Source organism: Lepidochelys kempii, chromosome 7 (genome assembly GCF_965140285.1).
Source record: "Lepidochelys kempii isolate rLepKem1 chromosome 7, rLepKem1.hap1, whole genome shotgun sequence".
NCBI lineage: Eukaryota > Metazoa > Chordata > Testudines > Cheloniidae > Lepidochelys > Lepidochelys kempii.
Genome location: NC_136386.1, coordinates 1,032,007 through 1,141,011, shown reverse-complemented (window position 1 = coordinate 1,141,011; position 109,005 = coordinate 1,032,007). Strand labels below are relative to the sequence as shown.

The window sequence follows — 109,005 nt, the reverse complement described above, 5'->3', positions numbered from 1 at the left end:
GTCACTCAGCCCTTATGGGTGCTGTGAATCTCAGCTGGCACATTCCTGATGGTGAATTACAACAAACGCCACCTCTGACCGGACCTCAGTGAGTCACAACAGAGGGTGCCAAATTCAGGATGAACTGCTGAGTAATGGGGCAGAGACACCCTGGACTGGTGGCTAATCTCCCATAGGATATACCAAACCAACCACAAAAGTAAACTTCTGTTTCACCACACTGGCTAACAAGAAGTTATAAAAGCAGTTTCCTTAGGCATCCCAGTCCTTGTATTACCACTAAAAACTGGATTTAAAGATGAGTGATTCTTTACAACCAGTCTCATCAAATAAAAGCTTCTTCTGATCCCAAAGGATCTGCCACACACCCAGGTCTATATATAACTTACATCTTACCCAAAAATCACGCTGATGCCAATCCTTTAGTATCTCAAGGTTTATTTATAGGAAGGAAGGAAGGTGAGAGTTAAAATTGGTTAAAGGAATCAATTACATACAATGGCAAAGTTCTTGGTTCAGGCTTGTTGCAGTGATGGAATAAACGGCAGGTTCAAATCAAGTCTCTGGAGAACATCCCCAGCTGGAATGGGTCTTTCAGTCCTTGTTTCAGAGCTTCAGTTTGTAGCAAAGTTCCTCCAGAGGTAAGAAGCAGGACTGAAGACAAAGTGGAGGGGTTTCCAGGGCCTTTTATAGCTTTTGCCATGTGGAGGGAAACCCATTGTTCCTACTGTGGAAAATTATGGCACCAAGATGGTGTTTGGGGTCACATGGGCAAGTCACATGTTTATGCCCCATTTTGCTCAATCACTGCAGGAAGCCATTAACTGCACTCCAGACAGCAGTTTACGTGACAGTCCACGCAGTGCAGATGGGCATCTCCCCTGGTCCGTTGTCAGCCAAGTGTTTCTTGATGAGCTACTTAATTTGAACAGTCCCTCCGAGACGTGCTGGGTGCTACCTTGTGGGCGGTACCCCACGGGCCAACATTTGAAATCCAGGTATAGAGCCAATAATTATAACTTCAGATACAAAAATGATACAGGCACCGTCTGAGCATGCCTGCTGCGAAGCCTCCCCTGGGACATCGGGCCGCCCCCGGAAAGGAGTGGCACCCCTGTCCACTGCTGGAGCTGGGGCACCAGGCCAGCCCCCTGGTCCTGGCCATGGTGCCCAGCAAGTGGGTGGCCTGCAGCACGAGGTTTTCATACCAAGAGTTGTAGTGCTGGTGTTTGGATGTTTGGGTGTTTGGATGGTAAGGCAGGGCCTTTGTTTTTGAGGATAAACAGCACAGGCTAGTAGGCAGCCACCTGACTCCTGCGGGGCTGCATATTCCTGGAAAGCTGCTGGTGACGTGTATGATGGGTTGGACCCCTTGGGAAGCCCCCTGATGTGCTGAGATACCACTGAGTCTACCTGTTCTGCCAGCCTGAGCCCTCTTTAGCCTGTCTTGCTGAGCCCGGTGATTAAAGCCTCCTCCAGCACACAGGCAGGGCCCCACCCAGCCGCAGATCAGCTCTGGGAAGACTCAGCTTCCGGGACTTGGTCCAGCATCAGATGTCCACCTCCCTTGGAGGGCAGACCCACAGATCTATTATGAAATTCGCCCCCTCCCTCAATGTGGGGAGAGGTGTGCACACTTCTTACTCCCCTGTTAGAAATGACAGAAACTGGGTTTAATAATAAACAAAAGAAATATATTAACTGTAAAAGGCAGCTGTTAAGCAGTAACGGGGGGTAGCAAACAGAACAAAGCTGATCACGGAGCAAATGAAACAAAAGCTGCAGACTGATCTTAACGCACTCGACAGGCAGGGTACAAATTAACAAATTCCCACCCTGAGCGATAAACAGGCTGGCGGAGTCTTATGGCCCAGGCTGCCTTGGCTTTCCCAGGTTTTCATATACAGGCTCAAGCTCTTTGCCTGGGACCAGCACTTCCCACTGTTCAGTCTTTGTTCCTCGGGTGTTTTCAGGTGTGTTGTTGTAAGGAGAGTGAAGCCCCCTCATGTTGTCATGGTCCCTCTTTTATATCCTCCCCACACGTGCTGGAAAGCTTTTTTCTGTGATCTGGGTCAAGCAGTTCCCCTTGTGTCGAGCTATCTCTGAGAGGTTTCTATTCTACACACAGTTCCTGGGGTGATCCTTTTGCTTGTGTGCCTTTCCTCCATAAGGCACTAACATTGTTTGGCCTCATCCAGCGTAGCCCATTTGAAATACGGAGACGTGGTCCATGTTCCCAGCTTCAGGTACAGCAGTGATACAGGCATGCACATTGGAGAACACGTTCTGTAAATCATCCCCTTTCCAATGACGCCGCACAGGAGCCATCTTGCAGAGAGTAGATCTTAGCCAGACCGTATCATAACCATATTTCCATAAAGAATATGGGGTGTAACATCACAGCATGCTTCTGCTTGCAGCTAATGTGAAACTGGTGTGGAAATCCCCAGGTGAGTGAGGGGAACCCCAGAGCCACTAATTTCTTCAGCCTCACCCCACCACGGGCTGGTCCCAGTGGGGCAGCCGCCCTCTCCCCTGCATGGCTGCATCTCTCCCTCTGCCACAAGGCACTTTATCTGGCTGACTTTCCCCCTCACAGTGAGGACATCGGCTCGAGCCCATTCCATGCTCCCCCAGGCGTAGGGCCATGGGCTGCTCCCAAACCAATGTCCCGGCACTCGAGAGGGAAGAGCCTAGGGAGGTGTGAGTGCCCCCTGCAGGTAGTGTGGGCAGTTGCAGTTCTGTCCCTGCCCAGCTGCTCCTGGTCTGGGTGCTGTTTTCTAAGGGTTTGCAGTAAACCCTGCTCTCTTCCTCTTCTGCAATCTGCTCTCCTCCCATCCCAGGAGAGAATGGAAAAAAATCCTGCCTTCGCCCAGCTGCTTTCCTGCTTGCAGAGGAAGGTTTGTCGCATGGGCGGGAATTTAACCTTCCTGCACCTGAGCGAATATTAGCAATTTGTTTCTAGCTATTTGAGCTGATTCCTGCAGTGCCAGTGAGCACAGCTTCTCCCAGAACAATAGTGCAACGCTGTGTCATTAGACGTGGACCCCCCTGCATTAGACACTGACCTCTCTGCCCCTGCACCGCCTCTTGTGCCCTTTTCTGAGACATGGAAGGGCTGGGTTTGAGTCTTAGGACAGACAGACTCACGGCCCTGGCTAGGACTTGCACGGCCATGGCCTGCACTCCAGATCACACTGTGCACTTCAGCTGTGCAGCCCACCCTGGCTATGCCACCCTGGGGCCCCAGCCCAGACACAGCTCTGCTGACCCCCCCTCAGTCCAGACTGACCCCCATTTGCTGAGTCCGGTACTCAGCTAGCTTGGCCAAAGCATGTACGCCTCCGCTCGCCCCTGGCTATCCTGCGCTGAGCCTTGCCAGACGCTCTGAGCTGTCCCCAGGGCCTGCACTGAGCCAGACGCACACGGACCGTGGTGACCTGAACGGAGTTTGACCACATCTGTAGAGACAAAAGACGAGGGGCCCAGGAGAGTCGAGAGCACAACACCTGGGGGTGTCACCAGAGCAAATATCAGCCCTGCAGCTCCTGGTGTTCCTGTGCGAGGCAGGACGCACTTCCCCGGCCGACGGGCTGGTTGACCAGCTACACAGCACTCAGCAGCCCTCGGTCTCGTGCAGGGTCGATGGCCAGGCTGCTCTGCTTTCTCTGAGGCAGCCTGAGGACGTGGCTATGCTCAAAGGGGTGTTGCTTTGACCTGGCCCGTAGGGCTGATACCGGGACAGTTGCCCCTAGTGTGGACGCAGCCATAGTGGTATGAATGTGCTTAAACGTTCGTCCCTGGGCTAACTGCACTTCTGACCCTCCGGGCCATCTCGTGTGCACCTGTCAGCTCTTCGGCATCCAAGCACCATCGCCTTGGTCTCCCACCCCATGCTCAGGTGCTGACTTTCCAGTGTGCTGGGGGGTGCTCTATGTCCCCTGCAGAGCTGGAGAACAGGCAGACAAAGCCAGAAGAGAGAGATGACAGTAAGCAGCTGGTCAATCTAGGAGAGAAAGGCATAAGAAGGTCCAGTAGTTGGAAGCTGTAGCTAGACAAATTCAGTCTAGAAATAAGGCACAATGGAAGTGCTGGTAATTAAGCATTGGAACAGCTTTCCTTGGGAGGGGGTGGATTCTCCATCCTTGGGGGTCTTTCCATGGAGACGCTGTCTTTCTACTGGATCTGCTGTAGCTCGGCCAGAAATGATGAGCTCAGACCAGCTGGTCACAGTGGTTCCCTCTAGCCTCAGAATGGATGAAGAGTTTGCAAAGTGCTTTCAGATCCCCAGATGAAAAGGGTTAGAGAGAGTGAAGGGCTCTCACTGTTGTCTCATCACCTCTCGCCTGTCCTGTGTCCGCCTCAATGCAGTGATTGAAATCTCAGGGAAAGGTCCTTGCCTGACATGGCGCCTGGTCCCTCTCCTTCACTCTCTGGAGGAATCCCCCAGGAGGTGGGGAACAGGCTCTTTGTGATACCTGGGTAAGTCACTCCTGCAGCTGCTTCTGAAGTTGCCATAGAAACCATTGATGTGCTAGAATGAGGCATCAACGGGGAAGCTCCTAATTAGTCATTAAGCAATACTCCAGCAGCCCGCAAAATGTACTGGCAGCTTGCCAAGGCCAGAGGGTCACAGTATGCCTCTGACTCGGAAGAAGGGCTTTACACCAGTGCTCCTATTCTCGGCAAACAAAGGCAGCTTCTGCCAGGGGGGAGAGTAGGTGAGGGAGTTTGGCGAGCTGGGTCCATTTTTGTTTCAGTCCAAGTGGAATGAGTCTGGAGGTTTCAGTTTACTCTTAGTGGCTGTTTTTCCATATGTCTAAACCAACACACAGCCTGGCACAATCGGGTGGGTCGAGCGGTCAAGGTGCGTTGCGGGGCAGGCCTGGAACAGCGTGAGGGGCTGCAGGCCAGGAAGGAGGGCTCAGGAGGGGCAGTAGCGGAAGCTGTCCCACTTTCGACACGCACTGTGCTAGGCCCAGCAACATTCTGAGTTCGTCGTCTTCCTAAGTACGAATCCCTCCCTCCTCCTGCCAGTGTGGTACCCTGTGGTCGAAAGCGTCTTGTGACCAGTCCTACCGCACAAGCTAGACAAGGCGATGCAACAAAGCCAGTGGTGAGAGAGGCTGCCTGATTTTTTCTGAATTTCAGAACCACCCAAAGTGCCACGCCTTCATCTCTATGGAAATTACAGCAAACTCACACTTGTACCACGACCCTTTGTGCTGAACTTAGCTGGAGTATTTCCGTCTCTAGGGGAACCAGATAGGTTATAAAATAACTAGCGGGCCAAGCTGTGAACTTCTCTTCCCATCCCTGCCCTGGCAAAGCAAGCCAGGCCTCCCCTCACTGGCGCACCCTCTGAGTAGCGCTCTGAAAATCCGTGCAGGTAGCAGGTTCCAGCCCCCAAAAGCCTTAGGCATGTGGGAGCTGCAGTCGGATTGAAAGTCCATGGACTCAGGCTCTTAAGTCAGGAGTTACTGAAAATTTTGCCCCAGCTGATCAGCTTTCCCTGGTGTGTGAAATCTGATGCTGGGGGCGTAGCTGGTCACAGCCTTCGGTACCTCCCAGCAGCCCTCCCTGCCACGCGACCAAAGGGCCTTCTTGAGATCTCTGGGCACTGGTGTGTTCGCAAGGCACAGATCGGCTTCGCTTTGATGCTTTAATTCTTTGCTGTTCTTCATCAGCTTAGTGCTAAAGTGCCAGCGGTGCCCCTGGCTGGGCCATGCTGGGCAGGGCCAGATCCCAAAGTGCGTATCCGCTCAGGCCCAAATGGGAATTGAACGAGGCTCAAGAAGGCGATGGGGCCCTTCCTTTGCCTTTGGGGGTAGTGAAGCCAGGCCTGTGTGTACAGTCTCAGGCCTTGTACAGGTCAGGGGAGTTCAGGCTGGCGCGCCCCAGGGAAGGAAGGAAAGGAGAAAAGGAGCTTGGTGGACGTTAACTGGGAGGCGAGTGGTGCCAGAAGAATTTTATAGTGGGGGTGCTGAAGGCGGAAGACATGTATTTGGGTTGGTGTTACTGCTTCAAGCACCCCCAGCCCCCTAGCTCCAGCACCTAGGTGGGAGGCTGTTCCAGCCGCAGCAAGTGGTGTGAACAAGTTCCTGATGCAGTGCTTAGCGTGTAATGAAAGAGGGGCCGGGGCTCGAACAATTAGTTTACATACATGACTGACGCGGCAAGCCCAGAGGTGCCGGGGCTCTGACCCGCCAGGCCCAGAGGTGCCAAGGCTCAGCCCTGGCAAGCCCTGGCACAAATTAAGCACTGTCCTGAGGTATGCAGCAGGTGAAGAAGGCACCTCATCTGTTTAGCTGTGCTCCTCAAAGGCCTTCCATACAAAGAACCTGCTGGGAAATCTGACCGAGGGGTTCAGCGTTTGTCCTTTGTGTAATTCTCAAAGAGATATACTGTTGACTAAAGGCATAGCCAATTGTTTGACTACACTCATGATTCATTCTTAAAAATGTTCAAGAGAGCAAATAACGGAACTTAGCTAAAGACAAAACTGTACAATATGAAAAGGAGACTTACATACCCCCACTTCCAGGAGCAGTTCGTACCTCGCAGCATAGTCACCTCACACAGGTGTGCTTCGGAAATATGCATTTAAACTAGTTATATTTATAATAAGGTTTTATAAGTTATAAAACTGTCTCTCCGTCACTAAAATCCAACCCACCACTTTGTAACAGACCCTTCACTTGTTGTTTTGTTCTGTACTTTTCTTCTCTCTCTTTTGAATACTATGTTCCCAGGATTGATGAGTCGTGGAAGTCCTCCCTCCCCGTACGTGGACACCACATTCATGTACTGGGCACTGAGTGTCTTCAAGTTTTCCAGTGCCAACGCTGACTTCTGCTTTGCAGACGGTTGTGAGATACTGACCCGGGTGAACAGAACTGGGGAGAGCACAACACACCCGCACAGAGAGTGTATTAATCCCATGAGTGTCATAGACATGGGCTGTTTTAGCAAACTGCTTTATCAGCAATAGAGAATGAATACAGGTAAAACGATTACTCCTTACACTGGGACAGGCATTAGTATAACGGGACCCACCAGGTTATGACCGTGAGGGGTAAAACAGAGCTTTGGAGTAGTGACACCACAAGTGAGGTCTCCATGCATACATTTCTTATAATTAATTGTTACGTGTGATGGGGGACCCCACACTGGCAAGGAAGCAGCCTAGGGAGGCTGTGAAGGGAGCAACCGACCCGAGAGAGGCTGTGAGGAGCAGCCAGTCGGGGCCTCTATAAAAAGAGCTGCCGGTTCATTTTGCTGCCAGGAGCTCAAGGAGTGAGGACTGTGTCTTTAGCAGGGGGAGAGACCTGCGCGCCTTGGACTGAGTAACTGATGGCAGGGACCGGGGGAGCGGGAGGAGCACCTGGCCAGCTGCTGGGGCCATGGGGACGTGGCCAGGGATACATAGCAGCAGTAAGAGGAATTTGAGGTGCAGCAGGAGGATGCTAGCTACAGAGTCTCTGGGCTGGGACCCGGAGTAGTGGGCAGGCCTGGGTCCCTCCCACTCACCACTGGGGAAGTGACTGGACTGGGAAATACTCCCCCCCTCCCCGAAAGGGGGAAAACCACGACAGTGACACTGCCGGCGGGCCGAGTCAGGAAGAGGATGCTGCAGTACTTGGACAGAGGCGGATCTGCAGGTGGTGACGACGATGGGCAAGGTACCACCAGGAGAGGGCACGCCGGCTAGCCGAGCTAATCCCCCGAGATAACCAGCGGGGGGCGCCACGCTGGTGAGTGAACCTGTGACACGGCAGGTCACCCAGACTAATGGTTGTTGCTGGTTGGTAAATTTCACAGGGCAGGAGCCCTTAACTTTCCTTTCTCATTATATTGGTCCAGGCCCACATGGCCATACGCTGGGGGCTCGACGCCAAACCCATCGCGTTTACGTACATATTGGCATCCTGAACAACAAGCCAAGCGTGGTGCTCTTCAGGTTTGTGTTGCTGAGTGATACGTTCCTTATCGATGCTGTCTTCCAGGCGACCTACCGAATGGACGGTAGCCAACTTATCAGCTGGTGCAGTGTCAGGATGAAGTGAGCTGTAGCCCACGAAAGCTTATGCTCAAATAAATTGGTTAGTCTCTAAGGTGCCACAAGTACTCCTTTTCTTTTAGTGTGGGTAAAGAGACCATAAAGGGAACATACATTGTGTCTAACACCAAGCAGGATTGTTTTGAATAACATGTATCTCAATTAGGATGCAGGGCCACTGGCCCCAAATGATAACGTTGTGCGAAGTGGAATTGGTTTACATGAGTTAATGCATTGCCAGTTTACAACCACCTTTGTTATACGCTGTAGACTAGGCCATTTAGCTAATTGCTTATCATTAATAAGAGCAGGCAGCTTCCTTTTTCTGCTATTCCATAATGAGCTAATTGTTGTAGTTAACATAACGCTCACAAGCAGAGCAAGTAATTTCTCTACCTGCACAATTTTCTTTCCTTTCTTATTATTTTCTGTGATTAATTCATTAAGTTTTCCTTGTGTTGTAGTTAAATAGTGTAACAACGTTATGGATATCATACACTGTGCACCATTCTCCAGTAGCTAGGCCTTCAATGTCATGAATTATAGAGATGGTTTCTGCTGCCTAATGCTCAAAATAGTTAGTTTTCAGAGGAGCAGCCGTGTTAGTCTGTATCCGCAAAAAGAAAAGGAGGACTTGTGGCACCTTAGAGACCAACCAATTTATTTGAGCATAAGCTTTCGTGAGCTACAGCTCACTTCATCGGATGCATGCATACATCTGATGAAGTGAGCTGTAGCTCACGAAAGCTTATGCTCAAATAAAAATAGTGTCGTCTTAGATTTTCCATACCAGCCCTATCGCAAATAGACATTATCTTTGAAAACTCATGGCGATCAGGGGAAGTCCCAGATGACTGGAAAAAGGCTAATGTAGTGCCCATCTTTAAAAAAGGGAAGAAGGAGGATCCTGGGAACTACAGGCCAGTCAGCCTCACCTCAGTCCCTGGAAAAATCATGGAGCAGATCCTCAAGGAATCAATTCTGAAACACTTACACGAGAGGAAAGTGATCAGGAACAGTCAGCATGGATTCACCAAGGGCAAGTCATGCCTGACTAATCTAATCGCCTTCTATGATGAGATAACTGGTTCTGTGGATGAGGGGAAAGCAGTGGACGTGTTGTTCCTTGACTTTAGCAAAACTTTTGACACGGTCTCCCACAGTATTCTTGTCAGCAAGTTAAAGAAGTATGGGCTGGATGGATGCACCACAAGGTGGGTAGAAAGTTGGCTAGATTGTCGGGCTCAACAGGTAGTGATCAATGGCTCCATGTCTAGTTGGCAGCCAGTATCTAGCAGAGTGCCCCAAGGATCGGTCCTAGGGCCGGTTTTGTTCAATATCTTCATTAATGATCTAGTGTGGATTGCACCCTCAGCAAGTTTCCGGATGACACTAAACTGGGAGGAGAGGTAGATACGGTGGAGGGTAGGGATAGGATACAGAAAGACCTAGACAAATTGGAGGATTGGGCCAAAAGAAATCTGATGAGGTTCAACAAGGACAAGTGCAGAGTCCTGCACTTAGGACGGAAGAATCCAATGCACCACTACAGACTAGGGACCGAGTGGCTAGGCAGCAGTTCTGCAGAGAAGGACTTAGGGGTGACAGTGGACGAGTAGCTGGATATGAGTCAACAGTGTGCCCTTGTAGCCAAGAAGGCCAATGGCATTTTGGGGCGTATATGTAGGGGCATTGCCAGCAGATCGAGGGATGTGATCGTCCCCCTCTATTTGACATTGGTGAGGCCTCATCTGGAGTACTGTGTCCAGTTTTGGGCCCCACGCTACAAGAAGGATGTGGATAAATTGGAGAGAGTCCAGCGAAGGGCAACAAAAATGATTAGGGGTCTAGAACACATGAGTTATGAGGAGAGGCTGAGGGAGTTGGGATTGTTTAGCCTGCAGAAGAGAAGAATGAGGGGGGATTTGATAGCTGCTTTTAACTACCTGAAAGGTGGATCCAAAGAGGATGGATCTAGACTATTCTCAGTGGTAGCAGATGACAGAGCGAGGAGTAATGGTCTCAAGTTGCAGTGGGGGAGGTTTAGGTTGGATATTAGGAAAAACTTTTTCACTAGGAAGGTGGTGAAACACTGGAATGCGTTACCTAGGGAGGTGGTGGAATCCCCTTCCTTAGAAGTTTTTAAGGTCAGGCTTGATAAAGCCCTGGCTGGGATGGTTTAGTTGAGATTGGTCCTGCTTTGAACAGGGGGTTGGACTAGATGGCCTCCAGAGGTCCCTTCCAACTCTGTTATTCTATGATTCCCGAGCCAAATCATCCTGACGTGACAGCTAATTCCATCTAAATGTTGGAGTCTCCTGGTTCAAAAGACACCAGACAGTGGATAGTCTCTAGCCCAGCCACTGAGTCTCATGTACCTCCCTGATACAGTGTTGCTATATTAACAAAGACACACACTACAATACCTTTGCTTTCACACAAAAACAAATTTAGCCATATTCCAAAGAGAGATTTAAAACCACAGGTATATGCATAAACTCACTGTGCTCAATAATATACAGTTTAAATAACAGTTAGAGCTGGCCTGGCTAGTGGTCTGTATTGCCAATTGTAAAATCTGCTCAGTTGGCCATATACAGGAGGTTGAAGTGTAGTTGACCAGTCTGGTGTTTATAAAGAGTTTTATCTTTTCTTTCTCCAACACCCACATGTTTCTTTGCTGTGCACAGATCTATTCTGGTGCCTCCAGCCTGGGGACGCAGCCTTAAACAGCTTCAGGTGGTTAACACAATGGACTTCTCCACGTGTTTTTTGTTTCCAGTAACCTGAATTTATACACAGATGAGCTCAGTTTGTTCACAGTGTGATGGGGACCAAGCCATCTGTGAGACACGTTATACTGCAGTACAGCATCTGACAGAAGCACAACCAAGTCTTTTCATTTTTAATTATTTTTCTTGTGTTCCTTTTTAAAATACATTTTTGCTTTTTGTTTCAAATTTCTCAGTTCTTTAGCACCAACATGCTTGTTCAAGAGGCTTTTGCAGTTTATGCATTAAGACATTCATTTTTACTTCCTTAACGTGTTCATTACTTATTTTCCATAATAGCTGTTCTGGTGCTTGACTACAGGTGCTCACAATCTTCTGTGAGAACATAAGACCATAAGAACGGCCCGACTGGCTCAGACCAAAGATCCATCCAGCCCAGTGTCCTGCCTGCCGACAGTGGCCAGTACCAGGTGCCCCAGAGGGAGTGAACCTAACAGGTAATGATCAGTGATCTCTCTCCTGCCATCCATCTCCTCCCTCTGACAAACAGAGGCTAGGGACACCAGTCCTTACCCATCCTGGCTAATAGCCATTAATGGCCTTAACCTCCATGAATTTATCCAGTTCTCTTTTAAACCCTGTTATAGTCCTAGCCTTCACAACCTCCTCAGGCAAGGAGTTCCACAGGTTGACTGTGCGCTGAGTGAAGAACTTCCTTTTATTTATTTGAAACCTGCTCCCCATTAATTTCATTGGGTGGCCCCTAGTTCTTATATTACGGGAACAAGTAAATAACTTTTCCTTATTCACTTTCTCCACACCACTCATGAGTTTATAGACCTCTGTCATCTCCCCCCTTAGTCTCCTCTTTTCCAAGGTGAAAAGTCCTAGCCTCTCTAATCGCTCCTCAATGGGACCCGTTCCAAACCCCTCATCATTTTAGTTGCCCTTCTCTGAACCTTTTCTAATGCCAGTATATCTTTTATGAGATGAGGGAACCACATCTGTACACAGTATTCAAGATGTGGGCGTACTGTGGATTTATATAAAGGCAATAAGATATTCTCCATCTTATTCTCTGTCCCTTTTTTAATGATTCCTAACATCCCGTTTGCTTTTTTGACTGCCACTGCACACTGCATGGACGTCTTCAGAGAACTATCCATGATGAGGCCGAGATCTTTCTCCTGATTAGTTGTAGCTAAATTAGCCCCCATCATATTGTATGTATAGTTGGGGTTATTTTTTCCAATGTGCATTACTTTACATTTATCCACATTACATTTCATTTGCCATTTTGTTGCCCAATCACTTAGTTTTGTGAGATCTTTTTGAAGTTCTTCACAGTCTGCTCTGGTCTTGACTATCTTGAGCAGTTCAGGATCATCTGGCAACTTTGCCACCTCACTGTTTCCCTCTTTCTCCAGATCATTTATGAGTAAGTTGAAAAGGATTGGTCACAATACAGACGCCTGGGGGACACCACTGGTTACCCCTCTCCATGCTGAGCAAAGGCATTGCTCCCCACAGCTGTAGCATCAGCAACAGAAGTTTCACCCAAGCCTTTGAGTTTGTTTGTCAGTGGTAACACTTACACAGTTAAGTAGTCTAAAGCATGAACCTGAACGACCAATACATTTTGTAGCATAGCACAAAAAGATAGTACAAGAGGTAAAGCAAAGTGAAGTTTAAATGCAGGTTCATGTCAATCCTTTGAGAGTAATAAACTTCTATGACATTTCCTTGTGCTAGTGAAATTTGTTTGATTGGCTTCAACGTTCGGCAGCATAACCAGACGGTTCAATGTTTAAACACTTTGGCCATAACATACTTACAACTATATTTTTATATTTAATAAAGGTATAAACAAGGTTTTATAAAAATCTAAACTAAATTATGGTTTTGTTAATTACTTTTCCACTGATGTTCAGGTTTCCCCTACAGTTTTTTTGTTTCCTTTGAACAAAAAGCTTTTCATTACGAATAAAACTTCTGTGTTTGCAACTGAATTCTTCACTGAGGCAGAAATACATCTACATATGTTTATAACCAAGACTTTTAGAGCTTTTCAGAAATAATTAAATTGGTGTTATGCTGCCTATGGCCCCATCATCATCTTAAAATCATGCTGCTGCCACTCATGTTAATAACACTTTTAATAACTGTGAGGGCAAAATTGATATTTATCACAACAAAAAAAGTAAAATTACAATAGTCCTGTGACACAGGCAACATGGCGTACAGGACACACTTGCCATTAAAGATGAATGGTGCCAAAATTGTATTTCCCACCTATGCAAGATAAGGCAGTAAGATCGTAAAGGCAGTAAGGCACTGCATTTTAGAAAACAAAAAAAGCTAAACAAAATCATTAAACATTTAATTAGGCAGGTTTTTTTAACCTTTTTTATTTAGCATGAATTGATTAAAATCCCTGTGAAGGTATTTGCCCCCTTGGTTGTGTTAATTTAATTAACCCAAGGCCGCGTCCATGGCTGTGTGCGGCCTTTAGCTTAGGGCAGGAAAAACCCGGGTTTCACCTTAGTTAGTGGCTAGGGTCAGAAGCAGACTTAGCATTTTTGTTGCTTGGCAACCACGTCTTCAGGAAAGTGGGGAGTGTCTCCAGCTCTTGCAGTGCTGCAGGGGTAACATCACCCATCTGTAAAGGGCAGTTCTTACCCTGGGCCCCCGGCTGGTCTCTTTTTTCCCCACTTCCTCTGTCTCTTTCTGCGGCGGGTTTTGCAATAACCACACGCAGGATGAACATTTCACGGGCGGGGAGGCCAGAAGCAAGGAGGAAGCAGGGTGGGAGAGGGAGGCAGGAGCCCGGGGAGATGACCTGACGCTCTGTGAGGCATTTCACGGGCGGGGAGGCCGGAAGCAAGGAGGAAGCAGGGTGGGAGAGGGAGGCAGGAGCCCGGGGAGATGACCTGACGCTCTGTGAGGCGTTTCACGGGCGGGGAGGCCAGAAGCAAGGAGGAAGCAGGGTGGGAGAGGGAGGCAGGAGCCCGGGGAGATGACCTGACGCTCTGTGAGGCGTTTCACGGGCGGGGAGGCCAGAAGCAAGGAGGAAGCAGGGTGGGAGAGGGAGGCAGGAGCCCGGGGAGATGACCTGACGCTCTGTGAGGCGTTTCACGGGCGGGGAGGCCAGAAGCAAGGAGGAAGCAGGGTGGGAGAGGGAGGCAGGAGCCCGGGGAGATGACCTGACGCTCTGTGAGGCATTTCACGGGCGGGGAGGCCAGAAGCAAGGAGGAAGCAGGGTGGGAGAGGGAGGCAGGAGCCCGGGGAGATGACCTGACGCTCTGTGAGGCATTTCACGGGCGGGGAGGCCAGAAGCAAGGAGGAAGCAGGGTGGGAGAGGGAGGCAGGAGCCCGGGGAGATGACCTGACGCTCTGTGAGGCATTTCACGGGCGGGGAGGCCAGAAGCAAGGAGGAAGCAGGGTGGGAGAGGGAGGCAGGAGCCCGGGGAGATGACCTGACACTCTGTGAGGCGTTTCACGGGCGGGGAGGCCAGAAGCAAGGAGGAAGCAGGGTGGGAGAGGGAGGCAGGAGCCCGGGGAGATGACCTGACGCTCTGTGAGGCGTTTCACGGGCGGGGAGGCCAGAAGCAAGAAGGAAGCAGGGTGGGAGAGGGAGGAAGGAAGCAGGGTGGGAGAGGGAGGCAGGAGCCCGGGGAGATGACCTGACGCTCTGTGAGGCGTTTCACGGGCGGGGAGGCCAGAAGCAAGGAGGAAGCAGGGTGGGAGAGGGAGGCAGGAGCCCGGGGAGATGACCTGACGCTCTGTGAGGCGTTTCACGGGCGGGGAGGCCAGAAGCAAGGAGGAAGCAGGGTGGGAGAGGGAGGCAGGAGCCCGGGGAGATGACCTGACGCTCTGTGAGGCGTTTCACGGGCGGGGAGGCCAGAAGCAAGGAGGAAGCAGGGTGGGAGAGGGAGGCAGGAGCCCGGGGAGATGACCTGACGCTCTGTGAGGCGTTTCACGGGCGGGGAGGCCGGAAGCAAGGAGGAAGCAGGGTGGGAGAGGGAGGCAGGAGCCCGGGGAGATGACCTGACGCTCTGTGAGGCGTTTCACGGGCGGGGAGGCCGGAAGCAAGGAGGAAGCAGGGTGGGAGAGGGAGGCAGGAGCCCGGGGAGATGACCTGACGCTCTGTGAGGCATTTCACGGGCGGGGAGGCCAGAAGCAAGGAGGAAGCAGGGTGGGAGAGGGAGGCAGGAGCCCGGGGAGATGACCTGACGCTCTGTGAGGCGTTTCACGGGCGGGGAGGCCAGAAGCAAGGAGGAAGCAGGGTGGGAGAGGGAGGCAGGAGCCCGGGGAGATGACCTGACGCTCTGTGAGGCGTTTCACGGGCGGGGAGGCCGGAAGCAAGGAGGAAGCAGGGTGGGAGAGGGAGGCAGGAGCCCGGGGAGATGACCTGACGCTCTGTGAGGCGTTTCACGGGCGGGGAGGCCAGAAGCAAGGAGGAAGCAGGGTGGGAGAGGGAGGCAGGAGCCCGGGGAGATGACCTGACGCTCTGTGAGGCGTTTCACGGGCGGGGAGGCCAGAAGCAAGGAGGAAGCAGGGTGGGAGAGGGAGGCAGGAGCCCGGGGAGATGACCTGACGCTCTGTGCGGCATTTCACGGGCGGGGAGGCCAGAAGCAAGGAGGAAGCAGGGTGGGAGAGGGAGGCAGGAGCCCGGGGAGATGACCTGACGCTCTGTGAGGCATTTCACGGGCGGGGAGGCTGGAAGCAAGGAGGAAGCAGGGTGGGAGAGGGAGGCAGGAGCCCGGGGAGATGACCTGACGCTCTGTGAGGCATTTCACGGGCGGGGAGGCTGGAAGCAAGGAGGAAGCAGGGTGGGAGAGGGAGGCAGGAGCCCGGGGAGATGACCTGACGCTCTGTGAGGCATTTCACGGGCGGGGAGGCTGGAAGCAAGGAGGAAGCAGGGTGGGAGAGGGAGGCAGGAGCCCGGGGAGATGACCTGACGCTCTGTGAGGCATTTCACGGGCGGGGAGGCTGGAAGCACTTTGTTCAGCAAACCCAGCGAGACCGGAAAGGGGAGGGTTGAAGAACATTGGAGAACAAAGGTTCTGTTAGTGGCTCTGGGAGGGGAGTGGGTTTCAGTGGGTTGGACCAGTGGGGGCTGGGCGCCAGGCCTTCTGGGCTTTATCCGGGTTCTGCTGCCTGTCCCTGAAAAACCTGACCCTCTTCTTTCAACTCCTCTCCCCGTCCTAGATGCTGAGTGATCTGCTGAGGTCACCCTCTGGCTGCAGTTAACTGTTCCTGGGCCCTTCAATTTTCAGGGTGCCCCTCCAGCCCAACCCCCTAGGCTAGCCTGCTGCCAGGGTACTTTGGACCCATGACCCCCAGTGTCCAACCTCCATGAGATTACTCTCCCGAATGAATCCAAACGAGCAGGTCACGACCTGTAGCCCATCGCACTAGCTTTAACGTTTCATTTTACTGAGCAGGGACCTACAGGCCTGTCTCCTGCAAGGCTTGAGCCTGAGCAGCTGTGTAAGGCTTCGAGGCCCATGAGTTTTGGCACAGACCAATGGCCTCACGGTTACCTTGAGTTTTGGGGACCTGGGACACAATGATGCCAAGTAGTAACCACAGGCACACTGGACTGATACGAGGCTTGGATATTATAGGGCAGAACCGTTGGCAGATGCTTAACCACGAACTTGCCTTGGCAGCAAATTGATGCATATGATAAGGTAAGAGCATTAAAGTACTAACCTGCAGGATAAGGACACCCCAACAGTAAAGGGTGAGGAAGTTAGACATGATCAAGGGAGGCCTGGGCATTTGAATGACAACCCCTAGGCCCTATGATAGGCCAGAACACCATGCAAAGGGAGGATCTAGACCATCCGACTTGCCTGGCATGCCAGGGACAGAGTAGGTGCTTTGTCTCTACCACCAAAGAAGGGTGGGGATATATGCACCGACTGGCACAGGAGGGCACAGGAGCTTTGTCTGACTGCTGTACCCCTGGGATTTGGAGCTGCTGTTAATCCTGCTAATGCAAGTGGCTAAAGCTTTGCTTTCCCTCAGTGTGTCATTGTTGCGTGCACCAGGGCTCCCAGCCAGACATTGAACTCGCTACCTTGGATTCTGCCGTGTCTGACTCTGGGACTAGAGCCCTGCAATCCCCCAGCTCTTTGAATCTGAATGAACTAGAAATGATTAATAATCAATAACTGCTGAATTGGGCAACAGACCTCATGCCAAGTTGGTTTGACTAATGCTTGGCTAATGCCCCTGGCTTGCCAATTATTGATTAAAAGGTACAGCCGATTGTTTGACTGTAGTCATGGCTCATTCTTAAAAATGTTCAAGAGACCAAATAATTGATCTTAGCCAAATGTATTAACTAAAGAAAAAGCAGGAGCCTATGAAAGGAGCATGCACACCCTCTGAGAAGCAATGCTTATCTCACAGCATATTCACCTGACAAAGAAGGTCTATTTTGGAAATAAGCATTTAAACTAGCCATATTTATAGTATGGTTTTACAAGTTACAAAACTCTCTCTACCTCACTCAACCCAGCTCAGTTTGTAGCAGTTCCTTAGCATGTTGTGTTCTGCACTTTCCTGCCCTCTCGCTTGGACACTGCATTCCCAGGGCTGATGCGCTGTGACGGGTACATCACACAGCCCACCAGGCTTCAGCACCCAAGTTCCAGCCTGAGCCATGTCTACACAGCTATTTTTAGCACTGTAGTACCAGCCCCCCAAGCCCGAGCCTGTCAGCCTGGGTCCTGAGACTCTTTGCCATGGCTGCTGCTCGCTGCGTAGACGTACCAGGACTTGGACACAATGGTCATGTAGCTTGACTGCAACAGGCTTCCAATTTTCTGATGTCAAAGCTGACTTCGGCTTTGCAAAGATGTGGGATGTGGTGCTTTCTTTGAAGTGTACATAATGGGCCTGCAGACAAAGCAATAGACGCAAAATAACCCATTCAATAATAAAAGGACAGAGTGAGGCTCGAGGCCGGTTTGTGTGCTCAGGAGATTCAGAGGCAGTTCCTGGCTTTGCCAGGTGTCCTGTGATACCCTGCGTAAACCACTTAATCTCTCTGGGTTCAGATCTACACCTGCAAAATGAGCAGAATCCTCCTTTCTTCCACACGCTGTCTGTCTCGTGTAGGCAGGGGTTAAAGTAAGTTAGAGGACTTATCCGTACGCCTGAGTCCTGAGCAGGGGGCGTGGCCTCAACCGGAAGAGGTGTGGCCTGAACTGGAAGAGGAAGGGCCTTAAATCCCTGGTGCCTTTAAATCTGGATTTAAAGGGCCCAGGGCTCCAGCTGCCGTAGTGGTGGCTGGGAGCCAGGGGCCTTTAAATCACCCCCGAGCTACCAGCTGCAGTGGAGGCTGGGAGCCCCGGGGCTCGGGGGCGATTTAAAGGGCCCAGGGCTCTACCGCAGCGGAGCCCTGGGCCCTTTAAATCACTGAGGAGCCCTGGGGGCTCCCGGCTGCCACCGCTACCCCGGGGCTCTGGGCTCTGGCAGACCTTTAAAGGGCCTGGGACTCTGCTATGGTAGCGGCTGCCAGAGCCCCGAGCCCTTTAAATCCCCGCCTGAGCCCTGCTGCCCAAGCCCTGGAGTAGCGGCGGCCGGGCTCCATCGGGGATTTAAAGGGCCCCGGGGCTCCAGCCGCAGCTACCGCCTTGAGCCCTTTAAATCCCCTCCGGAGCCCCGCCATCACTACCCCAGGGCTCAGGCAGCAGGGCTCCTGCAGGATTTAAAGGGCCAGGGCAATAGCGGCGGCTGGAGCCCTGGGGCCCTTTAAATCCCCGCCAGAGCCCCACCGCCACTACCCATGGGCTTTAAATTGACGTCTGGGAAAGCCAGTCCCGGCTTACTTTCATCTCTGGGTGTAGGTATGCTTTAAGCTCTTTGGAGGATGGACTGTCTCCTACTGTGTGTTTGTATAATACCTAGTCAGAGATCTTGGCTGAGGGAGGCTCTAGGCGGTACCATGGTACAAACGGATGGTGATAACAGAAGTGACTTTATAGTCAAGAGAACAGGTGTCTGCCCCAGAGGCAGTTTGTCAGGAGTGGCGAACGTTTTCTGTAAAGCGCCCCAAAGGGTTTTCCGACAGGAGGGCTGTCTCTATTTGAGGGTAAGGATAATAAGTGTCAGATGGGACATGTCCATTAAGTGAAAGAAAGGACAGAATGCTGGTTACTTTTTATCAACCTGTGGAAAACAGGCAGAGTCCTGACTGAGTAAGATGTCTTTGTATGAGACAAGAGAATTTGCCTGCTTGGATCAAAGACATTTCAAGTTGTCTCGTCAGCATTGCCACCTATCTGTAACTGCATAGATGGTTGGTGAAAGACTAAAAATACCAAAACTTGAAAGAAAAACACAAAGGAAAATAGCAGTCCTTGTTTTCTCCATCTTCCTTCCCTGACCTCACATCTAGTGACTGCCATGCACAGGGACACAAGTCTGAGCTGAGCTCAAATCTAGAACTAGAATGTTCTAGGAGTCCCTGGGGAACGCTTGGGATTTGCAGGAACCAATTCCAGCCCAGCTCATGTGGAAGGACTGACTGGGCCAATGGGGACCTTAGATAAAGGACCTTCACAACTTGCCCTGGCAATGAGTTCCACAGGCTGATTGTGCGTTGTGTGAAGAAATACTTCCTTATGTTTGTTTTAAACCTGGTACCTATTAATGTCATTGGATGACCCTTGGTTCTTGTGTCATGTGAAGGGGTAAATAACACTTCCCTCTTCGCTTTCCCCACACCAGTCATGGTTTGATAAACCTCGATCATATCCCCCCTTAGTTGTCTCTTTTCTGAATTGAACAATCCCAGTGTTTTTAATCCCTCCATGAGTGGAAGCTGTTCCAGAGGCCTCATCGTTTTTGTTGCCCTTCTGTTTTCCCAATTCTAATATATCTTTTTTGAGACGGAGGGACAAGAACTGCATGTAATATTCAAGGTGTGGACATACCATGGATTTATACAGTGGGATTATGATATTTTCTGTCTTCTTATCTGTCCCTTCCTAACGGTTCCTAACATTCTGTTCGCTTCTTGATGGCCGCTGCACATTGAGCAGGTGTTGTCAGAGAACTCTCCACAATAACTCCAGGATCTCTCTCTTGAGTGGTAACAGCTAATTTAGACCCCATCATTTTGTATGTAGTGTTGGGATGATGTTTTCCAATGTGCATTACTTTGCATTTATCAACATTGAATTTCATCTGCCATTTTGTTGCCCTGTCACCCCGTTTTGTGAGATCCCTTTGTAGCTCTTCGCAGTCTGCTTTGGACTTAACTATCTTGAGTAATTTTGTATCATCTGCACACTTTGCCACTTCACTGTTTACCCCTTTTCCCAGATCATTTCTGAATATGTTGAACAGCACTGGCCCTAGTACAGATCCTTGGAGGACCCCACTATTTACCTCTCTCCACTGTGAAAACTGACCATTGATTCCTACCCTTTGTTCCCCATCTTTTAACCAGCCACTGATCCATGAGAGGACCTTCCCCCTTATCCCATGCCTCAGTGCTGTAGCAACCCAAACTGTGAACCCTGCAGCTGCAGGGGGACATCAGATCCAGTCTCTATTTTCAAGGCTATTTTGACTGATGCAGAGCAGACTAACTATGGTGAGGTTATGGGATACTTGGCATTTATATGGCCCTTTGCATGCTCAAAGTGATTCTACAGATGTAAAGTAAACAGAATAAGAGAGGATGCCTCATGGTTGAAGTCCTTAGACATATACACTATGTTCCCTACAGAGATGGTACATTCCCTAGCCAAGACCGATTGGCCCTCCCCCCTACTCTGTTCCTTAGAGATGGTGTATTCCCTGCTGGGTGAGCTCTCGCCTTTCTGCTTTATGGTTGCAGGTACCTGTTTACAATTAGGTGCACAGTTGGTATGATGCTCTTTGATTGGAAAGCCTAACCGACTCCGTAAGGATTGGTATTATTTACGGGAGGGACTGCCAGGCTCCAAAGCTCCAGTCGAGATCACTACAGCAGGGAGGGCCTTGCCCCAGGGGGAGCCTGAAAGTTGCCTTTCAATTCAATATATGCATTGCCTTTCAGCTGAGTTGGATGTCCTCTTGTTATTGTATTATGATGAGACGGAGTAAACAAGGTGGGTATGAGTGTGAGAGAGAGAAGGCAAGATAAGAGGTTGGGGTTGGATCCCTGACCATCTTGGCTAGTAGCCATTGATGGACTTGTCCTCCATGAACTGATCTAGTTAGCTTTTGAACCCAGAGTCTGTCTTGTGTTTTGCTGACGCCTGTGGATGCACTTGGGACTGGGTTTTCAGAAGTGGTTTGTCCACGGTGAACCCAAACACGTGTATTGCTGTAGGCATGTTTCTCACAGCTCCAATCCCTGGGGCACCTGCAGAAAGAAGCTTTTCAAAGCTTAAGTTAATAAAAACTTATTTGAGGTCTACCAAGTCTCAGAACTTTTGGGAGGATGGGCTGCAGTGTCCATAGACAGTGACATTTGCAAGACACTGGACTTCAAGGACATGATAGAAGAATTCATCAATAGAGCACTCTGGCACTCAGCATAACCAAGGTAAGAAAGGTTTCAGAGTAGCAGCCGTGTTAGTCTGTATTCGCAAAGAGAACAGGAGGACTTGTGGCACCTTAGAGACTAACCAATTTATTTGAGCATTGTGACGAAGTGGGACTATTCTTAATGTTTCCTCTGAATAGTGTGGGGGTGCCTCAGTTTCCCCTAGGCATTTCTTAAGTATCTAGGTGGTGGGATAGGGGTGTATGATCCTTGCAGAGCCCTAGAGGGCAGGTGTGTGCAGGGGTCTGGACACAAAGAATGGCCGACACCCTGTTTCCTGGCACCTGGTGGCCTTGGCCCTTCCCCCCTGCAAGGTGAGAGCTAAAGGGTTGGAGAACAAAGGAATCCGGTGACCTCCTGGCCCGGGAAAGGGACAAAGCCCAGAGGAGGAGGGGCTGGAGGGAGTGTCAGTTGGGGGCTGGCTGGGACATGGAGTGAAGGGCAGACGGGGTTGTCTGGTTCACTGCCCCCCAAAATGGACCCAGCTGAGGGGTCCTGTTCTCTGCACCTGCAAGCTCTGTGTTAGACCATGTTCCTGTCATCTAATAAACCTCTGTTTTACTGGCTGGCTGAGAGTCACGTCTGACTGCGAAGTTGGGGGGCAGGACCCTCTGGCTTCCCCAGGAGCCCTGCCTGAGCGGACTCGCTGGGGGAAGCGCAGGGAGGGGCAGAGGAGGCTGAATGCTCCGAGGTCAGACCCAGGAAGGTGGAAGCTGTGTGAGCTGTGTGTCCTGCAGACAGGCTGCTCACAGAAAGGAGACTTCCCCAGAGTCCTGCCTGGCTTCATGGGGAGCAGTTCCAGAGCATTGTCCGGGGACTCCGTGACAACTGGTGGCAGAGGTGGGATCTATTGCACTCCGTGGACGGCGCTTCCTGCAGTAAGTGACTGGGGAGCAGTAACACGAAGGGGGATTGACGGGGACCAGGCCTGCTGAAGATTCAGAGAGAGACGGTTTCAGGGGGTGGTTAACTCCTGGAAGTGTGTCACCAGAGAGAAGGACTTTTGCAGTAACAGGGGTCCCCTGGGGATTGCAGCGAGCAGTCCAAGGGGCGGAGGAGTCTGCAGCTCGACCCTGACAAAGAGGTGGTGACCTCGAGAAGGGCTGGCACACTAGGGGTTCTCCCTGGAAACCGTGGGGAGCTGAGAGCACACAGGCCTGTGAGTTCACAACAACTTGGGAAGAGTGGAGTGACGGTCTGTCACCGTCTCCTTAAGAAGGACATGGTAACCCTGTGCAGAAAGAGAGGGTTGAGCATTGGAAAGTTCACCAAAGCACAGTTCATCCTGCAGCTGGAGGAGGATGACCGCTCTCAGGGACAGATTCCTGACCCCAACTGGGGCTATAGCAGGATCTGGGAGCAGCTGGAGTGGGAGCCAGGCATCGCCAAGACTCCTGTCCCCGACCAGATGAGGGTCTTCACAATCGGGTTCCCCATCCGGGGATCGGAGACGGACGGGATTGGAGCTGAGTCCGAGAGAGCAAGAGGACTGTGAGAGACAGCGAGAGCCCGAGAAAGAGCTGCAGAAGCAGCAGCAGCATGAACTGGCGGTCGGGGAGCGGAGAGGCCTAGGGGACCTCCCCAGGGTGAGTGGGGATAGACCCTGGGGGGCCAGTTCTGCAGGGAACCTTGAGACTAAATTGCTGCCCCTGGTTAAGGAGGGGGGGATGTGGATGCCCACCTCACTGCCTTTGAGCAGGCTGGAGATTTGAACCAGGGGGACCCTGCGGAAAAGCCCCGGTGTCTAGCTCCCTTTGTGGGTCCCAAGGCCATAGACTCCATCAGCCCGATGGGTGGGGAGGTGGACAGGCTCCCACTCCTGGTCCCAACCTATATGTCTGTGTGGAGTTTCCTTGGGCCAGGCCCCTCGGACCCTCAGTGGGAGCGTAAGGGGATGGTCAGTGGGGAGACATTCCTGGGGTGGCAAGATCCTGGGACAGAGAGAACTGGTGTCAGGCTCTGGGTGGTGCAGCCTCAGATGCTGAGGGGCTGTGTGAGCTGGGTGAGGGTCCCAGGGACGAAGCCCCTCGCCCTGCCTATGGCCCAGATCCCTGTGCAGACCCAGGAGGGGTCGGGCTGGCTGGTTTTTGGGGTTCTCCGGGATATCGGCTGCGAGACCCTGTTGGGGGGTGACTGTCTCTTTGGGACAGGATCCAGGCCCTGCTCCTGTAACGGCCAAGGGTTTGAATTTGAATCCAGGGAACCAATCGGTGGAGAGGGAAATGGTCAGTGAAAATGCAGATGACCTGGCTGGCAGGGGGAAGGAGCGGCTAGGCTCAGGCTACCTGTCTGCCTGTAACCAGATCCCTGGGGCTGGGTGGGACAGAGAGATGCTCCCTGCCCCCTTGCACACTGGAGAGGGGGCTCATGCTGGCTCTGATGCACTGAGGAAAGCAGGGAGCTCGCTGCCTACCCCCACTGGGACAGCAAGGGCAGCGCTGAGCAAGGGGGGAGCTGAGACCCCAGCTGAGTGGGGGGAGACACAGGCAGGGCAGGGGATCTGTGGGGAGTGGTAAGGTGCTGGGTAAGGAAAGTCTGGATGAGCCTAGGCAGCCTTGTGATCTGATGGCTGTGTCTAGTCAGCAGGGTGGGAAGGCGAGGAGAGTGGAAGATGAGTGTCCCTGAACCTTACCTGTTAGCTGGGTGGAGAAGTGTGACAGGGAAGGGAATGTGTCTGTGTCTGTCAGGGGTATTGACTTGCCTATGGAGGGAGCTACCCTGGTCTCCAAGCAGTTGTCTGTGACCAGCCTTGTGTGCTGGGACCAGGGGAATGAGATCCCAAGCTGTGTGTCTGGGAAGGGAGAAAGTGTGTCCGGCTCTTCTTTGTCTGTGGAGCAGACAGCAGGGGCCTTTCAGCCTGTGATGGTTGAGGGTCGTGCAGTTGTCTCAGAGCTGGTTCTGGATTCAGTTAAAGCCCAGGAAGGGAATGGCCCTAAGTTTGTGTCTGCTCGGGAGAATGGCCCTGTAACTAGGTCGCATCCAGTTAGTGTCTATGTAAAATCCCAGAGACCAGACAATTCTGGTGCTTGTATTTTGCCTGTTGCTAGTGTGTGGCTGGGAAAGGGTGGAGCAACTCTGTCTAATCAGGGTGAGATCCTAGCCAGGGCACAAGGAGAGCATGAAGGTGATGTGATTGTGTTACCTACTGAGGGGGTGGAAACCTGTAGCAAGAAGGAAAAGATTCCTGAGCTTGTGTGTGGCAAAGGGAAGGAGAATGCTTCTGACCTTTTATCTAGGAAGTCTATAAGTTTGCCTGGAAGGGGATTGTGTAGGAATCCGCCTGATGGGCCAGAGGTGATTCTGGATGTAAGGGAGTCCCAGAAAGAGTCTGTTGTTGCTCAGGAAAGTGTTCCTCTAGAGCAAGCCCTAGGTAAAGAGGGTTGTCATAAATATAAAGGGAAGGGTAAACCCCTTTGAAATCCCTCCTGGCCAGGGGAAAGCTCCTCTCACCTGTAAAGGGTTAAGAAGCTAAAGGTAACCTCGCTGGCACCTGACCAAAATGACCAATGAGGAGACAAGATAAGTAGGGGCATAGCGAGCAGATCGAGGGACGTGATCGTTCCCCTCTATTCGACATTGGTGAGGCCTCATCTGGAGTACTGTGTCCAGTTTTGGGCCCCACACTTCAAGAAGGATGTGGATAAATTGGAGAGAGTCCAGCGAAGGGCAACAAAAATGATTAGGGGACTGGAACACATGAGTTATGAGGAGAGGCTGAGGGAGCTGGGATTGTTTAGCCTGCAGAAGAGAAGAATGAGGGGGGATTTGATAGCTGCTTTCAACTACCTGAAAGGGGGTTCCAAAGAGGATGGCTCTAGACTGTTCTCAATGGTAGCAGATGACAGAACGAGGAGTAATGGTCTCAAGTTGCAGTGGGGGAGGTTTAGATTGGATATTAGGAAAAACTTTTTCACTAAGAGGGTGGTGAAACACTGGAATGCGTTACCTAGGGAGGTGGTAGAATCTCCTTCCTTAGAGGTTTTTAAGGTCAGGCTTGACAAAGCCCTGGCTGGGATGATTTAACTGGGAATTGGTCCTGCTTTGAGCAGGGGGTTGGACTAGATGACCTTCTGGGGTCCCTTCCAACCCTGATATTCTATGATTCTATGATTCTAAGATACTTTCAAAAGCTGGGAGGAGGGAGAGAAACAAAGGGTCTGTGTCTGTCTGTAGTCGTCTTGGCCGGGGACAGAACAGGAATGGAGTCTTAGAACTTTTAGTAAGTAATCTAGCTAGGTATGTGTTAGATTATGATTTCTTTAAATGGCTGAGAAAAGAATTGTGCTGAATAGAATAACTATTTCTGTCTGTGTATCTTTTTTGTAACTTAAGGTTTTGCCTAGAGGGGTTCTCTATGTTTTTGAATCTAATTACCCTGTAAGATATCTACCATCCTGATTTTACAGGGGGGATTTCTTTATTTCTATTTACTTCTATTTTTTATTAAAAGTCTTCTTGTAAAACACTGAATGCTTTTTCATTGTTCTCAGATCCAAGGGTTTGGGTCTGTGGTCACCTATGCAAATTGGTGAGGCTTTTTTATCCAACATTTCCCAGGAAAGGGGGGGTGCAAGTGTTGGAAGGATTGTTCAGTGTTCTTAAGATCCAAGGGTCTGGATCTGTAGTCACCTAAGCAAATTGGTGAGGCTTTTTACCAAACCTTGTCCAGGAAGTGGGGTGCAAGGTTTTGGGAAGTATTTTGGGGGGAAGGACGCGTCCAAACAGCTCTTCCCCAGTAACCAGTATTAGTTTGGTGGTGGTAGCGGCCAGTCCAAGGATAACGGGGGTAATATTTTGTACCTTGGGGAAGTTTTGACCTAAGCTGGTAAAGATAAGCTTAGGAGGTTTTTCATGCAGGTCCCCACATCTGTACCCTAGAGTTCAGAGTGGGGGAGGAACCGTGACATGGTGGCACAGTGGTGGGATTAACCTGAAATCATTTTGAGATCCAGTTGAGATTTTTTTGAACTAGAAATACAGATTTTAAAAAGGAATTTTTAGGAAGTCCAGAAGCAGCTTTGAAACTGAAAGCAGCTTGGTTTCTCTCTGCTTTGTGGCCAAGCAGAGACAAAAGGGGATTATCTTGTGAATTGCAGGTTTTCTTTGCCTGGAGGCAGGGTACTTAACTCCTGCAGGGAAATTCACAGTCTTCCAACCCAGAGGTTTTTTTTTTCTTTTCTTCCTAAAAGTAAATAGGGGGTGTGTGCTCTACCCATTTGCCTGGAGACAAAAGTGACAGGGGTTTTTTTTAGGATTTTGATTTTTTTTTGTTTTACAAGGAGCACAGGTTTGAAAAGAAATTTTTTTTTTCTTTGGGCTGGGTAAGCAGGTTTCCAAGTAGTTGGAGGTTTTTGCTTTAATTTGGGCCCAGAGCAGAGACAAGGGAATTGTCTTTTTCTGTAGGCTGACAATCACTATCAGAGAATAGGTATTCTATTCCAGCACAGCAAAATTTTACAGCCAAGTTTTGTTTGTTTATTTCTAAACCTCGGGTGTAAAGTTAGTTAAAAACAGAGAGGTTAGAATGGCCAAATCCTCGGCTCGACTACAGCTGGAATTAGCCAAATTTCAGGCTGAGGAAAAACAAAGGGAACATGAAAGACAGATAGAACTCATGCGGCTGGAGAAGGAGGTACAGGAGGCTGCCCACAAGAGGGAAATGGAGGCAAGGAAGCATGTGGAGGAGGAGAAGGAAAAAGAGAGGAAGCATGTGGAGGAGATGGAGAGGATAAAGGCCCAGCAGAATATACCAACAAACCCTAGCAATCCTTCTCCAGGTACCACTTCCCATCCCAGAAAGTTCCCCACCTACAAGGCAGGTGATGATACTGAGGCCTTCTTAGAAAACTTCGAAAGGGCCTGCCTTGGGTACAACATCTCTACTGACCAATACATGGTAGAGCTGAGGCCGCAGCTCAGTGGACCCTTAGCTGAGGTGGCAGCTGAAATGCCTAAAGAACATATGAACAAGTATGAACTGTTTAAATCCAAGGCGAGAGTCAGAATGGGGATAACACCCGAGCGGTCTCGTCGGAGGTTCCGAGCCCTAAGGTGGAAACCAGACATGTCATTTACCCGACATGCCTACCACATTGTGAAACATTGGGATGCCTGGATATCAGGAGCAAGTGTTGAATCTCCAGTAAATTTGCCCTTCCTAATGCAAATGGAACAATTCTTAGAGGGTGTTCCTGAGGAAATAGAAAGATACATCCTAGATGGGAAACCCAAAACTGTAATCGAGGCAGGAGAGATTGGAGCCAGATGGGTGGAGGTGGCAGAGAAGAAGAAAACTGGTCGCAGTTGGAGCGGAGACCAGAAGGGACCACCCCAGACCACACCCTATTACCGGGGGCCGCCCAAAGCCCCACCTACCTCCCAAAGAACCCTCCAGACCCCTTATCGTCCCACCACCCCGTTCTCCAGCAACCCACCTCGCCCCGGTGACCCGTCAGCTGGACAATGTTTTAAATGTAACGAGCTGGGGCATGTAAAGGCCAACTGCCCCAAGAACCCCAACAGATTACAGTTCATTGCACCGGAATCACACCCGAGGTCCACAGGCCCAGATACCTCCCAGATACCCTTGGAGCGGAGGGAAACTGTGAGTGTGGGCGGGAAGAAGGTCACCGCGTGGAGGGACACCGGAGCACAAGTGTCAGCTATCCATGCTTCCTTAGTGGACCCCAATTTAATCAACCCAGAGATCCAAGTGACGATTCAACCCTTCAAGTCCAACTCTTTCAATTTGCCTACAGCCAAGTTGCCTGTCCAGTACAAGGGCTGGTCAGGAATGTGGACTTTTGCAGTCTATGATGATTATCCCATCCCCATGCTGTTGGGGGAAGACTTGGCCAATCACGTGAAGAAGGCCAAGAGGGTGGGAACGGTCACCCACAGCCAGGCTAAACAAGCCGTGAGGCCTAGCTCTGTTCCAGAAACTTCTATCAGGGCCCGGTCAGAGGTGATGGACCCGGACCCCAGGCCAATGTCTGCAACAGCAGTAGTGGATCCAGTCCCAGAGACCCAGACGGAACCAGTCCCAGAACCGGAACCAGCCAAACAACCAACACCAGACCCCGTGCCAGCACTGAATCCAGTACTTGCAACCTCAACACCAGAGGGCCCCACCGAACCTGAACTGGCAGCAGCCGATAACCCTACACAAGAGGCTCAGCCGGAGCCTGAATCCCAACATAGTGCACCAGCGGAGAGCGGTTCACAGTCAACAGAAACAGCTCCATCCCCTATATCGCTTCCAGAGGGACCAAGCCTATGTCCCCAATCCAATGAGGAACTGATGTCTCCAGCATCAAGGGAACAGTTCCAGACCGAACAGGAAGCAGATGAAAGCCTCCAGAGAGCTTGGACGGCGGCACGGAGCAACCCACCGCCTCTCAGCTCTTCTAATCGATCCAGGTTTGTTGTAGAAAGAGGACTTTTATACAAGGAAACTCTTTCTGGGGGACACCAGGAAGACTGGCATCCTCAGAGACAGTTGGTAGTTCCAACTAAATACCGGGCCAAGCTCTTGAGCTTAGCCCATGATCACCCTAGTGGCCATGCTGGGGTGAACAGGACCAAAGACCGTTTGGGGGGGTCATTCCACTGGGAGGGAATGGGCAAGGATGTTTCTACCTATGTCCAGTCTTGTGAGGTGTGCCAAAGAGTGGGAAAACCCCAAGACCAGGTCAAAGCTCCTCTCCAGCCACTCCCCATCATTGAAGTTCCATTTCAGCGAGTAGCTGTGGATATTCTGGGTCCTTTTCCGAAAAAGACACCCAGAGGAAAGCAGTACATACTGACTTTCATGGATTTTGCCACCCGATGGCCGGAAGCAGTAGCTCTAAGCAACACCAGGGCTAAAAGTGTGTGCCAGGCACTAGCAGACATTTTTGCCAGGGTAGGTTGGCCCTCCGACATCCTCACAGATGCAGGGACTAATTTCCTGGCAGGAACTATGAAAAACCTTTGGGAAGCTCATGGGGTAAATCACTTGGTTGCCACTCCTTACCATCATCAAACAAATGGCATGGTGGAGAAGTTTAATGGAACTTTGGGGGCCATGATACGTAAATTCGTAAATGAGCACTCCAATGATTGGGACCTAGTATTGCAGCAGTTGCTCTTTGCCTACAGAGCTGTACCACATCCCAGTTTAGGGTTTTCCCCATTTGAACTTGTATATGGCCGTGAGGTTAAGGGGCCATTGCAGTTGGTGAAGCAGCAATGGGAGGGATTTACACCTTCTCCAGGAACTAACATTCTGGACTTTGTAACCAACCTACAAAACACCCTCCGAACCTCTTTAGCCCTTGCTAGAGAAAACTTACAGGATGCTCAAAAAGAGCAAAAAGCCTGGTATGATAAACATGCCAGAGAGCGTTCCTTCAAAGTAGGAGACCAGGTCATGGTCTTAAAGGCGCTCCAGGCCCATAAAATGGAAGCATCGTGGGAAGGGCCATTCGTGGTCCAGGAGCGCCTGGGAGCTGTTAATTATCTCATAGCATTCCCCACCTCCAACCGAAAGCCTAAGGTGTATCATATTAATTCTCTAAAGCCCTTTTATTCCAGAGAATTAAAGGTTTGTCAGTTTACAGCCCAGGGAGGAGACGACACTGAGTGGCCTGAAGGTGTCTACTACGAAGGGAAATGTGCTGGTGGTGTGGAAGAGGTGAACCTCTCCATGACCCTTGGGCGTATGCAGCGACAGCAGATCCAGGAGCTGTGCACTAGCTACGCGCCAACGTTCTCAGCCACCCCAGGACTGACTGAACGGGCATACCACTCCATTGACACAGGTAATGCTCACCCAATTAGGGTCCAACCTTACCGGGTGTCTCCTCAAGCTAAAACTGCTATAGAACGGGAGATCCAGGATATGTTACAGATGGGTGTAATCCGCCCCTCTGAAAGTGCATGGGCCTCTCCAGTGGTTCTAGTTCCCAAACCAGATGGGGAAATACGTTTTTGCGTGGACTACCGTAAGCTAAATGCTGTAACTCGCCCAGACAACTATCCAATGCCACGCACTGATGAACTATTAGAGAAACTGGGACGGGCCCAGTTCATCTCTACCTTGGACTTAACCAAGGGGTACTGGCAGGTACCGCTAGATGAATCTGCCAAGGAAAGGTCAGCCTTCATCACACATCTCGGGCTGTATGAATTTAATGTACTCCCTTTCGGGCTGCGAAATGCACCCGCCACTTTCCAAAGACTTGTAGATGGTCTCCTAGCGGGATTAGGAGAATATGCAGTCGCCTACCTTGACGATGTGGCCATATTTTCGGATTCCTGGGCAGACCACCTGGAACATCTACAAAAAGTCCTTGAGCGCATAAGGGAGGCAGGACTAACTGTTAAGGCTAAGAAGTGTCAAATAGGCCTAAACAGAGTGACTTACCTTGGACACCAGGTGGGTCAAGGAACTATCAGCCCCCTACAGGCCAAAGTGGATGCTATCCAAAAGTGGCCTGTCCCAAAGTCAAAGAAACAGGTTCAATCCTTCTTAGGCTTGGCCGGTTATTACAGACGATTTATACCGCACTACAGCTAAATCGCTGCCCCACTGACAGACCTAACCAAAAAGAAACAGCCAAATGCCGTTCAGTGGACCGGAAAGTGTCAGAAGGCCTTTAACAAGCTTAAAGCGACACTCATGTCTGACCCTGTACTAAGGGCCCCAGACTTTGACAAACCGTTCCTAGTAACCACAGATGCATCCGAGCGTGGTGTGGGAGCAGTTTTAATGCAGAAAGGACCTGATCAAGAATTCCACCCTGTAGTGTTTCTCAGCAAAAAACTGTCTGAGAGGGAAAGCAACTGGTCAGTCACTGAAAAAGAATGTTATGCCATTGTCTACGCTCTGGAAAAGCTACGCCCATATGTTTGGGGACGGCGTTTCCACCTGCAAACCGACCATGCTGCACTAAAGTGGCTTCACACCGTCAAAGAAACTAACAAAAAACTTCTTCGGTGGAGTTTAGCTCTCCAAGATTTTGATTTCGACATCCAACACATCTCAGGAGCTTCTAACAAAGTGGCTGATGCACTCTCCCGTGAAAGTTTCCCAGAATCAACTGGTTAAAATCGTCCTTGAGATGTGGAAAATATTGTTAGTCTTTATGTACTTGGTAGTATATTTAGAGATGCATGTGTCTTATTAACTCTGTTTTCCTAGAGCTCCAGGAAGAAATCCCAGCCAGTGTTTCACCCTAGCTGAGATTTGGGGGGCGTGTCATAAATATAAAGGGAAGGGTAAACCCCTTTGAAATCCCTCCTGGCCAGGGGAAAGCTCCTCTCACCTGTAAAGGGTTAAGAAGCTAAAGGTAACCTCGCTGGCACCTGACCAAAATGACCAATGAGGAGACAAGATACTTTCAAAAGCTGGGAGGAGGGAGAGAAACAAAGGGTCTGTGTCTGTCTGTAGTCGTCTTGGCCGGGGACAGAACAGGAATGGAGTCTTAGAACTTGTAGTAAGTAATCTAGCTAGGTATGTGTTAGATTATGATTTCTTTAAATGGCTGAGAAAAGAATTGTGCTGAATAGAATAACTATTTCTGTCTGTGTATCTTTTTTGTAACTTAAGGTTTTGCCTAGAGGGGTTCTCTATGTTTTTGAATCTAATTACCCTGTAAGATATCTACCATCCTGATTTTACAGGGGGGATTTCTTTATTTCTATTTACTTCTATTTTTTATTAAAAGTCTTCTTGTAAAACACTGAATGCTTTTTCATTGTTCTCAGATCCAAGGGTTTGGGTCTGTGGTCACCTATGCAAATTGGTGAGGCTTTTTTATCCAACATTTCCCAGGAAAGGGGGGGTGCAAGTGTTGGAAGGATTGTTCAGTGTTCTTAAGATCCAAGGGTCTGGATCTGTAGTCACCTAAGCAAATTGGTGAGGCTTTTTACCAAACCTTGTCCAGGAAGTGGGGTGCAAGGTTTTGGGAAGTATTTTGGGGGGAAGGACGCGTCCAAACAGCTCTTCCCCAGTAACCAGTATTAGTTTGGTGGTGGTAGCGGCCAGTCCAAGGATAACGGGGGTAATATTTTGTACCTTGGGGAAGTTTTGACCTAAGCTGGTAAAGATAAGCTTAGGAGGTTTTTCATGCAGGTCCCCACATCTGTACCCTAGAGTTCAGAGTGGGGGAGGAACCGTGACAAGGGTAAGAGCAGAATTTCTGGGAGGGGTGAATTGTTGCATAGAAAAGCCCTAGGGAAAGGAATCCTCATGGAATCTTTGGAAGCAGTTTACTGCCACTGAAGGGTGTGAAAGTGATTTAATCAAGAAAGTTTCAGTTACTAACGACCAGATATTTTCTGTTGTGAATGGATCCACTGACTGTCCTGTTGAAAGACCCAGTGTGGAGAGCTTTGAGAAGGTCTCAGATGAAGTGAAAGCTGTAAAGAAAGTTAAACAGTCCTATAACCAAGTGGCTGTGTTTGGCCAGCTTGTTGGGGAGAAGACCCAATCCCAGTTTGACCCCCTGGGGTTTTGGGGTGGCCAAAGGGCACAGGCCGCATAAACCTTCCCACATGCGGCCTGCGAGTGCTATCGACCACCCCCGACCTAAGGGAGGGCATGAAACTGGAAGGGCCTGGTGTAACTCCTACCAAGGAATGGGAGAGATGCTGGGGCATCCATGGGAATGTTGGTGGCTTCGAACTTCCCCAGGTCACCGGGTAAAGTGACCCCGCTCAGTTCGATCTCGAAGGGGGGAGAGATGTGACGAAGTGGGACTGTTCTTAATGTTTCCTCTGAATAGTGTGGGGGTGCCTCAGTTTCCCCTAGGCAGTTCTTAAGTATCTAGGGGGTGGGATAAGGGTGTATGATGATTGCAGAGCCTTAGAGGGCAGGTGTGTGCAGGAGTCTGGACACAGAGAATGGCTGACACCCTGTTTCCTGGCAACTGATGGCCTGGGCCCTTCCCCCCTGCAAGGTGAGAGCTAAAGGGTTGGAGAACAAAGGAATCCGGGACAAAGCCCAGAGGAGGAGGGGCTGGAGGGAGTGTCAGTTGGGGGCTGGCTGGGACATGGAGTGAAGGGCAGACGGGGTTGTCTGGCTCACTGCCCCCCAAAATGGACCCAGCTGAGGGGTCCTGTTCTCTGCACCTGCAACCTCTGTTTTAGACCATGTTCCTGTCATCTAATAAACCCCTGTTTTACTGGCTGGCTGAGAGTCACGTCTGACTGCGAAGTTGGGGGGCAGGACCCTCTGGCTTCCCCAGGAGCCCTGCCTGAGCGGACTCACTGGGGGAAGCGCACGGAGGGGCAGAGGATGCTGAATGCTCCGAGGTCAGACCCAGGAAGCTGGAAGCTGTGTGAACTGTGTGTCCTGAAGACAGGCTGCTCACAGAAAGGAGACTTCCCCAGAGTCCTGCCTGGCTTCATGGGGAGCAGTTCCAGAGCATCGCCCGGGGACTCCGTGACAAGCATAAGCTTTCTTGAGCTACAGCTCACTTCATTGGATTCAACAGCTCACGAAAGCTTATGCTCAAATAAATTGGTTAGTCTCTAAGGTGCCACAAGTACTCCTTTTCTTTTTGCGAATACAGACTAACACGGCTGCTACTCTGAAACCTCTCCTTACAATGTGTCTGGTCACACCCATTTTTTCATGTTCTCTGTGTATATAAATCTCCTCACTGTATTTTCCACTGAATGCATCTGATGAAGTGAGCTGTAGCTCACAAAAGCTTATGCTCAAATAAATTGGTTAGTCTCTAAGGTGCCACAAGTACTCCTTTTCTTTTTACTTTGCTTAAGAACCTGTGAGGTGGGACCGTGCCAAAGGTTTTGTGAAAGTCCAAGTGCACCAGGCCAGCTGGATCGCTCTTGGCCACATGCTTGCTGACACCCTCGAAGAATTCTAAAAATTATACTGTGTTAGTTCAGCTGGTCAACTTCCCGGTGCAGAAAAGCCCCAGTTCTGCAAGCAGAGACCACTTCTGAAGATGTGAAAATGCAAAAATACCAAATATCCCAGGAATACCTCATTAAAAATTGTTAAGAAAATATGTAAATTGCTGTATAGGGCAAACCAACCTACTGCGCTAGAGGAAGCAAAAAGTGCTACTTTGCATGAGTCAGAGTTAGAATCATAGAATCATAGAATATCAGGGTTGGAAGGGACCTCAGGAGGTCATCTAGTCCAACCCCCTGCTCAAAGCAGGACCAATCCCCAATTAAATCATCCCAGCCAGGGCTTTGTCAAGCCTGACCTTAAAAATATCTAAGGAAGGAGATTCCACCACCTCCCTAGGTAACGCATTCCAGTGTTTCACCACCCTCTTAGTGAAAAAGTTTTTCCTAATAGCCAACCTAAACCTCCCCCACTGCAACTTGAGACCATTACTCCTTGTCCTGTCCTCTTCTACCACTGAGAACAGTCTAGATCCATCCTCTCTGGAACCACCTTTCAGGTAGTTGAAAGCAGCTATGAAATCCCCCCTCATTCTTCTCTTCTGCAGACTAAACAATCCCAGTTCCCTCAGCCTCTCCTCATAAGTCATGTGTTCCAGACCCCTAATCATTTTTGTTGCCCTTCGCTGGACTCTCTCCAATTTATCCACATCCTTCTTGTAGTGTGGGGCCCAAAACTGAACACAGTACTCCAGATGAGGCCTCACCAATGTCAAATAGAGGGGGACGATCACGTCCCTCGATCTGCTGGCAATGCCCCTACATATACGCCCCAAAATGCCATTAGCCTTCTTGGCAACTAGGGCACACTGCTGACTCATATCCAGCTTCTCGTCCACTGTCACCCCTAGGTCCTTTTCCGCAGAACTGCTGCCTAGCCATTCGGTCCCTAGTCTGTAGCTGTGCATTGGGTTCTTCCGTCCTAAGTGCAGGACCCTGCACTTATCCTTATTGAACCTCATCAGATTTCTTTTGGCCCAATCCTCCAATTTGTCTAGGTCCCTCTATATCCTATCCCTGCCCTCCAGCGTATCTACCACTCCTCCTAGTTTAGTATCATCCGCAAATTTGCTGAGAGTGCAATCCACACCATCCTCCAGATCATTTATGAAGATATTGAACAAAACCGGCCCCAGGAGCGACCCTTGGGGCACTCCGCTTGACACCGGCTGCCAACTAGACATGGAGCCATTGATCACTACCTGTTGAGAGCGACAATCTAGCCAACTTTCTACCCACCTTATAGTGCATTCATCCAGCCCATACTTCTTTAACTTGCTGACAAGAATACTGTGGGATACCGTGTCAAAAGCTTTGCTAAAGTCAAGAAACAATACATCCACTGTTTTCCCTTTATCCACAGAACCAGTAATCTCATCATAGAAGACAATTAGATTAGTCAGGCATGACCTTCCTTTGGTGCATCCATGCTGACTGTTCCTGATCACTTTCCTCTCATGTAAGTGCTTCAGGATTGATTCTTTGAGGACCTGCTCCATGATTTTTCCAGGGACTGAGGTGAGGCTGACTGGCCTGTAGTTCCCAGGATCCTCCTTCTTCCCTTTTTTAAAGATTGGCACTACATTAGCCTTTTTCCAGTCATCCGGGACTTCCCCCGTTCGTCACGAGTTTTCAAAGATAATGGCCAATGGCTCTGCAATCACAGCCGCCAATTCCTTCAGCACTCTCGGATGCAACTCGTCCGGCCCCATGGACTTGTGCACGTCCAGCTTTTCTAAATAGTCCCTAACCACCTCTATCTCCACAGAGGGCTGGCCATCTACTCCCCATGCTGTGATGCCCAGCGCAGCAGTCTGGGAGCTGACCTTGTTCGTGAAGACAGAGGCAAAAAAAGCATTGAGTACATTAGCTTTTTCCACATCCTCTGTCACTAGGTTGCCTCCCTCATTCATTAAGGGGCCCACACTTTCCTTGGCTTTCTTCTTGTTGCCAACATATCTGAAGAAACCCTTCTTGTTACTCTTGACATCTCTCGCTAGCTGCAGCTCCAGGTGTGATTTGGCCCTCCTGATTTCATTCCTACATGCCCGAGCAATATTTTTATACTCTTCCCTGGTCATATGTCCAAACTTCCACTTCTTGTAAGCTTCTTTTTTATGTTTAAGATCCGCAAGGATTTCACCGTTAAGCCAGGCTGGTCGCCTGCCATATTTACTATTCTTTCGACACATCGGGATGGTTTGTCCCTGTAACCTCAACAGGGATTCCTTGAAATACAGCCAGCTCTCCTGGACTCCTTTCCCCTTCATGTTAGTCCCCCAGGGGATCCTGGCCATCCATTCCCTGAGGGAGTCGAAGTCTGCTTTCCTGAAGTCCAGGGTCCGTATCCTGCTGCTTACCTTTCTTCTCTGTGTCAGGATCCTGAACTCAACCAACTCATGGTCACTGCCTCCCAGATTCCCATCCACTTTTGCTTCCCCTACTAATTCTTCCCGGTTTGTGAGCAGCAGGTCAAGAAAAGCTCTCCCCCTAGTTGGCTCCTCTAGCACTTGCACCAGGAAATTGTCCCCTACATTTTCCAAAAACTTCCTGGATTGTCTATGCATTGCTGTATTGCTCTCCCAGCAGATATCAGGAAAATTAAAGTCACCCATGAGAACCAGGGCGAACGAACTAGTAGCTTCTGCGAGCTGCCGGAAGAAAGCCTCATCCACCTCATCCCCCTGGTCTGGTGGAGGTTGGAGTTGGAGGTTCATATCTGGTCATTTGCCAGCAAAGATTAGGAACCCGCTGCCCTTTACCAGTCCTTTTTTTAAGCAGAGGTAGAGTCGCAAGGGGCGTTATTCAGTGCTGGCCGTAGCTGTTGAAAGCCATCTGTGTACGCACATGGCATTTGAAGACCCACCTGCAGGAGAACTGGAACAGGACCTTGTCACCCAGCAAAACTCCTCAGTGGAGCTGGGCCTGTGAAGGGGGTTGAGTGGGAATTTGATCTTTCCTGAAAAGTTTGGATTTCTCAATCTCACCACTAAGGCTCCAAGATCAGAATGCTCCCTAGTAGGGGGGAAGAGGAGACAGCCACCATGGACTGACGTGCTGACTTCTTTGTGGACTATCTCAAGATGGTCAGAGAGAGATCTTTTTCTTACCTGGTTTTAAAATAATTGTGGCCTGTAAACAAGCTTGAATACCATTTATACATTGAAAAGCGCATGTAAATTTGTAATGGAATCAGATGGGCTGTGAGGAAATGAGTGGTTCTCAAACTGTGGGTCGGGACCCCAAAGTGGGTCGGGACCCCCTTTGAATGCGGTCGCCAAGGCTGGCTTAGACTTTCTGGGGTCTGGGGCTGAAGCCTGAGCTCCACTGGCCAGAGCCAAAGCCAAAGCCGGAGGGCTTCAGCCCTGGGTGGCGGGGCTCAGGTTGCTGGCCCCCTGCCTGGGGCTGACGCCTTTGAGCTTCAGCTTTGGCCCCCCTGCCCAGAGCGGTTGGGCTCAGGCTTTAGCTCCCACCCGCACCCCTGGGCAGTGGGGCTTGAGCAGGCTCAGACTTTGGTCCCCCCTCCTGGGGTCATGTAGTAATTTTTGTTGTCAGAAGGGGGTTGCGGTGCAATGAAGTTTGAGACACCCTGTGCTAGAGAACATGGACTGTATAAAACATTCTGGCACATTCTTCTAGGTTTTACTAAATGACGGGCTCTCTGCATCTGGCCTCGCTCCCTTACATTACATCTCATGGGAGACTTCCATCACCCTGATATCTGCTGGGAGAGCAATACAGCGCTGCACAGACAATCCAGGAAGTTTTTGGAAAATGTAGGGGACAATTTCCTGGTGCAAGTGCTGGAGGAACCAACTAGGGGCAGAGCTCTTCTTGACCTGCTGCTCACAAACTGGGAAGAATAAGTAGGGGAAGCAAAAGTGGATGGGAACCTGGGAGGCAGTGACCATGAGATGGTCGAGTTCAGGATCCTGACACAAGGAAGAAAGGAAAGCAGCAGAATACGGACCCTGGACTTCAGGAAAGCAGACTTGGACTCCCTCAGGGAACTGATGGGCAAGATCCCCTGGGAGAATAACGTGAGGGGGAAAGGAGTCCAGGAGAGCTGGCTGTATTTTAAAGAACCCTTATTGAGGTTACAGGAACAAACCATCCCCATGTGTAGAAAGAATAGTAAATATGGCAGGCGACCAGCTTGGCTTAACAGTGAAATCCTTGCTGATCTTAAACACAAAAAAGAAGCTTACAAGAAGTGGAAGATTGGACAAATGAGCAGGGAAGAGTATAAAAATATTGCTCGGGCATGCAGGAGTGAAATCAGGAAGGCCAAATCACACCTGGAGTTGCAGCTAGCAAGAGATGTTAAGAGTAACAAGAAGGGTTTCTTTGGGTATGTTAGCAACAAGAAGAAAGTCAAGGAAAATGTGGGCCCCTAACTGAATGAGGGAGGCAACCTAGTGACAGAGGATATGGAAAAAGCTAATGTACTCAATGCTTTTTTTGCCTCTATCTTCACGAACAAGGTCAGCTCCCAGACTACTGCACTGGGCAGCACAGCATGGGGGGGAGGTGACCAGCCCTCTGTGGAGAAAGAAGGGGTTCAGGACTATTTAGAAAAGTTGGACTTGCACAAGTCCATGGGGCTGGATGCGCTGCATCCAAGAGTGCTAAAGGAGTCGGCGGATGTGATTGCAGAGCCATTGGTCATTATCTTTGAAAACTCATGGTGATCGGGGAAGTCCCGGACGACTGGAAAAAGGCTAATGTAGTGCCCATCTTTAAAAAAGGGAAGAAGGAGGATCCTGGGAACTACAGGCCAGTCAGCCTCACCTCAGTCCCTGGAAAAATCATGATTCCTCAAGGAATCAATTCTGAAGCACTTAGATGAGAGGAAAGTGATCAGGAACAGTCAGCATGGATTCACCAAGGGCAAGTCATGCCTGACTAATCTAATTGCCTTCTATGATGAGATAACTGGCTCTGTGGATGAGGGGAAAGCGGTGGACGTGTTGTTCCTTGACTTTAGCAAAGCTTTTGACACGGTCTCCCACGGTATTCTTGCCAGCAAGTTAAAGAAGTATGGGCTGGATGAATGCACTATAAGGTAGATAGAAAGCTGGCTAGATTGTCAGGCTCAACGGGTAGTGATCAATGGCTCCATGTCTAGTTGGCAGCCGGTATCAAGTGGAGTGCCCCAAGGGTCGGTCTTGGGGCCGGTTTTGTTCAATATTTTCATTAATGATCTGAAGGATGGTGTGGATTGCACCCTCAGCAAGTTTGCAGATGACACTAAACTGGGAGGAGTGGTAGATACGCTGGAGGGTAGGGATAGGATACAGGGGTACCTAGACAAATTAGAGGATTGGGCCAAAAGAAATCTGATGAGGTTCAACAAGGACAAGTGCAGAGTCCTGCACTTAGGATGAAAGAATCCCATGCACCGCTACAGACTAGGGACCGAATGGCTAGGCAGCAGTTCTGCGGAAAAGGACCTAGGGGTGACAGTGGACGAGAAGCTGGATATGAGTCAGCAGTGTGCCCTTGTAGCCAAGAAGGCCAATGGCATTTTGGGGTGTATAAGTAGGGGCATTGCCAGCAGATCGAGGGATGTGATCGTTCCCCTCTATTTGACATTGGTGAGGCCTCATCTGGTGTACTGTGTCCAGTTTTGGGCCCCACACTACAAGAAGGATGTGGAATAATTGGAAAGCGTCCAGTGGAGGGCAACAAAAATGGTTAGGGAACTGGAACACATGACTTATGAGGAGAGGCTGAGGGAACTGGGGATGTTTAGTCTGCGGAAGAGAAGAATGAGGGGGGATTTGATAGCTACTTTCAACTACCTGAAAGGGGGTTCCAAAGAGGATGGCTCTAGCCTGTTCTCAATGGTAGCAGATGACAGAACGAGGAGTAATGGTCTCAAGTTGCAGTGGGGGAGGTTTAGATTGGATATTAGGAAAAACTTTTTCACTCAGAGGGAGGTGAAACACTGGAATGGGTTATCTAGGGAGGTGGTGGAATCTCCTTCCTTAGAAGTTTTTAAGGTCAGGCTTGACAAAGCCCTGGCTGGGATGATTTAGTCGGGGGTTGGTCCTGCTCTGGGCAAGGGGATGGACTAGATGACCTCCTGAGGTCCCTTCCAGCCCTGATATTCTATGACTCTATGATTCTATGCGCAGTCTGCTGCTACAGATATAAGCAGTGCTACAAGCCAGCGCTTGGAAACCTCATTAACCTCAGAGCAGCTGTGCTACGGATAAGGGAGGGAGGGAGACCAGAACTGAGTGAGCTGTCAAAACTATAATTAAGGAAATGTCCATCTTATTGACATTTTCCTTTCCTCTATAAGCCCCATGAAAATATACACTCTCATTATTGGGGCCCCAGAGATTCAGCAGACAACTTGCACAAACCAGCAGACAAACCAGAATTGCCACAGCCACATCCAAGGTGGGAAGTGCTCCACATAACTTAAAACAATAGACTGGCCAGGCACAAAGCCTGTGCAAATCATTTCATAATCGCACTGGAAATGCCTTAAACTGAAGCAGAGACCTCAGAGTTCTTCTGAAGAGTGCGCCAAGCTACATTTGACTGGTGACTCCTCAGCTGATACTAAATAGCGTCATATGCTCCCCTGGATGCATCGCAGGTCTCCCATGGATGCCAATGGGAGGTATGTACAAAGATCAAGGGAAGAATAAGGCTTTTATGTACTAACTAAAAGTTGCATTAGAAACATTTTTGTTCCGTTCAGCATTCCTCAGTAGAAGAAAAATGATGCAGGGCAGCTTTAGGATGACGGGTGTCTCTGTTTTCTTGTGTCAGAGGAGCAGCCGTGTTCGTCTGTGTCCGCACAAAGAAAAGGGGGACTTGTGGCGCCTTAGAGACGAACCCATGTATCTGAGCCTGGGCTTTCCTGAGACCTGGGCTGGATGCATTCAGTGGAGAATACAGGGGGTCTGTATACACAGAGAACAGGAACCAATGGGCGTCACCCTGAGCAGAGTAAGGAGAGGGATCAGGGAGGGGAACCTTTGCTCCTGATAATCAAGCTGGGCCCTTTCCAGCCCTTGACAGGAAGGTCTGGGGGGGCAGGGGAAACAGTTTGACGCTGTGTAATGACCCCTCCGCTCCCAGGCTCTAGTCCAGCCTAGGTTAATGGTGTCCAGTTTGCAAACTGACCCCAACCCAGCGGCCGCTCCTTGGAGTCTGGTTTTGAGGTTTTTCTGTTGAAGAATTGCCACTTTGGGTCTGTAATGGAGGGCGGGGTGGGGGTCTCTGGGGGGCGGGGCGCGCGGGGCGGGGGAGGGGGGGTCTCTGTGGGGCGGGGCTCCCGGCGCGCGGGGCGGGGGAGTGGGGGGTCTCTGTGGGGGCGGGGCTCCCGGCACGCGGGGCGGGGGTATCTCTGTGGGGGCGGGGGAGGGGGGGCTCTCTGTGGGGGCGGGGCTCCCGGCACGCGGGGTGGGGGTCTCTGTGGGGCGGGGCGCGCGGGGCGGGGGAGGGGGGGCTCTCTGTGGGGGCGGGGCTCCCGGCGCGCGGGGCGGGAGTATCTCTGTGGGGGCGGGGCTCGCTGCGCGCGGGGAGGTCTCTGTGGGGGGCTCCCGGCGCGCGGGGCGGGAGTATCTCTGTGGGGGCGGGGCTCGCGGCGCGCGGGGAGGTCTCTGTGGGGGCGGGGCTCGCGGCGCACGCGGCGGGGGAGGGGGGGTCTCTGTGGGGCGGGGCTCCCGGCGCGCGGGGAGGGGGAGGGAGGTCTCTGTGGGGGCGGGGCTCGCGGCGCACGGGGAGGGGGAGGGGGGGGTCTCTGTAGGGGCGGGGCTCGCGGCGCGCGGGGAGGGGGAGGGAGGTCTCTGTGGGGGCGGGGCTCTTGGCGCGCAGGGCGGGGGTATCTCTGTGGGGGCGGGGCTCCCGGCGCGCGGGGCGGGAGTATCTCTGTGGGGGCGGGGCTCCCGGCGCGCGGGGCGGGAGTATCTCTGTGGGGGCGGGGCTCCCGGCACGCGGGGCGGGGGTATCTCTGTGGGGGCGGGGCGCGCGGGGCGGGGGAGGGGGGGGCTCTCTGTGGGGGCGGGGCTCCCGGCACGCGGGGCGGGGGTATCTCTGTGGGGGCGGGGGAGGGGGGGCTCTCTGTGGGGGCGGGGCTCGAGGCGCGCGGGGCGGGAGTATCTCTGTGGGGGCGGGGCTCGCGGCGCGCGGGGCGGGAGTATCTCTGTGGGGGCGGGGCTCGCGGCGCGCGGGGTGGGGGGGTCTCGCGCGCAGCGTTGGGCGCGCTGCCGGCGGCGGTTGGCGCCTCGCGCTGAGGGAGGCGCGCGCCGGCCGCTGCCCCCCTGAGGTGAGCCGGCGAGCAGGGAACCGCGGCGGCCCCCAAATCCCAGCCCAAGCGGCGCCCCCCCGGGAGCCCCCCAGCGCTGGGGGCCCGCGCCGCCCCTCCATCTCCGCTCCCCTGGCGGCGGCGGGGTCTGCCCGGCGGTCTGCGGCTGGCTGAGCTCCGGGCTGCAGCGGCCCGTGTCGGTGGCACTTTCCTTCTCCGAATCCCCGGGTTTCACGCCCCGTCCCCGGGGTCTGGGCCCGAGGCTCCCCGGTGCGTCACCTCCTCTCTGTCTTGTGGTAGCGCCCAGGCGTCAGGGCTCGGCGCTGTACAAAGGCAGAACAGAGCGACGGCCCCCGCCCCCAGGAGCTTAGGGCCCTGGACTCCTCCCTCTGCGGTCTGAGGTCGTCAGAGGGAGAGGCCCATTCTTCCCAGTCTGGGCGTGTTTGACACCCAGACGCATGTAAGCACCAGAGCTTCGTCCTGTAGCTGTCACGGGGATGGGCGTGGAAACCCGGAGTTACGCGGGCATGGCGCGGCACGCACATACTGTGCATTGTTTAGTTGTTTAGTACCACCCACTCGCTGTACGTAGAAGCCCTGAAGCGCAAGCCGGACCAGGGAAAAGCCTTCGAACTGACCAGCAAGTGGGACGCCAGCAACCACTTCCTCGCCGGGGGCGGCTTCACCCGCTTCGCCGACTGGCGGTTCATCCACCACGCCCGGCTCAACTGCGTCCCGCTCAACGGAGCCGTCCGCCACGGGAACCGAGACAAGCGTTGCAGGAAGTGCGGCTACTCCAACGAGACCTTGACCCATGTCCTGTGCAGCTGCAAGCCCCACTCCAGAGCCTGGCAGCTGCGCCACAACGCCATCCAGAACCGCCTGGTGAAAGCCATCTCACCGAGCCTGGGGGAGGTCGCCGTGAACTGCGCCATCTCCGGTACCGACAGCCCGCTGCGACCCGACGTGGTTGTCACCAACGAAACCCAGAAAAAGATCATCCTCGTCGACATCACGGTCCCTTTCGAGAACAGGACCCCGGCCTTCTGAGAAGCTCGAGCTCGGAAACTGGAAAAATACGCCCCTTTGGCCGACACCCTGAGAGCGAAGGGCTACGAGGTGCAGCTGGACTCCCTGATCGTCGGCGCCCTGGGCGCTTGGGACCCCTGCAACGAGCATGTGCTGCGGACCTGCGGGATTGGTAGATGCTATGCACGGCTCATGCGGTGCCTCATGGTCTCGGACACCATCCAATGGTCCAGGGACATCTATATCGAGCACATCACCGGCCACCGACAGTACCAGGAGGAGTGAGCCGGTACGACATTGTGCACACACTGTGGGAAAGAGACTGAGAGACCTTCCCCATCGGACCGTATGAACTGGAACTGTAAACCCACTGAACATTAAACCCCACCAAATGAGGGTAGACCCATCCCCACCCCCGTATTCATTCACTATACCCAGCATACTGAACATAGCTGTTGTGTGGATAACTTACCCCATATCTCGATGTCTGTACTCTGACGGGTTAAACTTTTCCCCTAGTCGGGGAGATTGCAGATTATTATGTGATCCTTGCTCCACCAGCTCCTAAATCGAATTTTGCACCCCTTGATAATCTGTACCTTATCCCCTGACAACCAGAAACTTGTATGCTTGAACTCTGTACCGTTCCTTATTTCAACATTATCTTAATAAAATTATTGCAAACAAGCAATGCCTGGGTGTACTGAAAACTGCTGGAACCCTCTGGGAACACTGCCTCCTCTCAGTGCAAAGGCCACTGACCTTCTATGCAGCTTCGTCATTTAAAATGCAAAGAAACAAAAAACGTACAAGTGCTCAAAACCCTGAGAGAGCTGCAGTTATTTTAACTGGTTGGTTTCAGAGTAGCCGTGTTGGTCTGTATTCGCAAAAAGAAAAGGAGGACTTGTGGCACCTTTCTTTTAACGGGTTGGATGTTTGTGTCAAAAAGTTTTAGGGTAACGTTGTAAAGCAATCAACTGTCTCATTAGCCTATGTGTAGCTGTGACATTGCTTGCATTTATTGCAGTTGTAGACTGCCGTTATTCCTTTGATTATCAAATAGTAAAAAGTACAAGGATAAAAGGGCTGCTTGCCTGGCAGAATCTCTTTAGGGCAAAGGCTTTACCAATCCATGTGTTTTTGGAACGTTTTCAAATACCTCATTATTTTGAAGTAAATAACCATTTTATTATACTAACAGTGTTACTTTAATGTTCTTAACTGAAGCATGACAAAAGACAAGGTATCACGCTGGTTTAGTACAGAGCAGAGTCTAACAGTTGTTAGGCATTGTAAAATTTAACAGTATAAATGTAATTAAAAATGGAATTTTTGTTTTAGTAACTTGGCAATACTTTTTCTTTCTGCTAATGTTTAACGTACACCTTGATCTACTTTACTATACACATCTGCAGTGGTTTTCTGGTTCCTTGGATTCCCAATCTGGCACTTAGTGGTCACCACACTATAATGTATGGTTGGTTCTAAGAGTGATATTTGAGGCCCTTTCTATATAAAGGGATTAAAGTAATTCCTGCTATAAGTATACTACAGTTACTGCAGTTGGATATAGCAGGGATGAATTTGGCACTGTAAACTGTTTGAGAGAAAGTACACAATGTAGTGTCTTTTATGCACTCACATTACTTGTGCACACTGTGAAAGCTGTATGTTTGAAGCCTGTTGTGGGGTGAGGATTGATTTTTAGCTTAAACAAGATGGATCCAAGTATTGCAGGGCTGGAGTAGATCCTGGTGAAGCGCCTTCGGGGGGGAAAAATCCAGCAGCGGAAAGGATTGTTGTGATATAAAGTGTGTGTGTGTGTGAGTAAGAGAAAATGTAGGGGTTCAGCTGATCCTGAAATATATCGTGCAGCACAAATATAGCCTATGTTATGCAGAAGTTCAAGTCAGACTAGATTATCATAATGGTCATTTATTGCCTTAAAATCTGTGAATGTTTCCAGAATGCAGTATTGGCAACTTCAAGCATTCAACAATCATGAGTATGCATCCAATGAAGTGAGCTGTAGCCCACGAAAGCTTATGCTCAAATAAATTGGTTAGTCTATAAGGTGGCACAAGTACTCCTTTTCTTTTTGCGAATACAGACTAACACGGCTGTTACTCTGAAACCAATCATGAGCTCTAATACTTTTAAAAAAAATCAATCACGAAGATTTTAAAGACTATATCTTGAGCTCTTTTCATTTGCCTTCTGTTTTTGAACCTTAGAGGGTGCACATAGGTCAAATTTCAATGTTTCCTTTGCAACCATGAGGGCTAGAAACTTGGGTTTTTTTGTTAGTCTCATATATTTAAGTGTCTCCAGGAGTTGAGGCTTTAAGAAAAACACCATATATTGAGAAACTCACAATAAAATCATGAGAGTTGACAACACTGAGAGGGCTATTAACAAACAAATAAACAGAGGTTTGGTATTATGTTATATTTTAATAAACACTTGCTTTTTCTTGAACCTGTGACACTTTAGATTTAAGAACACATCTGTGCAGCCATTCTATTCAAATAAATAATCTAACTCTGAGGTAATCTAGCTATATGTACCTAGGGTGACCAGACAGCACCAGCAGGAGAGTGGGTTTGGGGGGGGGGAGGGGGGGTTTGAGAAAACCTGGATTTGTGCTGGAAATGGCCCAACTTGATTATCATACACATTGTAAGGAGAGTGATCACTTTAGATAAGCTATTAGCAGCAGGAGAGTGGGGTGGGAGGAGGTACTTTTTCATGCTTTGTGTGTATATAAAAAGATCTTCTACACTTTCCACAGTATGCATCCGATGAAGTGAGCTGTAGCTCACGAAAGCTTATGCTCAAATAAATTGGTTAGTCTCTAAGGTGCCATAAGTACTCCTTTTCTTTTTGTGAATACAGACTAACATGGCTGTTACTCTGAAACCAGATAGCAAGTGTGGAAAAATCGGGACAGGAGGTGGGGGGTAATAGGAGCCTATATAAGAAAAAGACCCAAAAATCGGGACTGTCCCTATAAAATCCATACATCTGGTCACCCTATATATACACCTGTGTTTAACAGCCATTCGTTGATGTGCAAATATATAGAATTCCCATCGAATCTGCAGTGGTTCTCATTTCTTGGTAAATTTAAGCCTGTGCTCTTTCTTGTAGCTTCTCTACCTTATTAGCTTGTTCAGTTTATTCCAAAGAACTGCAAATTCAGTACTTTCATAATGCATATTGTGATGGGGTGTGTACTCCACACAGGTCATGAATGGTTTAATATACGTCTGTGGGGCCAGTTAGTATAATTATTATTCTCTGTGGCTGCACCTGGGGGGTGGGCCAGACTTAACTGAACATGAGTCCCAACTGGAGAAGAAGGTGGGTGGGTACTATAAACAAAGGAAGTTTAGATGAAAGGGTGGGAATTTGAGTGGGACTTGCTGAATTATAACTAGGGGGCTGGAAGATATAATGGAGAATACTGAAACCAGTCTAGAAAATGATAAAGAAGATAGCAGAGGGTCATATGTTAGGAAAAAGAAAAGTGTAGACATGCCAGAGCTAGAAGAAGAAACAGTAAGCAGAAAGACAGGAATGAGAAAAGAGTAAAATCAAACTATTATAATAATTCAATATTCATTACTCAAGGGTGTGAAGTTAGGGAATATAAACCCTCTGAAAGTGGCAGAGTGGATTTTTAAATGTGCTGGAGCCATTGAAAGAGCTAGAATGCTGCAAGGAGGTGATCTGTTAATTGAATGTAAAAGCAACGAACAAGTGGAGAAACAAAGATTAAAATGCCAGGAGAAGTGAAAGTAAGCTGTCAACTGCCTAAGCATCTGATGGAGACAAAAGAAATTGTATATGGGGTGCTAATCAAAATGACTGAAGATGAAGTGAAGCAAAGCATAAGGGATAAGATACTATATGTTAACCATTAATTTGCAAGAATAGGGGAAAGAAAGATATCAACAGTTGTGCTAGTTGCATTTAAAAGAGAAACCCTTCCAGATAGGGTAACAATAGGATAGTCAATTTTTTTTTTGACAAAACCATATATCCCCACCCCCGGTGAAGTGCTAATGATGCCACGTAGCAAATATATGTAAAGGGAAAATTAAGACAATGTGCAAAGTGAGTTCAGGCCGGGAAGGAATACGTCTGATCATATAGTAAGAGTAGAGACAGAAGCCAAAAAAGTATGAGAAATAAAGACCATCTGATAGGAGCTTTCTTAGATATTGTAAAAGCTTATGATATGGAGAGAGAGCTTATTGCATAAAATAGCAATAAGCATAAAAGGAAGAACATATAGCTGGATAAAGGATTTCTTACGTAAAAGAACTATGCAGGTCAGAGTAAGGAAAGCCTACTTTAGCATATATACATTCACAAATTGCAGCCCACAGGGGAATGTCATCAGCTCTACCTTATTCAGCATAATAATAAACTATCTGTTGAAAAGGATGAGTGCAGGAATAGCCATTTTATTGTTTACAGATGACTGCCCTGTGGGCTAAAAACAGAAACCAGAAAGTAGCTAAAAAGCAAATTAACGAAGCATATAGGAAAGGTGCGGAATGGGGAAATGTCGATCTTTAAATTTTCAGTTCTTAAAGAATGATATTAAAGGAAAATATAAAAATGATTGTAAATGGTCTATGTGGACAGCAAATAGGCATAGTTAAAAGCTAGAAATTCCTGACATTTGATAGCATGGTAACATGAACGGATCACATTGCTTTCATCTTTACATTTATCTTCAGTATTTACGGTCTATTTAAAAATATTGCTGGAACCTCTTCTGGTGCAGATAAGAAAGCAATGGTAATAATTTATAGAGCATTAATAGGACCAGTCTTTGAGTATAGGTGCCAAGCATTTAGTTCAACATCAAAAACAAGTCTGGTAGTAATAGGGGACTTTAACTACCTAGACAGCAATCGGGCAAAGCACAAAATTTCCAGTAAGTCCTTGGGTTATATTGAAAACAACTCTTTGGTCCAGAAAGTGGAGGATCTTACCAGGACACAGCCGTTTTTTACTTAATTGGTAGCAAATCTCAAGGTGGAAGGCAATTTGGGTGAAAGTGATTATGCAATTATAGATTTCACTATACTAAGGAAAGAAAGTGAGAGCAGAAGAATAAAGATAATGGACTTCAAAAAAGCAGACTTTAACAAACTCAGAGAACTGGTAGATAAGGTCCAATGGGAAGAAAAACTTAAGAGAAAAAGGAGTTCAGGAGACCTGGCAGTTTCTCTAGGAGACAATATTAAAGACACAACTGCAAACTGTCCCAATGCAAAGGAAAGACTATTCTTTCTATAAGAGGCCAATATAGCTCTAACAGGAGCTCTTTAATGAGCTAAAAATAAAAAAGGAGTCCTATAAAAAGTGGACACGTACAAATTGCTGAGAGGAGTACAAAAGTATAGCATAAGCATGTAGAGATAAAATCAGAAAGTCTAAAGCACAAAGTGAGTTATCCCTAACAAGAGACATAAAAGGTAATAAGAAGAGGTTCTTTATATACATTAGGAGCAAGAGAAAGACAAAAGAAAGTTTTAGAGTAACAGCCGTGTTAGTCTGTATTCGCAAAAAGAAAAGGAGTACTTGTGGCACCTTAGAGACTAACCAGTTTATTTGAGCATAAGCTTTCGTGAGCTACAGCATCCGATGAAGTGAGCTGTAGCTCACGAAAGCTTATGCTCAAATAAATTGGTTAGTCTCTAAGGTGCCACAAGTACTCCTTTTCTTTTTACAAAAGAAAGTGTAGATCCTCTCTCTACCTAGTGGGGAAAGAGAGCTAGTAACTGATGACATCAAGAAAGCTGAAGTGTTTTAATGCCTTTGCTTCATTTTTCACTAAAAATGTTAATGGTGATCAGATACTTAACACAATTAACAACAATGGGGAAGGAATGCAAGCTAAAATAGAGAATAGGGTAAAGAACATATAGATAAATTAGATATATTCAAGTTGGCAGGAGGATGAAATTCACTGTTGGGTATTTAAGGAACTATCTGAAGCAATCAGAACCATTAGCAGTTATCTTTGAGAATTCCTGAGGATGGGTCATGACTAGGGCTATGATTTTGTTATGGAGGTCACGAAATCCGTGACTTCCAGAGACCTCTGTAACTTGAGCCCCAGACGCCTGGGAGCTGTAGGGTCCCCCGCTACCTCTGATGACTGGGAACTGCAGGGGCCCGAGCTCCCAGCCGCAGAGGGTGGCAGGGGTGCCTGGTGTTCCAAGGTGGCAGGGAGACCCTGAGCTCCTGGCCGCCATGAGCAGCGGGGCTCCCGGGAACTCCCAGTTGCTGAGACTGGCAGGGGTGCTCTGCCGCTCCTGGCCACTGCGAGTAGTGGGGCCCCTGGGAGGTCCCAGTCACTGTAGGCTGTGGGGGTGCCCCGCAGCTCCCAGCTATCACAGGTGGTAGGGATGCTCTGCAGCTCCCAGCTGCCGTAAGTAGGGGGGCCCCTAAGAGCTCCCAGTCTCTGTGGACGGTGGGGGTGCTCTGCAGCTCCTGGCCACTGCAGTCGGTGTGGGGGCCCCAGAGCACAGAGCTGTTGCGGTAGGCGGGGGTGCCCTGGAGCATGGAGCCGCTGGTGGTGCAGACATCCTGCAGCTCCAAGCCAGGCCCCACTGCACAGTGCGGGAAGTCTGCAGCTCCCCGTTTTGTCATGCATATTTTTAGTGAAAGTCACAAATAGGTCACAGGCTTCTGTGAATTTTTCTTTATTGTCCGTGGCCTGCCTGTGACTTTTACTAAAAGTATGTGTGACAAAATCTTAGCCTTAGTCATGATCCAGAACATGGGAGAAGGGAAAACATAGCACCTATCTTTAAAAAGGGGAACAAAGTGGACCCAGGGAATTACAGACCAATCAGATGAACTTCAATACCTGGAAAGATACTGGAACAAATGATTAAATTGTCAATTTCTAAGCACCTAGAGGATAATAGTGTTATAAGGAATAGCCAGCATGGATTTATCAAGGACAAATCATGCCAAACCAACCTAATTTCCTTCTTGGACAGGGTTACTGGTCTAGTGGATGGGAGGAAGCAATAAACATGATATATCTTCATTTTAGTAAGGTTTTTGACACAGTCCCCCATGACATTCTTATAAGCAAACTAGGGCAATGTGATCTAAATGAAATTACTATAGGGCTGGTGCACAACTGGTGGAAAAACTGTACTCAAAGAATCAGAGGGGTAGCCTTGTTAATCTGGATCTGTAAAAGCGGCAAAGAGTCCTGTGGCACCTTATAGACTAAAAGACGTATTGGAGCATAAGCTTTTGTGGGTGAATACCCACTTTGTGAGATGTACTCAAAGAGTCGTTTTCAAGGTTCACTATCAAGCTTGGAAGCCGTATCTAGCTGGATCACAAAGGGGTCAGTCTTGGGTCCACTACTAGTCTATATTTTCATTAATGACTTGAATAATGGAGTGGAGAGTGTGCTTATAATATTTGCAGATGAGACCAAGATGGGAGAGGTTGCAAGCACTTTGGAGGACAGGATTAGAATTCAAAAATGACCATTACAAATTAGAGAATTGGTCTGAATTCAACAAGATGAAATTCAATAATGACAAAGTACTACACTTAGGAAGGAATTTTCAAATGCTACAAAATGGGGATTAACTGGCTAGGTGGTAGTAGTGCTGAAAAGGATCTGGGGGATAAAGTGGATCACAAATTTGGTATGTGTCAACAATGTGATACAGTTGCAAAAAAGGTTAATATTCTGGGGTATATTAACCGGAGTGTCATATGTAAGACGTGGAAAGTGATTGTCCCACTCTACTTGGTACTGATGAGGCCTCACATGGAGTTCTATGCCCAACTATGGGTACCACAGGAAAGATGTGGACAAACTGGAGAGAGTCCAGAAGAGAGAAACAAAAGTGATCAAAGGTTTAGAAAACTTGACCTTTGAGGAAAGATTAAAAAACCTGGGCATGTTTAGTCTCGAGAGATGAGGACTGAGGACAGACCTGACAACAGTCTTCAAATATATTAAGGCAGTGGTTCTCAACCAGGGGTACACGTATCCCTGCGGGTACGCAGAGGTCTTCCAGGGGGTAGATGAACTCTTCTAGATATTTGCCTAGTTTTACAACAGGCTACGTAAAAAGTACTAGTGAAGTCAGGACAAACTAAAATTTCATACAATGGCTTGTTTATACTGCCCTATATACTATACACTGAAATCTAATTACAATATTTGTATTCCAGTTGATTTATTATATAATTATATAGTAAAAATGAGAAAGTTAGCAATTTTTCAGTAATAGTGTGCTGTGACACTTGTATTTTTATCTCTGATTTTGTAAGCCAGTAGTTTTTAAGTGAAGTGAAACTTGGGGTATGCAAGACAGATCAGACTCCTGAAAGGGGTACAGTAGTCTGGCAAGATTGAGAACCACTGTGTTAAGGACTGTTATGAACAGGAGGGTCGTCAATTGTTCTTAGTGTCCACTGAAGGTAGGACAAGAAGTGATGGGCTTAATCTGCAGCAAGGGAGATTTAGGTTAGATATTGAGGAAAACTTTCCAACTATAAGGATACTTAAGTATTGGAACAGATTTCCATGGGAGGTTGTGAAATCCCCATCACTGGAGGTTTTAAAGAACAGGTTGGACAAGCTCCTGCCAGGGATGGTCTAGATTTATTTTGTCCTGCAACAGTGCACAGGATTGGACTTGATGACTTCTTGAGGTCTCTTCCAGCCCTACATTTCTATGATTCTATGAAAGACCCTCAGAAATTAGCATATACAACCATGGTAAAATGCATTATAGGAGGAAAATCAGCTCCCAGATATAAATGTGGAACCACATAATGCAATTAAAAGGAGAGCTAAATGTATTAAATATAGAAAATTGATATGTGTGATAAATGGAGCAAACATTGCTAAATATTTACAGACTGGTGTAAAGATGAGAACTTGGAGAGTGGGGTACAGCATTCAGTGTCCCGTCACTTGGAATAAAGAAATCCATTAGAGGATCAAATTTTGTAGTGGTTATGATGGTTGAACCAGCAGAGATAATGTTGCATTATACTGGATACAGGATGTGCTACCTACCTCCATTGTCATCTTAGGTTCACTAACGGGACTACTGGCAATCAAAAATGATAATACAGATAGTAGAAATAATATAATTAATGAAATATTGTTACTAACAACAGAATTGGAACAGATGGGAGTAAACCTTGAAATAGCCTAGATCTCAGGGCATATCAGGATAGCAGGAAACAAGATGGCAGACAAAGTAGCAAGAAATGCTGTGAAAAAAATGATATTTTTTGACCTTTTAACAAATGATCTTTCCAAGTACATAGGAGTTTGAAAACCTAATTAAAATGAACTAAGAGCTGAGAGGCAGGAAGTATGTACAAAAGAAACCAGGGGAAAGAGATTTCATAAAGTAGGCCTTGAAATTGAAAATGCTCACTTATTGCAAAAATGCAATGGAAAGAGTGAGGTGGCTTTACTCGGAATCTTTACTGGATACTGTGTCGAACACAGTAACTTGCCTTTAATAAACAAAAAGTGGGCTGTGTGAGACATGCATGGTCTAAGAAATGGTTGGTCACCACCTCTGGGAACGTAAAGAGTATAAGATTGATAGGGGAAATTTTTATGACAAGCTCAGGAACCTAAAAGTGACAATGTTTACACTATAAAATATCTAGAAAGAGCATCACAAAAATGAGGGACCATTAAGAAAGCAATGTTAATTTAAAAATATTGGACAAAGAGAGAGTCTGTAACTATATATGTATCATGAAATCCAGCAGCTGGTGATTATACACTTGGAATGTGAGTTTGCTAAACCATAAAATACAAGAAGAAGAAAGTTGGTGGGCTGTGCATGTGGAGAAATTCTATAGTTATTCTCTGGGAAGGGAGAGTAGGGAGACCAGGAGTGTCAAGGAACAGAACCAGAGAAGAGAAGGTGGGAAGTGCCTTCTTTCGGGGAAGCAGCTGGAAAGAAGGCTGAGAGAGGAAAAAAGACCAGATACTCTTCTCCAGAGACAAGCTGGAAGCCTGATTGAGATGGGGGGACCTTGATACTGTTGGCATTATACTGGATACAGGATGTGCTACCTACCTCCATTGTCATCTTAGATTCACTAACAGGACTACTGGCAATCAAAAACGAAACCCCGAGTAAGGGGAGAAGTGAGCCAGCCCCTGGATTGAGGGATTGATTGAAGCAGGGACCCGCAACAGGGGCACATCTGGGCTGAGGTGACTGCTTGCTGAGCCCAGGTGGGCTTTAGGGTTGATTTGTGTATCTATATAATTTTGTTGGACTTTGAGAAGGACTCTGTGTCCCTGGAAGCGACTGGTCACATAAAGTCATCTGGCTTGAGGGCCATGACATTCTTATGGCTCAAGTGGACCAAAAGAAGGTGGGGAAAACTGAGGGTAAAGTGGCTGCAGTGCCAGAGCCAGGAGCAGGGGTGTTGTAGCACCTTTGTCACAGTATTCTTACAAGATTTTAGAATGGTTCTCTGTACACTTTCTAATTAAGGTATTGTGCCTTCTAGAGACACGTGAGGCAATATTCTCCTCTTTCCACTTGGAAGCAGGGTAAAAGAGAGATGTAGAGAACACCAGTTTGAGTGATTCTGCTTTAACTGACCTTGCAAATGAATCATGTATTCTCCAGGATTTTGACACACACTCTTTGCAACATTGTAGTGGGTCATGATCCAGTAAAGAGATGCAAATAATTTTGCACTCAGTACTACTCTTAGTACAATTTTTTCAGCTAATATAGTAAACGCATGAATGCTTCAGAAGAAGTGATAGTCTTTTTCAGTTTATGTATCTAAAGGCACAAAGCCAATTTTAAATTGTGTACCTGAAAACGGAGCTTTATTATTCCTATAAATTCCATGAGAAGGTCAATGTCTTGAGTAAAACTGAGCAAATAATTTGTAGCAGTAATTTATTCAATGAATCTATCCTTTTCTATTTGTGAATTGTGTGCAGCCAGCTCCTCAAAAATGTATTCATTATTGAAAATTATTCTCTGAATATTCTGTGAATAATTTATGACCTGTAGACTGTAAGCAGTTTTTTCCCCCAGATACTCCATATTTGAGGTGTTGATTAATTTTGATTGGACACAGAATCAGATGTTCATTAGAGAGCTGACTGAAATTTTCTTTTAAAACATTTTTCAGTGGAAAATGGCTTTCTGACAATGAAAATTTTAGTGAGGAAAAATGGTGGTTTTTTTTTTTTATTTGGTTTTGTCAGAAAAGCAATAAACTTGGGTTGCTGAAAAACCAAGCAATTTGGTGCTTCGGGATTTCAGTTAAAATGTACCAATAAAGAAAAAAACAAAATATTTTGCTTTTGTGAAACTTTCATGAAGGGGGGAGTCATTTCCCAATCAGTGCTAGTTTCCAGGGCAAAACTCGTGACTTTTTTTAAAACTAAAAACAATATTCTGCAAATGTTCTCTTAATAAATTCATAGATTTTTATGATCATATAGTCTGATCTCCTGTATGAACTGGCCAGAGAATTTCATTCAGCAATTCTTAATATTTTCAAAAACTGAATTGTTAGAGCTTATTAGCGAGCATTCCAGTCAGTAAAAAAATGAGGAGTACTTGTGGCACCTTCGAGACTAACAAATTTATTTGGGCATAAGCTTTCGTGGGCTAAAACCCACTGCATGCATCCAATGACATGGGTTTTAGCCCATGAAAGCTTATGCCCAAATAAATTTGTTAGTCTCGAAGGTGCCACAAGTACTCCTTGATCTTTTTGCTGATACAGACTAACACGGCTACCACTCTGAAACCTGTCACCATTCCAGTCAGTGACTCATTCACTAGAATGTTCACAAAAAAGTGAATGCAAAAGGAGAGATTACACAGCTGACACAAACTCAGTTCTTTGTTTGAACAAATATTTGGATATATTTATATTTTAAAATATATTTAGCTAGCTTTAATCGTGATCATTTGTGCAATTCAAATGCGCCTGCCAAGTTAACTATATTAACTCATGCATATACTGGGCTTCACAAATGCAGGGGATGTTAGTGGCATAGTCTTTATACATAGAATTCCTCAGTTCTCAAAAACCTGTGTTCTAATCCAAACTGAAGGTACCTCAATATTACAAAATCAGCTGTCATGGAACCTAGCTCTCTGATAGCCTGCATATAAATTAAAAATCAGCAAATTACCTTTTTTTTGGTATAATGTCTCTTTAAAATTATATAGAGACACAAATAAACAAAAAGAAATGCCATGCAGAAACATTTAAAGATCTCTACTGCCGGATATAAATACAATACATAAAGTGGGATTCTTATGCCAGTTTCTGATCTCACTGACACTAGTGTATTTCCATTTATATTAACGGAGTTAATCCAGGTTCACACAAAAGTGAGATCAGAGTAATTTACTCCTCTTCTGAGGATTGGTCTCCTAGCTTCTTAAGTAGGGAAAGTCAAAGGAGAAAAACAATGCCTGTTCTTTGCAGCTTGCACTGGTTCTCCATCCAGTGCTAGATCTGCATCGTGGGTCTGGTATTAATTTACAAAACTCTCAATAGAATAGGGCCACACTATCTTAAATACTGACTCGCTGACAGTAACCAACGCAAACATCATCATCAAGCACACTACATTTAGCAGAGTCAGATACAGATTCAAGGGTGCAGCAGCAGGCAGAGCCTTCTGATAAGACCCCTTTGCCACAGCGTTTCCCAAGTGAGCAGAAGATCCAAAATAACAGCCCATAACTAAACCAAGGGCAAGATGAAGAACTAGTTTTGTGCTCAGAATTAGTGGTTTATGGTAACACTGAGTAGTATGGAGAACTGAGTGGCCAGTTGTTTGGACCTTCTTTATTCTCTACAGTGCATTCATATTGCAGTGATAGAAATGGTGATATATTCTATGGTTTTAGAAGTGTTTATAGATATTTGAAGAAAAGAGTGATATGGTCTAAATGGCAGAAGAGGAAGATTATTTTGTCTGTGGTGTTCTGAATACAGTGGAGGGGACAGAGGGAACAGGCAGACATGCAAGAAGAGGAGATTGCATTAATCAAGCCTGGAGATGACCAAAGCATTGACAAGCATTTTAGCCAGGGGGATTGAAAGAAATATATATTTTTAAAGATGTTACAGAAAAAGAATTGACAGGATTTGGTGACACCATAGAAGTGAGATAGGAGAGCAGGGAGTTGACTGACACTAAGGCCTGGTCTACAGTACGCGGTTTATTTCTGAATTAGCCGAGTTACCTCGAAAAAACTGGTTCTTTCCACACAACCAAACCAGTTTTTTTTATTTAAAGGGCTCTTTACTCCAATTTCTGTACTCCACCTCGGCAAGTGGAGTAGCGCTAAAATCGAGATCGCAGTTCCGGATTACAGGTACTGTGGACGCAATTCAACGATATTGGCCTCCGGGAGCTATCCCAGCATGCTCCCTTGTGACTGTTCTGGTCAACACTCTGAACTCTGATGCATTAGCCAGATAGGCAGTAAAAGCCTCAGGAACTTTTGAATTTCCTGTTTGGTCACCACCATCACAGGCAACCATCAGCACAGTCCACCATCACTGGTGACCATCAGCACAGTCCACCATCACAAGAGACCACACAGTCCCGGATTCACTGACAAGCTCCAGCATGGTACGAATGGGAGGTACTGGATCTCATTGCATGTTGGGGAGATGAATCTGTTATGGCAGAACTACGTTCCAAAAAAAGGAACGCAGATACATACACTAAAGTGTCCAGGGCCATAACGGAAAGAAGCTACTGCAGGGACACAGAACAGTGTCGTACAAAAATCGAGGAGCTCAGGCAAGCGTACCAAAAAGCCAGGGAGGCGAACGGGCACTCTGGGTCACAGCCCCATACATGCCACTTCTACCATGAGCTGCATGCAATTATGGCGGGTGACGACACCACTACTCCACCACTGTCCGTGGACACCTGCAAGGGGGGAGTAGCACGGAGCGAGGAGGATAAGTTTTTGGAGGACGAAGAGGAGGAGGAGGACAGTGCACAGGCAACAAGTGGGGAATCTGTTTTCCCTGCTAGCCAGAAACTATTCTTAATGCTGGAGCCAGTAGCCTCCCCCTACTCCCAAAGCATGCTCCTGGACCATGACCCTGGAAAAGGCACTTCTGGTGAGTGAGAGCTTGATCGAAGCCACGCCATGGGGGGAGGGGGGAAACCCAGCCGCGCTGGGCTGTTCGCGTTTAGTTTAAAGGGCTCATCCCTGCTCAGAGTCTCATTGGAGCCTTGCGGGGGGTGGGGGTGTGTGGGGGGTGGGGGTGGGAGGGAGGGTGTTGTATGAAGCGATCATCCCAGAGCGCCTGCAGGCTGCCTGCAGGCTGAATTCTGTTGCTTGGCTACATGAGATAGCTTACTCACACCAAAGTGGCAGGCACTTCAGTATAAGAGGCAAAATGCGACCTTGAACAGAAAGAACATGTGCTGTGTACTATGAATTGCCTGTTTCACTGATAGGTTTCAGAGTAACAGCCGTGTTAGTCTGTATTCGCAAAAAGAAAAGGAGTACTTGTGGCACCTTAGAGACTAACCAATTTATTTGAGCATGAGCTTAAAGCTCATGCTCAAATAAATTGGTTAGTCTCTAAGGTGCCACAAGTACTCCTTTTCTTTCTGTTTCACTGAGAAACAGTGTCCCTTTGTTCTCTAAAATGTATCTTTTAAAATACTACCCTCCCTTTTTCTCCTCCTGCAGCAGGTGCAAATGTTTCAACGCGGCCCCTATCTACTCCATCCCAGAGTCTGGTCCAGATTAGAAGGTGGAAAAAACGAACTCAGGACAACATGTTTGCCGAGCTCAAGCAGTCCTCCCACACTGATAGGGCCCAGTTGAACGTGTGGAGGCAAACAATTACGGAGTCACGTAAGCGTTACATGAACACAAAGAGAGGAGGGACGCGCGCGATGAGAGTAGGCGCAGGATGCTATGGTCAAGCTCATGGGGGAGCAAACTGACATGCTCCGCTATATGGTGGATCTAATGTGGGAAAGGCAGCAAGACCACAGGCTGCTCCTGCAGCCCCTGAATAACCACCCTGCCACCTCCCCAAGTTCCATAGCCTCCTCACCCAGACGCCCAAGAACACAGGGCGGAGAGGCTACAGGGACCCACACAGTCAACCCCAGAGGATTGCACAAGCAGCAGAAAGCTGGCATATCCTAAATTTAGATTTGGTTTCTGGACTTGTCCTTCCCTCCTCCTCCTCCCCCCAACCCAATACCCCCCCCCCGTCTAGCTTCTGATTTCTCTCAATGTTTTGTGCAACAAATAATAAAGAACGTTTTTTAAACAATTGGGACTTTATTTCCTTTCATATATATATATACACACACATATATAGGGGGCAGGTAACTTTAAGAGAAACAAACACAACTGTCACACCTTACGCTGGCCAGTCATGAAGCTGGCTTTCAAAGCTTCTCTGATGTGCAGCACACCCTGCTGCGCTCTTCTAATCGCCCTGTTGTCTGGCTATGCGAAACTGGCTGCCAGGTGAGTTGGCTCAACCTCCCACCCCGCTATAAACGTCTCCCCCTTGCTCTCTCAGATATTGTGGAGCACACAACAAGCAGCAATTACAATTGGAATATTGGTTGTGCTGAGATCTAACCAAGTCAGTAAACTGCGCCAGCACGCTTTCAAACATCCAAACGCACATTCTACCACCATTCTGCACTTGCTCAGCCTATAGTTGAACTGCTCCTTACTACTGTCCAGAGTGCCTGTGTACAGCTTCATGACCCATGGCATTACAGGGTAGGCTGGGTCCCCGAGGATCACTATAGGCATTTCAACATCCCCAACAGTAATTTTCTGGTCTGGGAAGTAAGTCCTTTCCTGCAGCTGTTCAAACAGACCAGAGTTCCTGAAGATGCGAGCGTCAGGTACCTTTCCCGGCCATCCCACTTTGATGTTGGTGAAACATCCCTTGTGATCCATCAGTGCTTGCAGCACCATGGAAAAGTACCCCTTGCAGTTTATGTACTGGCCGCCCCGGTGTTCCAGGGCCAAGATAGGGATATGTGTTCCGTCTATCGCCCCGCCGCAGTTAGGGAACCCCAGCGCGTTAAAGCCATCCACAATGGTCTGCACATTTCCCAAAGTCACTACCCTTGATAGCAGCTGGTCAATGATTGCGCTGGCTACTTGCAGCACAGCAGCCCCCACGGTAGATCTGCCCACTCCAAAGTGATTCCTGACTGACCGGTAGCTGTTGGGCATTGCAAGCTTCCAGTGGGCTATGGCCACTTGCTTCTCAACCGTGAGGGCTGCTCTAATTTTGGTGTCTTTGCACTTCAGGGCAGGGGACAGCAAGTCACAAAGTTCCATGAAAGTGGCCCTATGCATATGAAAGTTTTGCAGCCTCTGGGAATCATCCCATACCCGCAACACTATGCGGTCCTACCCAGTCTGTGCTTGTTTCCCGGGCCCAGAATCAGCGTTCCACGGCATGAACCTGGCCCAACAGTACCATGATATCCCACTTGCCACATGCCGTGCCGTCTGTGTCTATGTCCTCATCAGTATAGTAATCGCGCTGTCGTCGCTTCCTCGCCCGGTTTTGCAGGTACTGCGCATACTGCTGGATAGTGCGCGAGGTATTTACAATGGTCAAAACTGCAGCAGAGATCTGAGCAGGCTCCATGGCTATGGCGCCTGCACAGGTAATCCTGGAAAAAGGGTGCGAAAGGTAGGAGAGCAGAGTGGGAGCGGAAGCTGTGCTGTTTGGTTCACGGTAGCCGAACAAAGGCTGAAAATGGTTGTCTTCTGTAGCTTTCACAGAGGTGGGAGCCCAGGACAGACAACATGGAGAAGCCCGGAAGCGTGGCAAGAGGGGGAGAGCAAAGTTGGCGGCAGAAACTGTGCTGCTCGGCTCACGATGGCCGAGCAGAGTTGAGGTGGATTCATAGTAGCAAGAGAGCAGTGGTGCACCGTCTGCTGAAAGCAGTATGGCGTCTGCACGCCAAAAAGGCACGTAACGATTGTCTACTGTAGCTTGAAGACGACACACACCCAGAAACACCCGCGAGAATGTTTTTGCCCCACTGGGAGCTTAACCTAGAATTCCAGTGGGCGGCGGGGACTGCGGGAACGGTGGGATAGCTACTCACAGTGCACCACTCCGACATTCGATGTTAGCCTTGGTACTGTGGACGCAATCTGCCGAACTCATGCGCTTTAGTGGGGACACAGAAGACCGAATGTATAAAATAGCTTCCGAAAATTCGAATAGAATGATTTTGAAATAATTTTGTATTGTAGACGTACCCTTAGGTTGGAAGCCTGGATAACAGTGAGAATAGTGGTATTACCTACAGTGATGGAGATTTTGAGAAGGGAAGTTAAAAATAAATTAATGTAAGATAAAAATAAAGTATTCATATTGAGTTTGGGATGGATTGGAAAATAGGGTTGCTTCAGCTTCATTTATAGAGGTGACAAACTTGGATGCTTAGCACAATACGCTTGTTATCTGCACAGAGCTCAGTACTGTCTGTGAGTAGTGTGGTGCCTTTTGACATACGTGATTCATCTGCAGAGTGACTTGGTTTGAAAGACTCCCAAGGCTTGTTAACTTCCAAGAAAACCTGAGGGCTCCTTCATCTACACAGTGCTCCATGTCTGGCAAAACACAAATAAGCAGAGGTTTCCAAAACCCCAGCTGAAGCTGCAGCTCTAAAATCAGAATTCTGCTTTGAACGCTTGTTTAACGTATCTCACAAGTTGGTTGAGTTTGAAAGTTTTACAGAAGGTGAAGATAAACTTTAATTCAGGGAATGCTTAAGTTTACCCACAGTAGTTAGCCCCAGTCCCTACTTGCTTGAGCCCTAGAACCTCTTTGATTACAAATTAAGAACAGCTCAATACATTTATTGTATGTAAATGTAAATCCTAAACAAATAAAGTGTATAGTTGGTGCTCTTGAAGAGCCAATTTTTACAAAGCTGAAAGCAATTATGAGCCAGATCAGCTGGGGGAGAGAACTTGAACAGAAAAATGTGAACGATAATTGAGAATTGTTTAAGAATATTTTACGAGATGCCCAAAAATCCACAGTCAAGAAAGGCTATGCTGGTTTAAAAAAACAACAACAACCTGAATTAGAGGGAATGTCTTATAGCAATGCATCATTGACAGTTTGACAGAGATATAGCTGTTAAAATTTGTGTCCTCGGGATGCAGCAGTTACTTGCATGTTAGTGGAAAAAAGCTAATTGATGACCATCCTAATGTATTTTCCTTCATTTTTAATAGATAAGAATAAAAAATGAATTTTAATGTCTGGAATATCAAAGAGATGTTCAGTACTCCCACAGCCACAAGGTAAGTGGTTTTGGGTTTTGTTGTTATGTTTATAATGGTCAAATAATCATGATAGCCTACTGGCTGTATTTAGCTAAAAGATTGAGTACCTGATCCCATTAATTTGCAGTAAAAGTTATTTAAACTGCCCTTTGCAGAACTAAGTGAAATAAACTGGAAACATTGTCTGCTGACATCCTGATTTTCCTGACGTTTATTCCAGAGGTCATTAGCAGGTCTCCAGTTAAGGAGCTGATATGACTGTTATTTGGTGTGATATATCAGTACAACTTAGACTTATGCTACTGAATTTGAGGATCTTTATGAAAAAGTCTAAAATAGCTGTGCTTACAGAAGCACTGATGTAATACTGTGTTCTAATTTTACTTGAGAAAACATTAAAACACATAAGAAAATGTTTTACTGCCAGATAAAATTATTGGTGGCTTTGTGTGTCTTATCTGTGATTTCCTCTGTGTTATTTACACCTTGAAAAAAGAAAAGGAAGACTTAGAGACTAACCTTAGAGACTAACAAATTTATTAGAGCATAAGGTTTCGTGAGCTACAACTCACTAGCTCTCGAAAGCTTATGCTCAAATAAATTTGTTAGTCTCTAAGGTGCCACAAGTCCTCCTTTTCTTTTTGCGGATACAGACTAACACGGCTGCTACTCTGAAACCAGTCATTATGCATTACATCTTGAAGCGTATTAAGTACAATCTTAGACCTTAGTCCATCCCAGGCTTTTCTGTTCATTGGGCTATCCACATTTGCCATCCCTGCTTGTCAACTGCCCTTCTCTCCAAATCTTCCCATTTCATGTTGAAGTACTTGATGTCGTTCAGAACTGTTCGTTTCCATGTTATTCACAGTCTTCCTCTCTTTCTTCATGTGTTTTCTGGCTTCCATTCGAGGGCAGAATTTGGTAAGCGGTCTTTTTCCATTCTCAGCACATGCTCCAGCCACTGATGTCTTCTTTTATAGATTATTTGTGAGCGGGTGCCTTGTCCAGTAATTTTTCTGACTTCTTCATTAGTCTCTTCAGTTTTGATTTCTGTCCCTCTAGTCCCCATTAACATGACTTTACATTTCTTTGCACTGTATCTCAAACCTGTCTTCTCCATTACTACTTTTACTTGATTTGTGCATTTTTGTGGTCCGTTGGCATCTTCATTGATAAGAGTGTTGTCGTCAGAAAAGTCTAGATCTAGAAAAGTTGGTAGAAATTGGAAGCTCTGAATTGTGTCCTTTTGCTTTCCTTCTCAATTTCTTACAAGTTGAAAATCCGTGGTCAGTAAAGTTAAGGACCTTAAGAGTTTAAATATATTAGGAACAAAATTAATACTAATAATGGTATTAATCCATTACTAGATGGAATTGGTAGAATTGTCAGTGAGGCAGAAGAGTTCAATAAATACACTGGAATGCGTTATCTAGGGAGGTGGTGGAATCTCCTTCCTTAGAGGTTTTTAAGGTCAGGCTTGACAAAGCCCTGGCTGGGATGATTTAACTGGGAATTGGTCCTGCTTCGAGCAGGGGGTTGGACTAGATGACCTTCTGGGGTCCCTTCCAACCCTGATATTCTATGATTCTATGATTCTATGAAATACTTCGGCTCTATAATTGAGAAAAAGCCAGATGATATAATCATATCATATGGTGATTAACTTTCCATTCCACTATCAGAGGGGTAGCCGTGTTAGTCTGTATCCACAAAAACAACGAGGAGTCCGGTGGCACCTTAATGACTAATAGATTTATTTGGGCATAAGCTTTCGTACATAAAAAACCCACTTCTTCAGAGGCCTGGAGTGAAAATTACAGATACAGGCATAAATATACTGGCACATGAAGAGAAGGGAGTTACCTTACAAGTGGAGAACCAGTGTTGACAAGGCCAATTCCGTCAGGGTGGATGTGGTCCACTCCCAATAATTGATGAGGAGGTGTCAATACCAAGAGAGGGAAAATTGCTTTTGTAGTGAGCCAGCCACTCCCAGGCCCTATTCAAGCCCAAATTAATGGTGTTAAGTTTGCAAATGAATTGTAGCTCTGCAATTTCTCTTTGAATTCTGTTTTTGAAGTTTTTTTGTTGAAGGATGGCTACTTTTAAATCTGTTCTTGAATGTCCAGGGAGATTGAAGTATTCTCCTACTAGCTTTTGTATGTTACCATTCCTGATGTCTGATTTGTGTCCATTTATTCTTTTATGTAGAGACTGTCTGGTTTGGCCAATGTACATGGCAGAGGGGCATTGCTGGCACATGATGGCATATGTCACATTAGTAGATGTGCAGGTGAATGAGCCTCTGATGGTGTGGCTGATGTGGTTGGGTCCTAAGATGGTGTCGCTAGAGTAGATATGGGGACAGAGTAGACAACGGGGTTTGTTACAGGGATTGGTTCCTGGGTTAGTGTGTCTGTGGTGTGGTATGTAGTTGCTGGTGAGTATTTGCTTCAGGCTAGGGGGCTTTCTGTAACTGAGGGCTGGCCTGCTTCCCAAGGTCTTGTAGATTGTTGATGATGTGCTGGAGAGGTTTTAGCTGGGGGCTGTACATGATGGCCAGTGGTGTTCTGTTATTTTCCTTGTTGGGCCTGTTCTGTAGTAGGTGACTTCTGGATACCTGTCTCGTTCTGTCATTTTGTTTCCTCACTTCTCCAGGTGGGTATTGTAGTTTTAAGAATGCTTGATAAAGATCTTGTAGGTGTTTGTCTCTGTCTGAGGGATTGGAGCAAATGCAGTGGTATCTTAGGGCTTGGCTGTAAACAATGGATCGTGTGGTGTGGTCTGGGTGAGAGCTGAAGGCATGTAGGTAAGTATAGCGGTCAGTAGATTTCCGGTATAGGGTGGTGTTTATGTGACCATCACTTATTTGCACTGTAGTATCCAAGCTGCTGTCCCTGCCCCCCCCCCCCAGCACCTCACGTCCACTGGAGGCCCTGCCGATCAACTCCTCCCCCTCCCTCCCAGTGCCTCCTGCTCACAGTGGATCAGCTTCTTCCGCCGCATGCAGGACGTGCTGGGAAGGAGGGGGAATAGGGTGAACTCTGGGGAGTGGGTGGAACTGAGCATGAAGGGGCAGGGCGGAGTGGGGCCTTGGGGGAAGGGGTGGAGTGGGGGGCGGGGCCTGGGGCAGAGTGGAGGCAGGAAGAGGCAGGGCGAAGTGAGGGTTTGGGGGATGGGGTGGAATAGGGGTGGGGCCTGGGGCTGAGCCGGGGTTGAGCACCCCTAAGGAAAGTTGGAAGCTGGCGCCTGTGATTGTGAGGTGGGCCTGTGATTGTAACACCCAGTTAAGGTGTAAGGTATGCCTGTGATTGTAGCACCCAGTTTCCTATATATTCTTCCAATCTCCTTTTCACATGCTCAAGCCATCTAAGCCTGGATTCCCTCAGCTTTTCTATAATTGGTGCCACCTTAACACTTCCCCTAATTCATTTGTTCCCAACATCGTCCATTCTTATAGCTCCAAGCATCAGTCTTAACATTTCCATTTCTATTGTATTCAAAATCTGCTCCTGTCTCTTCCTCGGTGCCCAGCATTCGAAGCCGTCCAAAAGTACAGGCCTAATTCTCTTGTAGATCTCACTTCTCAAGTTGGTAGGAGAATACCTGCTGCGGATCACACCACTCACTTCTCTCCATTTAGGCCATGCCTTTTCTGTTCGGCTTATATTTTAGTCATTGAGTTCACTAGTATCCTGCCCTATCAAACCGAGGTACCCGAATTTCTGTACCTTTGGTAGTGCATGGCCCCCCAGACTTAGTCTCTTTGTCTTCCTGCAAGGTATCTTTTGAATCTACAGTTTTATTTCTGATTATGTTCATGCCATTTCATTCAAGTACACACCTTCATCTCTCTAAATCTTCTTTCACTTCCTCTTTGCTATCCCCCATGAGCACTACATCATCTGCAAAAAGCATGCACCAGGGTGCCACTCTCTGGATGTTTTCTGTAAGTGTATTGAGCATGTGAACAAAAAGGGGCTTAGTGCTGACCCTTGCTGTATTCCGACTCTTACTAGAAACTGTTCAGTTTCTCTGCATGGGCTTCTAACTGTGGTAACAACACCTTCAAATATGTCCTGAACAAGTCTGACATAGTCTTCAGCGACCACTTTCCTTCCCATATAACACCAGATGACTGCTCTCAGAATGTGGTCATAAGCCTTCTCAACTTTTGATGAATACTATGTGCAGGATTTTCCTCTTTTATTTATATTTGTGTACAAGCTATGTGAATACAAAGATTACATCCATTATCGACTTGTCTGGCACAAATACAAACTGATTGTCACTGACCTTTACTTCTCTTCATAGTCTCTTATCAATAACTTTTTCTCATATCTTCATCACGTGGCTCATGAGTTTAATGCCCGCGGAAGTTACCACAGTCTTTTTCTATGCCTCCTTTTCTCTTAAAGATTGGTAATGTATTCTTTTTCCAGGTATCAGGCATCTTCTCAGTCCTCATGATGAAATTAAACAGTTGTGTCAGTATATTCATGCCTACTTGCCCCAGGCACTTCCATACTTCTGCTGGTATGCCCATCAAGGCCAAGAGTTTTCTTATTTTTCATATTGCTCAATGTTTCTGCAACTTCTAGAACAGGTGCCACCAGATCCTGGTTTGGTTTTATCCTACAGCATGGTTCTCTTGAATTCCCTTCATTCATAAATCTTTCAACATAATTTCTCCATCTTTCCTCAATCTGGATCTCACTGATTAACATATTTCCACTTTAATCTTTAGTGACTTTGGTGAGATCAATGTCATTAGTTCTCTTATCATGGGTCTTTGCCAGTGTGTCTATTTCTTTATTGTCCTTCATTTTAAGACAGGCATAAAAGCCTTCCATAGCTTTAGCCTTAGTGGCTACCACCTCGAGCTTTTTGACTTTTTTTTATAGTTCTGAAAATACTGCTGTTGCAGTGTTGCATGCTGAAGTCTAAAACACTTTGTCTTTTCCTTTACAGCCTCTTCTACTGTCTCATTCAACCACCAGATCTCACTGGGGGAAAAGCCTCTCTTTTGTTTGTTTTTTATTTTTTACCAAGCAGGTTCATTGCGCATTCTTGAATTTTGCTTGCAATATGATTCTGTAACTTCTCTTAACCCTTCTAAAGAGTTTTTCTGCAATAATTCTGTTGTAATCTCCTTGCTAACTTCATTAAGCTTTTACCACTAGGTTTTCTCTATTGCATCTGATGAATCTCACGAAAGCTTATGCTCAAATAAATTTGTTAGTCTCTAAGGTGCCACAAGTCCTCCTTTTCTTTCTACTGCTTTGGACTGTCTTCTTCCTATGTACAGTATGTATCCATAGTCAAGAACTAGCATTCTATGTTCAGTTGCCTAGCTTTCCACGGTATGACCGTTCAGTTTTTGATGTTCTTCAGCTCAGCTTGAGTTATCAGGAAGTAATCTGTCTGCATCCTTATGCTACCACTCTTCTAAATAGTCAGATGTTTTCTTCTTAATGAAAAATGTATTAACAGTTACCAAATCATATGCCTGTGTGTACTGTAAGATAGTTTTCCCTCCCTTGTTCCTATGTCCATATCCATGGCTGCCATGGTACCTTTTGAGGTATTTATCAGCTTTCCTCATGTGACCATTAAGGTTGGCTCCAATTATGATTCTTTCTTTCTCACATTTTGTACAACAGTGTCCATTTCTCCCCAGAAATCCTCTTTTTCTTGTTCAGTACATCCCACTTGGGATTCTTATGAACATATAATACGTAGGTGACCATTGTCACCAAAATTAGCCTGTCACTTATCTTATCCACAACCACTATACATTCATAGAATCATAGAATATCAGGGTTGGAAGGGACCCCAGAAGGTCATCTAGTCCAACCCCCTGCTCGAAGCAGGACCAATTCCCAGTTAAATCATCCCAGCCAGGGCTTTGTCAAGCCTGACCTTAAAAACCTCTAAGGAAGGAGATTCTACCACCTCCCTAGGTAACGCATTCCAGTGTTTCACCACCCCCCTAGTGAAAAAGTTTTTCCTAATATCCAATCTAAACCTCCCCCACTGCAACTTGAGACCGTTACTCCTCGTTCTGTCATCTGCTACCATTGAGAACAGTCTAGAGCCATCCTCTTTGGAACCCCCTTTCAGGTAGTTGAAAGCAGCTATCAAATCCCCCCTCATTCTTCTCCTCTGCAGACTAAACAATCCCAGCTCCCTCAGCCTCTCCTCATAAGTCATGTGTTCTAGACCCCTAATCATTTTTATTGCCCTTCGCTGGACTCTCTCCAATTTATCCACATCCTTCTTGTAGTGTGGGGCCCAAAACTGGACACAGTACTCCAGATGAGGCCTCACCAATGTCGAATAGAGGGGAACGATCACGTCCCTCGATCTGCTCGCTATGCCCCTACTTATACATCCCAAAATGCCATTGGCCTTCTTGGCAACAAGGGCACACTGCTGACTCATATCCCACATCACTTTTTGTAAAACTAGACCAACTCAATTTCTCTTATTCAAAGTACCATAGTATAGTATCTTATAGCCTTCTCTTTATCTCTTGCCTTTGCTCCCTTCCATTTGGATTCTTGGATGCAGGCAATCTGCATTTTCCTTTTCATCAACATCTAAGCCAGTTCTGCACTCTCTCTAGTTAATGTCCCTATATTCCTATTTTCTGGACTTTCTTCTTTGACCGCATCTGTCCACTCAGTCACACTCAGATGAGGATGCTATACTTTGTTTCTGAAGAATGCCCTAGTTTTCATATAGGGTGCATAAAGAACTCATTTTATGGGTTTCTTTGGCAAAGTTTTACAGCTGGCTTCCAACACTTCTCGTCTTTCAACCAGGCTTGGGACTAGCTATAGTGGAGTTTTGGCCCTGATTGCATCTGATCTAACTATGCAATATTTAATGCTGTCTGAAATAGTCCACTTGTCTCCCACCTACCTAGCCTTGCCTGCAGGAAAATCTACAGGAGTGAGAAAAGGAGAAGGAAATTTCAAGATTCTCCTTGTGGAGATTTTTCATAATTTTTTCCATCAGAAATGCAGAACAGGGTCTCAGAGTAGCAGCCGTGTTAGTCTGTATCTGCAAAAAGAAAAGGAGGACTTGTGGCACCTTAGAGACTAACAAATTTATTTGAGCATAAGCTTTCGTGAGCTACAGCTCACTTCATCGGTCTGTCACTCCCCATGGATTCAGCCTATAGGTATCACTTTCAAATCTTGTAATTCCCATAGTAGAACAACAAGAGGCCAGTTCCATCTATGTGGAGGCCCTGTCCCTTCATGCCAGCCTTGTGTTCTTAGCAGCTCCTTCCGACTCCCTGGCAAGGTGCTTCTGTTGAAACCGCACTGACAGTGTTTCCCTAACCAGTGGTTGCCTCAGGAATTCCCCTTAAAAGGGTGTCCCCATTCATTGCAAGATTAAGGAAAGGGAGGTGTGGAAAAGTCTATCTGTCCAGGTGCTTATGTGGCACCTTTCTGGTATCAGTGTCCATAACTTGAGGCTGAAAGAGGTTTTCTGGAGAATGTGTGGGACTATGGAATTATGCTTTTGTTATGCTGGGTGTTGGGTAAAGTCTCTGTGAAGCTGATGGGCATAAGAGCCATTCTTCATTTAGGGTAAATGTAAACAATTAATGTTTGTCAGCTTTTAGCAGGAAACGAGAGACTCTTCAACTGTGGTTTGTAGGCCCCTGACTAATGGTAGTCCATTAGGATGTGTTTAATGACCAGCAGTGCAGGACTGAGTGGTGGTAGAACAGGTGTCACCATGAGTGGCAATTTTCTGAAGTGGGCTGTGGAATGAAAGTGGAGAGCCATACAGTACAGCGTTGCTCTCACGCAGGCGAATCTCCATTTACCTACAGAATCATTACCATAGACTCTGCCTCCCATTTTTTGAGGTATTTATTCTTGCAACACTCCTTATGAGACAGAGAATTACTGTTGTTTCCATTTTACAGATGAAATACAATTGAGGCACAGAGAGGCTAAATGACTTGCCCAGGGGCACAAAGGAAGTCTGTGGAGGGCAGGAAATTGAACTTGGGTTTCCCAAGTCCCATGCAAGTTCCCTAACCACAGAACTATCCTTCCTTCTTTTCTGTAACACAAAGTTTGAAGGTTAACTGACTTACAGAATTATCTAAAATAGTTTGCTATTTCATTACTTAGTCATGATTTTTGCTTGAGGTTCATTCCCTTTCTGCTCTACATTATTTCAGGACTAATAAATCATCCAGTCGGAGCAGTGCTCCTAGTGATTACTCCAGCCTCAGTGACTCCCAGTTCCTCTTTGGTTCCCAGTTCTGTCCAGAGAACTCACAGTCAGCACCAGTGCCCCTGGAATTCAGTGCACAGTCAAGACAACAAAAAAGCTCCCAGCAGAACTCTCAGGATGTGAGTTTGACTCTTGGAATTTCTCAGCTAGCATTGTACTACCTGTGGGGAAGTATTAACAATTCAAAATTAATTCAAAAGACTGTAAGCTCTTCAGGGTAGAGCTCATATCATCCTAAATGTTTGTACAGTTTCTTCTTCAAGTGATTGCACATGTGCCTTCCACTCTTGGTGTGAACATACACAGTCGCCAGAAACTTTTCCCTCAGTGGTACCTGTCAGGGCAACTTGAACGCCCTTTGCTGCCATGCAGCAGTGGCACTGGTGTAAAGGGCTCAGCTGACCCCGAGCCCGCTCAGTTCCTCCTTACCACCATGACAGTCCCTGGGTGGTAAGGAGGAACTGAGGGGGAACCCGAACTGTTCATCTTGCTTTCAAGTGCTCTCAATAGAGTGTGTACTCATGTATTTTGTTGTAAATAGTTTAGTAAGAATATAGGAATGGCCATATGGGTCAGACCAATGTCTATTTAGCCCAGTATCCTGCCTTCCAACAGTGGCCCATCCCAGATGCTTCAAAGAGAATGAACAGAACAGGGCAATTATCAGTTGATCCATCTCCTGGTGTCCAGTCCCAGCATCTGGCAACTGGAAGATGCAGGAACTGTGTTATTACAGATATCAGTGTTACAGTATAGTTAGTTAGGTGTTACCCCATCTGAGGGTTTCAGTCGATTCCTAGTGCTGAGGGATGTCTGGGTCACAGGGCTTCAAGCTCTGAATTTTCTGCAGTAAGGCTATGCCCGTGAGCGACCCCCACTCAAGTTGTTTAAAGTGCCTTGGCAAGGTCATATAGGGAAGCATTGCCAGATTTACAGGGACTTTAAGTCTCACACAAAGAGAGATCATGAAGCCAGGCTAAAGTTTCTACTCATGGAGGCGGCCTTGTGACCTCCATCTGAGCCAGGTTGGTGAGACTCAGCACCAAGTGCTGCAGGATCAGTAAGGAGTGCGCCTCCTATTGTGCCTGAATCCCAACACTGCTCACCGTCCAGAGTGCCTAAGAAGAGGCATAAGAAACAGACTGCCAAGAGGGGAAGCTCTAAGTCTGCTAGGCATGGGGTTAAGAGAAGAGTACAATCTTAGACAAAGCGCTCCTCTGCTTTGGCACCACAGAAGCTGGCACCGTAGACAGTGGAACCAAGGCAGGTACATAAAAACATGAGAATGGCCAGACTGGGTCAGACCAAAGGTCCATCCAGCCCAGTGTCCTGTCTGCCAACAGTGGCCAATGCCAGGTGCCCCAGAGGGAATGAACAGGTAATTATCAAGTGATCCATTCCCTGTCGCTCATTCCCAGCTTCTGAGGCTAGGGCAGAGATGGGCAAACTACGGCCCGGGGGCCACATCCGGCCCACCAGATGTTTTATTCCAGCCCTCGAGCTCCACCGGAAAGCGGAGTCAGGAGCTTGCCCCGCTCCGGCACTCCAGCCAGGGAGCGGGGTTGGGGTCCTGCCCCACTCCACAAGGGTTCCAGAAGCAGCGGCACATCCCCACTCCGGTTCCTATGTGTAGGGGCAGCCAGGAGGCTCGGCACGCTGCCCCCACCCCAAGCGCCACCCCCGCAACTCCCATTGGCTGGGAACTGCAGCCAATGGGAGCTGCAGGGGCGGTGCCTGTGTGCAGGGCAGCGCACAGAGCCACCTCGACGCGCCTCTGGATAGGAGCCGGAGAGGGGACATTCCCACTGTTTCTGGGAGCTGCTTGAGGTAAACGCCGCCCGGAGCCTGCCCCTCGACCCCCTCCCATGCCCCAACCCTCTGCCCCACCCTTGATCCCCCTCCTGCCCTCCAAACCCCTCAGTCTCAGCCTGGAGCACTCTCCTGCACCCCCAACTTCTCATCCTCAGCCCCACCCCCAAGCCTACACCCTCAGCCGGAGCCCTCATGCCCTCCTGCACCCGAACTCCCAATTCCATGAGCATTCATGGCCCACCATACAATTTCCATACTCAGATGTGGCCCTTGGGCCAAAAAATTTGCCCACTCCTGGGCTAGGGACACCATCCCTGCCCATCCTGGCTAATAGCCATTGATGGACCTATCCTCCATGAATTTATCTAGTTCTTTTTTGAACTCTGTTATAGTCGTGGCCTTCACAACATCCTCTGGCAAAGAGTTCCACAGGTTGCCTGTGCGTTGCGTGAATAAATACTTCCTTTTGTCCCTGGGGAGCACTTCCTTCCAGGCTTCCTGCCCTGGTCCCAATCTCTGATGCCCGCAGCTTTCCTGTTGCCTGGCTTGGTGCGGGATCTGGCCACGTCTCTACTGGAGCTCCCAGAGCACATCCTTCTCCCTTGACTGCCAGCCCTGTCTGGCTGCCTTTTAAGCCCTGCTTCCAACCTGAGCATGCTGAGCACAAGTGGAGGGGTGAGGCCTCCTGAGTCCAGAGTTGATCCTTAACCCCCTCTTGTTCAGGGAGGGGTTTATACACTCTGTCACAAAAGCATATGACTGATCAGCTAAGAACATGTAATTTATGTTAGATTCTCTGTTAATATTTTATTTGATCTTTTTGTTTTAATTACTAAAATAATGTAAAATTATTCCAAGCATAAATGCATTTAGACCAGACATTTAAGCTAAAATATCAGTTATTCCTTCTGTGGACAATGGTGTCTTTCTGTTCAGTAGGCTTCATGGAAGAGAGATGGATTCATGAAAGATTAAATCATAGAATCATAGAAAATTAGGGTTGGAAGAGACCTCAGGTCATCTAGTCCAACCCCCGGCTCAAAGCAGGGCCAACACCAACTTCAATGTGTTGAACACCAACCCGAATGTCCAGTGTTGTTCTGATTTACTTCCACAGACTGAAAATGTATTTACCCCATTGCTGTTCATTATATTATGGCAGACATGTCACTGATTTTCAGAGAGAGCGAGCCTGTATGTTCTAGCTATTTCTCGCATGCTTTTATAATAGAAGTATCCTATGCAATCGTATTATTCATACTCAGATAGCACTTATACCATTAGTACATACCTAAGGATCAAAATAAGGACACTTGTCGTTAGAGATAAGCGAAGAGTAATTGTCCCAGTTTTGTGGTCTAAGGCAATAATTCAGTTCTAGACTTTCTGACCCCTCTGCAGTTTGTTGCAGTAGCTTTTCATGCAACATGGAAAAGGAAATTCTCTCTTCAAGATGAAAAAGGGCAATTTGGTGTGATTTGCATTCAGATTAAATAAAAATTTAAGGGAAAGTTGATTCCATTTTGCTCAGCATAGTGTTTGGAAAGTTTGTAGGATGAGAAGGAGGTTTTTGCTGCTTAAATATTAAACACTAAAAATCTTGTCCTCAAATCCGTATTGAACCATATTAAAAACTGGCTTCCAGTGTATGATGCTAGAATATTGTGGTGGTGATTACATGCTATCATAAATATAAAGGGAAGGGTAAACACCTTTAAAATCCCTCCTGGCCAGAGGAAAAACCCTTTCACCTGTAAAGGGTTAAGAAGCTAGGATAACCTCGCTGGCACCTGACCAAAATGACCAATGAGGAGACAAGAGACTTTCAAAGCTGGAGGGGGGGAGAAACAAAGGTTCTCTCTGTCTGTGTGTGGTTTTTGCCAGGAACAGAACAGGAATGGAGTCTTAGAACTTAATAAGTAATCTAGCTAGATATGCGTTAGATTCTGTTTTGTTTAAATGGCTGATAAAATAAGCTGTGCTGAATGGAAGGTATATTCCTGGTTTTGTGTCTTTTTGGAACTTAATGTTTTGCCTACAGAGATTCTCTATGTTTTTAATCTGATTACCCTGTAAGGTATTTACCATCCTGATTTTACAGAGGTGATTCTTTTTACTTTTTCTTCAATTCAAATTCTTCTTTTAAGAACCTGATTGCTTTTTTCATTGTGCTTAAGATCCAAGGTTTTGGGTCTGTGTTCACCTATGCAGATTGGTGAGGATTTTTGTCAAGCCTTCCCCAGGAAAGGAGGTGTAGGGTTTGGGAGGATTTTGGGGGGGAAAGACGTTTCCAAGCAGGCTCTTTCCCTATTATATATTTGTTAGATGCTTGGTGGTGGCAGCAATAAAGTCCAAAAGGTAAAAGGTAAAATAGTTTGTACCTTGGGGAAGTTTTAACCTAAGCTGGTAAAAATAAGCTTAGGGGGTTTTCATACAGGTCCCCACATCTGTACCCTAGAGTTCAAAGTGGGGAAGGAACCTTGACACATGCCAACAAAATGTTGTTATTTAGTAGGAAGCTCAGCATCAGCTATTTAAGTTAAATAATTTACAGCATATCTCACTGTGGGAACTTTAATTCTTTCACTGCTTTTCCTCCTCTGAACTTGCTGTGCTTTCATCATTTCAAGCCTCTACCATCCAGCAGTACAGCATATGTTTTTTCCTGGACATATCTGGTGTGTTTGGCAACAGCAACCAATACAGCGCACTACACAGAGCAAAATAAGGGAAGCTTTCTTTTTATAAAGTACAATCTAAGTAAAAAGAAACAGGAGTACTTGTGGCACCTTAGAGACTAACAAATTTATTTGAGCATAAGCTTTCGTGAGCTACAGTTCACTTCATCAGATGCAATGATGAGGTGAGCTGTAGCTCACGAAAGCTTATGCTCAAATAAATTTCTTAGTCTCTCTAAGGTGCCACACATCCTCCTTTTCTTTTTGCGAATACAGCCTAACACGGCTGTTACTCTGAAATCTAAGTAAAGTTTCACCTGCTTTAGTCTGCTAGGAATACAGCCAGCCTTCATTCTCTTCTGCAGGAAGTTGATGTAGCTACTGCATGCGAACCAAGTATCTCATTAAATTCTTAATCTGTCTGTCCAATCCAACCTGTCACTCCCAGTCACTGTGGTGCCCCACGGTCTGCCGAGAACTTGATGCATGAATTTTTTTTCTAATGAATGTTCTGAATATTTTTGTACCTTAAATATTGTCATTTTTTTCTTTCACACAACAGAGTGAGCCCAGTATTTTTACGAAGTACCAGACAAAACCTCAATTGTTTGGTGGCGATGAAAAGGAAAAGGGCTCGTTTAATTTTGGTGTTGGAAACCTCAAGAATGTCTTGGAGCAGTTTGAAGTGAATAAGAAAAAAATAAAGGACAAACATGACAGGTATGCAAGAATCCATTATGAAGGCAGCTGGCATTCTCATGGCAAAAACAACCAGTAACATGACCAAGCTGCACATTTCTGCAGGAAAGTTTATAGATGTTCTCTGATTGGAAGAAGTCACAGGCTGAGAGACTGTTATACTTACAATGTAGATTTATATAACACTTCGGTCAATAAACCATAAGGAACTGTAAAGATTTTATCTGAATTTTCCTTCATCTTTCTTTATCTTATTGGCAGATTCTATTCCATGCAGATTCTCCATGAAAACCCATATTTCTCTCAATTCAAAGGATTGTGTTGTGAGTGATCAAAAAGCTCACTACATCAGCATTTACATAGAGAATAAAGGAGATTGCTAGGGACATTTGTGTGGAACTGAATAGGAATATAATTACATAATTTAAACATTTACACCGATATCATTTTTATTTTGTATGCAAGATTATTAGAGCTGTATTTTCTGCTGAGACCACTTCATTTCCTAATAAGCTCTTTGTCATATACTAAGGATGCTCAGGTACATGCTAATCCTATCAGGTTTTGTTGAGCAAAGTAAGGGCTTCAGTCTCCAGTACAAAAGATGACCAGTTCTCCAAGGCTGTGAAATAGTTCCTGGCTCTGTGTATTTCATTTAAAAAAATGAGAAAATATGAAAAATGAGTCCTAGGTGAACTACATTTTGTGGAAAGCCTTTAATCAAATCAGATTGTGTATGTTACTGCCTTTCTTCTGAGATATTTTTAAAGGTCTCTGATTATACAAAATCTGAAATTCTAGTTCCTATGAAGTGAGAGTAAGAATTGTGTATATATGTGAATAAAGGGATGTACAAATATTGAATTTTAAATGTTTAGCCAAAGTTCTGAATTCTGTTTTGTTTGTTCTGTGAATCAGTTTTGTTTTTCCGTAAGTTCCAAAGAAAATATTTTTTAAAAGATGCCATCTGCACAGCATTATTACTCTTGGGTCACACCGCCCAGTGCAAGACACCGTTGGCTCAAAGTTTTTGATACTCTGAAACAGTGGTAGTGGTGGATAATGCATGAGCCTTCTCTTTATTGCCCAGTTGCACAGTACTAGCTGTCACTACCTCAGCCGCCAGCACCTTCTAGTCAGTTCCTTCTTGGCTATAGTCAGCCAGTGAGTTGAATTACAGGTAAGTAATTGTCTCTCTCAGAGGAGAGAATGTGTTCTGGTAAGTACAGTATCGGTCCAAGTGTTTTAAAGAAGTGTTGTAATTTGTAAAGTGAAGTGATCCCACAATAGACTTGTAGCCTTATTTAAACTCAGGAACTTGGCAAAATCACGGCCACGGTAACATTGTCAGGTCATGGTTTTCAAGTCATTCTAGGACGTCCATGGTACTAAAATGTGTCCTGAAACCCAGCCTTCCATCAATCAGTGTAACTATCCTTCTTAGGATAGTTGCATCCGTTGAAGTGAGCTGTAGCTCACGGAAGCTCATGCTCAAATAAATTGGTTAGTCTCTAAGGTGCCACAAGTACTCCTTTTCTTTATCCTTCTGGAATCATAGAATATCAGGGCTGGAAGGGGCCTCAGGAGGTTATCTAGTCCAACCCCGTGCTCAAAGCAGGACCAATCCCCTACTAAATCATCCCAGCCAGGGTTTTGTCAAGCCTGACCTTAAAAATCTCAAAGGAAGGAAATTCAGCCACCTCCCTAGGTAACGCATTCCAGTGCTTCACCACCCTCCCAGTGAAATAGGGTTTTCTAATATCCAACCTAAACCTTCCCCACTGCAACTTGAGACCATTACTCCTCGTTCTGTCATCTGCTACCACTGAGAACAGTCTAGATCCATCCTCTTTGGAACCCCCTTTCAGGTAGTTGAAAGCAGCTATCAAATCCCCCCTCATTCTTCTCTTCTGCAGACTAAACAATCCCAGTTCCCTCAGCCTCTCCTCATAAGTCATGTGTTCCAGTCCCCTAATAATTTTTGCTGCCCTCTGTTGGATGCTTTCCAACTTTTCCACATCCTCTTGTAGTGTGGGGCCCAAAACTAGACACAGTACTCCCAGATGAGGCCTCACCAATGTCAAATAGAGGGGAACGATCACATCCCTTGATCTGCTCGCTATGCCCCTACTTATACATCCCAAAATGCCATTGGCCTTCTTGGCAACAAGGGCACACTGTTGATTCATATCCAGCTTCTCATCCACTGTAACCCCTAGGTTCTTTTCCGCAGAACTGCTGCCAAGCCATTCGGTCCCTAGTCTGTAGCGGTGCATTGGATTCTTCCGTCCTAAGTGCAGGTCTCTGCACTTGTCCTTGTTGAACCTCATCAGATTTCTTTTGGCCCAATCCTCCAATTTGTCTAGGTCCCTCTATATCCTATCCCTACCCTCCAGCGTATCTACCTCTCCTCCCAGTTTAGTGCCATCTGCAAACTTGCTGAGGGTGCAATCCACACCATCCTCCAGATCATTTATGAAGATATTGAACAAAACCGGCCTCAGGACCGACCCTTGGGGCACTCCACTTGATACCAGCTGCCAACTAGACATAGAGCCATTGATCACTACCCGTTGAGCCCGACAATCTAGCCAGCTTTCTATCCACCTTATAGTCCATTCATCCAGCCCATACTCCTTTAAGTTGCTGGCAAGAAAACTGTGGGAGATAGTGTCAAAAGCTTTGCTAAAGTCAAGGAACAACACGTCCACTGCTTTCTCTTGATCCACAGAACCAGTTATCTCGTCATAGAAGGCAATTAGATTAGTCAGGCATGACTTGCCCTTGGTGAATCCATGTTGACTGTTCCTGATCACTTTCCTCTCATCTAAGTGCTTCAGAATTGATTCCTTGAGGACCTGCTCCATGATTTTTCCAGGGACTGAGGTGAGGCTGACTGGCCTGTAGTTCCCAGGATCCTCCTCCTTCCCTTTTTTAAAGATGGGCACTACATTAGCCTTTTTCCAGTCGTCCGGGACTTCCCCGATCGCCATGAGTTTTCAAAGATAATGACCAATGGCTCTGCAATCACATCCGCCAACTCCTTTAGCACTCTCGGATGCAGCGCATCTGGCCCTATGGACTTGTGTTTGTCCAGCTTTTCTAAATTATACTTGAGTGTATTGTATGCAGTCAGATCTTCAGGCTCTCATTGGAGTAGGAGAAGTTTGCTATCAAAGGAAACCAATGTTTTCATCACCTTTCTAGATCACTTTTGTTAGAGAAATAACTAGGCAAACAAAAGGAAGGCCTGTAATGATTCTACCCAATCTATTTTAGGTTTTAACATAGCACCTATCAACCTAGTACCTGAGTTGGCTCCTTGCTGAACCTCTCAGTGCAGGGAGGGGGAGGGTTTATGTCCACAGTGGGACTTCAGCAAGTGATGTAGGGTTGTGTATATATTGCAAGGGAACGCTCACTCCAAGAATTAGACAATTTTTATAGTAATTACGCATCACTATTGTAAAATTAAATATGATGATGTATCAAGTTGTATCCCCACCAGTTTGACTATTGCAAGGACCCTCCTCTTTTCCCTAGCAATAGAGTGCACCTACCTACCCAAAAGTTTTTAGACTTTGCCTCCCCTGCCCTTTTGGATGCTGCAGTTTGTCCATAGATGATCAATCCAAAGTGATCTGAATCCTTAGAAAGGGAGACAAGGTAGCTCTTTGCTTAGCAACAATCTTTGCATTTTGCCCTTGATGGGTTAATCATGAGAAGAATATGAATTCTGATTGGCTAGCACACATCAAAGAAGTCGATTAATTTACAGAAAACACATTCAGTCATTCAGGTGAAAGGCCTTTGTTACCCTCTGTTACAGTTCTTCCTGACACTGGCCTTGTCTACACTGAAGATTTTCTGAAATTTTCCTACAATTGCTTTAGCACTGTTGCTGCTCTAGTGTAGACCATCTGCAGGCATTTCACCATCATCTCGTGTAGTCCTATTCTGAGCTGACAACATATTGGTAAAAATGCTAATAGTCAGTCTACAGTTCTCACCATTGCTAGCATCTCTGGAGTTGTACCAGTGCTAGGGTGATCAGATGTCCTGTTTTTAAAGGGACAGTCCTGTTTTGGGGGATTTTTTTCTTATATAGGCACCTATTACCCCCCACCCCCTGTCCTGTTTTCTCACAGTTGCTATCTGGTAACCCTAACCAGTGCTAAAGCAAGAGTGGGAGAATTTTTAAAAAATCTTTGTTAGAGACAAGGCCACTGAGGTTTTTCTAATGAAAGTAAGGTGATTTTAAGGGGTGAAGTACAAAGTCTCTTATTTTGCATTATGTCTTGCAATGTTTCATGTCTCATGATTTCCCTAACCTTTCTCATTTCTAATTGTTTTAGTATTGTTTGCATACCTATTTTATGCTCTCTGTGTTTCCATTTTAGTGAAGTTTTAAGCACCTTTATTTCCAATGTCAAAGAAAGCATTCAGGGGGTAAGTAAATCCAAATTCCACATTGTAGCCTTTATCTAAAATTGAATTGATGGTTCTGCATTAACCTGTAGGGTCCCTAGGGCATGAGCTCAGCTTCTGTGACCCTACAGTTTTCAGATCAATAGGGTGAGTTGCCCTTTACAATTCTCTTAAATTGGGAGACTCTTAAGAGCACACAAAGAATGAATACAGTGACCACAAACACACTTACAAGCAAAACATCGTGTTTGTATTATAAGTGACATGCACACACCCATCTACACAACCTGAGAGAGCCCAAGCAATAGCCAATGCCATATTCATGCTCCCATACCCAGAGCAATTACAGAGTCTGGTGGGTCTCTCAACAGGCGGTCATGATAGAAAGGTAGTTCCTGCTGAGGCCTTCTCTCGGAGTCTTCCCACCCTTTCCCTTCCAGGGAACTGCTTGTTGTTCTGACTATGCCTGGGGGTTTCAACTGCCTTTTATCTATCTGTGCTTCCACACCCCATACATTTTGGCGTGCCCCACTTTCCAGAGGTTGTTCTCTTAGTTCCCATTTTTCCTATTTACATCTTATTAACATTTACGTACACATGTTCCCATGGTAACCTGCAGTCAGAGCAGAATTTTCTGTGATGTTACAATCAGGTGTCTTGCAGTCTGGACAGATACATTGGCACATCTTTTAAAGTAATCTTATGGTTTCATTGGCATTGGGTCAGTCTTGCGTCATCTACTCATGTCAAGTCTCCTTAAGCATGAGGCCTAGTCTGGCTAAATTGAAATCTTACAGGACTTAACCTATAGGCCTTGCATTACAGCCTTACTTTACTTACGTACCTAGTACACACACATCACTCCTAAATACTTGTCAGTCTTATACTCCTATAATCCTACAATTTATTAATCACACATTGATTACATACAAAATGACATATGACTGAACCATGACAATAGATAATACAATTAAATGAATTAATTAGCTATAAAGTCCAAAATAAAGAGGTTAGAAATATTGCTGTGCATTAATTTTATTTTTAGTTTAATACATTTGCCTTTTTGAATTACAATATTTTAAACTATAAATAAATACTCCTTTTTGATGCCGTTCCATTCAGTTTTCACAATTTATTGCAAATACTGTAGTGCAAATGAATAGATGACAGACCATTTATTTTCTTATTTGTCTTGGTTTTTGCAGTTGCAAACATGCTTCAACAAGTTTGAAGAAAGATTGGATTCAAGAAACAAATCAATTTTGGATTGCTTGGAAGCCGTTTCTAAGACCTGTAAGCACTTGCTATTTTTCTGTTAATAGCAGAGGACATTGTCAAACTGCCGAATGTTTTCTCCAAGCTGAGAGATAAGACTAGTAGGGCACTCTCACACCCTATAAGCTCATGGGTTTGTCTACACTCACGTTCTTTCCCTGTTGGAACCTTCGTTCCCTTACCAATATTTGCCATCCCTGCACGTTGTTTGTTGCTATGTCAAGCAGAGTTCTGAAATGTTTTTTTTTTTTTTTAAACAGACAACCACTATGCACATCTTTGGTTCTGTGTAGATGATGATAGTTATTTGGATACTGGGAGCACTAATGACCCTTATGTCAGGGAAAAGGACATGTCATGCAAACAGATAGGGTGAAGATTGGCACAGTCCTCTTAGTTTCTTATTGTTTAACATAGGAACTCGTCGCCCAATCTCTAGTTGATTGTTAATTCTTGACCTAACCATCCACAGGTCCATACTTTCTTTAATATATTTTCATGAACTGGGTGAAGCCTTGTTATGGGTTGAGTTAAAACATTGTTCAAACTGATGTGTGTATGAGCTCTTCATTTAAGTCAGCTGTAAGAGACAGTTAAGGGGCCACACTTTAAACAAAGGCCTAGACTCTGCCCAGAAACTAGCACCGGGTGGGCAGAGGGTTCCACTGGGTTGTGACAGGATAGGGGTGTGTGAGAAAACACAGAAACTGAGATCAGACAAGAACAATGGGAGAAGCAAAGGCAAAAAGCAAGAAAGCCAATCAGTAGCCTGTGAGTACAGTATGACCCTGGGAAAAGCGAGAGAGAAAACCTTTGGGTCTATGGGCTAAAGACACTAGGGGCTACAAGCTAATCATAGAAGATCAGGGTTGGAAGAGACCTCAGGAGGTCATCTAGTCCAACCCCCTGCTCAAAGCAGGACCAACCCCAACTAAATCATCCCAACCAGGGCTTTGTCAAGCCGGGCCTTAAATACTTCTAAGGATGGAGATTCCACCATCTCTGTAGGTAACCCATTCCAGTGCTTCACCATCCTTCTAGTGAAATAGTGTTTCCTAATATCCAGCCTAGACCTCCCCCACTGTGACTTGACACCATTGCTCCTTCTTCTCTCATCTGCCACCTCTGAGAACAGCCGAGCTCCATCCCCTTTGGAACCCCCCTTCAGGTAGTTGAAGGCTGCTGTCAAATCCACCCCTCACTCTTCTCTTCTGCAGACTAAATAACCCTGTTCCCTCAGCCTCTCCTCATAAGTCATGTGCTGCAGCCCCCTAATGGTTTTTGTTGCCTCCCCGCTGGACTCTCTCCAATTTGTCCACATTCTTTCTGTAGTGTAGGGCCCAAAACTGGACACAGTACTCCAGATGAGGCCTCACCAATGTCGAATAGAGGGGAACGATCACGTCCCTCGCTCTGTTGGCAATGCTCCTACTTATACAGACCAAAATGCCATTGGCCTTCTTGGCAACAAGGGCACACTGCTGACTCATACCCAGCTTCTCATCCTCTGTAATCCCCAGGTCCTTTTCTGCAGAACTGTCGCTTAGCCAGTCGGTCCCCAGCCTGTAGCAGTGCATGGGATTCTTCCGCCCTAAGTGCAGGACTCTGCACTTGTCCTTGTTGAACCTAATCAGATTTCTTTTGGCCCAATCCTCCAATTTGTCTAGGTCTCTCTGTACCCTATCCCTACCCTCCAGCATATCTATCTCTGCTCACAGCTTAATGTCATCCATGAACCTGCTGAGGGTGCAATACATTCCATTATCCAGATCATTAATAAAGCTGTTGAACAAAATCGGCCCTGGGACCAACCCCTGGGGCACTCTGCTTGATACCGGCTGCCAACTAGACATCAAGCCGTTGATCACTACCCGTAGAGCCTGACAATCTGGCCAGCTTTCTGTACACCTTATAGTCCATTCATCCAATCCATACTTCTTTAACTTGCTGGCAAGAATACTGTGGGAGACTGTATCAAAAGCTTTGCTAAAGTCGAGGTATATCACGTCCACTGCTTTCCCCATATCTACAGAGCCAGTTATCTCGTCATAGAAGGCGATTAGATTAGTCAGGCATGACTTGCCCTCGGTGAATCCATGTTGACTGTTCCTGATCACCTTCCTCTCCTCCAAGGGCTTCAAAATGGATTCCTTGAGGACCTGCTCCATGATTTTTCCAGGAAGTGAGGTGAGGCTGTAGTTCCCTGTGGAGTGCGTTTAGATTAGAAACCTTTAGTTCAATAGAGAAGAATGGAGTTTTGGTATAAGATTATATAGGATTTTTCATCTGCACACTTACTTTGCTTTGGCATGTATTAGGCACTAGTAATAGTGGTGACTATGTTAAGACTAATTATTGTGGTGTGGGGAAACTACTTTATTTCCTAGCTTAATGACCTAGAAGATGTCAGCTGGTCAGTCACTATGGTTGTGTAGCACAGCAAAGCATTTCATTCACAACCCCCGGGGAAGAATCAAGCAGTATTTTATTCATATTTACAAATTAAAGAGTAAATGCAGTTTTTATTGACTTCCCTGTTTAGTGCAAGAGACTGCTCAGTCCCACTATGGATCAGTGCTGAATGCTCTAACAGACAAAAGCCAAATGGAGCAGATATTACTGGAGATGGAGAGGAGACTTGCAGCTGTAAGTTCAGAAATTCATCTGTTGTGCTGAATCTGGGTCCTGAATTTCTCCCATTTCTCTAAAAAATATTAACAAAATATTAGATTGTCTTCCTGTGCTAGGTTACGAAGATGAAAGTTACCATTCTAATAGAGGAAAATATGTATATTAAAATGCTAATTCTAGGCTAACTCTGCCATCTAGTAATCGTGCATTACGCTGCCCTGCAGGGATCCAAGCTGGGGTGTTGATCGTGATCTTTTGTTCGTCAGAATAGAAGGTGCCACTCTCAGAGTGCCATCAGCGTGGTGGTGGCCCCATTTCCCAATGCTATGGGAGCTGTGCTCTAGAAGGGCCGGGTTCCTGGCAGCTTGGAGAATGCTGGAGCGGTACGTCTCCGATAAAGAGGGTTGGGCGTGCTTCTCATGGAAAGTCAGGTCAGACAGGGCCTCAGGGAGAGAACAAGGGACTTAGAGGGAGCAAAATATGACTTGTCATAAAGGTGCAAGATTGAAATGTCAGACTTTAAGCTGCATAGGTGGAACTGCATTCCCAGAAGGGCCCCGCAGTATATGTTTGTGGCAAGCAATAAGCCACAGAAAGAAGTGGTATGTTGTCTTCATGACGATAGGGAGACATCACAGTGAATTAGAAATTCACCCCATCCAAAGAAATGTTATCACCATATTGCTTTTTGAAAACATGGCTCTGTACAGAAATATCCAGACTGCTGATACTTGTGTTGATATGAAAGCTAAGTGGACCGTCTAAGATTTAATACTAAAGGCATTTTGATTTGAATGTTACTGTTGGAGTATTTAGTGGTTGTTGCCTAATATTTCTACTCTGCTGACTACTTTCCCCAGAAAGATATGGAGATTTTAGATGTGAAAAACAATTTACAGTTACTGAAGGAGAGTCTGGAACTACTAACATCTCAGCAGAATAAGCAACATCAGAAGCTATGTGAACAGTTAAATCACCTACCGTTCCCCAGCATCTTAGCTGAACTGCAGACATTCATTTCCACTTCCAGATTTCCCAGCTGCATAAAGGATAATGCATCCCAGACCTCTCCAGATATATTACAGGACCTCTATCTCATCAGTCAAGAGAAAACATGCTGTCAGTGCTATCAGACCATGAGGGTTTGCAGAACGAGTTCATTTCAGACTCAGCCATGCACCATGACAATGGCAAATAGACATGGAGATTCCCATATGAAGAATCACATAGCTAAAGATGATACACACAAGAGTGATTTAAACACAGCTGCTGGAAGGGAGGTCAGTCTCACTACTACAGGTTTACGAGGCAAAGAAAACATGACTGTCCAAGAGATGAAGTCTGCTTTAGAAAAGCAACCCTCTGCTAACAATCCACCTTCTGCCTGCTGCTCCAACACTGATGTTTTTGGGGATAGTCATGAGAAACATCAGCTGCTTACTCAAGAAATACATCAAGCCACACCTCTGAGGAAGGTAATCAGGAAGAACTCTAAGGGAATCAAAACTGTGACTCCTTCACAACAAAATCAGAGCCAACTTTGCCACCCTCCTGTACAAAACAATATGGCTGGACAAAGAGACGAAGACTTTGTCACAGACAACAGGATGCATATCACAGTTGTAGGAAACAGACTAAAAAAAGAAAAGTCCAAAAAACCCCGCCGGAGTAAATTAACAGTGAGGAAACAAATGTACGTTGCTAAGAAAAAAGGAGACCTTTCCAAGTGTCCTGACAGTGGTCTGAAAAAAAAAATGACCAGCAGATGGATGGAGTCGGAGGATTCCAGAAAAAATTACTCTCCCACAGATACAGTTATGCTTCATTCAGAGAACTCTGGCCCAGGGTCTTCAGCTCCCAGTCACCAAAAGCTAAGCAGGGCCCAACACAGAAAGAAAGAAAACTCCTTGCCGGTGCTCCACTCCCATGAAAACCTGGAATGGCTTGCAGCCAAGAGGAAGGAAATACTGGAAAATAAGAGGAGAGAGGATATTTGCAATACCAAACGGACTCTCTGTTTCTGCGATTGCTCTCCCTGGGAGAGTAACATAAAGGGTGAAAACCAGATGAGCTGGTTCAGTCTCCCAAGCACCATGGCTTCTAATAAGTCAAGTCTTTCTTTCGCCCCTGCCCAGCATAAGAATACAACATTTTGCTCCTTAGTTTTTGACAGTGATTATTCTGATTGACATTTTCTGTTTGATTTTCCCGATGTATAACAGAAGTGTGGCTAGTTCAATCCATTTTTTCTTTAGGTCTGTTGGCTTTTTAATTTCTCAAGTTCTGTCACTCTTTAGACATTGCACATAACTGACCATATGGCACCTTGGAGCCTTGTATGGAGGGACAAGTCTTTTTCATACACATGGCAGCCCCCTCTGGCAATATACAGGATGTACTCATACCTAAATTACATTGGAATGTCATTGGCAAGCTTTGTGTATTGTAAATGATAATATGTTGCTGTATTCTGTCCAGAAATGAGGTCTGAGGCAAGGATTCCCATTCACCTGGGCAAGCTGACGTGCTCTTTTTTTATTTTTATATTTTGGTGTCTTCCTGCTCTTAACAGAAATGCCATAGTTTTCTAATTGCTGTCATCTTTGCTTAGCAGAAGAGGGTCTGTGATGCTTGCCTAAATTTCCACTAGCGAGAACACTGCTAGCAGGCTATGGGGCACAGAAACACAGCTGAGTCTATTGTTACTATATCTAGAAGTGGAATCTATTTTAAACTTTTAAAGACATGTAATACAGTGTCTGTGGCCTGGGGCTTTAATTCCAGTTTTTCATTCTTTCTCTTTAGAGTGGTTCAGATGGCGAAGGGCCCGAATTCTGGTACCATGGAAATGAATGGGAATTCTTATGATTTACTTCACACAGTTAAGATTAGCCCTAAGTCTTTTGCTCTATTCTGGGTAAATGTACCTTTTGTGTGAAAAAAGAACCCTAATATCTTGTGTTCACCAAATATAGCATTTCTTCTCCTTTCAGGCTTATTTCTCTGGTCACTTTCTTCAGTTTCAGTCTCATTTTTTTCTCATCTGCATCTCTTAGCTAATCAAGATCTTCATCTTATGTGTTTCTAGTGTATTAGGGCCTCAAAGAAGAGCCTAGAAAGGTGGCACCCGTAAAACAAGATGCCAAGAAAAACCATTGGTTCTGTCTGTTTTTGTTTAAAAGACTTACGTATTTCTGATTAATGGTGATTTCGAATTCATAGATTTTAAGGTCAGAAGGGACCATTAGGGTCACCAGTTCTGAGCACCAGCATAACACAGGCCATAGAATTCCACCTGGAGAATCTTGCCTCAAGCTCATAGCTTGATGGAACTACAGCAGCTCCTGTAGAAAGACATCCAGTCTCGAGTTTAAGTTTTGATCACTTAAAGTAATTTTATTCTATTGATCACAGAATCAGGTTTGCTCTGACAAATGAAACACTTCAATATTTAGGAAAGAGATCTGCTGTCATGAATATAAATGGCCTCATTTTGTCATTCCAAAATAAAAAGACCTTGTTTATCTATTACTTGATTATCAAGTCCATTTCTTCATGAATGTCAAATTTCTGTGTAATGATTTCAGGGGATAGGCTCATATGCTTGTATTGCTGTGGGTTAACAGGCAGATGCTGTTTAGCTAGTTTGTCTCCTACAGAGGATATAATTGGGATAATTAGTTTTATTCAGCTTGTCTGATATTTAACGAAGAGGGATAACATCACTCTTTATAACTCTGTAACGTAAGATTCTGTGTTAATGCTCTTTGGTGAACGTGACAGGTGACATTTTCAATCAGTGTGGCAGGATCCTCTGAGGAACTAACATGTCTCAGAGAGTGACAGCAACAGAAAAGATTAAGCGAGTCTCCAAGGTGTGAGTGCTGCAGTGGGGTGGGCATGCATACCCCGCAGCCAGATGCACCCTACAGGCGAGGTTACTACACGGAGGGCACCATTTTATACAGAAATGAAATGGCAACCTCCGCTCAGCGTGGCTTAGCACACACCATACGTGTGAGGTCACACCGGCGGGGCAGAGTGCACACATCCACAGACACCGCTGCTACCCAACGGACAGTCGCAGTACCACAGGGCTCAGTTTGATCAGTTGCGTGAGGCCGACGTGGTGCTCAGTCAAGAGGTTAATCTTCGTTGCTGCGGTGTCACCGTGGACACCAAGTGTTAGCACAGCAGCTGCACTAATTCAGTTGTCCTTCCCAGTGTAATCCCACAGTGCTTCTGCACTCTTCAGGGATGCTTTGACTCCTGGAGCATTGACTATCATCTGTCAAGCTGAAGTCATCTCCATCTCAACGTCTTCCTCCTCCAGGTATGGCAGCATCAGAGGTAGTACTCAGCTGCTCTCAGCTCCGCAGGGTACCCGTAACACCCAGATTAAAAGGGCCCAAGAAGGACAATAAAATATAACTGTAATAACATAGATTAAGACATTTCCTTTCTGCCTCAGGGATTCTCCTGAGAAACACGCAGGGATTGCCATTGCTGTCCACCTGCTGCTGCAGCATCTCCACACATCCAAGATCTGAAAAAAAGAAGAGGGTCATTAGCTAACAGACACACTGCAAAGCTCTCCCTCATGCAGTGAGCACGGTCCATCCTGGGTACTGAATGAGGCAGAGGTCCGCTGGGATAAATAGGATGTGATCGTGTAATTCAAAACAGTATCATATGCACAGACACAAAGCGGCTGGATTAAGGTGGCACAGGCGAACTTAATTCTGGCATTTCCTAACTTTTGGATGATTAAAGGAACATTAAGGTTGCGGAGTCAATGTGATTTTTCTGGTGCGTAGTGTGGCATTATAATGCAATAAATACCCTAGACAATACTCAAATTATATATGCCCTCAGGTGACACCACTGGCCTCCCAATGGTGCTCTCACCCATTTAAAATCCCCCTGGAAAAGGGATGCCATGCTTGGAAGGCTACTGCAGTAGCTGGGGGAGGAAATGAGATTGGAGCCATTTTATAAACCATGTGAGTATCATCAAGGGTGTTTGCTGCATTCCTCAGTGTCCTGAGCATTACATAGCACTTGCTGTATTCAAATCACAGCTCCTCAGTGCTCAGCACTGATGCAGGTCAGACACTAGGTATGAACTCGGGGCCTCACACACCACTGGGGCGAAGCTCTAGCTCAATCAGAGCTAGCACCTGGGGGTGGAATTTACTCCTCAGTTCAGCAGTGTGATCATTGGATCACCAATTAAACTTCCCTGGAATAACCCTGAGGGGCAAAGCTGTACCTAATGCATAGATTGGGAAGGGGATGAGAAAGATTGGCAGGCTTCTGAGAGTCAGAGCCAAGAGAGCCCTTCTGCTCCTTTCTCTTCTCTAGCCACAAAGCGCTCGGAGAGCTCGTCAAACACCTTGTGCAATTTATTTACAGCATTCTCACCATTGCCCTTACAGATGGGTGCAGCTCTGTAATTGCACATATGCACAGGTGCCGACTCCCTGGGTGCTCTGGGGCTGGAGCACCCACCGGTGGCCCTGCCAATAAGCTCCTGCCCGCTGCGATCAGCTGTTCAGCGCCATACAGCAGTGGGTGAGGGGCGGGATGCGCTCAGGGGAGGGGTGGGGCAAAATAGGGTTGGAAGAGGCAGGGCAGGGGCAGGAAAAGGTGGGGTGGGGGTCTTGGGGGAAGGGGTGGAGTGGGGGCAGAGCGGGGGTTGAGCACCCCCGAGGAAATGACAAAGTCAGCACCTGTGCCCCTTAGCTCACTCTGCCACGGAGGGGGGAGACAGAAGGGATCTTCCCCCTGAGAGAGAGCTCTCCTAGCTCTGACTCTCAGAAGCCTGCCAGTCTGTGTCCTCCTGCCAGGGGTGCTGGTTCTGGGGGTGTGGCAGCACCCCCTGGCTTGAAGTGGTTTCCATCATAGACAGGGTTTGCAGTTTGGTTCAATGGCTCTCCCCATCCCCATTATAAAAACTTCCAATGTGTCTGTCTCCCACTGAGGGCTTCCTTCCTGGGCCTTCTGTGCTTTCTGGGCTAATAGGTTAATTAGCCTTGTAGCCGATCCCCAATCTGTCAATTGGGCACAGCTTTGCAGTTTAGGGTTACTCTGGGGCGACTTAACTGGTGATCCAGTGATCCTTAGGCTCCGTCTCCAGAAGAAACAGTGCAGCTGCACTGCTGTAGCGCGTCAGTAGAGACACTCCCTACAGTCGGGGTGGGCAAACTTTTTGGCCTGAGGGCCACATCTGGGTATGGAAATTGTATGGCGGGCAATGAATGCTCATGAAATTGGGGGTTGGGGTGCAGGAGGACATGAGGGCTCCAGCTGGGGGTTCAGGCTCTGGGGTGGGGCTGGGGATAAGGAATTGGGGGTGCAAGAGGGTGCTCCAGTCTGGGACCGAGGGGTTCGGAGGGCGGGAGGAGGATTAGGGGTGGGGCAGAGGGATGGGGCACAGGAGGAGGTTGGGGGGCAGGCCCTGGGCACCTCCCGCAGCTTACCTCCCGCAGCTCCCAGAAACAGGAGCATGTCCCTCCTCCAGCTCCTAGGCAGAGGTGTGGCCAGGTGGCTCTGTGCGCTGCCTTGTGCGCAGGCATCGCCCCTGCAGCTCCCATTGCCTGAGGTTCCCGGCCAATGGGAGCTATGGGGGTGGGGGCAGCGTGCGGAGCCCCCTGACTGCCCCTACGCGTGGGAGCCAGAAGTGGGAAGTGCTGCTGCTTCCGGGACCCTTGTGGAGTGGGGCAAGACCCGAACCCCGCTCCCTGGGGCTGGAGCGCCGGAGCGGGGCAAACCCCAGACCTCGCTTCCCAGTGGGAGCTCGAGGGCCGGATTAAAATGTCTGGAGGGCCAGAAGTGGCCCCTGGGCTGTAGTTTGCCCACCTCTGCAGGACAGCGACAGGAGGGGTTCTCCCATTGCTGTGATTAATTCACCTCCCTAAGAGGCGGTAGCTAGGCTGATGGAAGAATTCCTGTCGACCTAGTGCTGTTTGCACTGGGTGTTAGGTCAACTTAACCGTGTAGCTCAAGGGGGGGTAGATTTTTCACACTCCTAAGCGACCTAGCTGGGTCGACCTAACTTTTTAGCGCAGACCTGGCCAGACAGATGCCCTCTCCTATCCTTCCACACAGCTAAAACTATCATCATCGTGTGTCCCACTTACTGCAACATTCCTCTCTCTGGCCTTGACAAATGCAGCCTTGCCCCACACATCTCTATTGAGAATGCTGCTGCGAAGACCATTCTCTGTTCCTGTCTCTTTGACCATGTCACCCCTCTCTTTGCACTCCTCCGTAGGCTCCACCTTTCTGTCACATCAAACATGAGCTACTCGTCTTCGTTTTCAAAGCCCTGCTTGACCTATCACCTCTCATTTACTACTGAGAGGCCAACGCCTGCTTCCGATAGGCCCATGCTGCCAACCTCCATCTCCCACTGATTACATTTTCAAATAAGAATCTTTGTGCTTTCTCTCCTGCTCCCCTCACACCTGGGAGGAGCTCCCCATAAACATCAGCAATCCTCCTTGAAGTCCCTCCTAAAAACTCTCCTTTGCCATGAGGCCTACAAAAAGTTTGACAGAGGTTAGGCCACTGGTTGCTGAAACCACTACCTGTCATGCTGACCAATATGTCTCATTGTTTCCTTGTACTCTCTCTGCAGTCTGTCTGCATCCATCTGTTGTCTCTTGGCCTATACTGTAAGTTGTAAGCTCCCTGAGGCAGGGAACATCTTTTGTTCTGTGTCTGTACAGTGCCTAGTGCAGTCCTGGCCCATCCATGACGGGATCCTAGGTGCTACGGCAGTACAAACAACAACAGTCACAGTGACAGAGCAGGAATGCGAGGTGGAGGTAGGTGGGGCCAAGATCTCCTCTTGTTCCTCATATTTCTTAGCTTTTCTGAGAGAGACAGGTGGGTGAGGGAATATCTTTTACTGGACCAGCTTCTGCTGGTGAGAGAGACCAGCTTTCGAGTCAGTCAGCATTATCACTACTCAGACAAGACTCTGTTTTGCGATAGGAAGAGTGCTCTGCATCTTGGAATGTTACGTTTCATTCATCTACATGCTGGAAACGAATCTTCTCCAGGAGGCAGGCTTGGGTGGAACGAATTGCTTGACGTGCCTTCCGTTGCATCACTGCAGTTGAGTTGGACGACGGCTTTGCTGAGCTGCAGGGCTGAGGCTGCATGGACATGCTGGCTGAGAACACAGAAAGGCAGCTTTATCCCACACTACATTTTGCAGTATGAAAACTTCAGATGGGTTTTTAACCAATAATTAAAATTCAGGGTGTACACAAGCTTATACTTAGTCCTGCTTCAGTTCAGGGGCTAGATGACCTACTACGGTGCTTCCAGCCCTACGTTTCTATGATTTCTACTGTGGTGGGTTTTTTACCCTCCTTTGCACAGCAGTGGTGCCTTGGAGATTCTTCACTGTTGTTTTTCACTTTTTCCTCTATGTTTTAGTTTCTTTAGAGTCTGGTTTTGTTTGTTTCGGGTTTTTGTTGTTGTTGTCGTCTTTGTAATTCAACATTCATTTTATACTTTTGACTTCTTTGCGCAAATCTTAGGGTTTTCCCCTCTTTTTTCTCAGCCCTCAGTGTCTGGATTTCTATACAGATCAGTGTCTAGGTTTCAGTTTATTACTATTTTTTCCTCTCCCTTTTAAATCCCTTTCTTTATTCATAGATCTTTAAGACTAGAAGGGACCATTATAATCCACTAGTCTGACTTCCTACTTAAGAGGCCAGAGAACCTCACCTAGTAAATCTGGCATCAAGACCATAATTTGTCAGAGTTAGAAAGATACCAAGTGTAGATTTAAAGATTTCAAGCTACAGAGAATCCACCATATTCCTTGCTACATTGTTCCAATGGTTTAATTACCTTCAGTTAAAAAAATTGGGTTTTATTACTATTCTGAATTTGTCTACCTACAACTCCCAGCCACTGGAGCTCCTCATGTCTTTTCCTGCTAGATTAAACCACTGTTTACTATTCAGTATCTTTCCTGTTGTGACAGAGCTCCGACCTTGTCCCCGTGGGTCCCGCGCTTCCAGGCGGTTTATGCTGCTTCAGAGGCTCACTGCAACCCTCCACCTAGCCCTTCTCTCTCTAGGGCCAGGGATACAGTCTACTGAGCCCTTTTCATCATCATCCAGCAATGGAGGTTGGTGAGAGAGTTCCCACAGTCTCTGTTGCTTCTACGGCCTCATGCCAAAACAGTTTAGCCTCCTGTCCTGACAGGGGCCTGTTTTCCCCTCCCAGGAGGTGTTTCTGTAGTGGTGGGTTGGGGGAAACCCGGCCCCACGCCCTACTCCGGGTTCCAGCCCAGGGACCCTAATGATAGCAGCTGTTGGCAGACAACCTTTTACTGCCAGAGTTGCTACATTTCCCTGGGCCACTTCCCCACAGCTCTCCTGCTTCTCCCTTCTTCACCCTTACCTTAGGGCTCCCTTACCAATGACTTGAGGGTGTCTTCATTAACCAGCCCTTCAGCCGCACTTCTTCTCCTTGGGTCCCCCCACCTGACTAGAGTGAGCCCTTTTATATTATCAGAGGGGCCTTAATTAGAGTCAGGTGGTCACATTAGCTTAATGGCCTCACCTGACTCTTTGCAGGTTAATTGGAGTCAGATATTCTCATTAGCCTGGAGCAGCCCCTGCTCTGGTCAGTCAGGGAACAGAAAACTGGTAATCCAGTGGCCAGTGTATCTGCCTTCTGCTACTCTGCTGTACCCAACTGGCCTGGGTCTATCACACTATATAGATTCTTGTTGACCATGATCAAGTTGCCTCCTTTTCAGATTTCTCCTGGATAAACTAACTGGATCAAGCATCTCAAGTCTCTCACTCGAATGCCTGTTTTCCCGACTTTGAATCAATCCTTTAGCTCTCTTCTGACTCCTTTTTGGAAGGGTGGACACCAGAACTAGACATAGTATTCCAGTAATGGTCTAACTAATATCATATACAGTGGTAATGCCACCTCCCTACTGCTATGTGGTATTCCCCTGTTTATGTATATCAGGCTGGAGTTAGCACCCTTATCAACAGCATGGCCCTGGGGGCTCATGTTCAGCTGGTTATCTGCCATGATCCCTAGGTTGTTTTCAGTGTCACTGCTTTCCAGGATACAGTCCCCCATTTTGTAAGTGTGACCTGCATTCTTTGTTCTTTGACGTATGACCTTGCATTTCGTTATGTTAAAATGCATTTTGTTCAAATGAGCCCACATGACCAAGTAAACCAGGTTGGTCTGTGTAACTGGCCTGTCCCCAACAATATTTACCACTCCACCAATTTTAGTGTCATCTCCAAACTTTACCAGCAATGAATTTATATTTTCTTCTAGATTATTGTTAAAGATTTCTTCTAGATTACTGATAAAGATTTTGAATACCACATAGCTGAGAACAGATCCCTCTGGGACCCCACCAGAAATACTCAGTTGGATGATGATTCTCCATTTACAATTACTTTTCTGAGATCTATCCATTCACCAGTTTTTAACCCATCGTATAGATGCTATAACTGATTTTCAGTAGTGCTAATTTTTTAATCAGACTCTCACGTGCAACGAAGTGCAGTGTTTCATAGACGTCTGTTAGGCCACCACCGTTACCTGTCTCAGCCAAATGCGCAATCTTCTTCGGAAAGAATCAGGTTTCTTTAACAAGACCGATTCGCCATAAAACCATGTTGACTGGCGTTAATTATGCTGCCAGCCTCTATTTCTTTACTGAGTACATCCCAGATCGGCCTTCCCATGATTTTGCCCAGGACTGGGGTTGAACTAACTAGCCTATAACCTTAATTCTCTGGTCTGGTTGTTCAGTTTCACTCTTTTTTCTCTTGTGCATCTCTTGGCTAGTCAAAAGGAAGATCCTTTTCCCCCCTTCCCACAGCTCTGTAGCCTTGTCCTAACTACAAACAAAGAAAGGATTGCTGTAGTTGGGAATAAAGTATATAAAACTGTTAAGCTCCAAGTTTGGGATCCCAATTTCCATGTATTTTCTAAAAGGATTAAAAATTATTTCACTCCTGTGTTGACAAGCTGTAAGTGATCTTGAACTGTGGGATGGAACAACCTATGAAATCACTGTAGTAGGAAAGGCCAGGACTAGCAAAAGATTTGGATTAAAGGCAAGTCTGTGCTATAACTGGACCAGTCCATAGAGTTCATTCATTTGCTGGTAGGAAATTCCTCTTAGATAATAACAGCAATACCCTGGTCCTAGCCATTTGTCAATGCACAGGGATTAAGGGTATGTCTACACCACCAATGAAGGTGTAACTGTAGTGCAGGGAGGCATAGAATCATAGAACCATAGCTTTAGAAGGGACCACTGTCATCTAGTCTATCCCACAATGCTAGCTAGATACCCATTTAGCTAGTACAGGTAACAAAAGTCACATAGCCATTGTGGTGTGGGCTAGTTGCCTGAGTACACGCCCATACCCTGGGTCCCTGCCAGGCTGGTATTGGGGCACATAAGGGTCAGGGGCCAGCTAGTGTTCCCACCAAGCCACAGGCAGCCCCACAGCAGCACAGTCAGGACGTGCCGCCCACAAGCCCCAGAGTGACCGTGTCTTTCAGCCCTCTGGCCAAGTGCCCTATGTAACCCCAGGGGTTAGCCCAGGAAGCTGTTTGGGTAACCACATAGACTTTGCTCTGCTGTGACTTCAGACCTCACCTTGTCTCCTGATCTCAGCCTGACTGCCCCTGACTCCGGCCTGGCACTATCTCTGAGCCCTGCTCTCTGTGCCAGGCCTGGCGCTGTCTCTGAGCCCTGCTCTCTGATCCCAGCCTCGCTGTTTACCAAACCTGGCTCTTGCGATTCCTCCAACTGCTGCTCAGCGAGTACCATCCCTGATGTGCAGACCCCAGCCAGCTGTGACTTCTAGGCCAGACCACCTACGCCCCACTCCGTTACAGACTGGCTAGCCTGCAGTGAAATCCCTGCCACCATGTCCTCCATGTTATCCGTGCTCGCTAGGTGAGAGCTAGCCCAGGTGTGTCTGCCCGTACTACTCCTCTACCTTCATTTGTGGCGTAGCCCTGCCCTAAGCTGCCGTATTCTGATCACTGAGCTAAATACCAGGTGTTTGCTGCATGTGAGGAGGGGGCCCGTCGGCTTCAGAGTCTATGAAAGGGCGATAGCATGGCAGGGCAAATAACGCCCCCATGAAGCTCTCACGGTGGAGATGAGCGCTCACAAACTTTCCTTTCAAGCTGGTGTTAAACACTGGTGTGTGGAGATGTGCTGGGTACATGCATCAAATGCCCTGGATGCGAGGCCAGCTCTTTCACTACTTGGGATGACATGAATAGTAGAAGGGGCAAAGGATGAACTCATGCCTGGAAGGTACTGTAGCAATGTAGTCTGGATCTCCTGGCTTCCAAGGGACTCGACTCGGCTGGTCTGTCCTGCCGGGCTGCGCATATTTAACAGGAAGGCCAGCGTTCCAACACGTGTGATGCTGCAAGTGGCTGCTCTAGCAGGGGCTCTCTTGGAACAGGTGCCTCCTTGCCCCCAGCCCCCTGAGTGCGCGGTGGGCTGATGAGGTCAGGGTGGCTTAGCAGGTGTCACAGAAAGTTGGTGGAATTAGGATAATCAGTGGGCTGTGGTCATACCAGGGTATAATATATACAGGAATGACAGAGTCGGGTGTGCTGTTGGGGGAGTGGCATTATGTTAAAGAAAGCAGAGAGTCAAATATGATAAACAATTTATATCAAACAAACTGAACCACAGAATCTATGGATAGAAATGTGATGTGTGAATAAAGAGCATTGCAGCAGAAATACGCTACTGACCCCCGACCAGGATGGTGACAAAGCACCCCATCGCTGTACCATTTAACTAGACAGAGATGAGGATCCTGGTTAGATAGAGATTGAAAGGAGCTGTCAAAAGGGTTAAATGCCTGCAAGCAGCATGGGGGCTATTTACAAATGCCATAATATAGGATCAGATGAAATGTGTACCCTAAACCAGGAAGGACAATAAGAGGACCAAAGGAGTGCCACCGTGGCTAAACAGCAGAGTAATAGATGCCACTGGGGCAAAAGGCATCCTTTAAAATGTGAAAGTCCGATCCTAGTGAGGATTGTAAGAAGGAGCACAAACTCTGGCAGTCTGAGTGTAAGAGGATAATACAGCAGGCCAAGAAAGAACTTGAAAGCAACTTGCTAAAGAAAAGATGTAGCACAAAAGGGTAAGAATGTTTTTAAGCACGTCAGAAACAGGAAGCCTGCCAAACAGGCACTGGGGCCGCTAGACAGCCAGGATGCTAAAGGAGCACTCAAGGAAGACAAGGCCATTGCAGAGAAGCCAAACTAATTTGTTGCCTTGGTCTGCACTGCAGAGGTTGTGGGGGAGATCCTACATCAGAGCTATCCTTTTGGGGAGACAAATCTGAAGTACTGACCAATAGAAGAGGTGTTAGAACAAACTGATAAATTAAACAGTAATAAGTCACCAGGCCCAGATGGGATTCACACAAGAATCATAGAATCATAGAATATCAGGGTTGGAAGGGACCTCAGGAGGTCACCTAGTCCAACCCCCTGCTCAAAGCAGGACCAAACCCAATTAAATCATCCCAGCCAGGGCTTTGTCAAGCCAGGCCTTAAAAACCTCTAAGGAAGGAGATTCCACCACCTCCCTAGATAACCCATTCCAGTGCTTCACCACCCTCCTAGTGAAAAAGTTTTTCCCAATAGCCAACCTGAGTTCTGAAGGAACCCAGCTATGAAGTTGCAGAACTACTAACTATGGTATGTAACCTATTGCTGAAACAAGCCTCTGTACCAGATGACCGGATAGTTAATGTAACACAAATTTTTTAGAAGGGCTCCAGAGGCTATCCTGTGCATTACAGGCCAGTGAGCCTAACTTCAGTACTGGGAAAATTGGCAGAAGCTATAGTAAAAAACAGAATTGTCAGACACAGAGATGAACATAATTTGTTAGGGAAGAGTCAACATGGCTTTTGTAAAGGGAAATCCTGCCTCACCACTCTACTAGAATTCTGTGAGGGGGTCAATAAGCATGTGGACAAGAGTAAGTGAGCTGTAGCTCATGAAAGCTTATGCTCAAATAAATTGGTTAGTCTCTAAGGTGCCACAAGTACTCCTTTTCTTTTTGCCAATCAATATTGTGTACTTGGATTTTCAGAAACCCTCTGACCAGGTCCCTCACCAAAGGTTCTTCAGGAAACTATGTAGTCATGGGACAGGAGGGATGGTCCTCTCATGGATCAGTAACTGGTTAAAAGATACAGGAAACAAAGGGTAGGAATAAATGTTTGGTTTTCACAATAGAGAGAGGTAAACAGCAGGTCCCCCAAGGATCTGCATTGCGACTTGTGCTGTTCAGCATATTCATTAATGATCTGGAAAAGGGAATGACCAGTGAAGTGACAACATTTGCAGATGATACAAAATTATTTAAAATAGTTAAATCCAAAGCTGACTGCAAAGAGCTACAAAGGGATCTCACAAAACTGGGTGACTGGGCAAAAAACTGGCACATGAAATTCAAGGTGGATAATGCAAAGTGCATAGCAGTGGTTAAAAAGGCAAACGGAATATAAGGAATTATTAGGAAGGGGATTGAAAATAAGGCAGAAAATATCATAATGCCACTATATAAATCCATGGTGTATCCAGACCTTAAATACTGTATCTGGTTCTGGTCACTCCATCTCTAAAAGGATATAGTGGAACTGGAAATGGTTCAGAGAATGGCAACAAAGATGATCAAGAGCTTCCATACAAGGAAAAATAAATAAGACTGGGAGTGTTCATCTTGGAAAAGAGACGACTAAGGGGAGATATGATAGGGGTCTATAAAATCATGACTGGTGTGTTAATTGAAGAGAGAAATGCTATTTACCCTTTCCTGCAATACAACAACCAAGGATCACCTGATGAAATTAATAGGCAGCAGGTTGAATACAAACAAGAGGAAGCACTTTTCCACACAACATACAATTAACCAGTGGAACTCACTGCCAGAGGAAGTTGTGAAGGGCAGAAGTATAACTGGGTTCAAAAAAGAACTAGATAAGTTCATGGAAGACAGGTCTCTCGATGGGTATTAGCCAAGATGGTCAGGGATGCAACCCCATGCTTGAGGCCATGCTAAAACTCTGACTGCCAGAAGCCAGGAGGGGAAGCCTGGTGGATCATTCCTGCCTTGTTCTGTACACCCCTGTACACCCTCTGAAGCTCTGGCAGTGGTCTCTGTCAGAGACAGGTTACTGGCCTAGATGGACCATTGGTTTGACCCAGTATGGCCGTTCTTAGGTTCTTATGCTTTGAGGGCACATATAGCTGTACGACTTTTACATTAGTGTGGAGCCCTCAAATAAATGTAATTGGTGGAATTATTTTGTATTGCAAAACATTCTATTTCAAAGTGATTTTGGCTGTTGAATCAGTATTTGTTTTATTGTTGTTACATTTTGGTTAAAGGAAGCGCCCTCTTTAAGAACAGGCGGGGCACTGGGTTGCAGAGGGAGTCTGAAGGAGGCGGAGTACCATGTGGAACATTTTGCCCTTGCCACTCCAAAAAGGTCAGGACTTAGTTTAATTGACTCCTCTTTCCAGACAGCAGCCTGGTGCTTGAAAGTGCAACATGAGCTCTAGCTCTTCTTGGCGGACGGGCTGCTTGAAGCTTTTGCTCATGCACTACAGGTCGCCTTTCACGCGAAGCCCCCAGTCAGAACCCCGCCCAGCTCACTAGCCTTCCAAGCTGTCCCATCTCATGGAGATTTGGTGCCCCTGTATGAGATGAGTTTGGTGGGGCTCAGCTCCAGGTTTATTCACACAGCTTCACCACCAGGCTTTGTACTAATAACAATGGTGCATATTTGTCAGCCTAGTGGCGTGACGCTGCCCGCAGGCAGACGGTGGGCAGAGGGGCCTTTTTAAGGTCCACATCCTCCTGCTTTTTGGCCCCATTTGCTGCAGCTGCCTGTGCGGGGCACTGTGGCTAAGCACAGTGGGGCTGGCAGTCATTCCCCTCCTGTCAAGCTGTGGCCCGGTGAGGCTTTGTGCATGAGGCGAGTCAGGGTGCAAGTGTAACCCACACACATCCTGGGTGGGGTGCTCTGACCCCTCTGGTCTGCTACAGCCTGAGCTTTGTGCTATGTGGCTTTTCGCTCATGCAGTAGAGGCTCCTGCATTTAGCTCCAGAGGTCCCAGGTTCAGTCCCACTCACTGACGGCTGGGGTCTGTCGGTGTTACACAAGGCAGAATCTTGGGGGTCAGAGGGAGGCTGAGGGCTAGTAACTGGCTGCAGCAATGCTGCCCAGGGGGGGTCCTGCTGGGCACCTCGTTGTGAGGTCAGGGTGGGATCACGTTGAGGTTTGGCCCTCCTTCCTACCTACACGTGCAGCTGATAACTTCACTGGAGCCATGCATCTGCAGAGACCTCACTTGCCTATTGCTTAATTGCCAGCTGAAGTGACACTGGGATTATGTTTCCATGGTAATATGTATGTCAGTGCTGTTATTTTGGGGGTAAGAATGTCTGTAGAAAGGAAAACAAAGTAAGAAACCTTGTCAGGTTTGTCAGGTTTAGAAAGTTTTCTGCTATTGAAAGTAAAGAAAATGTTACCAAACATTTCCCACTTCTCCCCTTTTCCCCATTTCCCACTTTTCCTCTTCTCCCCTGCCCTTACACACTGGGGTGAAACCCCTGGGTCACGTGTTCTCGTGGCCTCCATGCTGGAAAGCCCAGCAACTGACTCCAAACTCTGCCTTGCAATCCAGAGTACAAGCTAGAGCCTTACAGTGCACCTTCACTATAGTGCCCTTTGGCTGTAATGAACCGAACCCGGTCCCTGAATCCCAGCCACCACTCTGACAACCCCACCCCCGCCGCCTGGGGCTAACGTTTTGATTGTCCTTTCACTATAAGGAACAAAAGGCTTGGACCCGACAGGTTCTTTATAACAAGGGTGTTCTGTGCTTGGTATGAGGCCATCCAGTCCCAGTCTAGAGGACTACACAAACCAGTCCCTGCAAAGCCCAGGGGGCTGCGTCCTGGGAGAAGGTGGAACACCTGGAAAAACAATGTGAGTTGCTGCAGAGAAGACAGAAGAGCTGAGCACCTGTCATTCCCACCATCCTCCGGGGGAGCTGGGCTCAGCGCCTCTGAAAAGCAGGCCAGTGATAACTCAATGCTGTGCTGTTAGCAGGGATCACTGGAGATGACCCAAATGTTTGTCAATTGATTACTAAGCATGCAGGCAGCTGTCTGCAAAGGGTGGGAGTGCGTGAACTTCATTTCTCACTGCAGAGGGCTCAATTAAACTTGTTACGTGGTTACAAACAGCCTGGCACCCAGCTGCAGATGCACTGCATCCGAGACTGCTAAAGGAGTTGGCGGGTGGGATTGCAGAGCCATTGGTCATTATCTTTGAAAACTCCTGGCAATCGGGGGAGGTCCCAGACGACTGGAAAAAGGCTAATGTAGTGCCCATCTTTAAAAAAGGGAAGAAGGAGGATCCTGGGAACTACAGGCCAGTCAGCCTCACCTCAGTCCCCGGAAAAATCACGGAGCAGGTCCTCAAGGAATCAATTCTGAAGCACTTAGAGGAGAAGAAAGTGATCAGGAACAGTCAACATGGATTCACCAAGGGCAAGTCATGCCTGACTAATCTAATTGCCTTCTATGATGAGATAACTGGCTCTGTGGATGAGGGGAAAGCAGTGGACGTGTTGTTCCTTGACTTTAGCAAAGCTTTTGACATGGTCTCCCACAGTATTCTTGCCAGCAAGTTAAAGAAGTATGGGCTGGATGAATGGACTATAAGGTGGATAGAAAGTTGGCTAGATTGTCTGGCTCAACGGGTAGTGATCAATGGCTCAAGTGGAGTGCCCCAAGGGTCGGTCCTGGGGCCGGTTTTGTTCAATATCTTCATTAATGATCTGGAGGATTGTGTGGATTGCACCCTCAGCAAGTTTGCAGATGACACTAAACTGGGAGGAGAGGTAGATACGCTGGAGGGTAGGGATAGGATACAGAGGGACCTAGACAAATTAGAGGATTGGGCCAAAAGAAATCTGATGAGGTTCAACAAGGACAAGTGCAGAGTCCTGCACTCAGGACGGAAGAATCCCATGCACCGCTACAGACTAGGGACTGAATGGCTCGGCAGCGGTTCGGCAGAAAAGGACCTAGGGGTTACAGTGGACGAGAACCTGGATATGAGTCAGCAGTGTGCCCTTGTTGCCAAGAAGGCCAATGGCATTTTGGGATGTGTAAGTAGGGGCATTGCCAGCAGATCGAGGGACGTGATCGTTCCCCTCTATTTGACATTGGTGAGGCCTCATCTGGAGTACTGTGTCCAGTTTTGGGCCCCACACTACAAGAAGGATGTGGAAAAATTGGAAAGAGTCCAGCGGAGGGCAACAAAAATGATTAGGGGACTGGAACACATGACTTATGAGGAGAGGCTGAGGGAACTGGGATTGTTTAGTCTGCGAAAGAGAAGAATGAGGGGAGATTTGATAGCTGCTTTCAACTACCTGAAAGGGGGTTCCAAAGAGGATGGATCTAGACTGTGCTCAGTGGTAGCAGATGACAGAACGAGGAGTAGTGGTCTCAAGTTGCAGTGGGGGAGATTTAGGTTGGATATTAGGAAAAACTTTTTCACTCAGAGGGTGGTGAAACACTGGAATGTGTTACCTAGGGAAGTGGTAGAATCTCCTTCCTTTGAGGTTTTTAAGGTCAGGCTTGACAAAGCCCTGGCTGGGATGATTTAGTTGGGGTTGGTCCTGCTTTGAGCAGGGGGTTGGACTAGATGAACTCCTGAGGTCCCTTCCAACCCTGATATTCTATGATTCTATGAATGATGTGTATCTATGCATTGTTCTGCACGTTCCCCAGGAAAGTAACCTAGGTGTGGGGCTCTCTTTGCTGGCTGGGTCTAGCCTTTGCCACTTCTACCTCCTTTTGCAGCCTCTCAGAACTGATTGCCATGCTGCCCGTCCATGTGCATGGACCATGGCTAGGCCCTGTGGAATGGAGAGCACTCCCGCATTTCCGATGCCAAGGAGAACCTCCTGGCATGGCTACAGAAATGAGAGATGGAAAGAGCTTTGCTCAGCTATGCTCCTCTCTCCGCTGCCGCTGCCCAGACAGGGTCAATCCCTGCAGTCAATGCTCCAGGGCAGTTTTCAGGGGCGCATTAATCAGGATTGCCAGCTCTCATAAGCACTGTGACTTTGGCCTTATTTGTGGACTGTCTCACAGGGATGTGAAAATCTGCGGTCTTCACCGGATTTGAGAGAGACAGAGAGACTGACCAGCAGCCTTGTGGAAGGTGCACTACTAAACAGCAAGCCTCTTTCGCCACAAGCTCTATCTTGTTCAGATTTCACCAAGAAGGTTAGTGTCGATTGGACATCATAGCGAATGCCAGTGAAAATGAGGTAGGATCAGAGTCTGAAATAGGAAAAGAACAAGTCAAAAATTACTTAGACAAGTTAGCTGTCTTCAAGTTACCAGGGCCTGATGAAATGTATCTGAGAATACTCAAGGAGCTGGCTGAGGAGATATCTGAGCCATTAGTGATTATCTTTGAAAAGTCATGGAAGACGGGAGACATTCCAAAAGACTGGAAAAGGGCAAATCTAGTGCCCATCTATAAAAAGGGAAATAAGGACAACCCAGGGAATTACAGACCAGTCAGCTTAACTTCTGTACCCGGAAAGATAATGGAGCAAATAATTAAGCAATCAATTTCCAAAGAACTAGACGATAATAAGGTGATAAATAACAGTCAGCATGGATTTGTCAAGAACAATTGTGTCAAACCAACCTGATAGCTTTCTTTGACAGGGTCTTGTGGATAGGGGGGAAGGCGGTAGACGTGGTATATCTTGACTTTAGTAAGGCTTTTGATACTGTCTCGCATGACCTTCTCATAAACAATCCAGGGAAATGCAACCTGGATGGAGCTACTATAAGGTGGGTGCCTAACGGGTTGGAAAATCATTCCCAGTGAGTAGTTATCAGTGGCTCAGAGTCAGGCTGGAAGGCTATAACGAGTGGGGTCATGCAGGGATCGGTTCTGGGTCCTGTTCTGTTCAATATCTTCATCAATGATTTAAAAAATGGCACAGAAAGTTCACTTATAAAGTTTGCGGACAATACCAAGCTGGGAGAGGTTGCAAAGTGCTTTGGAGAATAGGATTAAAATTCAAAATGATCTGGACAAACTGGAGAAATGGTCTGAAGAAAATAGGATGAAATTCAATACAGACAAATGCAAAGTACTCCATTTAGGAAGGAACAATCAGTTGCACACATACAAAATGGGAAATGACTGCTTAGGAAGGAGTACTGCAGAAAGGGATCTGAGGGTCATAGTGGATCACAAGCTAAATATGAGTCAACAGTGTAAATCTGTTGCAAAAAAAGCAAACATCATTCTGGGATGTATTAGCAGGAGTATTGTAAGCAAGACACGAGAAGTAATTCTTCCACTCTTGTCAAGGTTCCTTCCCCATTCTGAACTCTGGGGTACAGATGTGGGGACCTGCATGAAAACCCCCTAAGCTTATTTTTACCAGCTTAGGTTAAAACTTCCCCAAGGTACAAACTATTTTACCTTTTGCCCTTGGACTTTATTGCTGTGACCACCAAGCGTCTAACAGGGGAAGAGCCTGCTTGGAAACATCTTTCCCCCTCAAAATCCTCCCCAAACCTGGGGAAGGCTTGATAAAAATCCTTGATAAAAATCACCCGGGGGGGGGCATCTCAGTGGTTTGAGCATTGGCCTGCTAAACCCAGCGTTGTGAGTTCAATCCTTGAGGGGGCCATTTAGGGATCTGGGGCAAAAATTGGGGATTGGTCCTGCTTTGAGCAGGGGGTTGGACTAGATGACCTCCTGAGGTCCCTTCCAACCCAGATATTCTGTGATTCTCACCAATTTGCATAGGTGAACACAGACCCAAAACCTTGGATCTTAAGAACAATGAAAAAAGCAATCAGGTTCTTAAAAGAAGAATTTGAATTGAAGAAAAAGTAAAAGAATCACCTCTGTAAAATCAGGAAGGGAAATACCTTACAGGGTAATCAGATTAAAAACATAGAGAATCCCTCTAGGCAAAACCTTAAGTTACAAAAAGACACAAAACCAGGAATATACCTTCCATTCAGCACAGCTTATTTTATCAGCCATTTAAACAAAACAGAATCTAACGCATATCTAGCTAGATTACTTATTAAGTTCTAAGACTCCATTCCTATTCTGTTCCTGGCAAAAACCACACACAGACAGAGAGAACCTTTGTTTCTCCCCCCCCCCCCCCCCCCGCCTCCAGCTTTGAAAGTCTCTTGTCTCCTCATTGGTCATTTTGGTCAGGTGCCAGCGAGGTTATCCTAGCTTCTTAACCCTTTACAGGTGAAAGGGTTTTTCCTCTGGCCAGGAGGGATTTTAAAGGTGTTTACCCTTCCCTTTATATTTATGACATGCCCCCCAAATCACAGATAGGGTGAAACACTGGCTGGAATTTCTTCCTGGAGCTCTAGGAAAAACAGAGTTAATAAGTCACACGCACCTCTAAATATACTACCAAGTACATAAAGACTAACAATATTTTCCACATCTCAAGGACGATTTTAACCTGCACTTAGGGTCCTGCACTTAGGATGCAAGAATCCCATGCACAGCTACAGACTAGGGACCGAATGGCTCGGCAGCAGTTCTGCGGAAAAGGACCTAGGGGTGACAGTGGACGAGAACCTGGATATGAGTCAGCAGTGTGCCCTTATTGCCAAGAAGGCCAATGGCATTTTGGGATGTATAAGTAGGAGCATAGCGAGCAGATCAAGGGACGTGATCGTCCCCCTCTATTCGACATTGGTGAGGCCTCATCTGGAGTACTGTGTCCAGTTTTGGGCCCCACATTACAAGAAGGATGTGGATAAATTGGAGAGAGTCCAGCGGAGGGCAACAAAAATGATTAGGGGACTGGAACACATGAGTTATGAGGAGAGGCTGAGGGAACTGGGATTGTTTAGTCTGCAGAAGAGAAGAATGAGGGGGGATTTGATAGCTGCTTTCAACTACCTGAGAGGTGGTTTCAGAGAGGATGGTTCTAGACTATTCTCAGTGGTAGAAGAGGACAAGACAAGGAGTAATGGTCTCAAGTTGCAGTGGGGGAGGTTTAGGTTGGGTATTAGGAAAAACTTTTTCACTAGGAGGGTGGTGAAACACTGGAATGCGTTACCTAGGGAGGTGGTAGAATCTCCTTCCTTAGAAGTTTTTAAGGTCAGGCTTGACAAAGCCCTGGCTGGGATGATTTAATTAGGGATTGGTCCTGCTTTGAGCAGGGGGTTGGACTAGATGACCTCCTGAGGTCCCTTCGAACCCTGATATTATATGATTCTATGATTAACCAGTTGATTCTGGGAAACTTTCACGGGAGAGTGCATCAGCTACTTTGTTAGAATCTCCTGAGATGTGTTGGATGTCGAAATCAAAATCTTGGAGAGCTAAACTCCACCGAATAAGTTTTTTGTTATTTCCCGTGGCGGTATGAAGCACAGCATGTTCGGTTTGCAGGTGGAAACACTGTCCCCAAACATAGGGGCGTAGCTTTTCCAGAGCGTAGACAATGGCGTAACATTCTTTTTCACTGACTGACCAGTTGCTTTCCCTCTCAGACAGCTTCTTGCTGAGAAACACGACAGGGTGGAATTCTTGATCCGGTCCTTCCTGCATTAAAACTGCTCCCACACCATGCTCGGACGCATCTGTGGTTACTAGGCACGGTTTGTCAAAGTCTGGGGCCCTTAGCACAGGGTCAGACATGAGTGTCGCTTTAATCTGGTTAAAGACCTTCTGACACTCTTCGGTCCACTGAACGGCATTTGGCTGTTTCTTTTTGGCCTCTGGCCAGGAGGGATTTTAAAGGTGTTTACCCTTTCCTTTATATTTACGACAACTCTACTCCGCAGTGATTAGGCCTCAGCTGGAGTATTGTGTCCAGTTCTGGGCACCACATTTCAGGAAAGATGTGGACAAATTGGAGAAAGTCCAGAGAAGAGCAACAAAAATGATTAAAGGTCTAGAAAACGTGACCTATGAGGGAAGGATAAAAAAATTGGGTTTGTTTAGTCTGGAGAAGAGAAGACAGAGGGGATGTGAGAACAGTTTTCAAGTACATACAAGTTTTTTACAAGGAGGAGGGAGGTAAATTGTTCTCATTGACCTCTGAGGCTAGGACAAGAAGCAATGGGCTTAAATTGCAGCAAGGGAGGTTTAGGTTGGACATTAGGAAAAACTTCCTACCTGTCAGGGTGGTTCAGCACTGGAATAAATGGCCCAGGGAGGTTGTGGAATCTCCATCACTGGAGATTTTTAAGAGCAGGTGAGATAAACACCTGTCAGGGATGGTCTAGAAGATAATCCTTGGTCCTACTATGAGTGCAGGGGACTGGACTAGAGACCTCTCGAGGTCCCTTCCAGTCCTATGATCCCCTGAGGCTATTTTTGTGCCCTTCACAGCCAAGGTCGCAGACCTTGGGGGAACTTTGCAGAGTTGCTGTGGCCATGTCAGTCCCAGGATATTAGACACACAAGGTGGGGGAGGGAATGTCTTTTATTGGACCAACTTCCGTGGGCAAGAGCGACAAGCTGTTGAGCCACACAGAGCTCTGCGTCCACTGTGGGAAACTTCCTGTGAGCAAGGGCGGAAGGTTTGTATAATTTTTGGTGGTGCCCAGAACAGATCCAAGTCCCCCATCCCATCCTGGCCCCCCCCACACACACACCTGCCTCTCGCTCTGGGAGGGGGGTTGGGTGCTGGGTGCAGGCTCAGGGGGTGGGGGTGTGAGAGGGGGTGTGGGGCTGGGCCAGGGATGAGGAGTTTGGGGTGCAGCAGGCAGACTGCCCCGGGGCTGGGGTGGGGGGTACAGAGAGGGGGACTCCCCCCAGCCCTCTCCCACCGGCAGCAGCAAGCTCTGAGGGAGGGGGACAGGGAGAGGGACCCCCATCCTGCCCCCCCCGGCACGACACTCATCCAAGCCCCCCCAGACTGCTGCTCAGGAGGTCCAGCCACAAGTCACCTGCCGGGGTGGGGGGCTGCCCTGCGCCTCCTCCCCGCCTCCCTCTGCAGAGGCAGCAGCCTCCTGAGCCTGTCCCCGGCGAGAAGCGCAGGGTGGAGGTGCAGGGGCAGCCGCCCAGGGAGGGCAGGGACGCCCGGGGGAGGAAACGCTTGGTGGAGGGGGCTGCGGAGAGACCCAGCCCTGAACATTGGTGGAGCCCCCCGGGCCCTGAATTTGCTGGAGCCCGGGCACCACGGGCCCATACAACTCACTTGTGTACACTTAAACCCCTGCCCAGGAAGATGCCCCTATGCCAATGGGACGGCTTCTCCCATCGGTGCAGCCAGCCACCTCAGCGCGAGGCGGGAGCCGTGTCCCTGGGGACGCTCCGCCGCCGATATCAAGCCGTCTGCATGGGGGGAGGGGGTTGGTCGGTGTAACTGTGCGGATTTTTCACACCCCTGAGTGACATCGTTACACCAACGGGGCCTGTAGTGTAGACCTGGCCTCAGCGTGTTACCAGTAACGCCCGGTGGAACCCTTGTTTAGCAGAAGTATTTAACACGTTTCCAGGGACTATTCGTGGTGAAGTGGCTCCCCGTCATTCATCAGTGTCACAGATAAGACAGCTCGTGCAAGGTCACCTCAGCCAGAGCTGGGCACAGAGCCCAGGGCTCCAGCTTACCGTCTCCTCCACTCTGCTATACAGTCTGTCAGACTGTGTGGCAGATCTCAAAGCAGGTGCTTCTGTAAATCACCAGTTAGAAGCTGAACCACAATCTGAGGTGGGGTCTGCTATGGCTTGGACGCTAAGAGCGCTGCAGAGACTCTCACTCTTCCAGCTGGGAGTCTCAGTCTCACAGATGGCCCAAACCAGGGGGTTGTGAACATTTCACTCTGTTGTCTGTAACCACCACAATCTGGTCCCAGCAGCGGGAACAGAATCCTGCTACCCAGGGCTTGGCTACACTTGCGAGTTAGAGCGCATTAAAGCAGCCCCGGGTGCCCTAGCTCACTCCCCGTCCACACTGGCAAGGCACGTAGAGCGCTCCTGGTACTCCATTCGGCGAGAAGATTAACACCTGCTGCGTAGTGGCTGAAACGCCCAGGTGTCAGTGTGAACATTACTGCACTGCAATCAGCCTCCGGAAACGTCCCATAATCCCCTAAGCCACTGTTCTCATTGTTTTGAACTCGCCTAGGAG

At 47.3% G+C, this 109,005-nt stretch overlaps 1 protein-coding gene across 3 annotated transcripts; it reads left to right on the top strand.

Annotated features, from left to right (window-relative positions):
* The first annotated feature begins 42,469 nt into the window (after positions 1–42,469).
* IHO1 (interactor of HORMAD1 1) lies at positions 42,470–103,333 on the top strand. 3 transcript variants are annotated; one of them, XM_073350829.2, is made up of 8 exons: positions 42,470–42,563; positions 61,898–61,966; positions 70,161–70,335; positions 75,269–75,426; positions 79,806–79,854; positions 81,039–81,126; positions 83,651–83,754; positions 102,998–103,333. In XM_073350829.2, the coding sequence occupies exons 2-8, from the start codon at positions 61,911–61,913 to the stop codon at positions 103,154–103,156; spliced, it is 789 nt and encodes a 262-aa protein (XP_073206930.2). In that variant the 5' UTR covers positions 42,470–42,563; positions 61,898–61,910; the 3' UTR covers positions 103,157–103,333. The 3 variants fall into 3 exon arrangements, with proteins under 3 accessions (XP_073206930.2, XP_073206928.1, XP_073206933.1); XM_073350827.1 differs by lacking the exon at positions 102,998–103,333 and adding an exon at positions 84,600–88,553; XM_073350832.1 differs by lacking the exon at positions 102,998–103,333 and adding an exon at positions 84,604–84,709.
* The last annotated feature ends 5,672 nt before the right edge of the window (positions 103,334–109,005 follow it).

Bases quoted from the DNA above. Each gene is read 5' to 3' on its own strand.
- IHO1 (XM_073350827.1), top strand. From the start codon at position 61,911: ATGAATTTTAATGTCTGGAATATCAAAGAGATGTTCAGTACTCCCACA. The intron at 75,427-79,805 runs GTATGCAAGAAT...TTTCCATTTTAG, and splicing joins ATAAAGGACAAACATGACAG to TGAAGTTTTAAGCACCTTTA. The intron at 81,127-83,650 runs GTAAGCACTTGC...TTCCCTGTTTAG, and splicing joins GGAAGCCGTTTCTAAGACCT to TGCAAGAGACTGCTCAGTCC.